General features: G+C 39.5%; 5 protein-coding genes and 2 non-coding genes across 7 annotated transcripts; 6 read left to right on the top strand and 1 right to left on the bottom strand.

Moving 5' to 3' along the window:
• Positions 1–1,793: 1,793 nt before the first annotated feature.
• LOC133418879 (large ribosomal subunit protein eL19) lies at positions 1,794–5,608 on the bottom strand. The gene is made up of 6 exons (XM_061707757.1): positions 5,483–5,608; positions 4,082–4,188; positions 3,847–3,969; positions 2,306–2,426; positions 2,088–2,198; positions 1,794–1,986 (listed from the first exon to the last, which is right to left on the bottom strand). Exons 1-6 carry the CDS (start codon positions 5,485–5,487, stop codon positions 1,860–1,862), a joined length of 594 nt encoding a protein of 197 aa, XP_061563741.1. The 5' UTR covers positions 5,488–5,608; the 3' UTR covers positions 1,794–1,859.
• Positions 5,609–7,891: 2,283 nt separating this feature from the next.
• gpam (glycerol-3-phosphate acyltransferase, mitochondrial) lies at positions 7,892–26,476 on the top strand. Its single transcript, XM_061707734.1, has 21 exons — positions 7,892–8,079; positions 10,187–10,325; positions 10,459–10,578; positions 11,055–11,128; positions 12,073–12,186; positions 12,367–12,516; positions 12,664–12,763; positions 13,294–13,430; positions 14,252–14,351; positions 16,735–16,947; positions 17,180–17,293; positions 17,515–17,600; positions 18,527–18,636; positions 19,490–19,560; positions 20,842–21,109; positions 21,493–21,650; positions 22,290–22,367; positions 22,479–22,616; positions 23,844–24,033; positions 24,149–24,207; positions 24,310–26,476. Exons 2-21 carry the CDS (start codon positions 10,242–10,244, stop codon positions 24,424–24,426), a joined length of 2,481 nt encoding a protein of 826 aa, XP_061563718.1. The 5' UTR covers positions 7,892–8,079; positions 10,187–10,241; the 3' UTR covers positions 24,427–26,476.
• Positions 26,477–28,748: 2,272 nt separating this feature from the next.
• On the top strand, positions 28,749–37,347 carry LOC133419119 (FERM domain-containing protein 6-like). Its single transcript, XM_061708133.1, has 12 exons — positions 28,749–29,314; positions 29,587–29,677; positions 29,827–29,906; positions 29,976–30,034; positions 30,129–30,351; positions 31,089–31,244; positions 33,117–33,182; positions 33,339–33,407; positions 33,490–33,676; positions 34,481–34,648; positions 36,776–37,015; positions 37,104–37,347. The coding sequence occupies exons 1-11, from the start codon at positions 29,096–29,098 to the stop codon at positions 36,910–36,912; spliced, it is 1,455 nt and encodes a 484-aa protein (XP_061564117.1). The 5' UTR covers positions 28,749–29,095; the 3' UTR covers positions 36,913–37,015; positions 37,104–37,347.
• Positions 37,348–37,952: 605 nt separating this feature from the next.
• Positions 37,953–38,024, top strand: trnaq-cug (transfer RNA glutamine (anticodon CUG)). The gene has a single exon. It is a non-coding gene; the product is annotated as a tRNA-Gln (tRNA).
• Positions 38,025–38,699: 675 nt separating this feature from the next.
• On the top strand, positions 38,700–38,782 carry trnal-cag (transfer RNA leucine (anticodon CAG)). Its single transcript has one exon. It is a non-coding gene; the product is annotated as a tRNA-Leu (tRNA).
• Positions 38,783–39,252: 470 nt separating this feature from the next.
• ghdc (GH3 domain containing) lies at positions 39,253–49,303 on the top strand. Its single transcript, XM_061707916.1, has 11 exons — positions 39,253–39,512; positions 40,261–40,551; positions 41,395–41,591; positions 41,669–41,863; positions 42,939–43,058; positions 44,070–44,367; positions 45,657–45,846; positions 46,927–46,998; positions 47,095–47,228; positions 48,211–48,299; positions 48,410–49,303. The coding sequence occupies exons 1-11, from the start codon at positions 39,428–39,430 to the stop codon at positions 48,629–48,631; spliced, it is 1,893 nt and encodes a 630-aa protein (XP_061563900.1). The 5' UTR covers positions 39,253–39,427; the 3' UTR covers positions 48,632–49,303.
• A 9,984-nt stretch (positions 49,304–59,287) lies between these two features.
• kcnh4b (potassium voltage-gated channel, subfamily H (eag-related), member 4b) lies at positions 59,288–121,280 on the top strand. Its single transcript, XM_061709374.1, has 16 exons — positions 59,288–59,729; positions 83,368–83,601; positions 87,051–87,182; positions 87,519–87,652; positions 97,536–97,776; positions 99,413–99,570; positions 100,433–100,634; positions 102,886–103,080; positions 103,938–104,137; positions 105,108–105,357; positions 105,447–105,661; positions 110,850–110,888; positions 115,128–115,516; positions 116,821–116,912; positions 117,697–117,773; positions 119,231–121,280. The coding sequence occupies exons 1-16, from the start codon at positions 59,654–59,656 to the stop codon at positions 120,254–120,256; spliced, it is 3,660 nt and encodes a 1,219-aa protein (XP_061565358.1). The 5' UTR covers positions 59,288–59,653; the 3' UTR covers positions 120,257–121,280.
• The last annotated feature ends 616 nt before the right edge of the window (positions 121,281–121,896 follow it).

Below are 121,896 nucleotides of genomic sequence, written 5' to 3' on the forward strand. Positions count from 1 at the left end.
TGGGACCAGAGTAACAAAGGAACCATCAGTAACACACTACGATCAGGGACTCAGATCCTGCAGGGACAGACGTTCCTGCTGAAGACAGGACATGTCCAGGTCTGAAGTTTGCTAGAGAGCATTTGGATGATGCAGAAGAGGATTGGGAGAATGATATATGGTCAGATGAAACCAAAATAGAACTTTTTGGTGGAAACACAACTTGTGGTGTTTGGAGGAGAAAGAAAGCCGAGTTGCATCCAAAGAACACCAAACCTTCTGTGAAGCACGGGGGTGGAAACATCATGATTTGGGGATGTTTTTCTGCAAAGGGACCAGGACGACTGGGGAAAGAATGAATGGGGCCATGTATCGTGAGATTTTGAGTGAAAACCTCCTTCCATCAGCAGGACATTGAAGATGAAACGTGACTGGGTCTTTCAGCAGGACAATGATCCAAACACACCGCCCGGGCAACGAAGGAGTGGCTTCGTAAGAAACATTTCAAGGTCGTGGAGTGGCCTAGCCAGTCTCCAGATCTCAACCCCATAGAAAATCTTTGGAAGGAGTTAAAAGTCCGTGTTGCAGCGACAGCCCCAAAACATCACTGCTCTAGAGGAGATCATGGAGGAACGGACCAAAATACCAGCAAGTGAGGAAAACCTTGTGAAGACTAACAGAAAACGTTTGACCTCTGTCTTGCCAACAAAGGGTATATAACAAAGTATTGACATGAACTTTTCTTATTGACCAAATACTTATTTTCCACTATAATTTCCAAATACATTCTTTAAAAATCAGACAATGTGATTTTCTGGATTTTTTTTTTTTCCCCATTTTGTCCCTCATAGTTGAGATATACCTGCGATGAAAATCGCAGGTACTCCCTTATCTTTTTAAGTGGGAGAACTTGCACAACTTGTGTCTGACTAAATACTTTTTTGCCCCACTGTACATTGGATAATGACCAACTGAAGCCCATGAAGGTCTAACTTGGCTCAGCGTTGTTTGACGCTCTGCTGCCACCTTTTGGTTAGTTGCAAGAACTCATCTAAATTTTCTTTCCCATGAGTTAATGTAATGTATACGGATTCTTTTTAAGGAAAACCAAAAAGACTACTCCACCTGCCCCCCCTCCCATTTTACCCAAAATTAATTATTAAAAAAATAAATCTGCATTTGATTGTCCTTTTTGCTTAGGATACAGTTTCCGGTTCCTTATTTTCTCTGTTGACATAGAAAACAACATCCTTTAGTTTAAAAGACCAAGGCAATAATTCTGTACCACAATGTCTTGCAGCTATAGGTTTCAAAACAATGTTTACTTATGTCTGTAGTTATATTGCGATTCATATAAATGAGGACAGCAGTCTTGGTAGCATAAGTTGACAGCTTGTGACGTCCTTCACTTAAGATGTTTTTTCTTTAGCTTTTACAATGAACAATTCTGGTGATTATTACTTTATATGCCTCTTATTATATAAAAAGAGACAGCCTTTATGAATGAAGATAATATTTTATGTACCTTATGCTCTAATTGTGAAAGGCTTTTAATATACCATTAATAATATGAAGGTCACAGCTTAGTGCGAGTGTGGTTACTTATTTCAGGGTGCTCATCTTTTCCCAAGTCCTTTTCAGCTCCTCCTGTGATCTTTTTTCAACCATAACATTTTTCAACAAGTAAGGGAAATGTTGCTCTACGTATGTAATAGCTTTAGATAAGATCACTACACCTCAGGAGTAACAGCATAGTTCCCATGCTCCACCTTTCACTCTCTCATTTAGACCAATAAATGATAACAACATGACAATTTATGTTGGCCAGATTTATTAACAAAAAGCTGAACCTGAAAGATTTTCCTTTTTTCATTTGGATTTTATTTCTTTGCACTCTCCTCTTCCTTTGACAAGTTCTTGATGATCTCTTCTTTCTTGGCCAGGAGTCGCTCCTCTCTGCGTTTACGAGCCTCCTTTGTCTTTGTGCGACGAGCCTCAGCCTGGTCACTAAAGTGTTAAAGTTGAGGACAATCAAGGAAATTCATGTCACAAATGATCAAATATGAGAACTCAGAAGGGAAATAATAAACAAATCAAGATCAACTTACGCTAAAAGCTTCTTGCGAGCCTTATCAGCCTTCAGTTTATGAATGTGCTCCATCAGGATGCGCTTGTTTTTAAATACATTACCTTTGGCCCTCAGGTAGAGACTATGGTACCTAAAAAAAAAACGATGGACACACCACTTTGGATTGAAAAAAATCTTCATCCCAAAAATTTCAAAACTACAGCAACACCAGTAATGACTAGCAAGATTCACACTTACATGTGCCTGTCAATTTTCTTGGACTCCCTGTAGCGGCGAAGAAGACGACGCAAGATTCTCATGCGCCGCATCCATGACAACTTTTCTGGCATACGAGCATTGGCTGTACCCTTTCTCTTACCTGGGAAAGACGTATATTAAATCAATGATAAAAGCAGCAAGTTCACATTTACTATTTACTTTAAAATCACTGGTCATTCACAACCTGTTACAAGTGTAAGTAAAAACATGTATAAATATGGACTACAGTAAAGCCTGGATTATGGTTCTGCGTTAAGTCGACGCCGAGCGGCGCCGCAGGTTGCACAGCGATGTGCACGCCACGCCATGCCTGACGTGCACCTCCCAAAAATTGTAACTACGGGTCGAGGCGACGCAGACCCAACGCAGACCGAGAGGGCTGTGATTGGTTTGCTTGGTAGCAACGCATTTCCGGTTCCGGTTCGTGGAGCAGTCGTGAACTTTCAGCGCTCTTTTCTTTGTGTGTGTGTGATTTTTTTTGTTTTTGTTTTTTGCACAATAGTTGTCCTTATCTCTTTGATTCACTGTGACCGGAAAAGTCGGATAAACCATTCAGGAAAAGAACGCACCCCCCTAGCGCTCTCGGGGGGTATTGCACCACGGCGAAATGGAGGGACGGAGAAGTCCGAAGGATTCACGATGGCGTTGTGCGCAGAACCTTAATCCAGGCTTAAGACTACTCACATAACTTTGCAGAGTCTCTTTAGAGCAAATACTATAAACAGGGCTGCACAGTCAGTGCTCAAGGGCTCATCTACTGCATGTTTTAGATGTGTCCCTGTTTTAACACACCTGATTCTAATGGCGCTTTTGCACTAGTCCCGCCTCCGCCCGGCTCGGCGCAGCCCCGTCTTGCACGTTTGCACTAGGGGCTGAGACGGGTAGAGCTGCTCCAAGCCGATACTATTTCTGTAACCATTCTGGCGAGGTTCTTTGCGGGCTGAGCCGGGACTATTTCTGACGTCACCACCCTCCGCGCCACTGATTGGTCGGGGCCGGCAGACGTTTGAATCAGAAAGCGGGAGTCAGCGCGAGAGCGACCCGCGGCTCGCTGCGATTTTATTATAAAGCGCAAAACGTCTGTTTGGTGATCCAACTCTGAGGTGCAGATGTTCATAAACCTGGTGACTGACGAGAGAATTAAAAAATGGATGTAGATGGGCTGTTTTACTCTCAGCCGCTCGCGGCTCCAGCTGATTTCTCATCAGCGCCGACATGAACAAAGCGGTTGCGCAATCGAGTACGTCACAGCAGCTTCACCCCAACCTGCCCACTTCTACCCTGGCTGTGGAAAAACAAACGAGTAGAGGCGTGACGAGCCGAGTCGGGCCGAGTAAGTCCTAGTGCAAAAGTGCTATAATTAATGATCATCAGTTGGTGATCACGGTCTGCACAAGTCTGTTGGTGACATAGCCAGGCCTATCAGGGTGTGTTGAAGCAAGGAAGCATCTAAAACATGCATAACACCAGGCATGTGCACCCCTGGTTATAAAGGACATTACAATTCAACAGTCACTCACCATAACCCATGTGACGTCCCTTGCGGCGTGCCAATGTGTTCTTGCGGCAGCGAGCGTGGGAATGAACCGTCACAGGTTTCTTAATGATCAATCCATCCTTCACCAGTTTTCGGACCTGCTGGCCTACAACGCAGTCACAGTTCAACAACAGCGGAGGATTAATGGGGTTAAAGAACACAAATGAAAAACTGAGGGGGTATTTGGGGTACTTTACACAGCAAAATAAATAACTCACGGGAGTTTGCATTGGCAATCTCATTGGTTTCATTTGGATCCAACCACACCTTCTTCTTGCCACAGCGCAGAACGCTGGATGCCAGGCGTTTCTGGAGCCTGAGCATGCTGGATAAACAAGAAGTTTATTGCCAAGTAGATTAACACACACAAGGAATTTGTTGTGGTGATTGGGTGCAATACAAAAGAACAAATAATATTAAAAGAAAAAATGTACATGTTGGTTTTAAAGTGCTGGACTGATGAGCAAAGACATAAACGAAGACAAGGATACATATTAATTATACATACAACACTACTGAGCTTTTTACGTGGCCTATGAAATCAATCTGGCAGAACTAAGATACAATTTAATTTGCATTATTTGAGTTTGGAAAGATATAGTTTCATCTTCAACTTGATGAGAAGTCCAGTCACAAGCATAGTTTCAAAATGTTTTAAAGTATCAGAATCAGGTTTCTTTGGCCAAGTCAGGTCAAACAAGACAGGGAATTTGACTCCGGTTGTTTCGCTCACTGTACAGTAAATAGACAAATGACAGCTCTTATTAACATATACAGGACTGTCTCAGAAAATTAGAATATTGTGATAAAGTTCTTAATATTGCAAGCCTTTTATTATTTTAATATTGCTGATTATGGTTTACAGTTTAAGATTAAGATTCCCAGAATATTCTATTTTTTGAGATAGGATATTTGAGTTTTCTTAAGCTGTAAGCCATGATCAGCAATATTAAAATAATAAAAGGCTTGCAATATTTCAGTTGATTTGTAATTAATCCAGAATGTTTGAAATTTTTATTTTTGTAATTGCATTACAGAAAATCACAATATTCTAATTATCTGATAAAGTCCTGTATACAATTTTTTTTAAAAGGGAAAGGTGCAGGAGTATGAGTTAGACATGGTTATTGAGGGAATTATGTTTAGGGATGGTTTAACAAAAAAGCAATAATTGTGTAAACTACCACAATGTTGTTGGATTTGTTGGTAGACTGGTTCACTGGTGTACACCTAAATTATCTCATATAATTTACTTTTCATCTCGATGAAGGTGACGGTAATTTAATCTGTATCATTTTAGATTTTTGTGTCTGGTTTTAATTATAACAGGTTTTCCAATTGCCCTCAAATTATTCCACTGATATAGAAAAATAAGCATAAAAACCGAGACATCAGCCGGTTCGCTGGTGTTTTGTAACATGTTGACAAGTCTCGGCTACTTAGCTTTGTTAGCTTACCAACACAAACCCAACGAGTAATCTAGTGAGAAATACGCCTTTTTACTACGACAAAGCCAAAACCCAAGTTTCCACTGAAGTCTTAAAATTAAAAGCCAAACACGCTTAAAGAACCTGAAGCCAAAAATGCACAATTATATGATAAATCCCTCTCTGCCTCACCTCATGGCTGCTAGCTCGATACACACGCAGGAACTGGGTCACGTGGTCGCTACCATTACGGTCATGGGGGAATCACTACATCCTAAATACAGCCGACGACCGGCTATAAACGTGTTACAGCTTCGTAAATGTTTTATTAAATCATTGGCTATCACATATAATGTATTTTAGGCAAATGGTTCTTATAAATCATAAATCGTTACAACCCACGTTCTTGCACAATGGTACGGTCTGATAAATGTGTTGTACATTTATCTGATCACTAAAGCACGCAATTGGACTTTTTTCAGTGAATGTTTTTTTCTTTTTTCATATATCGTTGACTTAACGTTGAAATAACGTCGTTTTTCTCAAGTTTTTAGTTCGCAACACCAACAAAAAAATGACAACTCTTCTAAATAAAAGCTTTTTTTTTTAAATAAATCTTTATTGACAACGATCACAATATACAGTATAAAGATCACAACGTAGAGTGAACCGAGAACAGAAGAGCCAGGGGTCACAGTGGATTATATAAAAACTTTGTAAAGGGTGCAAATATTTACAGTCTTAATAGCCTTTTGATTAGAAGAATCAATAAGTGATTTAAAATAAATATCCATTTCCTTCTGAAACACAACAAAACAAGGTTTTTTGTTAATGAATTTACTTGTATGTAACAATGTTTGCCAAAATTTAAAATAGATTTATTAAAAAGTAACATTTTTCTTTTTCTCTAGGACATATTAGGAAGCCAAACACAACATTTTCCCAAAACAAAGAAAAATCTTGTGAGATGATCAATAATAAATCTACGAGGTCTGCCCAAAATGTTTTTGTGTAAGAACAATACCAAAACATATGTAAAACAGTTTCTGGATAAAGGTCACAAAATTACTTTGTATTAATGTTTTTTTAAATTTCTGCATATGACTGGCCGGGTAATACTTATGGATAATTTTGAAGGATACCTCCTTAACCTTGTTTACAATTAAAAATGTATGAGGGAGCATCCACACTTTCATCCAGTTAATATTTTTAATACATTGATTCCAATAAGCAGTAAGGGATAGAGACGCTTTGGAATAAAGCACGTATTTTCCTATTAGTATTTCGGGCCTTCTAAATAAAAGCTGAAATCGAATGTACACTAAAATACAGAATCTACAATATATACGTCAAGGGTAAAAATAAATGACGGCCGGGTCAATAATAATAGATAAACAAATAAAAAGTGATGACGTGATTAAAAAGATAACATAGAAATACAGAAATAAATTATTAATATGAAATATTAACAATACAGAAATAAATATGACATTATTAATATCATTATTATGACAGATGTAGTGCTTGGTGACGTGGGCGCCGCAACGCCCCCTGGTGTCCGCGGGTGGAGCTGCAGCGCCGGTGTTCTGCCAATTTCTGCTGCTTTGCCAAAAAAAATGCTACCTAATGGTTTTCTACCTTTGTAGAGCTACAATTTTACTGTGTTTTACTCCCTAAACCACTTCCTTTTCCCCCGAGTGGCCCTTGTCTCTTGCCAGGCCGTCATTGTAAATAAGAATGTGTTCTTAATGACCTGCCTGGTTAAATAAAGGCCAATGACTGAATGAATATCAAATAAAGCCATAGAATTGTTGTTTTTTTCCCTCTTTATCGTAAAATGTTCACAAAGTGTAATGCAATTCATGTCATGGGTAGTGTATTTTGAAGGATCAAATACTCAACATCCATATTATCATTTTTTTTGTATGAAACTTTATTTCAATTCCAGAAAATACAATAACATTAAAATAAATGGCATGCATCACTCAATAATAATAATAATAATAATAATAATAATAATAATAATAATAATAATAATAATAATAATAATAATAAAAAAATTATAATAATAATAAACAAGCATACATAGGAATCATTATAGTTTTGTAAAAATATAAAATTGTTCTCTTCACAAAAAAAGCTACAATAAAGTGCAAGTAGTTCGTGACATTAACAATTACATTAAATGATAAAAGGAACATTCAGATTTCCGTAAACATTTCTTTTATGAGGTTGACAGTTGTATTACATTTTTTGTTATTAACCAATTGTATTGTCTCAAAATACATTTTGAAATCAACTTTAAAGGGAACTAAGGATGGACAGGATTTGGAGAATTTTGCCTTATGAATGTGAAACTTAGCAACAAGAATCATTAAGTTGACCAGTTGTTGAATTTTGTAATTTTGGTTACATCCCATATTATCAATTTTACATCGTGCCAAAGAAATGATGCAAACTTTGAAAATCGACTGTGCGCGTGCGCAGAACCACAAAGTAGCAGCATTTCTCGGCGGGTAGCAAGGATGGGCAGAACACCGGCCGGCTGTGCGCATGCGCAGAGCCACAAAGTAGCAGCATTTCTCGGCAGGGAGCGAGGATCGTCAGAACACCGGCCGGCTGCTGTCAGACCAGCACGAGTTCTGCTCCTGACGCAGCTCCAGTCTCACACCTCTGTCCTCTTCTCCCGGCGGAGGGGACCTTGTGCTTAAAACCTTTGCGGCATGGCGGATTTGTTTTGTCCACGAGCATGTTTTTGAGATATGAGTCAGCGTAACACAATATACAAGGTAGGTGACATTTGTCTGCTGCGGGTTCGGCTAATAGGGGGCTAAAGCTGATGCTAGCCGCTCCAGCAGCAGCAAACTCCGCGGAAACAAGAACTTTATTCTAAATCTCGCTCACACTACATCACATCGGCGTGAGGTCTCCGTCACCTACAGCCGGTTCTAATTAGGCTCGTTTACCGCACGGCAATCTGACATTAGGCGAGTAACTTTACATTGACATTGACATGCTGAAAGGAGTGTCTTGCAAGAGTGATCTTCAATCTGGTAATTTTAGGTCTCAGTGCCTTCAATCTAATCTGGTCGTTTCACGTTGGCCCTTTTTAAAGGTTTAGTTGACTCGTGGCAGCACGGGCTTTATTGCGAGCCCATCGTGGTTGAGGCTGATTGTGCAGCATGTCTAACACTATACAGGACTGTCTCAGAAAATTAGAATATTGTGAATTTCTGTAATGCAATTACAAAAACAAAAATGTCATACATTCTGGATTCATTACAAATCAACTGAAATATTGCAAGCCTTTTATTATTTTAATATTGCTGATCATGGTTTACAGCTTAAGAAAACTCAAATCCTATCTCAAAAAATGTGAATATTCTGGGAATCTTAATCTTAAACTGTAAACCATAATCAGCAATATTAAAATAATAAAAGGCTTGCAATATTTCAGTTGATTTGTAATGAATCCAGAATGTATGAGATTTTAGTTTTTTGTAATTGCATTACAGAAAATAAAGAACTTTATCACAATATTCTAATTTTCTGAGACAGTCCTGTATACTGGATGTGAGGGAGGAACTGCTGCCGTGACTCACCCACACCAGCCCGGCGTGAGCTCCCGCAGACAACAGCCTGGATCTCCCTGCCTTTGTCCGCGGTGCTGTTTATCTGCACTGCCCATCTGTCACAAAGACTTCTCCTGTTTGACCTGCTTGCTGCAGACAGCTTGCAGCAGGGTGCGAGACGGATTAACCCAACACTGCACACACTGTAGCCTCTATGTACAGTCAGTTCTCCTGTACAGTGTGAGATTTTTCTCTTTAATTCAATCTGAGAGGAAGGCAAAATTTCACTGGTCCTGGTCTTAATAAATATGGATTTTTTTTTAAAGTGCCACTTTATAATTTATCAACCTTTCTTATTCGTCTCTTAGCTCTGACATGTGCCTCCAAAACTGTATGCAGTTCTAAAAGAAAAGAAAACCAAGTAATAACAATTGTTATGGTAATTATATACATTAAGATGGAGTTAAAATGAGCGGTGATATCAGAAACTGTACTGCTTCATTAAGGCCGAGTTCACCTGTTACCTAATCTCACCGCCTCCTTCATTCTTTAATGTGTCTGGTTTGCTTCCAGAAAGTCACCCCATCAGCTGGAGTACTCTCGGTCACTGACCCCTTTTGACAATCCAGTTTTCTTATACTTTGTGTGTATCATCTACTATGACCGCAACAGGAAAAATTAAATATGTGAGGACAGAAACTGCAACGCTTTTGTCATAGTGGCCTGGTTATCTGCAGTCTCCCTCAGACTTATAGAGCAACAGTAACCCTGCACCGGCACAAATACTGTCAGCTGTTTGACAACATTTCTTCAGAAAGTAAATCCCATTCCAGTTTGGTGTGGTATATTCTTCAGTATGTCATTACGACGGCATAATTGTTGTGTAATACTGTATAAAACCCACTTAATCTTTTTAACTTTCACATTTCAGATATCTTATATCATGAAGTATCTTTTCTTTCTCAAAACCCTCCAGCCAGACATCCATGCATGGCATTGGAGTGTCTTTATATTCTTACTACAAATAATAAAAGTAATTTGTTTATGTGAGTTCAGAGTTTGCACATTTTAGATTTCTGTCAGACCAGAATTAGTACAGGCACCATTAGTGCTTCTGAGTTTGAATGAATTAATAGAAGTAATTAAATAAATCCTTTCTTCAGTGGATGATCAGATATTTGAATGACTTTCACAGATAGGAGAAATAACAGATGACGCATTTGCTTATCAAATTAAAAACTGCATATTTTCCCGCATGAACCTCTGTGTTCAGATAATTGAAAATGTAAGTGTATGATTTATTTATTTTTCTTTATCTCGGCAGGTTGCCGGCAGCCTGTGTGTTTGATCTTGAGGGAGGGGAAAGGGGAGCCAAGAATATGGAGCTTTCAGATGGCCTGTTGCTGCAGGTCAACAATGGGGAGCAGTGGTGTAACCGCTGGAAACATCCCATCGAAGAGTCAGTAAGTAACCAGCGTAAATGAATGGTTACGTTGCGTTCTTATCGGCGCAAAAGTGGCAAATAGTCGCACATTTCTTTAGAATGTGTAATTTCCTTTGATCCTAACTGAGTTTTGTGCGTTGCTGTGTTTCGAGGACCGCAGCACCAGTCCTTCAGTCCTGCGTTGTGTCGCCAGCACGTGGAAGGAGGGCCTGCTCAACAGAAAAAGACCCTTCGTGGGTCGATGCTGTCACTCCTGCACACCGCAGAGCTGGGTAAAGTCGCGCTGCTGCTATTTATCTCTTACCCGAGCTCATTTTCTGAACTCTGGTCAAATTCTGAGATGTTGTTCTTTTTACTGTTAAAGTCTAAAACAGAAGAGAATGGCCATCATGCATTTAGCAGCCTCAGTCAATAACAGCTGATTATGACTGATTGAATCATTGTCTCATTGTTTGGTTGCCTACTGGATTTGTAAAGGTTTAAGTGTTCCTGACAGTTCTTAAAATCTTTCTCTAGATGATGCTTTAAAATATTGGCCTCAATATTTCTCTAGGCTGTTAAGAAAAAAAACAAAAAACATGCATGACATGTTTTTGTAAAAATTTGTGAGACCTCTGTTAAAGCTCCAGCGTCATGAGTTTATCACGGCAACATTAAAACTAAAATGAAGAGTTAATTCGAATGTGAAAGGCTAAAGGACTCAAGTTTTTCCTCCTTTTGTTCATATACATTTTTGGTATTGTTTCAGGAACAACTGTTCAAGCCCAGCATTCCGTCTCTAGGGCTGCGTAATGTCATCTACATCAATGAGACCCACACAAGGTAACGAAACTAATCCAGATCGACTGGTTGCGCGTTGTCTCGCTTCCAAAGTATTTAGCATTGAGCCAAATCCCGTGGAAGTTTTATTCAACGTTCAGGGTATTTCACAAAGCATTAGAGTTAAAATGCTGTGGAAACTGCATTCAATTTCACAACCAATACATTTCATGCAGGTGCTGGTTTGTTAACAACCTGTTGTATAATAAATGGCTTAAAGTCAAAGGGGCGGATCTGTGAAACAGTGGATAGGTAGTACGATGAATTATTTAAAGTGTTTGTCAGTGAACACCACACATAGGCGTTTGGTGAGGGACCTCATCAAACTAAATTTGGAAAGATACCATAAAACTTTAACCCAAAACAAGATAAACACACATCAATATCTCATCAATATCAGGACTTGTCTTTTTTTTCTTTTTAAATTTCAAGGAATTAATGTAGCTTCCAAACTTTACACTAGCGTAGTTTGGAATGGATAGCAGTGCTGTTTGCTGTTATCGTCCAAACTTCAGAAGAGACATTGAAGTACCGTATCCTTTTTAATCCTAATTATTTCAGCATGTAGGCGGAAATCCTGGATCAAGGTGAACTTCAGTCGGTATGAGTGTACTTTGGTTATTTTTTGCTGAAGAGTCATTAAAATCTCAGCAGGACGAAACAAAGCTGACATCAACGCATCCTTTGCAGTTCTTGGGAACGCTGTGTGGTGTGGATGTGTCAGCTCACCTGTGTGAAATGACCGAACACAGTCCTTTTTTTATATTAACACTTAAACCACGCTTTATTTACTAAGTATTAATGTGTGAGGGTGCATGTTGATCACATCTTTTCACACATAGTTATACAGTTACTACTATCATTAATGCAGCACTGCCGGTTTCTGTGTTTAATTGAATTATTAGTGGTCATCGCATCATGTTGTGTCTGTTTTAATTCCCACACAGGCAGCGGGGCTGGTTAGCGCGCAGGCTGAGTTATGTGCTGTTTGTCATGGAGAGGGACGTCCACAAGGACATGTTCACCAGAAACGTGGTGGACAAGGTGCTCAACAGCAGCAGGTAGGAGTCTGTGTGACATTTTGAGAGACATTGTAAGGAACCGTAGTCCCTGAACAATAGAGGCAGTAAAATAAGGTTAAGATAAAGAGATTTAAAAGTCCAATTATTAACAGAACTTCAACCAGATATTTTCAGTGATTGTTCTGTTTCATGTTTGTGTTCTGTGCTTGCTGTTGGCAGGGTTGAGGCGGCAATCGTGACAGTGGCCACAGATTTGGAAGCCGCAGCCAGTCACCCTGGCCAGGAGCCCAAAGCGGTCAGTAAAGTAAAGCAGAAAGCCAGATCCTTCCTACAAGAGATGGTGGCCAACGTTTCCCCAGCATTTATTAGGTATTGGGATTTTTCTTTTTCTCTTTCTATTCAGTCAGTTTAGCCCAAGCTTCATGTTTCTGCTGCTTTTATTTAAATTTTTTCACTGTAAAACAAAAATACCCTCTTAATTTCTGTTCTACATTTTGACTTCTCTTTTTTGTTCAGGCTAACAGGGTGGGTACTCCTGAGGCTGTTTAATGGTTTCTTCTGGAGCATCCAGATCCATAAAGGACAACTGGAAATGGTCAAGAAGGCGGCCACAGAGGTCAGCGCGAAATACCTGATGCACAACAAAAAAAAGCCCCATACCTATTCAGTCTTTTGAAATTGTACAGTCAAACATTTTAACATTTAATTTACTAACATAGAACAGTAAACTCTGAGTGGAAGCTCTTGGGGTTTTTTTAAAAAACAGTTTCAGATGTCGTGTGAGCCCTGAAGGGATTGGTAACTGTCTTTAATGTTTAGCTCTTGTGAATTATTTGCCTCGCTGGACAGATTAAAAGGAAACAGTCTTATAAACTTTTTAACATTTACTGGCATCAGTAATAATGTCTAAAGTCCTTGTTGAAGTCTTTCATCCTTGAAATGACCAACAAAGTGGCATAACTTTTTTTTTTATAGAAGTGGTCACATTACCTTATGGCCAGTAATTAATTACATTTGATCTGTAGTAAGCATTTTTATCTTCTAATCTGCCAAATCCATTTGTCATTGAAGGTGACAACAAGACAGTGTTTATTATGTTTTTGTTTTTTTTTTATGTTTAAAATCATGTGTTAATTGTTTTCACAGCAAAATGTGCCCATGGTCTTCCTCCCCGTTCACAAATCCCACATCGACTACCTGCTCATCACGTTGATCCTGTTCTGTCATAACATTAAAGCCCCACATATCGCCGCTGGAAACAATCTGAGCATACCCATCCTAAGGTAAACAGCCACTAACTGTGGTGTAAAGTTTCAGCTAAAAGTTTCATTTTTAATCTCAGTAATTTTGTTTTAATCCCAGAACATAAAAGAGGAAGTTAAAAGCCAACTTGTAGTAGATTGTAACCCCAAATGTATTATTACCCTGACAGATAGTTATTTTGAACATAGATGGAGTTAAACCATCTATAGGATGACTTTTAAGGAATAAAGATGTTTTCAAAAAACTAAATATGTTGCTATCATTATAATTTTTATTAATTTCCTTCAGGGATAAATAGAAAAAATTTATTGAATTGAACTGAATTGAATTGAATCAACATAACAGCCTATTTAGGAAAAGTATCACAATATTTCAAGAGAAATCATTACAGTACAGAGACACTGCTACGTCACTGTCACACCTGGTCTCTGTGAACAGATGTCTGTATATGAATAAGCAGAATGTGTTGGAAAGAGGCAGAACTTGGCTGGTTGAAGCTTTCTGGGGGCTTTTGTGGTCTGAGAAGTATTAACCAGTTGTGGTTGAGCTGGCTTTGGCTGATGTGGAGAAATTCTCCACGAAGAGCAAAAGAGGTCTATTACAATCTCTTAACAATTGGTCCATTTAGCATGGAACCTGATCCCAAAGTTTTGACCTGATTTGTATTATACTATGTCGAAATATTTGGATTTTCAGCCCCACTTAGTTGCAAACATCACGATTTTAAAAATGCTTAAGTCAGCACTAGATTATATTAATGAAAATGATCTTGATGATATTTCGTATAAAAGATTAAAACCATCTTCTTCTTCTTTTCTTTTTTCTTTTATCTCTGTCCCAGCACCCTGATCCGTAAACTTGGAGGATTCTTTATAAGGCGGAGGATGGAGGAAACGGGGGACGGGAAAAAAGACGTTTTGTACCGCTCTCTTCTACAGACAGTAAGAGCTGGTTGTGATCAATCTTTTCTGCTCCATGTGCTCTTTAAGTGTAGAACATTGACAGAGTTAAAAGCTTTTCTTACATAGTGTTGTCTCATTTGGTTTCTTTAATATCTGGCTAGAATTATTGCATGCATATAATCCAGCACTTCCAGAGATTTTATCTGCCAAAGCAGTCACTCAAACTTTACTACATTGCTGTAACTTTGAGATATGCACAGTTATCAGAGAGCTGCACATGTGTTGCTTCCACTAGTCAGATTATCACTTTAACTCGGCTTTTCTTTCAAATTATACATTTAAACACAACTATACTCTTCTTTTACAACATGGTTGGATATACTTAATGTTATTGTCATTTCAGTCTTATCTGTGCCCCGATTAGTCGACTCCTGCTGTTCTCTTGGGTCCGCCGCACTTGATCACAGCATTTGTTTCTACTATCTCAAAGAAATGGTCACAACGTGCCACTTCGTAGTGACGGAATAAAGCCCTGCGCGCTTTGCTGTCTGTGAATTATCAGAGACTGATGCATCTTTTCTATATCTGGTTAGATGCAGCCACGTATCACACAGCAAATACAACGTTTTCATTTTGGTCAGTTGTGCAAGCCTTTGCATCTAATAGAAGTGCGTTTTTACGGATCAAGAGGTTGCCCAAAAAAATAGAGAATCCAATTAAACCAAAGCTTAAATCTTAACACTATTTTCAGACGGATTATGCAGATTCTGTTATGCAGAAAAGCTGTAGTATAACTACTATGAAGCATTACTACTGTAAATGTTATTGCTTTGTCATCAAAAACTACTTAAAAAATCCCCAAGAAAAATACAAATGTTCTAAACGTGCTTCAAAAAAGTGAGAGATTTACCAAATTGTTTGAGTCTATCAGCGTTGCAGTGTTACTGATAGTTTATATCTTAAGACGGAGTTATGCATAATCAACACCAGACTGTGTACTTTGTGTTGTATCAATGAGTTGCCTTTTTATCTGTCTTAACAAGTTGAACCCAGTTGCACAGTAAGTGGTCTATTTGAGGACAAAACATTCTCTTCTCTTAAATGTTTTCTTAGCAAGAGACAGCTGTGTGTATCTGACTCTGGGGAATATCTTTACACAGCATGTCTATCTGCGGATGGCAGTTCCCTGCTATGCATGTAAGCAGTCAAACAAGTGGATTACCATCGCTCAGTTTTAACCTGTATTTAAATTGTATAACATAACAGCTGCAAGGCTTCATTACTGTCATGTGCAAAGTTTTGTAGATTTTAATCCTGTGTTTTGTGTGTGTCTGTGTGTGAAAACATAATGAAAATAATTTTGTCCTAGTGGGTCTCAGTACTAGGCAAATACGACCTCAGATGAACAACATATAGCTTTTTTTCCACTGAGTCTGGGTTTTTTTGCTTATAAAAATAAATAAAAACGAGAAAAAAAAAATATATATATTGGTCCAACGAAGTACCCACATGATTCGAGAACTCATAAATAATATAGATTGTATACAGTAGTTTGTATCAATAGCTGGAAGTAAAGTCATGTCTCCTGCATGACTTTATTAGTCTCTCACATGCTTGTGAAGCTTTGTGTATATTTGTTTTATATGCACAACTCTCACATCATTTCAATCAGGCTGAGGTCTAGACTTTGAACCACTCCAAAACCTTGATTCTTTTACATTTGGATGCCAGTTTGTTTCAGATCATTGACCTGTTGCATTGCATGAGCTGATTTAGACCAAGCTTTAGTTGTTGGACAGCTGACTTCGCATTCGTCTCAACAATATTTGGGTATACAGAGGAGTACACGCTCAACTCTGTGACTGAAAGGTACCCAGGTCCTGTGGCTATTAAAACGACACCCAATCATCACCCCTCCACTGAAAATAACAATTCTTGATAAACAATATGATATCCATCTTCTACAGGATGTTGTTCTAGAAGTCTTGTGGTGTATTCAAATGCAGCTCTGCGAACCTCAGTCATGCTTTTATTTAGTTTTTCAACAGAAGAGACTTTCTCCTGAAAATCCCATCAAAGAAACCAAACTTGTTCAGCCTTTTGTTTTCATGCACTCAGACATTTAACATCTTCAGGGTCCAACATGCAGTTCTTGGAATTTTCCGAGGTCTGATCTTTGAGCAAATTTGCTCACTGCAGAACATAGATAGCTGTATTTCTTTTATACTAACACCCACAAAAATCAAATCATTTTTATTAGGTCTTTACACAAAGATAACATAAAGGAAGTGTAAACTTTTGCATGTGACTGCATGCTCAATTATTGGGTCAGTGTTTTCAAATCTTTTCAAATCAACCGTTAAGTTCACCTGAGTCCCATCCCTTTCATGCGTGCGTTTCTCTCTCTGTCTCCGTGTTCCAGTATATAGAGGAATTGTTGCGTCAGCAGCAGTTTCTGGAAGTCTTCTTGGAGGGTACTCGGTCCCGCAGTGGTAAGCCATTCCCTCCGCGGGCAGGCATGCTGTCCATCGTGGTCGACACTGTGTGCACGGGGGCCATCAGAGATGTGCTGGTGGTACCAGTCGGCATCTCCTACGACCGCATTATTGAAGGCAACTACAATAGTGAGCAGCTGGTACGTTGTTTTATGTCTCTTCTTTTTTGAGTAGGTGTTGCTTTGCTGAGACGGAGATGCTTTCTGTAATCATGTAAAGGTCAAAGCTACTGACATTTTTTGGAGCAGATATACACATATTTTTGGCACCAGACTTTTGTTTTAAAGGTGGATAGCTTTGTGCTTTCATTTATGTTTTTTATGATGATTTCCAAGCCTGAAGTCTTGTTGTCTGAACCTGTTTATTCCTCAGGGCAAACCCAAGAAGAACGAGAGCTGGTGGGGAATAGCATGTGGAGTGTTCAGGATGCTGAGGAAGAACTACGGCTGTGTCCGTGTTGATTTCAACCAGCCTTTCTCCCTAAAGGTTATTGATCATGTCGGTTTTAGATGTGATACAATTAGAAAAACAGAAATCATGACGGATTCTTTTTTTCTTGTGTGTAGATTTTCAAGTAATTGTTTTGATCTCAAACTGTTGGAAAGTTTTAAACTACTTTGCAAATGCTAAAATGCCTCCTTAATGGTTTCTGGTTCATAAATCAGTACGTCTTAAAAAGTTTGACACTTGTTTTGCATCACATGTAGGAGTATTTGGATTCCCAAAGGAGCCGCCATATTCCACCACCAGTGTCCCTGGAGAAAGCCTTGATGCCCACTATTATTTCTGCACAGTAAGTGTCTCAACGTTAGTGATCTCTTAACCTGCGCAGCGCTTTCGCACAGTCCAGATGTCCTTAAGTCTGAGATGTGACGACTTTCATGTCCTAACTCGATTTGACCCCCCTGCTGCTTCACAGCAGCGTCTTGTCATCTGGCGTCCAAAAACAGCAATCGACTTTGCAACGGCTGAGATTACTTTAGCTCAGAACTGTTCCTTTTAATAAAACTGAGACAGTTGTATAGAGTTTTCTCAAGGACAGCTGCAGTATCTCCCACCATGCCTGGGGTTCCATAAAGTGTTAAGAGAGATTGTTAAAACGCATCTTATCTCTTTATAGACAAATGGCATTGAGTCCTTGTTGAACAAGCCCAATAATACCTCATGTCTTTGAGTGTCATACAGTTTGTTCAGATAAACTGAGACAGCGCCATAAGTCTAGAAATAAAAGGGAAAACAAAAGACAGTTTCAGGGTCAAGACAGCCATATTGACATTTGGTATTTATTAACATAGACAAAATAGATTACAGCATTAAGAGATGACTTAGAAAAGTTAGACGAGGTAAGAAGGTTCAAGCCTGTTGTTTACATCTATTCACAGCTAAAAATATGAAATAAAGATGTTATTAATCACCTTGATATAGGTTCTGTACAAAAATGAAGGAGAATCTTTCTATAATGTGATAATCAACACTTTTGCTAATATGTTATAATTGACTGCTTTCTCTATTATTAGTAGTTCTATTCTATTATTGGCAATTATTAGTAGCAAGGAATTTCTAAAAATGTATATATATGTATATTTTAGGGAAATTATATTCACAGTATCCTGTATTTTTTTTAGTCTCCCTTGCAAATGTGATTTTAGCCATTTTAAATGATGTAAATCCTACATAATGGGTCACAGTGAAACACATATTCTGTTATCATCCTTCCAGGCCTGATGCACAGCTGTATGATGGTCAAGAAGAGCAACTGGACAGAGAGCTGGCTGATGAGATCTTTAGACGGCAGCTTATTAACAACCTGGCCAAGCATGTGCTCTTCAGTAAGAAACCCACAATCACACACACTCTGCATTTTCCGTTGCACCCTTTAGAGCGAATACTCACAGCCTTACTACGAATCTCATCTCAGTTACTGAAAATATTCAAACACATTTGCTGCTTCAAATGAGTTTTTTTTCCTTTTATCTCCTTTTATCCCTCGGTTCAATGTGCACCTGTTTACACATGAAGCACGCAGGAAACGCTATCCTTCGTCCTCGCTCCTTTAATTGAAATCCAACACAGCAAAGCTTTAACCCATCCACTTCTCATCACTCGGGGTGCTTTGCCCTGGAGTAACACTACAAAATCCGGTTCTCCCCAGCGCATTCAGTTGCATTCTCCTACTCTAGCCTTTTCTCCAGCTCAGCCAATCGCAGAGCCCCAAGCTGGATGGCATGTTGTTTTTAGCCAATCGGAAGAATGGGGAGGATAGAAACAGACGAGGTGAAGAATGCAGTACCAATTTTCATCACTAATGTTTTGCACCTCTAGGCTCACACCACGCTTCAGATGACCTCTAGTAACCCTTATCCTCAGACACTCGCATATTCTTTTGTCACTCTAAGGTATTATTGATCTAAGTTGAACCCTGTTTTTTTTTTATTATAGTTTGAAGTCTTGTTTTTATGGTAAATTGTTCTTTTCTGGCTCCGGATGGATTAAACTGAATTAAATAGATTTAAAGCTGGTCTTTCAATACTCAGCCTGAGCTTGAGTGAGCTGTGAAAAAAGGAAAAAAAAACACTTCTAGGTACTGCCAGTTTTACTCTTAGAACATCCTGATCAATTAAGAATGTGGTTATTATTTGATCTGTTGTGTAGCTCATTTGATCATTTCTCCTCCCCACATAGCTGCGAATAAGTCATCAGCAATCATGTCGACCCACATTGTGGCGTGTTTGCTGCTGTACAGACACAGACAGGTAAATCTGCTTCTTGGCACCATTTCCTCTCGTTTCCTGTTGTTCTGCCACCACATGGTGTGCCCCCCTCGCCTCTTTCTTTCTCTCTTTTTCTCCTCCTCAAATTGTTCCATTTTCTCTCTCCATTACATGTCACATAATTCTAAACTATAGTGCTAAATAGATGGGTTTGTATGCACATTCTGCCACCTGCAACTCACGTCACAGACGATTACAGCTGCCAACAGAGTTAGACGAGGAGCATAAAAGGATGTAACGTGACCAAGTCGGCAACAGTGCCTGATCTCAGGGGAATACTGGCTAAGACACACTTTCTTTAATTCTGTCTTGTAAAAATATGATCAAATTGCATCACAAGGAAGTTATTCAAAAACATAAAAAAAAAAAACTCTCAAAGGCCTGATTTCAAGATCAATAAACAAAAGTGAAAATCCCAGTGTTGACATAGAAAACTTCAAGCAGATGATGCAAGATCCCAGTAGGTGCAGCCGGTGGATAGCAACTGCAGCACATGCCCTACCCTGACTGCAACCGCCTCACTCCCCGAAGGTTTTACTGTCATGTGATGAGGTGACGTTCTCTGGTGCTGCTCGTCAAAATCTCTGACCACGATGCATTACTTCAAGGTCATAATGCATCGTGTCCAGTCAGCACTGTGCAGCACTGCATCATTTCTAATACACCTGATGTCTCTCAGCTATTAGTCTATTGACCACTGTTGTATATTAGTGGTGGGACTCTGCCCTCTGCAGGCACACAGACATTATTGCATGAAAGTGAAAAGGATCGAATGGTTTGTCTAATCCTGATTCAAATATACAGGACTGTCTCAGAAAATTAGAATATTGTGATAAAGTTCTTTATTTTCTGTAATGCAATTTAAAAAAAAATAATGTCATACATTCTGGATTCATTACAAATCAACTGAAATATTGCCTTTTATTATTTTAATATTGCTGATTATGGCTTACAGTTTAAGATTAAGATTTCCAGAATATTACATTTTTTTTAGATAGGATATTTGAGTTTTCTTAAACTGTAAACCATGATCAGCAATATTAAAATAATAAAAGGCTTGCAATATTTCAGTTGATTTGTAATGAATCCAGAATGTATGACATTTTAGTTTTTGTAATTGCATTACAGAAAATCACAATATTCTAATTTTCTGAGACAGTCCTGTATGAAAAGCCTTATCTTTGGGTGGGATTTGTTTTTACAGAATCTTTGTTTTTGATTCAGAATTTGCAAGACTGTGGTTTCCCTCCTCTTTTGCTCCAGGGGGTTGTGTTGTCCAAACTCGTGGAGGACTTTTTCAACATGAAGGAGGAGATTTTGTCCCGGGACTTCGACCTGGGCTTTTCAGGCAACTCTGAGGACGTGGTAATGCGTGCCCTCCACCTCCTGGGGAACTGCGTCAACGTGACCAGCAGCGCCAATCGCAACGGAGAGTTTACTATCGCTCCCAATCAGACGGTGCCAGCGCTTTTCGAGCTTAACTTCTACTGCAATGGCCTTTTCCATATCTTCATTTCTGATGCAATTATTGGTACGTTGTGAGATAAGTTTATCCTTTTATTGATGCCAATACATAAAACATAGCGAAAATGAATTGGAATAAAGTACAAGAGTAAACACTAGTTCAGAGTTCATTATGGTAAAGCGGTGACATTAGTTCACTTTCCTTTTAGTTTTCTGTGCAGACAAAGCCACTTTAAAGTGACAAGCAACAAAATCAGTTCAATTAACAATTAAATTATTATTTTCAGGTTGCTGTTGTCTGATAGCATCTAAAACATTGTCTTTGCACTGGGGAGCGTTTTTGTCTGTATTACCGATTATTGACAATCTGAGGTAGAATGTGGTTCAATGAAAATATATATATATATTTTTTTTTTCTTCTACCATTGTTCTTTGAACATTTCTCTCCAGCGAGTAGCATCCTGTCACTGCAGAGAGAGCTAATGATGGAGTCAGAGTCGGATCAGCAGCCTGAGGATCCCAGGAGTCTCCTCCTCAGTCAAGAGAGGCTGATCCGTAAAGCCGCTGGTCTCTCCTACTTCCTCACCAACGAGGTGGCTATAGCACCAGTAAGTTCTGCACAATGTCAGCATCTTTCCTGACTCTGCACTTTACAAAGAATGAATGGAGGGGCTTCTTTTTAGCACTTTGTATAATGATTTAATTTCCTTTACTCTTTATCAAATTTAGATTAGATTAGATTTATTGTACCCTTGGGTAAATTTGGTTTACAGTGAGTGCTTCCTCATACAATCCAAAACCATACACTCAACAACCCAGGACAAGATAAAGTGACGACAGTGCTTTGGCTAAAAGAACAAAGAACAAAAAGGACGGCCCCAAGATAAGAAGCAAGATAAGTTAAAAAGTAGATAAAAGCACAAAAATATTCAAATCAAGCCAAAGGATAAAAAAATTTGCCTTTTCATAAAAACAAGATAAAGGAAACGATACAAAGTTATGTTGCAGTTTCTCTCACTTGTTAATAGCACTCTTAATCAGGCATAATGTTCTTACACTTTATTTTATTTGACATTGCCAAAACATTTTATCCACTACCCTTTTATGTTGTTGGCCCTCCATGTGCCACCAAGAGAACTTCAGCTTGTTTCCAATGCTCTCCCAAAGGTGTCTTGTGGTAACAATTTGACCAGTGTTATTACAAACTGTATTCATTTGTCTTTTTATTTTATTCGTTTGTCCCGTAGCCATGCCAGACAATTTACCAGATTTTCCATGATGCAGTATCTCGGCTGATCCAATACGGAATCCTCTATGTGGCAGAGGTGAGTTTAAAGACACTAAACCTACCACTTGTTCACAAAATAACACTCACTGTGGTAATGAATCATTTATTTTAAAAGTCCAGATTATGTAAATAGTTTTTTGTGCATCAGGAGGACCAGGAAGAACTGAGCCCCAGCCCCACAGAGGAACCTTGGTCCAAAAAGTTCTCAGAACCTCTTTCCTGGAGGAGCGATGAAGAAGACGAGGACAGTGACTTCGGAGAGGAGCAGCGAGACCGCTACCTAAAGGTCTGATTCTATATTCAAGATTCAAGACCTTTATTTGTCATTGAGAACTTTCCTGACAACATTATTTGCACATCAACTGTTATGTTGCAGTTTAAATATATAAATAAAATAAATAAGAAAGAGGTAGGGATGTTATAATAGTATACATCAAGAGTGAGTGATATTTCACAGCAATATTACTACTATAAATGAATGAATGATGCTATAATATTGCACCTGGGGAATAATACTGAAATGTTGTACATGTAAGCAGTGTTGTACTCGTGCATTGAAGGTTCTGACTATCCGTAGGAAGAAGCTATTTCTGAGCCAGTTTTGCTCCTAATAGCCCCGTACCTCCTTTCCAGAGGGCAATATGCTGAACAGGTGGTGATTAAGATGGAAGTGATCGTTGGTGATCGCTTATGATGCTTTAAAGAAAACGTAACGTAATGTGATATGGTGCAACACCTTCACAAGCCATCTTAAAAAACTAGTATCTTTACAAAAGAAAGTCATACGGGCCCTGTCTTGGTCAGAGATAAATTCCTCCACCCACCCTCTATTTCACCGCTTTGAGTTGCTAAGACTGGCTGAGTTAAACGATTATCATAATGCTTGTCTTATGTTTCAAATTGTCAACAGGCTCAACCCTAGATTTAGTAGTCTTGTGCCAATCTCCAGTCCTCAGCACACGTACCAAACAAGAATCAAACCACTCATATTAGGGAAATGTGGCCGACATGTGCGCGCCAGTATGAGTGTTGTTTGCAGGGGCTGCAGATTTGGAATAGGATTGATGATGGTGTTGCCTTCTATCTCCAAGTTTAAAAGACAACTAAAAAATAATCTTTTACTAACCTATATATAATATAAAATGCTTCTTCATGGACTGCTCGGATGTATGTGTGTGATTGTATGTGTATGTAATGTTAAGTATGTATGTTAAGTGTTTTTTTGTGTACTTTGTATGCATTTATCCATCACCATTTCTTTACAGATGGTAACTGCTTACACCATTGACTGTACCACTACCCTTATATGAACTATGGGCCCCCACCTATAAGCTTTCCTAGCTTCCTTGGGGGACCCATTCACTCTACCCACTTAATTTGATTGTATTATTATAACTATTATTATGGTATTGTGAATAAATTCAAACTTCAAACTAACAACTTTCCACCTCTTTAGCAGTTTGGCTTCACGTGGCTTTAACGGACCGACTGTCTCACGTTTGCTCTCAATAAGGTGAGCGTCTTACCGGAGCACCAGGAGTTCTTCATCTTCCTCCAGCGCCTGCTCAGCCCGGTGCTGGAGGCCTACAGCGGGGCGGCCATCTTTGTGCACAGTCTGAGTCAGCCCATGTCTGAGTCTGAATACACGCAGAGGCTCTTCAGATACCTGCTCACACGCACAGAGAGAGGAGTGGCTGCATACGGTAGTGCTGCATCATTTCTAAACATACTGAACACTGAAGATGTTGTTTTAAAATGTATCTTTCATATGTACTTCCCATTTTTTTAGTACGTTGGTCTGCATATTCTCTTTTTCAGGAGAAAGTGCAACTCATTACCTTGTCAAGAACACAGTGAGGACATTCAAAGAGCTTGGGGTAAAAACAGATTTCATTTATATTGTGATGGCTGTTTATAAGAACTTTTCACCCTTATAGCTGGAATTAACTTGTTTCTTTTATGCTGTGATGACTCATCAGGTCCTAAAAGAGAGAAAAGAGAACAAGGTGACAACTTTGGAGCTCAGCAGCACCTTTCTACCTCAAGCCAATCGAAATAAACTCCTGCAGTACATCTTGGGTTTCATCCTGCTGTGACGGACATTACCTTTGCAGACCCAGGCACCTTCCAACAAAGGGCTTCTACTGGTTACTTCTAAACAATCCCAGGTGCTACTCTGTGGAAAGCTTTACCAGGAAGTGCCTTCGTGTAAAATCCACTAACTGTTGGCTGTTAGCTGGAAGCGACTTGAAGCCAGTCTTCCCTATTTTGTTCCGACTATCTGCAGTTGATTTAATGCATGTGTAGTTCTTTGAAAAACTACTTCCAGGAAACCAACTTGTCTTCGGGAGTATCGCCAGCAAAGTTAGTTTTAATCTGATTAAAATTTTAAACTGTTAAAAAAAAGATGAAGAAACAACTACTCGAGCTGGCTAGAAAATGAAATTACTTTTACAACAATACAAACAAAAGAAGCTGCCTTATAGCCAAGTCAACTGGTAAATAAAATATGCATATAGTTACTAACTGTAAACACAACTAACACTAAAGGCATTTTTATGTTGACTCTCTGTGCTCATTCTAAAACTGCTATAATCTCTTTAGCGTCCTCTGATTTCAAACCGTAGAAAATGTTAAAATGTAGTTTCACAAACGGCTAAGAGACTCTTGTAGATACAGTATATCACAGAAACAATGCCACATGTGTATAGTGCATGTACGTACATGCACTCTGGTGTCATAAGGATGAAATGTATAAACATTTGACCCGAAAAATGGCGTGACATTTGAGAGGTGCGGTGTCCCGGTAAAATATGTACATATTCAAATCCTCATTGGAAAAAATAACATTTAAATCTCTCAGTTCAGTCGACGTCAGCTAGTCTTCACGACTACTTGTTAACGTCATCAAAGCAGTTAGCCGCAAGGTACAGTAGTCCAAACATTTAGAAATATCTATTCAGCAACTACAAAACGTACCCATTGAAATGTTGGTACACTTGAGGCCTGAAATCACTTACACCGGAAGTTAAGTGCATTCAAACCACTGCTCTCTAAGTGCATTCAGTTATAGCTTTCATCAAGAGTGTTGATGAAAAATGATTTTTCTGCAGCAACTTTCACTTTTCAATGAATGTTACATCACGCAGCACTTAAAAAGCTATCGTTACCAGCCATCACACATACACGCATACAAATGCCGCTTGCTCAGACAGATCTCATAAAGCAAGTATTTGCGCTTATCACCATCTCTGGGATTTGGAGTTATCACAATCCTTTTTTTTTTTTTTCTGTATTATTCTGTACAACCCGTTGTGGCACCGTTACTTTGCTCCACTAATTGGATATTGGTAAGTGTTGCATTATGTTGTAAAAAGAAACGTTACATGTCCGTGGTCTAAGTTGGGTCAAGTCGCTGAAAGTTGCCTATTTGTGATAAACAATGTAGTGTCTCTTTTAATGTAAAAAAAAAAAAGAAATATGAAGGACAAGAGACGTGCAGACTGTTGCTGGGAGCAGCGAAGGTTACAATAACTAATGCAGTAGTCGTTTTTAACTGAGAGGAAGTTGGGGTTTGTTTTTTGTCTGTTTTTGGGATTGTTGGCTTGACTTTAAAATATTCAACATTGTTTACTTACTTTTGCAAAAAGAAAAACGTGCTGGAAATGCATTTTAAACTACCACTAAATTAATTTAGGTCATTTCTGTGCTTGCTTTGTATCAGATACAAAAAAAAAGAACAAAGTCAATCCTGAGTTGAATTGCAGCTGCACTGCACTACGCTTGTGATGGCAGAACATTTAAGTTGCTATTCATTGTAAAAGAACTTCATACTGTCACAAAAACATTTCACATTTACATGTTTTTTTTTCATAAGCAGTTATAATTAAAAGTGTGATAGAATTTGAATGTGAACATAATTGTAAAAAAAACTTTATACATTGTGAAACGGAGGAAAGGCAGCATGTTAGAAAGAATCAAAGAAAGTCTGAGGAATCCTTTTTGGGATTGGAAGGATTAGTAATCTCACACTGATGGTGCAAAGACGTAGAGAACAAAACATTCAGATGAGTAACAATGGACCACAATGCTGCTGGTTACAATCAGTTCAAAGTGAATTTTCTGAAAATACACCTTTATTTCAAACCTGTATATTTAAGTGCAGTTTGTCAATTCTGCTGTATTTACCGGTACAAAGTAACCTTTGTTTGCAAAGCTAGTTGTGAATTGATAAATCGACGACTACAACTGGTTGAAGGTCAGGCGAGTGTGCAATTTAAATGGAAATGTGATGAGAGTGCAAATGAGCACTCGTGGTGAAACTTGTTTAAGCCCATTTTGAGATTTACAGCATTTCTGAGCCCCCAGTCTGTAAGAGCCCCTCGGGGAAATAAAAAAAAAAGAAAAAAGGGCCCCTCAGCCAAGATTAAAACCACTACAAGTACTGTACTGCATGTGTCCTTTACTTGCCTTTTAGTCATCAACTTTTCAATGTTAACTGCTTATTCTGACAGTGGTGTCTCACAGTAGTGCGTGCGTGTGTGTGTGTGAGAATTACGGTACGTTTAAGAGAAGGACAGTTGTATGTGTCGGAGATAAATTTCTTGATTGTATCTCGTCTACTCCTGAAAAGCTCAGTGTGATATTGTAGATTACTTGATGGTGTCAGCACAAACATGATTTTTTTTTTTTTTTTAATGAACCGCTTGTGGGAATTGTTGACATTCATTGCCTCTGGAGCTGCATTAACAACATCTCACTTTAAAAAAGAAATGTAAAGATCAAAAAAAGAAAAAACATGCCTGTATCTGGGGAGCAGGTGCCTTTTTAATGCACTGCAGTGCTCTTTGTTTTTTTTTTTGTTTTTTTTATTTCTATCGTGCATGTTAATTATTTCTTGTGGGAATCCGAAAGAACACTGTAGATTGTAAAATATAAATATATACATGTGAGTGGAAAGAATGTGTTGTTAATTTAAGGTAATTCACCAGCTACTCACAAAATGTCACTTTTTTTTGTTCTAGCTTTATCAGAACAAAGCACAATTGGCATTATTAGATGTTGTTTTTAAATAAATTAATGATAGATTAACAAAGATACTGTGTTTTTCTTTTTTCATTTGTTTGTGTGTGCGTGTGTCTGGAAGGGGGATGAGCATAGCATACTATCAATATAATTGATATTATCCCTACAATTGATCGTCATTTTTACTGATGCAGAACATTTCTGATTTGCAACGTAGCATCATGAGCTGGTGGTGGATTTCAGCAGGGACTTATTCTCTGCAACTACACTGGTGAACATTCAGGGAAAGGACATTGAGGTGGTGGACTTACGAATACCCGGGTGAAAAAGGACGGAGCAGACTCTTCCTGCTAAGGTCTTTTGGAGGGCAGGGACCTCTGCTAAAGACCTTTTATCACTGCGCTGGCCTCGGCCATCTTTTATGGAGTGGTAACCTCTTTTGCAGACGGGAAAAGACTGGATAAGCTGATCAGGAAGGCCAGCGCAGTTGATGGGACGCCCCCTGGACTCAGGACACCATCCTCCTATCATCCTTGCTGGAGAACGACTCCCACCGTCTGCATGACGCAGAGCAGATCCTTCAGCTACAGACACTCACATCAAGTGTCTTTTGTCGTTCCTGGGGTCAGACTTTACAATCAGAGTTGCTCCAAGTGAACCAATGGAACCATTGATCACTACTAGACCCTTTAGTTCTGATTATTTAATGGTGCAATGCAAAACTACCCATAGTTCAATAGCTAGCTTGTATCAAGTATTTGTATTTTTGGTAGATATCTTTGCTGCTGTAACATGGATATTTCCCCCATTGTGGGACGGATAAAGGTTTATCTTATCTTTATCTTATGTTATTATACATCCTCCACATCAGTTGTATATATGTATAGAAAATAAAACCCAATTAAAAAGGAAGAAACTGATATTGTAAACAGATAAATAAATTATCAGGATCGTTCTACTGCAGGTGGAAGGATATCATGAATTGCTGTAATTCTTAGATTTGGTTATGTTTTCGCAGCTTGATTATATAACTTGTTCCAAACATACTATACAGGACTGTCTCAGAAAATTAGAATATTGTGATAAAGTTCTTTATTTTCTGTAATGCAATTTAAAAAAAACAAAAATGTCATACATTCTGGATTCATTACAAATCAACTGAAATATTGCAAGCCTTTTATTATTTTAATATTCCTGATTATGGTTTACAGTTTAAGATTAAGATTCCCAGAATATTCTAATTTTTTGAGATAGGATATTTGAGTTTTCTTAAGCCGTAAGCCATGATCAGCAACATTAAAATAATAAAAGGCTTGCAATATTTCAGTTGATTTGTAATGAATCCAAAATGTATGACATTTTTGTTTTTGTAATTCCATTGCAGAAAATCACAATATTCAAATTTTCTGAGACAGTCCTGTATATATTTTTTATTTTTAAAAACAAAAAACTCTTTATGCCTTGGTTAAAGTTAAAAAACAGATGCAAGTGTTACCTGTTCTGAGACTGCTGTTGAGGACAACTTTTCTGGTGAGGCCTATTGTTTACAGGATTTGGATTTAAATAGATAAAATAATGCCTTTCCTTTTTGATGATTGGGACAAGGACTGTCGTTCAGTTTGGCCTTCAGAGTAGTGGAGCTGTTTTGATTTCTTTTTTTTTTTTTTAAATCAAATCTGTGTGTCTCTTCTGGTTTATTTGTAATATCCTTTGACACAAGAATCTACATTCTAGGTAAACATGCCAAACATTCCCCCTTCACACACGCTGTCTGCACATCATGTAGCGTCAGGCCGAGGCCAGGAGGCAGGCTTGCTTTTGGTGGGAGGACAGAAGGAGGATATAAAAGCATTTGTGGGGCTGAGACTAACGGAAGCTTGTGTGACGATGAGGACGAAGTGGACACGTCAAGTGTGCGTCCTTCTACCCAACAAGCAGCGCCTGGACTGTCGTGTCAGGGTGAGTTTATTGATATAATGTTGTAAAGATCACAAAAAAGTGATACATACAGTGCTTAATATAGTAAGAAATGATACGGTATTTGAACAACAAAGCATAAATGATGCTTAGTGTAGAGAAGAGAGAACCATACCTGTGCAGGGAGGAGCTTTGGAGCAAACAACTATCTGATACTTGTTATGCAAAGAAGTGATGATCAGCAAATAGTTTTAGTTCAAAGTCAACGCTGCAGTCACAGAGGGAGGTTGAGTTTTCTGATGTGTGGTTTTCAGGTGAAAGCCAGAGGTCAGGAGGTGTTAGGCATCGTGCTGAGGCGGCTCAGTGTCAGCGATCTCCAAGTGTTTGGTCTGGCTGTTCTCAGAGGTCAGTCGCTGTCTGTGTGGGAGCGCAGGAGGAAATGTTTTTACTTAATTCACTGTGGAATGCTGTGATTAAAGCAGGTCATGAGGTCACGTCTGAAAACAGTGACAGAAAGTCTTTTTCTGAGCACCTCTTTTTTTTTTTTTTTTAAGAAAATGAATATCTTTTTCTGGATTTGGACCGAAAGCTGAACAAGTACTTTGGCAAAAAATGGAGCAGGGACTCTTTAACGGTTAGTTGTTACTTTTGGACAATTCTGTTTCTTTATTATGTTGATTTCTAATTTATACTTTACTTCCAGGTCCCGTTCACCTTATTTTTGAGGGTGCGATTTTTTGTGGAAAGTGGGCTGCTAATATTGTAGGTTTATTTTTTCTTCCCCCCATTATTCTGAAAATGGTGGAGACATTTGGGGGGCGAGGTCATTTGAAGCTCTTGGTTGTGTTTTTTTCAGGAGCAGTAAAATGCAGCAGCTCTACTACGCTGAGCTGAGGCAGAAGGTGCTGCGCTCACAGAGCCAACACCAGGAAGCTCTGTTCTTCCAGCTGGCCGCTTCTGCGCTCCAGGCCGAGGTGGGAGATCTGCTGCAGAGAGAGGAGGATGGAGGTGGAGGAGAGACGAAAGAGGAGAGGATGCTTACACATTACTTTCTTCCTGAAGATTACTTCCCTTCTTGGGTAAAAAAAAAAAAAATACATACAGGACTGTCTCAGAAAATTAGAATATTGTAATCAAGTTCTTTATTTTCTGTAATGCAATTAAAAAAACAAAAATGTCCTACATTCTGGATTCATTACAAATCAACTGAATTTTGCAAGAATTTTATTATTTTAATATTGCTGATTATGGCTTACAGTTTAAGATTAAGATTCCCAGAATATTCTAATTTTTTGAGATAGGATATTTGAGTTTTTTTAAGCTGTAAACCATGATCAGCAATATTAAAATAATAAAAGGCTTGCAATATTTCAGTTAATTTGTAATGAATCCAGAATGTATGACATTTCTGCATTACAGAAAATTATGGACTTTATCACAATATTCTAATTTTCTGAGACAGTCCTGTATATGCCCCTCCAAACACAATCATTATGATGAATAATACAAATAAATCACATAAAACACCACAATACTTTAGAAATTGGGATGTTGTGGAAACAAGAGTTGAACAAAAACCATGGCGATGTTGGAGAAATCACAACTTTTTAGATCACAATATCGGGAGAGAAAAGCAAACCCAGTGTCACAAGCAGATTTGAGAAAACACAATGAAAACAGTTCCTTATTTCTGACAGGACGGTGATTAAAACAGTGATTTTGTGGGGTTTCCTATGTGCTTGTTTTTGATTTTGCCTGTTTTGCATGTAATCTTTACAACAAGACTAATATTAGACTTATGGTTGTTTTGAGTCAGCTCATAAAGCGCAGAGGGAGAGACTACCTTCTCAAACACTGTCCAGTTCTCCATGGCGAGCTGAGAGGGGCGTCACGCAGCCGAGCCATCCTGCAGTTTATCAGACAGGCCAGCGGCCTGGAGGACGGAGCAACGACCTTCTACAGGATGAGACAGGTCTGACCTGTCTGACTTGTTCTTCATGCACTTATGGATTTTATTTTAACATCTTCTGTTGCTGTCGTTTCACGTTTACGTAACTACTTCTAGGAAGAGTTATCTGCCTTTTGGGCCATAAACATCGATTAAAACCGCTTAGCAATCCTGTCCTGTCCTAGAATCTAGAGCATTTTTGTTTCTTGAATTATGTATTTACTTTCTAGAGTCTAGAAAAAAGTTTAAAATGTTGAGAATGTTCAGCAATGTTGAACATGTGAACATTAAATCAACTTTCCAGCCGTCTAATTGGTCAGTGGTCAACATTAGATCAACTTTCCAGCCGTCTAATTGGTCAGTGGTCAACAGTAAATCAACTTTCCAGCCGTCTCATTGGTCAATGGTCAACATTAAATCAACTTTCCAGCCGGCCGATCCGAAGGCGCCTGCCAGGTGAAATGGGGGAAGAACAAAAGGAGGGAGAAAGACAAAGGGGGGGGGGGAGAGAGAAAGAAGAAAAAAGCGCGGCTTTTCCAAGCACATCCTTCTGATATCACTGTTCACTGTCTTTCCATAATTTTGAAAATACAGGTCGGGATTCGAACCCGTGCATCTACTATGAAAGGCTGTGGATTTTAAAAAACACGAGACCCCACAGGCTGAAAATGACGTCTCCTTATAGACAACTTGTCCATCCAGGGCGCTGAGAATACTTTTTATGCAACTGTTAAATGGAATTGAATCAACAGATTAAATGGATCTAAATGAAACCAAATAGCCTATTTTATCAATTGCTGATAACATATAATTAAAGAGCTTTGTGTTTAGTTACCTTTTCATGTGCCAAGTTGATTGAATGAAATAAACACAATGAAGCAATGTCACATAAGAAGGTGGTGGTATAGGGCCAACATAGTAAGTATGGTAATGTAGGGATATATAGTGTTATTAGATTCATCCATTAGCCTACAATAATGTCTACATTTAATTTATTGACAATATCATTAAAGGTGTTACATTTGCACATAAGCAAAAGACCAACAAGCACATTTGTAGAAGGTTTTTTAATTTTTCAGAAGTTGCACACAATCATGCAGAGTAATGTAAATAAACCGCAAAACAAAAGCAACATTGATAGCATGAAATATTAAAAACAAACCATGTAAGACACAATGGCATCTAAAGAGCATAATAGGGACAATACAAAAACAATACAAAAAAGAAAAATAACAAAAAGAACCCATACTCTATCTAGTATATAACACTAACCCACAATGACAACTTGTAACCCCTTTATTTTAGCCAATTCCAAACGAAAATCCCACCATGTAGCCTACCTGTGCTCTTTAACCAGCATGAGATAATATAATTTTTCTGAAGAATTTAACACGCTTTCTCTCTGGGTTTATTTCGGGGTACAACGCGCGTCAACTTTTCAGCCATCTCATTGGTCAATGGTCAACATTAAATCAACTTTCCAGCCGTCTCATTGGTCAATGGTCAACATTAATTAACTTTCCAGCGTTCAGGTCGCAGTCTCCCCTGGAGGCGTGGGTTCGAATCCCACTTCCGACAAACAACATTTTTATTTAGAGATAGATGCATATGAAAAACAAGAATGAGCTTTCAGTCGAGAAATATCTCTAAAATGGCTTTTACTTTTAACTCAATGAAGCGGTCACAGGTAATCTACTCGTGTTATTTATTTCCTTTTCCTATTTTCTTTTTTAAACCTTTTTAAGCGGTTGCCAGCCTGTGACTGTATTTTAGTACCAGGCCGCAGCCTGGAGGATGGAGCAATGACCTTCTACAGGATGAGACAGGTCTGACTTGTTCTTCATGCACTTATGGATTTTATTTTAACTTCTTCTGTTGCTGTCGTTCAATGCGCAGGAGAAGAAGGAGCTGAAAAGTTTCATTCTTCTCGGTGTGGCAGTTACAGGAGTCCAGATTTATCAGGTGTTACAATTTAACCACAAGTTTTACATGAAAATACCTTTGCATGTACAAATCAGTCAGTGAAAGGATGGATTTGAAGATGCATATAAATGTTTTGTACTTCTGAATTTCTCTGGTTTGCTTGAATTAACTGGTGTGAGTTTTTTTTTTCCAAAGGAGGTAGAAGGGAAGCGAAGTGCCCTTTTTGATTGCTCGTGGACAGATATTGACCGCTTTACGTTCCAGGTTGGTTCCCTAAGGCCACACACTTGTCTGCTTACACATACAAATCTCACTTTTTATTCACTTATTCCCTCTCGCTCTCCAGGGCCGGAGGTTTGAAATCGCTGCCGTGGGCTCTCTGTGCCTCTCCAGACTGGTGTACTACACTCATTCTGCCTTCCACTCTAAACACGTCCTGAAACACTTGTGTGACAACCATCGCTTTCACATACACACCAGAGACGCAGTCAGCTATTTACAGCAGCTGGAAGACACGCAGGGTCAGCAAGCTTGACTTCATGCCTGTCAGCAGTGGCGTCAATTCAGTGGAAGCAAAGTTATGGCAAGGTTACGAGTCACAGAACTTAACTAGAGTATCAATCAACACGTCCAGCAAATACTCATCACAGAAGTCTGCTATGTAGCTTATCTGTGTGGTCAAGAAAATTGGAACTTTTTCAAATGCAGTCTCGCTCACTGCAAAAACTCAAAATCTTACCAGGAATATTTGTCTTATTTCTAGTTAAAATGTCTCATTTTTAGTCAAAAAATCTCATAACACTTAAAACAAGAGTCATTACCAGAAAAATAACTTGTTATTTGACCATTTTCACCTGTTTCAAGTAAATTTTCACTTGAAATAAGTAGAAAATCTGCCAGTGGGACAAGATTTATCTTCTCATTACAAGCAAAACAATCTTGTTCCATTGGCAGATTTTTCTACTTATTTTAAGTGAAAATCTACTTGAAACAGGTGAAAATGGTTGTTTTTGAGTCTTGTCTTAAATGTAATGAGATTTTTTTTAAAAAGAGACTAAAAATTAGACATTTTAACTAGAAATAAGACAAATATTCTTGTTAAGATTTTGAATTTTTGCAGTGTATAATAACTAGTGAAATCGATCATGTTGTTCTTATTTGCATTTGTAGTTATTCCATAAATGTATTTAAAAAACAAACATTTACATTTAACCCTTGAAGCAAAGGTGTGGTGGCTGCCATACCTTGCCATACCCAATTGACGCCCCTGCCTGTCAGTTAATAAAATCACCCTCCAAACATCCGGTTTTAAAACTCTTTGAACTATGTTTCCTCAGCCTCTCACTCCTACAAAGAGGCGTACATCTGTGATCCCAAACGCTTAAAACAGAAACTACGCTGCCACGACCTCACGTCCTCCATGTCTGACTGCAGCGGTGCAGCAGAAGCAGTGATGCCTTGGACCATAGAGGAGGAGGAGGAGGAGGATGAAGGTTCTCCATCAGGTCAAAACTGGTCCTCTAATTAAGGTTTAATTGAGTCATAATGACTTCACCGTAACATGTTTTATACGGTAATCAAGGAAATTAACATTTAACTGGTTATTAATTTCCACAATTCAGTTTTAAGTATTTTATCCTTAGTAGAAAACTTTTTGCACACCAGATATGCAGAAAGGTGCGCCGGAGGAGAAAAGCTGCAGCCAATTTAAAAAGAAAACTCCCGCACACGTTCTTCTCACCAGACTAGTGTTTTATTGGGCCAACGTTTCGGTCATCGACCTTTCTCAAGGCATCAAACAGATCAGAACCAAAGCTTGTCTATTATAGGCTGGTAGGCCGATGTGGTCCAATCAGGCGCCGCCACACCTACACCTGAGCACTTTCAAACAAGGTCACATACTGAATACGTTTTTGTGGACCTGAAAAAGTCAGTCTTCCACGGAGGGGTGGGAACCTGGACTTGCCGCTAAAACGTCGAGAGCTCTTCTGGATTTTTACTTTACAAACACTGGCACCTAAAGGATTGAACGATGAACTGCCTTTGAGTGTTATGTTATGATTTGGTTTTATCATGTGTAGTTTCCTCCCTCACACTTCCCAACAATAATGAGAGCCAGTTTCTATATGTATAATTTGTGTAATGTGTGTGTATGTATATATATATATATATATATATATATATATATATATATATATATATATATATATATATATATATATATATATTATTCACCTTTTTTAATCTTTAAACAATTTGTGAGTTGAATTTGACCAGTTCTCCTTTCCCTTCCTTTCTCTAGGAATTTGGTCGATTAGGAGACTTGGCCTGACTCCTATTTATTCTGAGATGTTCTTTTCATAATAATTTTTGATGTACTCTGTTTTTACAGGACATTCATCCTCCCTACTTGTTATACTGTATTGATCAGAACACTTTGATGGGATTTTTGCTGTGTGACTCTCTTCCCTCATTGCAAATATTTTAAATTGATTGACACTTTACAGGTATAATCATCCTCCCTTTTTAATGATTATACCTTTGGATTCGATTGATGTATTTCATGCATGCACATTGTGGGTGTTGTGTTCTTTTTTTCTTTTTTTCCCTGTGTTTTGGTGATACATACTGACTGTACTTCGGTATGTGACCTTGTTTGAAGGTGCTCAGGTGTAGGTGTGGCGGCGCCTGATTGGACCACATAGGCCTACCAGCCTATGTTATGTTATGAATCTTTATTTCGGCTTGTACAGAACAAGATGAAAAGGAAAGAAAAAAAAAAACATTTCTTTTGCCGAAAAGGTGTAGGCTGAAGCCGTAGCTTATAGTGCCTACCCTTTTTTCTTATGATCAGCAAAAATATGAGACATTAGCTTTTACTCAGTGGAAACAAACAATACATAAAGAAGAAAAAAATAAGTAAGATAAAATATAAAATTGACTTTTCACATCCTAGAATGTTTTTGATAGTATACTGTATAATTATAGTGTTTTATATTTATTTACAGTATTTTCTTTAAACATTTCCTTAAACTTGAAGATAGAACTACACATTTTTAGGTTGTTATTACAACTATTCCAAATTTCTCTAGCCTTAACTGATGTACATCTCTTTTTAATATTAGTTCTTGCTGTCGTCGTCTTAAACATGAGTTTCCCCCTCAGGTCATAGTGGGTTTCTTTTATTTGGAACAAATCCTGAATGCAGTTTGGTAGCAGTTTCTGCTGGGCTTTAAAGGCAAATAAAACAGTTTTCTGCTCTACTATATCATGGAATTTTAAAGTATTATATTTAATAAAGAGATTATTTGTTGGTTTATAATAGTCAGATCTATTAATTATCCTTAAAACTATTTTCTGTAATAGAAAAATAGGGTTTGTATTTGTTTTATAGGTGTTACCCCATATCTCCACACAATAAGTCATGTATGGAACTATGAGTGAGTTATACAGCAAAAACTGTGCTCTTTGACAGAAAAAATAATTGGTTCTGATCTGTTTGATGCCTTGAGAAAGGTCGATGACCGAAACGTTGGCCCAATAAAACACTAGTCTGGTGAGAAGAACGTGGGAGTTTTCTTTTCAAGTATTTTATCCTTAAAAATAAAGCTGTTCCTCTACACTGTCGGCAGAAGCCAAGCTGTGGTTGGACGAATCAGAGGAAGCTTTTGTTGACGACCCAGCCGAGGTGTCCTGGTTGTCAGAGCTGCTTTATGGCGCGTCTGTGGATGGACCTTTGTTGTTATCCACATCTCCCTGGGCAGGTTAGTCCCAGGATCACCATCTGAGAAAAACTTTGAATGATTGAATAAATGCATCATATGACCGAACATCTTGTTTCTCAATCAGCGTTGACCATGGAAATGAGACAGGTTAGTAAAACACAGGTCTACTTTTCTGAGAATGTCCAGACTTCAAAGTCCTTCATCAGAGGCAATTATATTTCTCTCTGGTCTTCAGGTTCTGTGGGAGAGAACTGGTGAAGAGGCGTCTGTGGACTAATTTACAGCCAGTGATACGAGGACCTCATGAAGACTAGTTCTGCGGCTGAAGACTAGGAGACAATTATAAGTGTTTGTCTTACTGACATTTAAAGAGAACTACTAATAAACATCAAAATAATGAAAATGTTAAATGTACAATCCATGTGGTGCACTCTGTATGATGTGTATACAACTACACAAAATGTTTCAGTCTTCAATTTTTAAGGGGGGCTGTTTTGAAAACATTTAAACTCATCTGTGGTAACCTAAAGTTAATTTGAGCACAGTGCACGCTGCCAGGCATTAATAAATGAACGAAAACAGCAACATGATGGGTCTTAATGACTTTGGGGTTTTTAAATCCAGACTGAAAACCTGGTTATTTAGACTGGCTTTTAATACATAGTATTGATGTGATGTATTCTTTATTTAATTTTAATGGTTTTATTATGTTGTTTTTAAATTGTTTTGTTTTAATGTGGATTTTAATGGAAAGCACTTTGGTCACCCTGTGTGTTGTAAAGGGCTTTAGAAATAAAGATTGATTGATTGATTGATTGATTAATATTTTTCATTTCATTTCATTTATTCCATTCATGGTATATATTCTAATAATGTTGTACAAAATTCCATGAAGTACACATTATCACCATTAGGCAATATTGGGTCACCACATACACACACAGCTGTCATCATGATGCTTCAGAAAATACTACATTTGGTATTTTGATGATGGTGTGAATGTGAAAGCCATAACATGTGAATCATATCATTTCATATTCAACGAGGTGTGGAAGGTTAACGTGGTGTTTCCAAACACGTGCACGGTTCTATGGTGTAATGGTTAGCACTCTGGACTCTGAATCCAGCGATCCGAGTTCAAATCTCGGTAGGACCTAATATGTTGCTTTTTTTTATTTTAAAATATTAGTTTCACGTTTAAGTAACTACTTTTAGGAAGAGTCATCTGCCTTTTTGGAGCGCTACGTATCCATAAACAGAAATCCTGTCCGCTACATTTATGTATTGAATTATGTATTTACTTTCTAGAGTCAAGAAAGTAAATACAGACGAAAACCCCAGAGTGTAACCGAGTAACCTACAAAATGGAAAACTCCTGCGTAAACTCGGTATGTTGTGGTTTATGACTCGTGCTTGTGAGGAGACCTGTAACATATAATTTTTCCGAAGAATTTAACACGCTTTCAGGGTCTCTCTGGGTTTATTTGGGGGTACAACGCGCGTCACCGTCGCCATTTCCACTTTGTATTTCAACCCTGATTAGTCAAATGTTCACGGGGGCATTCTTAATGGTAGACAATGTTGATGCATTTTGATGAATCGCATTTCGATTGGTGAGAATGTTCAGGAATGTTGATGGGGAAGAATGTCTAATTGGTCAATGGTCAACATTAAATCAACTTTCCAGCCATCTAATTGGTCAATGCACAACATTAATCAACTTTCCAGCTGGCCGATCCGAAATACAGACACATAACCTACAAAATGGAAAACTTGCATAAACGTGGTATGTTTACGTATATCACACGTGCTTGTGAGGACACGTCTCACCGTCAGGATGGCCGAGCGGTCTAAGGCGCTGCGTTCAGGTCGCAGTCTCCCCTGGAGGCGTGGGTTCGAATCCCACTTCTGACAAACATTTTTTTTTTAGATAGATTCATATGAAAAACAAGAATGAGCTTTCAGTCAAGAAATATCTCTAAAATGGCTTTTACCCTCCAAAACCTCTAATTTTACCTCATGGCATTGGCTCTGATGTTAACTCAATGAAGCGGTCACAGGTAATCTACTCGTGTTATTATTTCCTTTTCCTATTTTCTTTTTTTAAACCTTTTTAAGCGTTTGCCAGCCTGTGACTGTATTTTAGTATTACTGTGATTTTTCTTTCACTAATTAGTAACAGTCATTAGAGTATTCTCATTAAAAATAATTTACATTCATGTAATACAACATAATATAAGTTTTGGCTCGTATAATCAGCAACGTACCTTTATAAGACCACCTATTCACATCGACTGTTAACTTCTGCTCTTTGAAAAAAAAATATCGTTACCAGTTGCATATTTAGGTGCATTTGTGCTTTAATTATAAAGAAAACCCTGAATGCGTCATCTTAGTGAACCATTCAGAGAGGATTGCGATCACAACACGGAAGCAGCGCATGGACACCAAACTGACAGCCTTTAATCCGTTACATACACGCTACACATAATAATGCCGTTTACTCCACGGTGATAAAACTGATACAACAGGAACTGTAGATAACTTTGTTTATTTTAGATGGCTTTTTCAAGTTTTCTCGTTTTTGTGCCAATTGCTTTTGCAGTTTTATCTGTTGCTTTCGCCATAAACGGAGAATTTCCGGGTAAGCGTCTGGCCCGTGATGAAGACTGATATGTGAAATGATGTGACTCTTATAATTGTGTCATGTGAAAACAGCAGAGCCTCTTCCTAAAAGAGGCTTCCGAGGTAAATGGAACGCAGCAAAACTGCTGCGTTCCATTTACCTCGGAAGTCGGAACTGGGAACTGGGAATGACGTCACAGCCGAGTTATCAGCGTTCCAGTTACAAAGTAGGAAAACAAGTGTGTAGTTCGCATATACCACATGAAAAATGTAAATTACACTATAGCAGCATATATATGCCGGACAATACTTGTATACGACTGATTTAGTGTGACCAAAACTAGAATGAAGTGCTACGAATTTTTACAGAGCTCTCTTCTACTGTTTACAACCGGGGCAGCCATCTTGGAATGTGAACTCGGGGGTGGTGAAGACTCTCCTACTTTCCCAGTGGGAAATCCCACTTCGAAGGGCGTTCCAGTTGAAAAATCCAACTGGGAACTGGGAAATCCCCACTTCCGAGGACAAATGGAACGCGGCAGTCATTGTCTGTGGATAAACCCGTTAATGTGCACCAACAGCGCCCCTAGCGGCAGCGCCGCCGCATGCAGGTGTTGTGTAAAGCCTGAATTACGGTTCTGCGTTAAATCGACGCAGAGGCTACGCCGTAGGGTGCGCGTCGCCGCGTACCCTACGGCGTAGGTTCTGCGTTGGTGTGACGCGGAACTATAAATCCGCCTTAACCCGGTCTCTCCCTCTACTCCCAGCCATGCCGGCTCCTCTCCCCGCAGCCGCGGGGATCTGCTCTCTGGCCGGGATGGCGCTCCTGTGGAGAGACATCAGCAGCAAGATGAAGGGGGAAAACCGGACCGTAGGCAGCCTGTTGAGCCAGTATCTGGCGGTGAAGTTTGTGGGCTGGCTGGGTGGACGGCAGAGGAGGAAACTGGAGGCTGATACGCTCAAGGTGAAGCAGGTCCAGGAGGAGACGCTGCTGAAGCGGCTGCGGAAAAACGCAGACACGTGTTATGGAAGACAGTACGAATTCAGCTCTATTGAAGGTATGGCACGAAAGAAAAGAGATGTTATTGCTTACTTCTGGCCAATTACTCTTTTATGTGTGACAAAAGCAGCAGTGACACCTGTTGGCCGAGTGTGATGTAACGTTATGAAATGTAGTCAAAAGTCATTGGTTGCAAAACATTCAGCCACAGCAGGATATCAGGATTTACAGGACTGTCTCAGAAAATTAGAATATTGTGATTTTCTGTAATGCAATTACAAAAACAAAAATGTCATACATTCTGGATTCATTACAAATCAACTGAAATATTGCAAGCCTTTTATTACTTTAATATTGCTGATCATGGCTTACAGTTTAAGAAAACTCAAATATCCTCAAAAAATTAGAATATTCTGGGAATCTTAATCTTAAACTGTAAACCATAATCAGCAATATTAAGATAATAAAAGGCTTGCAATATTTCAGTTGATTTGTAATGAATCCAGAATGTATGACATTTTTGTTTTTTTAATTGCATTACAGAAAATAAAGAACTTTATCACAATATTCAAATTTTCTGAGACAGTCCTGTACATAGTATTCAGTATAAATATACCGATTCCTCTGAAGTATTTGCTGCATGTATTTAATTTGCATTACACCTGTATATTTGTTTGGTTGTTTTTTTGGGCTCTTATAAATTGTTAATGTAAGTTGAGCCTCAAATAATTATTACCATTTTATTATTATGTATAGCTGTCACTCAATCAATTATTTGGTCTTTTAAAGGTTTAAAATATTTCATCTCAACCTCCTGATGAAGCTTGGGGGATAAAAAGTCTGAAACAGAAATGTTTCTCGGGAACGTTAAACATTTCTGTTTGCGTCATTGGTTTCTCAGACGCAGAAGGCTTCCGGGCGCGTCACCCCATCACCACGTATGAGCACTATCGAGAATTCATCAAGCGCATCGCAGCCGGAGAAGAGAAGGTTATCATTGCTGAGAAGCCGGTGATTCTGGCCATGACCTCTGGGACGTCGGGACCCAGTGCCATGTTGCTCAGCACCAAGGACACCAACACGGAGTTCTTCTTGCAGGTGAGGATACGACTGGATGATGTCGGGATTTCCAGGTAGCGCCCCATATTCTAATGTCAAATGTGTCTTTCCGTCAGGGGGTGACTGTGTGTTTAGATGCCATGAGACGGGCATTCTCAGATACCGACAGCCTTCAGCGCACCACCAAGTTCTTCTACACGCCTACGTTTCGCCAGTCTGAGGCGGGGATTCCCATTGGGCCTAACTCTTCCACCCCGGCCTCATCCCGCCACATGCTCAACCTCTATACTACTCCAGCTCCTGCCTTTGAGGTGCAATCACTAATCCTGACAAGTGACCAATCTCTTTGAAGTTTGAAGTTTGAAGTTTGAATTTATTCACAATACCATAATAGTTATAATAATAAAATCGAATTAAGTGGGTAGAGTGAATGGGTCCCCCAAGGAAGCTAGGAAAGCTTATAGGTGGGGGCCCATAGTTCATATAAGGGTAGTGGTACAGTCAATGGTATAAGCAGTTACCATCTGTAAAGAGATGGTGATGGATAAATGCATACAAGGTACACAAAAAAACACTTAACATACAAACTTAACATTACATACACATACAATCACACACATACATCCCAGCAGTCCATGAAGAAGCATTTTATATTATATATAGGTTAGTAAAAGATTATTTTTTAGTTGTCTTTTAAACTTGGAGATAGAAGGCAACACCATCATCAATCCTATTCCAAATCTGCGGCCCCCTGCAAACAACACTCATACTGGCGCGCACATGTCGGCCACATTTCCCTAATATGACTGGTTTGATTCTTGTTCTGTATGTGTGCTGAGGACTGGAGATTGGCACAAGACTACTAAGTCTAGGGTTGAGCCTGTTGACGATTTGAAACACAAGACAAGCATTATGATAATTGTTTAGCTCAGCCAGTCTTAGAGACCCAAAGTGGTGAAATAGAGGGTGGGAGGGGGAATTTATCTCTGACCAAGACAGGGCCCGTATGACTTTCTTTTGCAAAGATACTAGTTTTTTAAGATGGCTCGTGAAGGTGTTGCACCATATCACATTACAGTAGTTGAGATGAGGTTCAAAGAGAGTTTAGTACAATGTAAGAAGGGCAGACAGACGAAGGAAGTGTCTGATCTTGTAGAACAAGCCAACATACTTGGACAGTTTGTTTACAAGATGGTCAATATGACATTTCAAATTGAGAGAGTCATCAATATGGACCCCCAGGAATTTAGTGGCATATACTCTTTTTATTTCCTGCCCATTTATTTTAAATAGGCAGTAACCAGTGTGGACAAACTTTTAGTTTGATTTGAATAAAATTAAATTTTCTTCATATAACTGTAATCCCAATGTATTCTGTCTCGTCAGGTTCCTAGTGAGAAGGACACCTTGTACCTGCACCTGCTGTTTGCCCTGAAGGATCCCAGTGTCGGAACACTGGAGTCCAACTTTGCTTCCACAGTTTTCTATGCGTTCACTGCCCTACAGGTACGTGGTTGCATGAGGAAAAAGTACGCTTTTGTGACATGATATGGTATGATTTATGTGAGAATAAGCATCCAATAGAAATCATTATGGAAAAGTTACTAAAATTGCAAATGCTAAATGCAACATCTAAAAGAAACTCAGAGCAGTAGTAGTCTGCTCTGGGTTCAGGGCTTTATTGTATAGAACCAATTCTGTACCATAATTCAAATTAAAATGGATTAACGAAAATTATTTTTCATTTTCGGAATAAAGTCGCATTTTTTGACTCATAAATGAAATGAATATGAACTTATCCAAACTGCATTTTCATTTTCTTCTTCACTATTGCTCATTCTGTGACTTAATGAAAACGATAAAGAAAAAAGGACATTGCTTCTTCGTTTCCATGCCCGTCCAGCAGAAAGCGTAACATAATTGAAATTGAGTTGAGTGACGCAGGAGAGTGACGTCAGTGATCGCCCCCCTTAGTCCCCAGTCTGACTGCTCTCATACGTGAGTCGTGACTCGTGCAGGTCTGAAGTAAAGTAGGACAGATATTTGCAGATTCTCCCCTCTGCGGCCACTAACTCCTAAATAAAGAGATGCAAACGCATGAACAAGCTACAAGGCCATTGTCTTCAAAAAGTGCACAAAAGGCTGTGTGACGCTAATTTAGGGACCGTCTACAAATTGCAGTCCCCATATAAATGGTGAAGAAGAAAATGAAAATGCAGTTTGGATAAGTTCATATTAATTTTATTTATGAGTCAAAAAATGCAGCTTTATTCCAAAAATGAAAAATCCTTTTTGCTAATCCATTTTAATTTGAATTATGGTACAGAATTGCTTCCATATTATTGCAGCATCCTTTATGCAGTCCATGCTGCTGTCTCAGCAGGACGTTTTGCATGCTGAAATCTTGAGTCAGTCTCGACCTTTCCCTGCCTGAAATAGAAAATGGTTATTTCATCTTGTTTCATAAATTATCAATTAGGAGACTAATTTCTTCCTGATATGCTCTCCATCCCATAGGAGCGCTGGCAGGAGCTGGTGGAAGACATTGAAAGAGGGGAAATCAGTGGTGCTCTGTCCTTGGATCCCAAAGTGAGAGCCGGGCTGGAAGCGCTAATGAAGCCAGACCCACGTAGGGCTGCTCAGCTCCGGCCTCTCTTCCAGGACGGCTTCAGCGGGATCGCCAAGCTCCTCTGGCCTGATCTCCACCTGGTGCTGGCCGTGGACTCGGGCTCCAATCAGATCTACGGTGAAATGTTAAGAGACAACTACTGCAAAGGCGTGCCCTTTTATTCACCTTTCTATGCTGCCACTGAAGGTGAGGACAAGTATGGAGCACATACCAGAGGTGTCAAAAGTATTCACATTCATTACTCAGGTAGAAATATAGATACTAGAGTTTAAAAATACTCCTGTAGAAGTTGAAGTATCAACTCAAGTTTTTTACTCAAGTAAAAGTATAAAAGTACTGGTTTCAAAACTACTTAAAGTATAAAAGTAAAAGTAATGTAAGGGAGAAAAAAGCCATTTAGGACAAAAGCCATTGAAAATGAATGCATCTTAGTATAATGCAAATATATTAAAGAACCATATATGTGTACTATTGAGCATTAACATGTGTTTCAGAGAGCAGCAGATATGATGACTAGTTGCCTATAAGTATTGTAATGGTGCAAAAAGTCAAACTTCAGAGGCATGTTATCATTTATCCTAACCTTTATTGGAATGTACATCCAAGTTTAGTTGCAGGAATCTGAGGGAACGGATGTAAGAACAAAACTGGACAAGAACATCTGAAACAACCACAACCAAATTCACTCTATCCAGATGGAGCAATTTAACTGGATAGTTTTTTTTAAAAGGCCGAAATGAAATAGAGTAACGAGACTGTTTTTAAAATGTAAGGAGTAAAAAGTACAGATAATTGTGTGAAAATGTAAGTAAAAAGTAAAAAGTAAAAGTAAAAAGTCGTCTGAAAAATAATTACTCCAGTGAAGTATAGATAACCAAAATTTCTACTTAAGTAAGGTAATGAAGTATTTGTACTTCGTTACTTTTGGAAATTTCCCCTCTGGGGGACTATTAAAGGATTTCTTATTCTTACTTGACACCTCTGCCACATACCCACCTCAGATAGACGAGCTGTTTCGTCTCTTTTATGTCCCACAATTGTCAGGCCAGAACCAATAACTGAATGGAACCACAGGGTTGGCCCAGTTACATCGGCCCGGGTCCTGGTCCTGAATGCCTCAATTATGTTCCCTTTATTGGTCCAAATTAAGATTAAATGTGCCAGGTCTAAACCCAAACTAGTAGCACACAAAATCAGGCTAAATCTGAGCCAGAGTTGGCTCACCAGAAGTAAGGCATAGCCAGAAGTTTGCCGACTCAATCATCCTGATTCAGCCGTCTACCAGGGACACGGTTTGGCTTCACAAATGGTTTGGCTTCCCTGTTGGGCCTCAGCGGATGACTGACGCCGTAACAATTCAATTATCCTCCGCTGAAGCCCAAAAGGGAAGCAAATGCCAGAGAAAGTGTTGTTATGATGTACGAGCCCCACGTCAGGTTAGTATCTGCTCTCATGTTGCATGTGTGCCCCTGCAGGTCTGATAGGGGTGAACCTGTGGCCTCAGGAAGCAAGCAGACGTTACCTACTATGTCCGCGCTCGATGTTTTGCGAGTTCCTGCCAGAGAACAGCCTCGAGGAGGAGTCGCCACAAACGCTGCTGATGGGGGAGGTGAAGGAGGGAGACAGCTACGAACTGGTTGTCACAAACGCCTCAGGACTTTTCAGGTAGGATTTCATTTACAGGCAACACGGAGAGCTTTCGGGAGTGTCGACTGTTTTTGAGTCGGTTTAAATGCTTCTTTTATTGTATATGATTACAGTGGTCAGAGAGCTGTTCAGACTGATGTAGTTGGTGATTTGAAATAAAGTAAAACAGTCAATGATAGGGCTGGGGATCGATTCAAATGTCAAGAATCGATTCGATTCCGAATCTTAAGATTTAGAATCGATTATCAAGATTTGATTCGATTCCGATATTGATTTGGGTTAGTGTTATTAAAACAGTTTTTTGAGCTGTTGCATGAATTATATGACTGTAGTTACCGTATGCAAAATATTACTACTAGTATTATATTGAGATTAAACAGCAAGTATTGGCAGCTAATGATGCTGTAAGGACCAATCAGCTCCCAGAATGCTGATAGAACTGCAAACAGAAACATAATGTGGGTCAGAATTATCAAACAGATCCAGGGAGGAAACAGAGACTGATGAAATCGGTTTTATTTTTTCCCACATTCCGTTTTTATTTGTTCCATTTTCGGTCTATTTTGGTTTTTAATTTTTGAGCACTTGGTTTTTAGCATTTTTTGCAAATGTAACCCCAAGACAGTATATAAAGTAATGAAATATAGACAATTTATGCAATTATAACCTAACACTTTAATGTTTTCATACCTTTAAACATATTTAAAGGCAAAAACATGGCACCAGTTATTCTCGTGTCCAACAAAACATTCCTTTTTTGGGGATAAACAAAAAAATAACAGAAAGTTGTAATGTAATGATGAAAAAAAAATACATACATAAATAAATAAAAAAAAAATACAAATAAATAAAAAAAAAAATCGATCTTTAGACATATGAATCGATTTTTAGGAATTAATATGAGAATCGATTTAGAATTGGGAAATCGATTTTTTTCAACACAGGCCTAGTCAATGAAAACTTATGTAGATAAATTGTGCTTCATAATTGCTTCTTGCCGTAATTAGTGTTTATGGTGTGGTTTCACTTGACTGTACTTGTTTTATATGTAACTAATGAACATGTGACATGTTTGACACTGATATTTTACTGTTACAGATTTCGAATTGGAGACATTGTGAAGGTTGTTGGGTTCCATAACCAGTGTCCTATCGTGGAGTTCCAGTACAGGTACTTTCAGAAATCAGTACGTGAGCTTGCTTCTGCGCTACGCCTTGTACTTGACACTGTATGTAAATTATTATCCTTGCCTGTGTGTGTGTTCAGGCGGGGTCAGATGCTGAATGTTCGAGGGGAGAAATTGTCTGAGGCATTGTTCCTTGGTGCGTTGAGGAAAGCTGTCGCTCAATGGCCTGGAGCTCAGCTGATCGACTACTCCTGTGCCGAGAGCGGCATCTTGGGTAAAATGTCTCACTTTTTTTTTATAAATAACTTTTATTTATAAGATTTTTCAATATTTTTTAAGACAAACAACCCTACATATATTCCACCCTCCCCAGTTCCCACATACAAAGAAGATAATAGCAGTAAAACATAATATGTAAACAAGAAAAAAAAATTAAAATAATAAAAAAAAAAAATAAAGTACACAAATAAAATAAAATTAGTAATAATAACAGCAATAATGATGATTAAATAAATAAATAAATAGATGAATAACACATGGACGGTTAAGGGTTACACATTAGTCCAAACATTTGTTAGTAGTACAATTGAGGGCTTCCACAAATCCGAGTAACACTGTAAACATGACAAAAATAATACTAAGCTACATCATAAAAAGACAGCGTAAGGACGAATTCTAAGAAAGGGGACCAGGCCTTTATAAACTTTTGGCGAGATTTGAATCTGTTGTATCTGAACTTCTCTAAAGATATAAAAGATATCACATCTTTGACCCATTCCGTGAATGTTGGGGGTTTATCAGATTTTCCAATTGCGGAGGATAAGTCTCCGGGCTATGAGAGAAGAAAATGCAATAAAATTGGCTTGAGGAGAGAGAGGTAACTGGTGCATCATCCTTAGGAACTCCAAATATAGCAGTCATAGGGTTGGGTTCAATAATTATATGACAAATGGTCGAGAAAGCATCGAAAATATTCTTCCAGAATGAAGTCAGAAACGTGCAACCCCAGAACATAATGTCCAACAGAGGCTCCAGGTGACATCTTATACAAGTAGGGTCAACATCAGGATACATTTTAGATAGTCTTTCTCTCGAGAAATGCAAACGATGAATTACTTTAAATGCAAACGATGAATTACTTTAAATGCAAACGAGAAATTACTTTAAATGAATGTCTCACTTTTTATCCCTCAGAATTTTCAGTCTGATACCTCAAACGGTCAGTATGAACTCTTGATTTTACTGTTGTGTCGTAGGAGATTCAATCGGTGGCTCAGACCCTCATTACCAGGTGTACATAGAGCTGAAAGGTGTAAGGAATCTTACAGAGGAGCAGCGATATAAGGTGAGACAAATCCTAATGTCATAAAATCCCAGCGTCTTCTTTATCTTTATCATGAAACCCTTCCATATTGTCTTTCCTTGTATGTTGCTCTTTCTTCGTCTCCCCTCCAGCTGGACGTTTGTCTCCAGCAGGACTCTGCTGTGTACAAGTCCTTCCGCATTAAAGGCAGCATTGGGCCTGTCCGGGTTCAGCTCGTGGCACAGGGAGCCTTCAAGGAGCTCCGTAAACAGATGATGGAGTACACGAACACATCGCCCAACACTTTCAAAATGCATCGAGTACTTCGCAGGAAAGAATATGCAGACTTCCTGTTGGGAAAAACAGTCTCCTGAAATGAGACGGGACTCGTGGATGGTGTGATGAGCGCTGACTGAGCGGTGACATATCCCCGGCTTTATTTACCGTTCATGACTGAACTCATGAACTGTGTCTTTGGGAGGTGTGAAACACCAAAAACACCAGTCATGCAGTCATCTCTGACGTTAGAAATATGCTCAGTGTTGCAATTATACAATTCTCATCCGGTGTCTTAACTTTATTGACAAAGCACATCCTTTCAAGGGTTGAATAAGAATTCAAATAATGCATTTGACTGTTTGTATTTTTCCAGCTATATTTACATGACTGTAGAAGACAGTTTTACCACAGTTTTTGTCACCGGCACCTTGCAGAACCTATGCAAGGTACAATGATGTCAAAATGAAGCCCTATGCAGTAAAAACTGTATCAGAGAACTGGTTTGAGTATGTATTTTTCAAACCACCATTTTATTATTTATTGCTATAAAGAATTTCTATATAATGTAAAGCATTTAAATTAGTTTAAATTTTCTGACATTCTGCATGAGATGATGCCATCTGGTGTTAATGAATGTTCCTGCAACAACACATTAATTTTCTTATAAATGGAACAAAATTTGGCAAGATTTATATCTAATAATAAACTGTGGCTTCAGTTCATAGAAAAGTGTCTTATTTAGAAATAAAGATTTGTTACTTTTGCAAGAGGAATAGTCTGTTTTCATTCAAAAGCTTAAGTCGAAATAAGCTACAAGCGACGTTAAAGATTTTTACAATATCAGTAGCTTGTGGTCCATTTAGGATGATGTGTTGTCTTTGTTTTCCCTTTAGTATCCTTTGCTAGATGATGGGCTATAAAGGCAATTTTAACTCAAGATATAATCTCTTAGTGCCTAAATTCAAATTTTTCCAGCTTGCTCATGATAATTCAAGAACTATTTGATTTCATATCCTCATCAATCATGCTCAATCACAGCATGATTGAGTGGCCTCCCAGTTTCCTCTCACTTCAAGACCATTCCAGAGCTGAGAGATGGTAAGACTGGTAAGACAAGGCTTTCTGTTGATTCACAGTGTAAACTTTGAATACCTTTTTACTTCTGCAGCCTGGGCAAGCGTTTTCCTTCAGTCACGTTCCCGTTGCTGCTGCTTTGAACCACTAGGAGGTGCTGGCCCAGCATTTAACACATGTACTTGTTAGTCCAGCTGTTAGGTCCAGGTCACAAGTTAACTCTGTGGCTTGTAGGGTCCGTGTATCTTTTGGTCATTGGATTTTTCCGTCATGAGTGGGAATCAAAAAACAAAAAACGATTGGTTTATTTGATTTTCCTTTTAAAACAAAAAACAAATATTGAATACACTGCATTTTTTCTTTTTCTGTGTTAATATGATTTAACAAAGATTCAAAATACGCTTTTATTTTCGTTTTCTATTTCATATAAGAAAAATGAAATCCCTAGTCAACAGGAAGGAAAAAACGAACCAAAAACAACCGTTTATTCATATTCGTGCACCGGAAGCTGGCATTTACAACCGAATGAACTTAGTTCTGGATATTTAACAGGCATTCCTGTGACAATTCTCTCCAGGGGAAGTTTGATTTTAATATTTTATTGGTCGGGTTTACGTGACTCGGAAATGGCTCTGTATGCTGCAGTTCGGGTAACCATGGCAACCATAGCGGCGCTGAAACAACAGATTAAGGATTATTTTTTAAAGATTGATTAAGGACTTGTTCCACAGCGGTTTGACGCACAATGACATTTCCTGCACGTTGCAGCAGATGTGTCTCCTGCAATGCTCAGAAATGAGCGTCAGAAGATTCTGTGCTCGGCATCATCTGAGGAGAAAAAGACGCAGAGCTGGAGAGCGCTTTGATTCATCATGGCCGAATGACCGGCTATCTGTCTTCACTGGGGGTGCATGCTGGAGAAGGTCGGGTTGGAAGAATTAATTTAGTCCCACGCGTGAGGAATCCACGTGATTATCATTATATGTATAAATTGCACTGCAGCACAAACTTTACCTGACGCCTGAATTCATGGTATGGCTGATGGAGCTCTCTCAGGTTCTTCCAACCCGACCTTCTCCAGCAAGCACCCCCATGTGAAGACAGATAGCCGGTATTGCGGCTTTCCTGTACTTTTAAGAGCCGCTTGAGAGTTTATTGTTAGGTCCTGTATATTTGCATGACGCGCTGCTGACAGAGAAGTAGGCTACGCTGAGTCCGACAGAAGTTTTATGGCGTTTAATGACAAAACTCTGCCACAAACGGCCTTCCGACATGCTTAATGGGTTTTAAACGTGTACACTGCAAACGTGATCGGGGTGATCAGTGTTCAGTACAAAGCTGTCAACAAAAATTAGGCTACGGCTCCCAACTGTCCTAACTGCATGCGAGCGTCCGACTGTCGCGCCGCAATGCGTGGCATCGGACCCGCTCTGAACGCGTTATCGGCCCCACGTTCTACCACGTTCTTTTGATTGACAGCTGAGACTCGCCTTTTAGAAGGCTGATTTATGGTTCCGCGTTACACCAACGCAGACCTTACAGCGTAGGGTACGCGGCGCGGTCACCGAACGGTGCGCGTCGCCGCGTACCCTACGCTGTAGGCTACGCCGTCTATTTTACGCGGAACCATAAATCAGCCTTTATTCACCCGCCCGTGCGCTCCTGAAAGAAACTCCTAACATTAGCAGACTCCTAAAAGAGTAAAGGGACAAGTAAAAGATGGGTGATTACTTGTAATCTCCCTACGTTTGTACTTTCTAAACAGAAAACAAGCTTATTATTCGGTGGAATAAGTGGGGAAAAAACCGAACAATTAATAACGGCGTGTGATTACGCAATCAAACAGCGAACAGCTGGAGTGACCGGCGTGCGGTGCAAACATGTCAGCATGTCAGATCATTACTGGGATGTGGGGAAAAAGCAGAGGACACGATCAATCCGGCAGGATCCGGGACAAATTAAGCCCTAATAAGATTAAGATAAGATTCTTATTATATCTTATTATCTTATCAGAACCTTCCAGCCTGGCGATCTCCCTCCAGCAGCTGCCACTTTATTGAAGTTCTTGTATTGAAATGACTGTTTCCTACAGCGCTTTACACTTTTTTTTCAACTTTCAACCGGCTTTCAACGCGAGCGACGGGAAGAAAATAGAAGCAGGGCGTGCGACAAAAGTCCAGCTCAAAACGACGCCGCGTCGCTCGCAACCAGTATAGACAGTGCAATAAAAAATAAAGCAATGGAACTGTTTTTGACGCTGACTCTCGCTCGCGTCGCATGCAGTGTGTATATTTGCAATATACTGTGGACATCTGAATAAAAACCTCATAAATAGATTGAATCAAAGCGCTCTCCAGCTCTGCGTAGCCTTTTTCTCCTCAGATGATGCCGAGCACAGAATCTTCTGACGCTCATTTCTGAGCATTGCAGGAGACACATCTGCTGCAACGTGCAGGAAATGTCATTGTGCGTCAAACCGCTGTGGAACAAGTCCTTAATCAATCTTTAAAAAATAATCCTTAATCTGTTGTTTCAGCGCCGCTATGGTTGCCATGGTTACCCGAACTGCAGCATACAGAGCCATTTCCGAGTCACGTAAACCCGACCAATTAAATATTAAAATCAAACTTCCCCTGGAGAGAATTGTCACAGGAATGCCTGTTAAATATCCAGAACTAAGTTCATTCGGTTGTAAATGCCAGCTTCCGGTGCACGAATATGAATAAACGGTTGTTTTTGGTTCGTTTTTTCCTTCCTGTTGACTAGGGATTTCATTTTTCTTATATGAAATAGAAAACGAAAATAAAAGCGTATTTTGAATCTTTGTTAAATCATATTAACACAGAAAAAGAAAAAATGCAGTGTATTCAATATTTGTTTTTTGTTTTAAAAGGAAAATCAAATAAACCAATCGTTTTTTGTTTTTTGATTCCCACTCATGACGGAAAAATCCAATGACCAAAAGATACACGGACCTTGTAGGCCTGTGTTGAATCGATTTTTTTTTTTTTTTTTTTTTATTTATTATTTTTTAATTTTTATTTTTTTTTTATTATTTATGTTTTTTTTTTTCATCATTACATTACAACTTTTGGTTATTTTTTTGTTTATCCCCAAAAAAGGAATGTTTTGTTGGACACAAGAATAACTGGTGCCATGTTTTTGCCTTTAAATATGTTTAAAGGTATGAAAACATTAAAGTGTTAGGTTATAATTGCATAAATTGTCTATATTTCATTACTTTATATACTGTCTTGGGGTTACATTTGCAAAAAATGCTAAAAACCAAATGCTCTAAAATTAAAAACCAAAATAGACCGAAAATGGAACAAATAAAAACGGAATGTGGGAAAAAATAAAACCGATTTCATCCGTCTCTGTTTCCTCCCTGGATCTGTTTGGTAATTCTGACCCACATGATGTTTCTGAAAGCAGTTCTATCAGCATTCTGGGACCTGATTGGTCCTTACAGCATCATTAGCTGACAATACTTGCTGTTGAATCTCAATATAATACTAGTAGTAATAGTTTGCATAACTACAGTCATATCATTCATGCAACAGCTCAAAAACTGTTTTAATAACACTAACCCAAATCAATATCGGAATCGGATCGAATCAAATCTTGATAATCGATTCTGAATCTTAAGAATCGGAATCGAATCGATTCTTGACATTTGAATCGATCCCCAGCCCTAGTGGCTTGTTCTAACTTTTAAAAGTCGGTTCTTGATTTCAATGCCTTCAGCTACAATAATGGCGTCTCACTGTGAGCCATCAACTGTAACTGCAAAACTAAACAAGAAAATACAAGTTGTTCAATGAGTGAATGCGTTTTGGCTGTAAATTTATAACAGTCTTACTCTACCATCTTTCATTCATTTCATGAGTTATTTTATCATAATAAAAGTCATGAAAAGCCTCTCGTGCCAGAGCTGTTCCTCTGTTCCACTACTGTGCTCTGGTATGGCAAGGCTCTTCCTTTACAAAGTGGGCTAATATTTTTAGTAATGTCCTACATTGGCAGAGATTTGACATTGTACTCACTTTATTGTAGCTTCATGATGTGGCTGTCAGTCAATGTCTGTCCTCTCTCTCTCTCTCTCTCTCTCTCTCTCTCTCTCTCTCTCTCTCTCTATATATATATATATATATATATATATATATATATATAGGACTGTCTCAGAAAATTAGAATATTGTGATAAAGTCCTTTAAAATCAACTGAAATATTGCAAGCCTTTTATTATTTTAATATTGCTGATCATGGCTTACAGCTTAAGAAAACTCAAATATCATATCTCAAAAAAATAGAATATTCTGGGAATCTTAATCTTAAACTGTAAACCATAATCAGCAATATTAAAATAATAAAAGGCTTGCAATATTTCAGTTGATTTGTAATGAATCCAGAATGTATGACATTTTAGATTTTTTTAATTGCATTACAGAAAATAAAGAACTTTATCACAATATTCAAATTTTCTGAGACAGTCCTGTGTATATATATATATATATATGTATATATATGTATATATATATATATATATATATATATATGTGTGTGTGTGTGTGTGTGTGTGTGTGTGTGTGTGTGTGTGTGTGTGTGTGTATATATATAAATATCTTCTTTTTTTTTTTGCAGTAAGTTAAAGAATAGATTTTGCAAAGATTCTGTGTCTTTTTCTGTTAGTTTGTGTCATTGTAAAGTATCTGTAGGATTTACAGATTTAGAAACACACCAAGCATGTGAGCACATCTGCTGCTTCGCTCGTTAATTCACTGAATATCCAAGATGTGAGAAAGGCCGGGCTGATGTCTCAATGGGATTTTCTGAGGGAAGAAGATCTTTTTAATGAGAGATGGGCTGGTGCGTGTTGAGTGAATTAAAGCGACCCAGAGATTATCTATCTCACAGTTTTAACTCAGGATTAAGGCAGTGGATTTTCATTGAAAAGCAAGATGGTAAATGAGATTCCCCTTTAATGTGTTCTTCACAGAGCTGAGAATTCTGGGGAATGTAGTTGTGATTATATTTCACCTTACCCTTTGTCGGATTAGACATTGGAGTTGATGGCGTGTATGTTTAATTGATAAGCCTACTGTATTCATTAATGACAAGCAGAGACGGATGAAGTGCAAGAAAAAAGGAAAATGAGAGTCCATTAAAAATAGAAATTCATTGGCTGCCAGGGTTCTGAATAGGATCCACAAGGGGAGGAAGAAGCATACTCTAATTGTCTGCAAGCTCTTATACTTTCACTCCCAGTTTTTCCCCTCATCTTTTCTTTTCACCATCTGGATGGTTTCATTGTGAATTTGAATCACTTTTACTGTCCAGCATTTTCAAACACCACGCAAATGAGACAAAATCGATTAAAAGCAGCACCTCTGTAACTTTAACTGTATTATTTCTTTTCTTTTCAGCATTTCTTCATGCATCTGTGTCTGTATTTTTGTTGAATTAAAATGTCAGCTTATTTCTGGAGCTTCTTCGGGCTCATTCTTCTCATCTCAGCGGTTGCAGCCAGTCCTGTCAGTCGACACCTTAAACACAAGCTGTTAGTCACGACACCACAATGGCCTCAGTCCCAACCCAGCTGGTGTGGAAAGTACGGAGTTAACCGTGCTGAAAGAAATTGAATCTTTCAAAATAATGTGAGATGGGTTTCAGGTTTTCATTTCACTTGTTGGTTTCATCCTCGAGCACCATTTAAATTCAGTAACAAAAAAGGGAAATGTTTTCACTTAACAAGCGCTTCAACAAGCCTCCGACCCTGATTTATACCATTATTAGACCCACACAATTTGCCCCTTTCTTAGCCCATCCACTTGTATTCCTCATAATCCATGTATTTGGCCCACATATAGTTCCTGTTTGGGGCTCATTATACTGAAACCATATGGGATCCATGTTATTTTCCCATTTCAAGCTCAAGCCAACTCAACTCCTGAGTAGAAGTAGGAAGTAATGTTGGTGAATAACAGATCCACTTTTTCTAAATTCTCATGTTATTACATTTTATGATTTGTTTTATTATAAAATCATGCAAATTATGTTCAGAGCAAAATCAAAAATGCTCCCTGCCCCAATACAGAGGTTCTTTTCAATTCAGGAGACTCCCTATAATCTTAGAGGTGTCTGCAATTTCACAGTACAAAAAGCTAAAAAAGGTATGAAAAGGAGATGTGTCTCCATTACTGGAGTTAAATTCTGGAATGATGCCAACATACATTTAAAAACATGTCATTCTCTTTTTGTTTTTAAGAAAATGGTTTTTAAAGCTATTTTTGAAGCTTATAAGTGCAATTGACTATCTGTAAATGTTTCTTTGCTTTTCTATTGTTTCTTTGCCTTTTGTTGTTTCTTTGCTTTTCTATTCTCTTTTTGGTTTTCTGGAGGTCGGTAGCCAAAAAAAGAAAGTTGGTACAATAGGATAGGCTTTTATAAGCATTTTGCTTCAGCCTATGCCTTTTCATTCATTGTTCAACACATTTTTGGTTTTGTATGAAATGTTAATGCTGTGCACAATGTTTTTTTGGTGTTGTTTTGTGTTGTCATGACTGAATAAACTTCATTCATTCATTCAATAACTGTTATGAGTTTTACATTAAAAACATATTGATCCAAGGTGTTATTAGTGATTAGTGCAGAGATCTTGGCTGTTTTGAACAGTGGCTCATGGATATTCCTAGATGAGTAATTGCTTAAAACCTATTCCCACCCAATCGAGATTTGTTCGGTACATTCAGTACCGGTGGAAATGGCTGTGAACGGGAGAGGCACCAGAACCGCTGCTCATAAGACAGAATTTTTGTAAAGTAAATAGCAACGTAGCTCTGATCAATCAGGGCAAAGATGAAAGAACATCTGACATGTCCTAAAGTGTCTGGTACTAGCATGTTAGCTACAGTAGATCAATGGAGCCATCAGGTCCCATCAGATTGATATATGTGGTGTTTGAAGACCAAATGAACCTGAGACTCTTTGCTGTGGTCTTTGAGAGCATCCTAAAATAATGTTGAGGGGTCCACTACTAGGGTCGCCACCTTTCAGAAATAGAAATACGGGGGACACCCCGATTTCAGCAGCACAGGCGCCAAAAAAAGGGACATCCCCAAAACTTCTAAGATGCATAGGAATGTATTTATTTTATAGAAAAAACGAAACGCTTTGATTTAAAGTTTAAAGTGCTTTAATAGCATTGAACTTGCATGACTGTACAGACAGCCAACCATACTAGCAACTGAAATAGCCTCCTATTCTACGTACGTCCACATCAGCCCAGATGTATAATATACATACAGGTGAAGAATATGGTGCAAAAGTTAATTTATTTCAATAATTCAACTTAAAAGGTGAAACTAATACATGTATATTACATAGTCTCATTACAGGCAAAGCAAGATATGTTAAACCTTTATTTGTTATAATTTTGATGATTGAATTGTTTATTGATTTCATAATATATTCTAATTTTTTGAGATTTTTTATTTGGGGTTTTCATAAACTGTGAGCCATAATCACCAAAATTATAACAAATAAAGGTTTGAAATATCTCACTTTGAATGTAGTGGGAAATAATATATTTTTTTCACCTTTAGTTGAATTTACTACGAATGAAGTTGTGCAATATATTCAAATTTTCCGACCTTCACCTGTATATTATTACATAAATAAATAAGAGCATAATATGTGTCTGTATTGGTTCAATACGAACGCAACTTTTAATTCACAATTGCGGAACAATTCCGTATTTCAAGGGACGGGTGGCGACCCTATCCACTACAGACGTCCTAGCGAGACGGCCACTGCAGAACATGGCATTGTCATAATATGACAGAGGTGTCAAAAGTATTCACATTCATTCCTCAGGTAGAAGTATAGATACTAGAGTTTAAAAATACTCCTGTAGAAGTTGAAGTATCAACTCAAGTTTTTTAGTAAAGTAAAAGTATAAAAGTACTGGTTTCAAAACTACTTAAAGTATAAAAGTAAAAGTAATGTAAGGGGGACAAAAGCCATTGAAAATGAATGCATCTTAGTATAATGCAAATATATTAAAGAAGCATATATGTGTACTATTGAGCATTAACATGTGTTTCAGAGAGCAGAAGATATGATGACTAGTTGCCTATAAGTATTGTAATGGTGGAAAAAGTCAAACTTCAGAGGCATGTTATCATTTATCCTAACCTTTATTGGAATGTACATCCAAGTTTAGTTGCAGGAATCTGAGGGAACGGATGTAAGAACAAAACTGGACAAGAACATCTGAAACAACCACAACCAAATTCACTCTATCCGGATGGAGCAATTTAACTGGATAGTTTTTTTTTAAAGGCCCAAATGAAATAGAGTAACGAGGCTGTTTTTAAAATGTAAGGAGTAAAAAGTACAGATAATGTCGTGAAAATGTAAGGAGTAAAAGTAAAAAGTCGTCTGAAAAATAATTACTCCAGTGAAGCATAGATAACCAAAATTTCTACTTAAGTAAGGTAACAAAGTATTTGTACTTCGTTACTTGACACCTCTGCAAGATGAGCAGCTTTTACTCAATTTGATCAGCCAGTGGTCACAATGTTGCAGCTGATCAGCGTATAGTTTGTCTCTCTTTTTAGCAGGATCACTAAGGAAGTTACGGCTGAGTTTGTCTTAATGTTTTAACTAGAAGCGGGGTATTGTACAGTGCATTTGTGTGGATGTGGTTTGTCCAGTGGTACTGTGATGGGACATCTTAAATAACCTTTAATCATCAGGTTTCTTAATGTCACTGTCAATAATTAATATTTAATGCCAATCGCATTAAATGAATTAATGGCTGGGGGTCATCTTTCCTAGATGACTATAACTCTAATGAGATCTATTGATTAAATCCTTTGAAAGAACAACGATAGGCCTACATGTTGCTAATAAAAGCCTCTTCACTTGAGTTTCTTCCCTCACTGTTTCCTTGGGTGAAAATGTTTTATGTTTGGTGTTATAGGTCCTCACGGCTTATCCTTTAAATCCACTCTTAGCAGCTTTTATCCCAGAGCCTTAATTCTCTCGTGGGGATACTGTGAAGGCTGATAGGGAAATAATGACTATCTCCGTTTAGAATTAAAGTGATTGCATTTAAGACCTCACGCAGTTTCATCATTTAGTTGAAAGAAAATGAAAATAAGTGAATATTTCACTTTGACAATGTTGGCTGAGCCAGACTCCTGTGGTGAAACGGGACAATGGCACACAGTCCATCTGGATACAATAGCCTTCAGTGACCAACTCTCAAGTAATCCATCTTTCCTTGATTTGCAGACCTGCACACAAAAGCCATGTGCTGATAGTAGCACTCTGGGGTGTAATGGTGCTGTCAGATGCTCGGAAAGAATCCTCCCTCTCTCTTCTCGTCTACCTCTCCCTCCCTTGCTTCACTCTCTCTCCCTGTACCACCAGAGTTGAGAACAGGTCCCCACAGAGAGTGCCCGCGTCTCATTGGCTGGCGGATCACAGGAGGGATGGGATGCGAGACAGACAGAGAAAGCTCAATAAGATGTAACTATTCCTCCACGGCAGAGTAGTTGCATCACGCCTCACAGATCACCGAGCTGAGGGATGCCTATGAATTGGATGAGCAGCTGGCTTACAGGTAACTTCATTTCCATTGCTGCAGGGATCGGCCCCCTGCCCTGACTGAGAGGTGCAGGCTAGCAACAGCTGGATCTCAGCATCACCTGGACTTGATCCCTCTGTGACTGAGCAGCTTCTGCTGATTGCTTGCTATAGTCCTAATTTTCACCTTTTTCGATTCTACACCCAAACCTCTGCATTGCTGGACTGAGCTATTTTTATCTTTCCCAGACTGTCTCACAGTCTCACAGAGAGGCATCGCACAGGAGAAATGTGGTCTCACTAACTGTAAATGTGTGTCCACGTGTCCAGGACTGGACTGTCACCCTCAAAGTTTCCAGCGCCTGCTAAGACCCCCTGGAAACAACTTGCTGTGCTTCTGGGATGTTGTGACCGCCAGACAGTTGCTGGCCATCCCACATCCAGGTCAAAATGCCTGTGATGAAGGGGCTCCTGGCCCCACAAAACACCTTTCTGGACACCATCGCCACACGCTTCGATGGCACCCGTAAGTACAATGGAAACACTGAAAACTTACAACCACAATTAACATAGAATTACAGCCTGACTGTAATTTTACTGTAAGTTTAAGTTCAATATTAGAACATTAGTCCCCTTATTCCCAGACAGGACTTTACTGTATTTGAAATCTAATGTTAAAACTGGATAAGTGAAGCTCTTGTCAGGGGCGAAAATCCCGTTTCATAGTTGGGGGGGACAATAAACAGTAAAATTTTAGAGAATAAATCCAGGGGGGGACAAGGAATAAAAGTTTTAGCCTTCCTTTAATACAGCATTTTCATCTCTATCTCGCAAACAGGCAGAAGACCTTTCTTAGAGTAATACAAAACAATGGTATTAGGTGGAAGGTGGCAATAATACAGCACATCTGACATAATACACTGCAAAAACCCACAATCTTAACAAGAATATTTGTCTTATTTTTAGTTAAAATGTCTCATTTTTAGTTAAAAAAAATCTCATTACACTTAAAACAAGACTCATTATTTTGCTTGTAATGAGAAGATAAATCTTGTCGCACTGGCAGATTTTTCTACTTATTTCAAGTGAAAATTTACTTGAAACAGGTGAAAATTGTCAAATAAGTTATTTTTCTGGTGATGACTCTTGTTTTAAGTGTAATGAGATTTTCGGTTTCGGCCACAAATTTTCATTTTGGTGCATCACTACTAAATACTACTGCATTGTTCCAAAATTATTAATTCTGTCTCAAATTATTCTAGGGGGGGGACAGCTTTACTAATGGGGGGGACTTGTCCCCCCTGTCCCCCCCGGGATTTTCGCCCCTGGCTCTTGTGGCTGATATCACAGAAAATCAAGACTTACTTAATACACCCTGCTCCATGTTTTTTTACAGCAATTTGAATATGTGTACGATGCACTCTCAAACATCACAACACCACCTGTCTTAAGCAACATCTGCTGCTACTTTTTTGGGTGAGGAAAAGTTTCCCAGTGCGTTTACAGTGAGGCACGATGACAGCCATTGTGCAGCGGCGTCATTTCTGCTCGGCTTGTGTCTCTTGTTTTGTACCTTGGAGCTCCTCAGGGGAGGTTGTGGCTCATTGTGAACAGATGCCGTGGGGACGTGTGCTTTTGTTTGTGTGACGATTCAAACCGTCCTTCCTCAGCAGCCCGAATGAAGAGCTGACTCAAAATTTGTTGAAACAGCTGGATTTCAGTCTGATTTCCACTTTGAGATAGATGTAAACAGAAGGACATGGGTGGCATTATTGCATAAGCAGTACTGGAGTTGAGGGGGGATGAGGGGGGACGGCATCCCCCCTGAAATAAAAACATCATCCCCCCTGTAAAACTGCCATCCCTCATTTCCATCCCTTATGTCATTTCATCAATGAATGTGGTTTTTCTAGCCCCTTTCACACAGCCAGTTCGAGGCGGGAACGTTGCGCCTTTAAGCCGCCTCGCTGTTCTGTGTGAAAGTCACGGAGGCGGAATGGGGGGGCCAAGTGGCCCCACCAATAAGCCGGCAGCGGAGGTAGTCACAGAGCCGTCACAGAGACGAAACGGGGTCTGTGTGAATGACACAGCCGGCATGCCGCTGACATGACGGTCGGACTGACGCTGTCGTCACGCCTCTGATTGCGGAACGCCGGCATGCTGTGTGAATTTACAGACGGGAGCGGCGTTATGCCGGCGTTGTATGGTTCTGTGTGAACCAACAAAGGCGGCGTATTGGCAGGACTTCTTTACACCAATATTGCGGAATCTCTGTGTGAAAGGGGCTACTGCTATTTCAACATTTAGAGTCATCACCAGAAAAATAACACCAGAAAAATAACTTATTTGACAATTTTCACCTGTTTCAAGTACATTTTTACTTGAAATAAGTAGAAAAATCTGCCAGTGGGACAAGATTTATCTTCTCATTACAAGCAAATTAGACAGATTTTTCTACTTATTTTAAGTGAAAATCTACTTGAAACAGGTGAAAATTGTTGTTTTTTCCAGTGATGAGTCTTGTTTTAAGTGTAGTGAGATTTTTTTTTACTAAAATGAGACATTTTAACTAGAAATAAGACAAATATTCTTGTTAAGATTTTGAGTTTTTGCAGTGATCCATTGTACTTATCCTGTGAACAGAGTCATATTGATAAGTTCAGAAAACAGTTTTTTATTGTTGTGTTTTGATGTATTTGATGTAAGCCCAGTGGATATTTAAAGCTTACAGAAGGCTGCATTTAACTGCTGCTATGTAATTCCTGCAGTATTTCTGCAGGTATTTTGGTCAGTGCTATTATTTGTTATATTATATGATATTATTTGTAATCAGCACAAATCATCTGTCCCCATATGATAAAATCCACCATCCCCCTGATTTTTTTTTACAACTCGAGTACTGTGCATAACTGACACGTGACGGGCAACCGTAGCTTTGCCGCAGGAGCCACACATTCTAATGATGTGCATCTCTTAAAATTATAAGACACATTGTTCTTATCAAACTTTTCTGGTGTAGGAACAAAACAGTGTGGACACAATCTGAAGTTGAGAATATCTATCCACTAATTTGTGCCCATAACAGTGCAGAGGATAGCTGAAACACGAAGGGTCATGGCCTCATGCTGGATGTGCGTTGGTAAATTTCTTTGAGCTGAATGTGCAATCTCGCTCCACTCTGGAGGGCTGTTTTCTCATTAAAACTCCTCTTTGACTGAACAATGCAGGAGAGCAAGAGGTGAAAAAACTCGTCTAACAGGGTTTTTATTTTCTACATTGTAAAACTTTCTTATTTATTAGTGTCCTTAACCCTAAAATACTGGTGGTGTCCTATTTGATGCATGAGTTTCTGAGACCTCTGCACCACTCGTGTAATAAAAATAAACAAAACAATTTGTACAATTTCAAAAAAGAAAAAGAATTACCCAATGTATTCATAAAGATACAAAACATTGTTTTCAAATTGAATACATGGTAAACTATGGAAGCGTATTGCATTCACTTGAAAAAATAAATCTGCTCTGTTTTTTCTGAATTAACGAGATAAAATTTTAATAAGAAAAAAAAAAATCTGCTCTGTTTTTCTGAATTAACGAGATAATTATCAGAATTCCGAGAAAAGTTTTAATGAAAAAAAAAATCTGCTCTGTTTTTCTGAATTAACGAGTTAATTATCTCAGAATTATTGCTCTCTTTACAACCTGCGAGAAGCTCTCACAACCACAAAGTCCTGAGGTGCCTGCGCAAAGTCGATAAACTAATAACAATACCATCTATATAACATAAAGACAAGAATATCTCCCAATGTTTCAAACCAAAAGCAAAATAAAACTGTATTAAACTGGACAGGCGGAACATGTTTGCTTCCATGAAATCCAGCTCTCAAGGGAATGACAGCTTCTTGCAAGTTGTGAGGAATCTGGTTAATTCAGAAAAACAGAGAAGAATAATTTTTTTTTATTAAAACTTTTCTCCGAATTCTGAGATAATTATCTCATTAATTCAGAAAAACAGAGCAGATTTTTTTTTTCAAGTGAATGCAATACGCTTCCGTAGTAAACACTTCTAATTGGAAAAAATAGTGTTCTCTGGGTATTGTTTCATATGACAGACTTTAAAGGGTTAACAGCTAAAAAAAAACAAAAAAAAACCTCTGCAAAATGTTGCTTGTTGCTGTTAAATCATTGCTATCGTTGATTTCTAGAAATACTTTATGCTCTCGAGGGTACTGAAGTGTCGCAGGACTTATATGTTGTGGCAGTTGTGGCCAGCAGCACTTGTTACAGTTCTGGAGCCGAGCCCACTCTGCTTCAAGCTGCTAGATATTAACCACACTGCTGTGTACACACGATGGTGGCTATGTTTATTATTCCCCCTGCATGTTTGCAGCTAAATAATCCACTCCTTTCATTATAGCAGTGGACTATATGCAGTGAAAAAAAACCAAACTGCTGAGAGCGACATGACACACGTCTTTGTAGTTACATGCCAGTTGGTGCCATTCTCCAAGCCATAGGGCTGTGGCTCCTCAAGCAGTGGCAGAGTGCCCACTGCTCAAAATAGCTTCCTTCCTGTTGCCCGGGTGACAGGGTCCTGCCACTTGACATGGATGACGCTTGAGTACTTTGGTCTTTTACAAAAAAGATGCTCCGCTACAGAGAACACACTTGAACTTGCTTTCTAATGAAGGACCATTAGAAGCAGCTGGTCTCTTGTTTCACCAAACGCACATCTTAAAAACTGCTCGATTGTCCTTCGAGCAGCTGCAGTCCCGTTGCACCCCACTGCCCTCAGTCCGGCCCTGCACAAAGTGACACAGTTTGTGGAGGTTTTTTCAGTTGGCAGTCACTTAAGATACCCGAGCATCCATTTGTACACCCGTTTTTACACCCAAACATATGCTTCAAAATATTCCTAATGTGTCCCCATTTGAAGGAGAAACATGGCCTGTGCTTCTAACCATTTCTAGTGCTTCTACAAAGATTTCTATGTTATTTTAAAGTGTCAGGTAAATGTTATAAACACTCTGACTGGACTGCTTCTCATGACAGATCCATTCAATAAGAGTAATCTCCCAAAGTAATGTTATCGGTCCGTGTATTTCGCGGCCATCCGTTTTTTGTTTTCAAATGACAAAATAAAAATAGAGAAATAAACCAAAATAATCTGTTCCCCATCTTTTGTTTTGATAATAAAAAACGGAAAACGGAAAACGGATCGTTATCCATTATCCATTATCCGTTATCCGTTATCCGATTTCATTGATGTGTTTGAAAATCGAAATCGGGAATTAAAACAGCAATTGGAAAACTCTTTTCTCTATTTCCTATTAGTTTCCAAGGATACTGAAAACAAGGATTGGACAAATGGGGGGATTGCACATGCGCAGTAATAAATGAAGAAAGTTGTTTCTGGTTCTTTTGTTGATCAGATTGAAAATTAACAGTTTTAGATTTTTTTAATGTTGAAACAGAAAATAAATGAAATATGAAACATGGGAGTGAAACATGAGTTTAATCTGTAATCTGTCTTCACTCCATCATGAAACTGCAGTACTGAAGCACAAATGAAGGCAGAAAGACCCAAAAAGAAGCAGAAATCAATGCTGCAAAAATCTGATGAGTGATGAGTGAAATGATATCTTCATTTATTTCTAAAGTTATAAAATCTGTTCCACAGTTATTATCCTTCGCTTTACAGTCTGTGTTTTCTTCAGGCAGTCATCAGGGAGTTTCAGAGTAATACAGTATACGGCCTGTGATCATGTGTGACATTTATTCATGTTCACAAATATTGATTCGATTGTGGCTGACCTCAACGTTTATAAAGCAGAAAGTACTTCAAATTGATTTTAATTTTCCTGGGCTGTAAAAAATTGCACACCTCAATCACACCAAAGACACACACTCTTCTCCCACAGGCACACAGCCTAACTCCCTCCCCACTGTAATCAAGATGTCACAACATGTTATCAACAACCTTTGACTCACAGTTTTTGGCTCATAGCAATGTCAGTGCTCCTGTTCCCTCAAGCGTGTCTCTGTAAGTCTGTGTGCATTTGAGTGCCCGCCCTCTGGGGGTTTTTTTTCCTGTTCTGACATATCTGTTGATGTCATTTTATCTGGGTGTTATTTTTATGTCAACTGTCTTTTGATTTCAGAAGGGGATTTCTAATAAGTCAGAGGGCCTGCTCAGATTGCACGGTGTCGATTCTGTTGTTATATTTTACGCTATTAGCACACCAGCAGACGCTTGTTGTCTCCGAGGCTGCCACAGAGTCAGAGAGTGTCATAGCGCCGCAAACTCGTCTTTGCATTTGTGTCGTGTGTTACAGTATGCACAGCAGTCCTGTACACCCATCTCCAACTCCTGCAGCTCCTTGGCATGACCTCCCTGCCAGCGTTTTCATGCTGACAGCAGCGCTCACCCTGTGGGGCGGCATAACCACAGGGCAGCTGCTGGCAAAGATAAGAAGCTGGTTTATTTTCTCCCTAAACTATAGAAGGCAAGTAAAGAATGCAATGTGGAGGCAGGGAAGACTGTCAGACTGAACCTTATCGAGCACATTGTTACCCAGCTGTTGAATGGATCTTAATGGCCCGCTGCACAGACCAAAGCCCTGCAGGCAGATGGCTGAGGATAGCTGAACCTCTATTCTAGCTGCATCCTTTGCAGGGTTTTTTTTTTCTTTTCTGTCTTACAGGTTTCTAAGTTTGAAACATTTAAAAGACATTTGATGATACTTCAATAATCACAAGGTCAGGGGTTGAATCCTCAGGTAGATATTGGTGTTTTTGAGGAAGACACTGAAATAAATCTGCTTCTAAAGTGGAGGTCTCCACCTTGCATGGCAACTCCACCTCCATCGGTGTGCGAATTTAGGTGTGAGTGGGTGTCAGGCTTTGGAAAACACTTTGCACTGTTCTCGGTGCAAAGTGCACGCTCAAAAATATAGTTGATTTCAGCTAGAAAATGATCTTGTGTTACTTGAAATTCTGGAGTTTTTAGGGATCTTTGGCATCAAATGACACAATAAATTATTTCCGATTTTTTTTATCGCACTTCCTTGCTAGACCAGTGACCTTTTCCCCCTGAAAGCCCAGGCCTGTTTGTGCTCTCCAGCATCTGTGCCAATGAGTAGTTACACAATACTGGGTGGTAATTAACTGCTGGCCAAGCCTCATTAGCTTTATCTGAATTTACACACACAGGAACTTCTATCACATAAACACAATGCATGCTGCATGGCGTTAGTAGGAGTAGTAACATGTAGCATCATCATGGCAAATTACAGTTGTAGTGAGTCACCACATTTGTGTTATTCAGGAAACGTTTTGACCTGAGCAGTAGCTTGAAGCAAAACCTCTGAAAAGATTGCAGCCTGAGAACTGAGGTATTGCTATAATGACAAAGATATACATTCAAACTGTTTAAAAACTGCTGCATGCTCCCATGTTGCCACTGGAATGCTTGCTTATCCTGGGATTAAAGGGGAAAAATAATGTTATTGTATCAGATAAAGGAAACAATAGAACATCTTGAGACATTTGTGTTTCAAGAATAAAGGTTATTAAAAAAGATTATTTAGCTTCACATCAAAAAGAGTTATTCTCTTTTAAACAGTTATTTGCCCCTGAATAACCTTAAACACCTCGTTTTATTCATATCAAGTCAGATAGACAGATAAATACAAAATAGAGCATTGTTATAAATCAGTTTTGTTAACAAAGGCTAGCCATAGCAATGCAATGGAAGGCAAGTTTATTTGTATAGCACATTCCATGTACAAGACAATAAAATAAAAATAAAAGGCAAAAATATTTAAAAATTCTTTTTTTTTTAAATGCAAAAAGTAAAATAGTTTAAAAGCAGAAATTAACACCTTGGAAAATTATGGCACAATGTCAGGATACAAACTGAACATCAAAAAAACACAGGTACTTTGCTTAAATTACATACCAAATAATAAAATTAGGGGTAAATATAAACTAAAGTGGGACAAAAAATGGATAAAGTATCTAGGTGTAATAATTACACAGAATTTAAATGACCTGTTTGAATTTAATTACCGTACTTTGACCAACAAAAGTTCAGACAGATATAACACGCTGGTCCACATTCATTTTAGATTTCAGTTCGAGGATAGAGGTGATAAAAATGAATGTATGCCCAGGCTATTATATGCCTTCTTCTCACTCCCCATTAGGATCCCAGAATGCCAGTTTTCTGCATGGAACAAGTTAATATCTAGATTCATTTGGGCAGGCGCAAAACCTAGGATAAAACTCAGAACGCTCCAGCTAGATAAAGAGCGAGGAGGTCTTGCCCTGCCTGACTTTAAACTTTACTGCTATGCAGCTCAGCTGAGATACATTATCTATTGGTGTTCCCCAGAATATCAAGCCAAAGGGAAAAATATTGAACTTTAAACTAGATACAGTGCCACCCGCTGCTAGATTAGGGGGGAAAGAATGTATAGATCAAAAGGAAGATAATACAATCTTGAGAAACACTTTGAAAACATGGTTTGAGATTGTTAAGAAAAACAAAATAGAGGGGGACAGTAAATTATTGATATGTCCCCTCTCATTCACCCGACTTTGGCCCCAAGTTATTAGATGACACGTTTATTAGGTAGTCAGAGAGGGGCATAACAGCAATATGTTGAAGGAAAAACTTTTAAGAACTTTGATAAACTCAAACGGGAGTTTAAACTTGAAAACGGAGATCTGTACCGTTATTTACAGCTACGTTACTTTTATGACAAGGGAGTGAATAGGTACTTATCAGCAGAGACTAATGTGATGATTGTATTTTTGATATGCGCATATAAAAGAATGTATCAAAACTGTATAGCTGTCTCCAAAAAAGTAATGGAAGAAACTCATTATAAATCAGATCAAAATGGGAACAAGAATTCAATGTTGTATTGTCGGAGAGTGATTGGCTTTCCATGTGCAACACACAGCAATCTTCAACTAGTTCAGGAAGATGGCGAGAATTTGGATGGAAAATCTCATACGCTTTTTTATCACTCCAGATATTAAGACTAAACAAACACAACAACAACAGAATTGTTGGCGAGGGTGTGATCATGTAGTAGCCAATCATTCTCATATCTTTTGGACATGTCCAAAAATACAATTATTCTGGCATAATGTTATCCAAACAATGGAGGAAATTCTAAATCTAAGAATACCTAAAGATCCAAGGACTGTATATCTGGGACTTATGCCTGGTGAAGTAATTGAAAAAAGAGACATCTACCTCTTCAAAATATTGACTGTTGCTGCTAAAAAGGCCCTGACAAGACTCTGGATGAGAAGCGATCCCCCAGGACTGACACAATGGCTCGACATTGTTGAAGAAATATACGCCATGGAAAAATGGACTTTTTGTTTGAGAATTAGAGGAAGGGATTTTGCTCAAAAGTGGCAAAAATGGTCTACAATCTACATTTAAGGTCAAATCCCAGCCATGCCCTTAAAGAAGGGAAAGAAAAGAATGGCAAAATACTACATCTCCCCCAGGAAGTTATGATGTTATAATTGTTACTATCATTCTTTATTTTTATTTATTTTTATTATTTTTTCTCTTTCCTTTCTGTGAAACTTGAAAAAGACAAAATAAAAAGTGTTAAAAAAAGCAGAAATTAAAGACAGACAGACATACGTTGAAAAGAATTAGACAAATAAAATGCAAGAAATAAAGGTTGTAGTGCATTAACTTTGCTTTTCAACTCTGCATTAAGTCAAAACCAACAGCAGGATTTTAGCAACAGCTAATACAGTGTTTTTTTTATTTTGATAGAAGACAGTCTGGTATTGAGTATCTGGTACTGAGATTTTTTTGTTTTTCTTTACTTACCTATGTTTCTTTAATATTTGCTCCGAGGTCGTGCTCTGGGTCTATGGAAAGCACCTAGACAATTTGCATTGGAATGGATGCTATATGAATAAAACTGATTTGAATTGAATTGAATCTACAGGTATGCAGGCATCTACAGGTAAATTTACATTTCAGTAGAGGACTAATGTAGGCAAACCAGCTCTGTAATTATCGTAATTATTCTCATACTCACCTATATGCCCAGTGTTTTAGGATTGCACTATGGGGCATACCAGATAGCTCAGGTCATATAGAATTGATTAATTCTTGGGTTTGTATTATAATAATAACAATTACAAAAAAAAAAAAAACAACCTCTGAATCAAGAACGTCAGACATGAAGTCTCATTAGCCCATGTCAAATGCATATTACATCATGCAAATCTGGGATTGTGCACAATGATGCTCCAAATCAGTCCAAGAAATGGGAGAGTCAGCATAGGACTGCAAATGCACCATTTAAATATAGTACATAATGAACCTAGTAGTACCAATCTTGCATACTGTATTTCTGAACATGCTCCTTCAGTTGGATCTCAGTCAAACTATGAACTAAATGGCGCCTGCTTTCATTCATCTGGTTCATGATTCATAAATCCTGGCTTGAATGAAATTCCTCTGAATCATCCTCATAACTCCAGAGTTATCTAGGCTGCAGTACAAAGCATCAAACTTTGCATATTTCCAAACGCAGCAAAAAAGTTTTCCCCTCCTGTCTCGTTCGGTTTTAATATATCCTTAGAAGGTGATTTATGACTGCATCTGCCACTGACCTGTATAAAAGACTGATTTAAGGATGCTGAGTGGAGACGTACCTATTCTTAGGTAAACATTACATAAACCTGAGATGAATGCGGTTGCTCTCCAGAACATGTTGGCTCACTGTGTTGAGATGTCAGGAATTTATAGAATATGAAAAAGAGGGCATCTTCTTACCAGCAGGAGATCAGATCTTGTTCAGCCTCTATTTTGGGGTGATTTTTTTTTTTCTTATGGCACCTGTTGTCGTGTCTTTATCTGAAAATGGAGTTTGTGTTTGAATATCCCCTCTTTAGGACTGTTAACACCTCTTTCTGTTCTTTCTAGTTTAAGGTTTGAATTACTTGTTAATGCTTTGGCAAGTTGTTTTTGTGTATCTTTCCAGCTGGGTCCTTAGACCTATGAAGGTGAAAAATGCAAAGAAAAACTATACCGTAGTCATTTGGAGTCATGTGCAAAAATAAATCATCTAATTATAGAAGATTTAAGTGTTAGGCTATTACAACCTGAGACAGGAAATATCATAAATCCTTTTTCTGACTACTGTATACCATTATTTATTCATCATGAAGGAAAAAGCCAAAGAGAAAAAGAAAAAAACAAGTGGGTACCACTAAGTAGCTCCATGAGGCAATAGGGCTTGGTCACCAAGGTGCATTCTGGGACGCGGCGGCCATGTTGGCAGCCTCGTGAGTGTAAACAAACAGCAGTGTAGTAGCACCAAGTGAACAGACGGAATGCAAAAAAAAGATGTTAAAATGCTGGAAAGGAACTGGAATTTACCGGGATACCTTAAACAAGGAAGCCAAGGACCGGTATATGGAGAAAATAATGACTATTAACGGTTTGGATCCATATGAAATCCCTACTAAAGAGTGGAGCTCCTCGTCGGAGCTCCACTCTCAACAAACTAGTTTTATCTGAAGATTGGGGTTAATCGCACCGCAGAGAGCTGGCCAGCAACTGCGTTTATCTGGAGAAGTGGGGAATAAAACCCGTATGAATGATCGGACCCCGGTCTGTGTGAGTGTTTGTTTGTGGTTTACTGTGGAAGGTTTTGTTTGGTCGTCTTACAGCTGCGATCCAAGCGAGCCAACGACTCTTTTACTCTGTTATCTCAGATACTCAGCCTCCGTAGTTCTGCCTCCGAGCAGGAAAGCAGTCAAAAGTTAAACCATTAGCGATCTTTTCCCCACGTCTGTTATGTGAGGAGCTGCTGCAGCTACAACACAACAACGGGTTACCATGGTTACAGAATAACGGAAAGTAACGATTACAAGTACCGGTAGGCTAAGATAAAAAGAAGAGGGAGCACGTCTGTACACAGTGCTCAGTGGTCCGAAGAGCAGCTAAGGTAGCTTCCAATATGGCGGCTCCGCCAGGTGATGACGTCAAGACGACCAAGCCCTATAGCTTGCCACCTTTAGCAGCATTAACTTGAAGTAGTCATTTCCATGTTTTTGTTTGGTTTTCCGGTTTCTCACATCCTTATGGAGGAATGTTGGCCCTTCATCAAGTGATTTGGGCACCCTCCTATACTCAGCTCCCTTAACTAGTCAGGTCTAGACTGCAGCTGTTCTGAAAGCTTGATCGCTGTTATTTTTCAGGTATTCTAATGCAGCCGGTGTGTTTCCATGTTCCTTTTAGAGAGAGGAGACTTTCTCTTGCAATCTTTCCAAACAAACTTGTTCAGTCATCTTCTGATTGCACTGTCCTGGACTTGAACATGTACATATTGTAACCTTGTGACATTTAACTTTAATAATAGCACACTTGCTGATGATCAGTTCATCAAGCACTGATAATTAGCAGCACATCGCTGCAATTTACACTCTTAAAACATTTGGAAGGAGTATTTCCACCCATATTTTGGTTAAATACATAATGGCAATGTGAAAAAGGCTGCTGTTCATCTGAGGTTCATCTGATTTTTATTTATTTATTTTCCATGTTTTGCAAACACAAGCAAAGAATTACATAAATCACAGGATTAAAGGATGCTCATGACTGTAAATCCTGTATGCAGTTCAAATTTACATGTACAGTTTATATAATCTTGCCTATTAATGTTGCATAATTTAAGCGTGTAGAAAGTAAAAAGAAACACGATTTTAGTTTTACACATGCTGGTTCTGGAAAGATACTTGCATTGATCTAAGTGTGCAGATCCTCTTTTTTACATAGTCTACACATGGTTTTCTGCCACCTTGGCATATTTTGGTCGTGAGTGCGGTGACTGGCTCCTGGTTTTTGACACATGCTGGTTCTCAAATGTTTTGGTTGTTACATCTTGTGTATTCTGGGACGCGGCGGCCATGTTGGCAGCCTCGTGAGTGTAAACAAACAGCATGCATGAACATGTATTCAGGGTTACGTTTCAGATATTTGAGTTGTAAAGACCTCCAAAAGATTGTGGGTTTCCAAGTAATGCAATATCTCACCAAGGAGGAAAAGTTGTCTCCCAGAAGGCTCTTCTGATCTATGTGGTGTCCATGTGAATCAATTGTAGTATTTCCTCTTTTCTCCACCTACAGCAGCTACAACGGAAGCTATATTATATTATGCTATATACAGTTCCGGCTATTATTTTTTACTTTTTCACTTTGACTTAATGGAAAACTTTTATTTGCATTTTTAAAAAAATGGTTATATTAGTTTATTTTTTTCTCTTTTGCAGGGTTCAAACAGAAATGTACAGTTTCCTCATGTTGAAGAATGTTAAAAATAAAATCCATAAGATAAACCCTCCTCTGGCTGTGGATGGATCTGGCTAATGCTGTCTCTCTCTGTGATTCCATAGGGACCTTTTAGCTGCCGTTCACTCCACACTCAAGAAAGGTTTTCACTGCTCAGAAAATACAGATAGATCGCTTTCTGCTTAGCCTGGCCAATTAAAGTGCGGGAATGTGGAAAATGCAGTAATGTTGAATATTCGTTCTTCTTAGGCTTGCTCCCTGTGGAATCAGGAGAACTCAGAGCCGTCTCTCTGCCTGACATTCAGAAAATCCATTTGCTGCTTTTTTGGGGGGGGGGGGTTAGGCAGTTGAGAAGTCACTTATTTCATTGTTACGTGTGATTTTCACTAGGGACTTATGAAAATAATGACCAACCATATATGGATGAATATTCCATAAATATGTAATTATGCCTGAAATTTCAATGTTTAGATGACTGTTGAAAGCCGTAATCCATTTTATTCTTCTATTATTTTTAAATCAAGAGTTAATGTAGCTTTACAAGTTGCCACCGTATAAAATGAAATTCACCTCAACTTTTTTTTTTTTTTTGCAGAAAGGCAATTTGGTTTATGAAATAATGGATGAAAGGTCAGCTTTCTGTCGTTCAATATTAAAGTATGAATGCAAAGTTGAAGAAACTTAATGAACCAAGAAAGCAATTTAAAAGAGACTAAATAATCTGACTTTCAGGATCACTGAACTGCACAAAATCAACTGTGCAGCCCCAAAGGCAAAACGCCCAAAAGAAAACTCTAAAGGGAACTATTTTTTCATTACTATAAAATCAAAAGGGCATTGCACAAGTGAATCAGCCCTTTTGATAAGGTTGATAAGGTTGATAATATCTCTCTCGGGAAATTTATGCTGCATCAATAAATACTGGACAACACAGTCCAGCGAGCTGAGTAACAAGATGACATGCTTTGGTGCAACTATCTAACTAGTAAAACTTCAGGCTGCTTAATGTCATGTTCTCAGATAATACTAGTTTCTAAAAGCCCATATTGCACTCATAAAAAGCTGAAAGAAGCGCAATGAGGGCACAAATCCACCAAAGGTTAGTTAGTCAAAAGTTCTCATCAACCAAAGCCAATTACGCCCAAAACTAGACCATAACTCACCTCTGAGTTTTTCATGGAAATCAATCACCATATCTATCATTAATCCTTATAATCTAAACCAACCCCATAATCTCTTTGGAGGCGTGTGGCCATTAATAGATGAGCCCAGCAAAGACACAGCAGTGGGGCTCCTGTGAACAAAGTAATGTGCTGTAATCAAAAGTTTTGGCAGCCAAACTGGCTGGATATTCACCTTAATGCACTTGAACCGCTGTCATGCAGTAGAGACAGTTCTGCTGTAGATAACAGGTGAGAGTTTATACCACTGTGTCGGCAACAGTCTGAGAGGAAGAACCTTTCAAACCACCGCAAGTCTCCAAATTTGGTTTCTGTTTTTGTTTCAACTGGAGACCGTGGTGTCGTAGTGTGACATCAGCTGGTTCAAACACCTGCACCCACAAAGTGAAATCCAGTGAAAGACAATGGCTTAGATGTTTTATAAAAGCAGTACTGAGTGTCCTCTTATATTATTACTGTACATCAAGCCATATATACTGAAAAATCAGTCCCTCTAGATGAAAGCATAATGACAAGTTATCTAGTTTTTTCAGTATTCAGCTACTGCCCAAACTTGACAAAGGCCTGGTAAACCATGAAGGAAGCAACGGGACAACTCTTTCCTTCCTTTCTCCAATTTTTATTTTTTTTTCATTGGAGGAATCATCAGGTTTCAGGTTGAAAACCTTCGAACAGAAAACAGAAATGTATTAACATCACTTTTAAACAAAACATGTAGTATCTACTTTTTCAATATTTTAATTAACTTAATATTCAAAGTCCTTGTAACTTTAACATAAATGATTTTAAAGTGCAAACAATCATACCAGTAGCTTCTCCAAGGTTTGACCCAAGCTGAACACATGCTTCTCCTCTCTTGTCTGGAGTGATTCTGCTGGAGCACCGAAGGCAGGTGTTCCCAGTCACCTAATCAGCAGGGGATTTTCCTCTCCTCAGCAGGGAGGTGAGGCATTTCCCCACTCTGCCTACAGGTGGCGCTGTTACCCGACAGGCCCTGACCTTAAACCCAACACCTCCCACTTGAGCTCCTGGTTCCTGAACCCAAGGAGGTCACAGCCATCTACTTAGTGGTGGCCTGTCCAACCTTTGGTCCATCCTCTTCATCACCTGTATCTCCTGCGTTACCCTGCTCTTCCATTGGAAGCAAGACGACTATCCGCCTGACATCTCTGTGAAGAACTGTAGCAGGGAGTTGGGTTGAATGTTCCGTCTTTGCTTTGCCAACCCCTTTGATAGGTTTCCCAGAGGAGACTGGGTAGCTTGGGAAGGTTCGAACGTACACATCCCTCACGACTCCTTTCCTGTCGGTGTTGACACCGACAACTCTGGCCATCCTATACTGGCCCCTCAAGGCGTTCTGGTCTGCTACCCAGACGATGTCTCCAATGGCAACGTTGCGCTCTCTTGTATGCCATTTACTCCTGACAAACAGGTTGGGGCCAGCCAACTGACTCCACTTTTTCCAGAATTTGTTAACTTCTGCTTGGATCACTCTTAGCCTCTTGTAAGAGTAGCTTTCAAAGTCAAAGCTTCCTGGGTCCCCCTTAGGTCCAGCTCTACCTAGCAGTAGAGAGTTTGGGCTGATGTAGTCTATGCAGTCCTCTCGACTCTGAGTCCGGGCATCTATCGGCCTCTCATTAGCCAGGTTGGCTGCCATGTGAAGGAATGTCTGAAACTCCCCCCACGTAAAGATTCCATCTCCTCCCAGGTTATGCAGGGCTCTTTTCACGAGCTTAACGGCTGCTTCAGCAGCTCCATTCCTGTGAGGCGAGTCTGCTGGGTGGATCTTCCAGCTCCAGTCTGTTCCATGTTTGGAAGCCTCATTCTCTAGTTCTGCCTTTTCCAACTGCTGCAGAAAGAGGTAAAGTTCTTTCAGGGCAGGCTTGGCTCCCACAAAGTTCGTCCCAGGGTCTGACCACAGCTTTCTTGGATGCCCTCTCAATGCTGTGAATCTTAAGTAAACAAGTAAAAACCCTTCGGTTGATTGGTCACTAACGACATCTGTGTGTATAGCCCTCGACGCCATACAGCAGAAGACAACACCCCAGACCTTGAGCTTCACTCTCTTTTTCACCGCGTCCTTCACTTCATACGGTCCGAATAGATCTACTGTTGTGAACTCAAATGGTCTGGCTGGCTGCGTCCGCTCCATTGGAAGGTCGCCCATGATCTGCTGGCACTTCCTTGCCCTGGCTTTTCTGCATATCACACAGCTGTCACCAACTTTCTTAGCCAATCTTCGGCCTCTTACAACCCAGGCTTTCTTCCTCATCCGTAGGAGTGTTCCTGCTACCTCCTCATGGTTCACTTTGTGGGCTTCCTGAGCCAGAAGTGTTGATATCCAAGCCTCATATGGTAGGATTGGTACTGCGGTTTCCTCTTCATTGAAGATCTGTATTCTTCCTCCACATAGCAGCAATCCTGATTCTTTGTGTCTGTATACAGCCAGTCTGTTGAGGGTAGTGTCATGAAAGGTGACCCCATCCTGGGCCGCAAGGCAAAGGTCTCGAAATGCGTCTTCACACTCCCCAGCAGACAGTACAGCTTGTTTGGCCTTGGTCTTAGCATCCTCCTTTGGGGTTATTACCTCCCACTTTGGCTGACTGACAGCTGAGCCTTTCATCTTCCACCTTGTTGCAGCTCTCCACACCCAGGCAATGACTCTGATCAGTTTGGTTAAACTGCTGAACCTCCTTTCATCCACAAGCAGTTTGATTGCAGAGCCTGCTGGAGGTCTGCGGATTGGATCTTCTCTCCGATTATCAGGAGTCATTGGAGGAGTCACAGGTTTATTGCAGTCAGTAGTTTGTGGTGCAACATTCTGGTTTCTCCTTGCTTGAGCCCTGGTCATTACTGCTGAGAAAGCCTTCCTTTGGAGTCGGTCTATGCCCTCCTTGGCGTTTGCTGCAACTTCTCTAGCCGACTTGTTTGGCCACACCTCCACTGGCTGCCTCAGGAACCATGGTCCATTTTGCCATTCTGAATCCTCATGGAGAACCTCAGGAGTTGCTCCTCTGGTAATAATGTCAGCAATATTCACGTCTCCTGGGATCCACCACCAGTCCTCAAGCGATCCGGCTTTCTGGATTTCACCAACCCTGTTTCCAAAGAAGGTCTGGTATCCATAACTGTCTCGGTGAATGGCTCCCAGCACAGTTTGGCTGTCTAGCAGGTGGAACCACCGTTCTACTTCCATTCGGCTGTGCTTTTCAAAGTATCTCCTGAGCCGGGTTGCAAAGACTGCACCACAAATCTCTGCCTTGACTGGTTCCCCTTTTTGGTCCAGTGGTGTGAGCTTTGCTTTGGATCCAACCAATCTGACCTGGATGCCTTGCTCTGTCTCCCATCTGAGGTACACCACAGCTCCGAAGCTCTTGTCACTTCCATCCGAGAATGTTACACCCCAAGGTTTTCCAACCCAGCCAGCTGGTGTGAGACTTCTGTGGAAAGTGATCTGGCCAAGACGCACATACTCCTCAAACAGTTTGATGGCTTCTTTTCTGAGGTCTCCAGAAAGTGGCTTGTCCCAAGTGTCTCGGGTCAGACTTCCACCTCCAGCCTCTTGGAATGCTTTCCTGACAAGTATGGCTCCTTTCTGCTTGGTAGGTGAGACTAGCCCGATTGGGTCATAGAGTCCAGCTACTTGGCTCAATAGCTCTCTTCTGGTTAGTGGGTCAGGAGTCTTTACTTTCACTTCCCCTTCAAGAAGGTCTTGTCCAGTTCTTATTTTCTTTCTTCTTCTTGAGAAGTTGATTGAGGTTATGATGTAAAGCTTGTCCTCCTGGACCAGGTATCCAATCCCTAGGGCTCTGTTTTCACCTTCCCTCCTTTGATTTGGAAGTATCATGACTCCATCCTTTTCTGCTGATGTTCCCGATCCAGGTTTTCCTGCCTCCGGGTTTGTCTGCCTCCCACTTTGCCCTGATCGGACCCACGGCTTCAGGAAGAATCCACCAGCTTTCAGAATTTCCTCCACACCCTTAATGGTCTTCTCCAGCCTGTTTGAGTCACTGTGGGATGTCAGGATATCATCAACATAGCTGTCCTCCTCTAGGACTCTACGCTCCTCCTCTTGGTGAGTAAACATTGGCAGCCTTGCCGTCTCCCGCATAGCCAGCTGTGCTATGCATCCTGCTGGTCGATCACCCATGTTGACTCTGGTGATTGCATACTCTCCGATCTCCTCATCCTGAGTATCTCTCCAGAGGAACCTGTGGAGGTGCATCTCCCGGTCTTCCAGCCACACAGAGTTATACATCTTCATGTCCCCCAGAACTGCAAAAACTCCTCTTCTGAACCTGAGTAAGACTGCCTGGATTGGATTAAGAACGTCGGGTCCTTTTAGAAGGAGATCATTCATACTCAGCCCCTTGAATTTTTGGCTGCTGTTCCATACAATACGGATTGGTGTCGTCAAAGAGTGGGGATTTGGTGCTGCTAAGTGGCTCACATACCACAACGGTCCCCTCCAACAGTCAATACTCTCTTTGGTGAGTTTCTTTGCTGCTCCTCTTGCCACCATTTCGTGTATTTGGGCTGTGTAGGCAGCCTGCCACTCGGGGTCCTTCCTGAGCTGTTTTTCTGTCTTCAGAAAGGTAGCCACCACTCCACTCCTGTTGTTGGGAAGAGAAGTTGGGTCTTCAGTCCAGGGATACTTTGTGTCCCAGTGTGGGGCATTACTGTGGTCATCCGCTCTTACATAGGTGAGGCCTTGTCTTATAATTTCAAGTTCCTTCTCTTCGTTCAGTGTCATCTCCTTTCCCCCTGGTTGACAGCTACCACAGCGACATCCACCACACTTCGGTTCACAGGCTGCTCCGATGCTGTCCCATTTCCACCAATCAAGGAACTCTCTGCCAGCAACCATGGTGTCAGCCTGCCTCCCTCCTGCTTCAATGAGCTCTTCATATTTCACGGCAGCTGTTCTCATTGAGCGAGCGAAGTGTGTTTCAGATTGATGTGCTGCCATGTAAACCTCCTCAAAGAGATCTGGATGAGCTCCTCCTACAGTTTTCCCCAGTGGGCCATCCCACAAGACGAGGTCCCCAACGATCCTCACTCTCTGTGGGGCAAGTCTGCCTTCGCGGTGGCTGATGAGTAATTCAATACTCTCTGGTCGCTTCAAATCCTCCAGCTCAGTCTCTGGGAAGAACTTCCTCAACTGTTCAGGTTTGATGACTCTGTGGATTTTTGCTATTTCATTTAGACCATAGCAGACGAGTTCATGAGCTCGTTCCGTCCCTCGGGGTGTCTTGACTCTCACTCGGAGTAGATATCGCCTGGTGTTGACTCTCATCGCCATTTCTCCAACTCCCTGGACAACTAAGGTAATCGCTTCACTCCTCAGCTTAAGTCTTTCAGCAGCTCTGTGAGTGATGTAGTTGGTGTCCGATGCTAAGTCGATCAAGGTTCCGATCTTCTGACCTGCATTGGCAGTGACTTCTAGCAGCATCATAATAACAGGTAGCTCTTCTAATCCATTTGCCTTCACTAGTCCCAACTGGTCCTTCTCTGCACAGTTGGTTATTGCAGTCATGTTGGTAAAAGCCTGTCTGCACTTTTCTGCCATTTCAGGGGAGAGTTCAGCCATGAATTTTTCCTGTTCCTCTGTAAGCTCAGTCTTTTTCCTGCTGCCTTTCCCACCTCTGTCTTCCTCGCCCCTCCTGGATCCTCCTCTTGGACAGAGAAAGAAATGGTGGTCTGATGAGCTCCCCTTTCTGCAGTCTTTGTTTCTGCACAGGTAGGTGCTTGTACATTCCTCCTCTTCTTTATGACATTCTAAGCACCTTTTACATGCTCCCAGCTTCTTTACAGCATTCAGTTTCCCAGACAGCTTCAATTCCTTGAACCGCTTACAGAAGAAAACTTTCTCTCCGTGCCTTACATCTCCACAGACAACACATCCTACTTCTTGTCTTGCAGAACGTGTGGAAGCAAATTTCCTTTCGAACTTCCTCTCTTGCCTCTCTGGCTTTTCAGTTACTCCGAGCTGCTCCAATTTCTCCAGAATTTCCTCTTGAGTTTTCAGGAACTTGAGGAGACTATCGAAGTGGTTGTCAGGAGTGACATTGTTTGCGGGATTCACCATGAACACAAGCCAGTCTTTCTTCACAACGTCTGGTAGCTTGCTTTCGATGGACTTAATTACCAGAGGGTTCTTGATGGCACCCGTGTTTCCAAGCTCTGTAAGGTCAGCCAGAGCTTTTTCAACAGTTTGGATTAAGTCAATAACCTTTCTTGGCTGATGTGCTTTTAAGGCGGGAATCTTCTCAAGTTCTTCGATTATCTCCACAGTGATTGTGGACTTATTTCCAAATCTGTTCTCCAATACTCTGAACATGTCTTGAGCACTGTTATATGATGACAGATGGAGGTCTCTGGAGATTTTTTCATCCACACTGTCCAACAGTTGCATTTTCTTCACTTCCACGGAGCCGGTGGGTTCCCCCTGCTTTTGTAGGCTCTCCCAATCCTTTTTCCATCGGTGAAACTCTCTTTTGCAACCATAAAACCTGGGCAGACTAGTTGGCTTTATTCTCACAATGGGTGCGACGTGTGCAGCTGGTGTGGTTGCTATGCTAGCTGCTGCTGACACTGGGACCGCTGCATCTTTCTCCTCCTTTGCAACGCTTTGTGCTATGGCAAAGTTTGCTCTTTTCGTTTCAAGCTTATTACTCATTAGTTTAAGGGCCTTCACTCTGCCTTCCAGATCAGCTTTTTCCTCCACTCGAATCCACATCTCCCAAGCTTCTAGGCTCCTTGTAGCTTCTTGGACCAGCTGTTTCATGAAGGTCATCTGTACTTCATAGCCATCTTGATTTACAGCACTAACCGGCATTGCAGCAGCATCCTCACAAGCTTTCTCTGCTTCCTGGATTGCAGTCTCCAATTCATCCTGTCCATAGCTTGACCATAGTCTGACTCGAACCAGTTCCCTGACTTCATCCAATTTTGACTGACAGTCATTAATTGTTTTCTCCAGGTCAGCCTCCTGTTGCTTGCTAAGATCTGCTTCTTCATCTTCAGCTTCAAGGTCTGCTAGTAGACCAGCTTTGTAGTCATCACTTGCTTCACAGAGTTTTCTTGCTTCACAGGTGAGCTTTCTAAACTCCTGTTGTAGTTCACTTTTAGCCATGTCTTGTGCTCCTCTGGTGAGGAAATTAGCTGCTCTGGTGAAAGCACTTTTAGCCAAAGTCCTTTCTTTCTTCAGTTGGCTCACTGTCTTTCCAAAAGCTTCCTCCGCCATTTTGTGAGGATTTACAATTTATAATCAAGTCCAGTTTTCCCTTCTGCTTCGACAGCTTCCTTTTTGACTTTTATCAGGCCTTTAATCCTTCTTCGTCTTCACTGTCATGCATTGGTTTTCAACTGACAAGTTATCTAGTTTTTTCAGTATTCAGCTACTGCCCAAACTTGACAAAGGCCTGGTAAACCATGAAGGAAGCAACGGGACAACTCTTTCCTTCCTTTCTCCAATTTTTATTTTTTTTTCATTGGAGGAATCATCAGGTTTCAGGTTGAAAACCTTCGAACAGAAAACAGAAATGTATTAACATCACTTTTAAACAAAACATGTAGTATCTACTTTTTCAATATTTTAATTAACTTAATATTCAAAGTCCTTGTAACTTTAACATAAATGATTTTAAAGTGCAAACAATCATACCAGTAGCTTCTCCAAGGTTTGACCCAAGCTGAACACATGCTTCTCCTCTCTTGTCTGGAGTGATTCTGCTGGAGCACCGAAGGCAGGTGTTCCCAGTCACCTAATCAGCAGGGGATTTTCCTCTCCTCAGCAGGGAGGTGAGGCATTTCCCCACTCTGCCTACAGGTGGCGCTGTTACCCGACAGGCCCTGACCTTAAACCCAACACATAATATTCCATAAATCTAGTCCAAATAATCTTATTTTGAGCTAAATAGGAAGATTAGATTACAATTCTTTAAAGGAGCATGAGGCAGGATGGAGGCACGATTTATGAAAAAAATTCGTATACGTTTTAAGTTTTCTAGTAATAATGTCAGATGAAGCGTTCCAAACCAAAACGAATGAGCCTTCTAGTGTATCTCTCCTTTGCCTTGAACAGGCTGTGTGCTGCAAAATGTGCTGCAATTCCGGGCCGGAATTTCCCGCGCTGTCCTGCGGATGTGACGTCAAATGACGCTGCATGCGCGTTCTCCCCGTTCTCCCGTGCCGGCTTCGCTGTTGGCTGCAGTACCCCCGACGGCCGTCGTGGCGAAGGGTGGCGCTAGAGAGTCTCATTTCTTAAAAGGAGCCTCATGCTCCTTTAAAATAGCAGAATAGTTTCAAATAGTCTTCTATTTTTTTTGCAAAAATAAAATATTGTAGTTTCCCAGTTTATAGCTGTACTTAAAAATGCTGCATCAAAGTAACTACAAGATGTTTTACAGAAATAAGAATCAAATGATGCAAAAGTCTAAAAGGAAAGTTGACTATTTAAGCTTCAACAAACTCTTATTAAATTATCCCATGAGAGGATACAGTCAACATTTCACTATAAACTGGCTCCTTTTTTTAGTTGCACAATTAAATCCTCTAAACAATCAAAGACTTGTTAATGGCTCTCAAGTTTTACCGCTGGCTTTCACAACTACCAACATTAATTTACACATTTTGAAAAGCATCATATTTCATTTTTGCATTTCGCAGTGTATCAAAACTCTAATATCATGTATCACTTTTGAAATTTTAGAGTCAGAGATACATACCGGTAGCTTATAATACAGTTGTTTTATAAAGTCCTCCACTAGCAGTTCTGGTAGGCAGATGGCCTAAATGTCAAGAAAGAAAAAAAAAAGCGTGGCTCAGCAACATCCTGCTTTCACTCATCAAGGTCATATGTTTCTAGAAAACAGAGGGAACATGTGACTGTCAGCTTGATGAATATATGTGAATATGCAGAGCTAAGGTAAAATCTCAGTGCTGCAGCAGAGATATCCTTGAATAAAGAACTGGTGCTTTGCAGCAGAAACGGCACAGCGAAAGATAATTGTCCGTTGTGCCAAAAGCAGCACTAAAAAAGAAGAAAAATAATGTGGCGAATGAGCAGCCCTTTTTAGAGTGAAAGCCTGCACACTACATAGACGTTCCTATCGCACAGCTTCATCAGTACCATCACATTAACATGCAATAAACATCCTAAAATAAAATTCTTCTGTCATTCTCCTTTTATTCCTTTATTTATTTCCTTCATTGTTATTCATTTAATTTGTCCTTTCTGGGGCAACATCATCAGCATGAAAATAACTTATTGAAACTCCAGTCAGCTTTCACCTTACCATTTGCATCCAGGAATGGCCCTTCTTTTATCAGCTCTCTCCGGCCCTCACCACCACCAGCAGCCCTCGGTTAATGAATCTGACAACAGCTTGGGGAAATTAATTTAGCCCAAAACTGAGTCTACTAAATTTCAATTCATGGTGACTTTGAAAGTTTATACTTTGTAATGAGTTCAAAGAGGTAATGAGATTTTGCTTCGAGTAAAAGGAAGAGATTATGCACTAAATATCTTTGGTGTTCTGACACTATGGTCATATTGAGCTTTTCGTTCCACTGAAGCAAGTTTGATATTTTCCTGTGATTCTAACACCTCTTTTGCTTTTTCATGTCCTTTTCACAGACAGCAATTTTCTGTTAGGTAATGCCCAGGGCCATCGCGGATACCCCATCGTTTACTGCTCAGATGGCTTCTGTGAACTGACCGGCTTCACCAGAACCGAGGTGATGCAGAAGAACTGCACTTGCCGCTTCCTTTATGGGGCCGACACCAGCGAGCACGTGGCCCAGCAGATGGAGAAGGCTATGGAGGGTCGGGAGGAGTACCAGGCCGAGGTCCACTTTTACAAGAAGAATGGTGGGTGGGCGAAGAAGGGCATTAAGGCCCCGTTTACACGGAGCAAAAACGGTGGCGTTTTCATGCGTTTTGGCCGTTCGTTTAAACGAAAACGAAGCTCAAAGTCACCAAAAATGATCATTTCTGAAAACTCTGGCCAAAGTGGAGATTTTCAAAAACTCAGTTTTCACGTTTGCTTGTAAACGGAGGGAAACGGAGATTTACGCTTCAAAACATCACATTATGAGACAGAAACGTGATCAGCGTCATTTGTGCGACATGTGTTTACAATTTGTTTGGCCACCGTCAATTATTTTCTTGGATTTTACCTGTTTTATATTTTAAAGTCACACTTAAAAGTAACTCCACTTCTCTGTCACTCCAAACGAAAGACTCTCGTTCCATCTTGGAAGTAACTGGCAGTCCAGGCTGATTCATGGTCCACGCGTTTTATATAATACATCCATGGGTCCACATTACACCAACGCAGAGCCTACGGCGTAGGGTACGCGGCGACGCGCACCGTACGTAGGCTATGCCGTCGATTTAACGCGGAACCATATTATTCAGGCTTCGCACGTGTCATTTGTTGACGTTGTTACATGTTTTTTTCCAGGATTCTGATTGGCTAGCATGACTTTACGCTTCTCGTTACACTGCCCCCTGCAGGTTTGGATGCTCATAGCACCCTTAACAGCGTATTTATGTGTTATTGATGTGCTGGGGGCCTAAACGAGGATATTTTTCAAAACGTAGAGGCGGAAATATCCGCTTTTGTAAATACCCGGCTATGTGTAAACGTGGCCTTAAGAGAACACAGTCTAAATAGTCCTACATAACCTGTAAATCCCAGCACATCATTTGGTTCTTTTAAAATTTTCGAAAGTGAATCATAGCTGATGCAATTCTTTTATGAACTACTGTGCCGTGTTATGATCAGTCAGTGGTCAAACAGCAGCCTGATCACATTCATTTGGCTCTCTACATCATGAAGAGTGCATTTATTTTTAGATGAGAGCTGACTGTTTTGGTTGAATTATGAATGCTGAATTTTAAGCAGCAGCTCAGCGTTGCAACACATGCTTTGCATAACAGTTACTGCTCCTCTGACTTCATGATTATTAAAACAAACCAATCCGATGTAGTGACAACCTGCAGATTATTCCAATTAGCAAAAGAAGTGATGCAAGAAGTGATGGTGTAGGTTAAAGTAACGTGTCAACCAAAGATTTACCAAAAAGTCAACCTGTTTTCTAACAAATGTTCTGTATATTTAAAAAAAACCCAAAACAGGACAACGTTTTGTACATGATGCTTTAAGTGTTGCTCGTCAGTTTTAAGTTTTTGTACAAGCTTCTGGAAGTCTTGAGCTAAAAATATGTTGTCAAGCGTGAGAGGAGAACATATAGCAGCTTTTAATCCTCTCTGGCTCCAGGATTATGTTCATTCACAGAGAGACAAACCTACAGCCTCAGTGTGATAACCATTAATGATGCTGATGGATTAGGGAATCTGGAGCCAAATGCTCTTCATCCTACACTCTGACATGTGCAGCTACAAGTAACAGTGAAGTTATATCACCAGAAATAAGACCAGGCAGGCAAAATATCAATCAAAAGTCATTTAAAGCAGCCTTGAAAATAAAAAAATTCCACAGAGTAAAAATTGTAACATTAAAAAGCAGATATTCATGAGCCGTGTACGATGAAAAACCAGTCGCACGAAAAAAGGAAATTAATTTTAAAAAAATGTAGTTAAAAAATCATGAAATATGTAGAATTCTTCACATGTGCAGACGGTAATAGTAGCAGTAATGTTGTTTCTTTGGCTTGTATGAAGCAGTGTTCAGGTAAGGGAATGCTGATATTAAAGGCTCACAATGTGTGTGTTTTTGTTGTTTGTTTTGGGGGGGGGGGGGGTTCAACCCCTGAATCTAACGATATATTTTATATGTGCCTAAACTCAAACTCCTATGACGGAGTATTAGGGCCAAACTAAGACAAAAGAAAAAATGGAAATTCGTACATAAAGTCGTAGAATTACCAGAATAAAGTCATAATGTTGTAAGAATAAAGTCGTAATATATAATATAATATATAAATATAACTTCACAAGATATTCCTCATTTTAACACAGGGAGAAGATGCTCTTCCTGTTAGAGTTCTCATAAATTACCACTTTATTCTTGTAATATTACGACTTTATTCTCGTAATGTTACGACTTTATTCTTGTAATATTATGACTTTATTCTCGTAATGTTATGACTTTATTCTCGTAATGTTACGACTTTATTCTTGTAATATTACGACTTTATTCTCGTATGGTTACGACTTTATTCTATTACGACTTTATTCTCATAATATTACGACTTTATTCTATTACGACTTTATTTTCGCAACATTATGACTTTATTCACGTAATTTTACGACTTTATTCTCATTATATTATGACTTTATTCTCGTAATTTCAATTTTTTTTTGTCTTAGTTTGGCCCTAATACGCGTAAACTCCAACAAAATAAAAATTGTAAAAAATAAATAAATGTGCTTTTGCTCCATTTTTAAGCCTTCAATGTAAAACTGCTTTATTTTGCACTCTGGACCAACTTGGGTCACACATTCTACTGTGAGACTGTGTTGATCATGGGTTCTGAGGCTAAACGGATGCAGTGCAAACGCTGTCCTCTTTACTGCGTTCTGCTTACAAACACACAGACAAAGCTTGTGCAAAACCAGCAGCACAGGCACCGTATTACAAGCATATACAATATCTTTCTTCTCCCCTTATCTATACCAAACACACACAAGCACACTAGGGACACTGATGGAGATGTGAAACATTATGACGGAGCACCATTTCAGCAGACTGATGTGATGTAAAGTCTTCCATCTATGCTGTTCCTTCCTCCTTGGGCTTGTTATACCCAATAACCTGGCTTGCTCTTTCACTGTGCAAAATCCTAAAGAACATGATCCAAATGTAACTTTAATTTGATTTCTTCATTGATATGGTACAACATTCCCAACAAACATCCATGGTTTAGATATGGTTAGTGCTTGTGTGAAACTACAGGATTTGACGTACTCAAAAAAGTCAAGACCAGAGAAGCTATATATAGTCTCTTCTTGGGAGGTCAATGAAAGCCTCAAAAATGCAAAAAAAAAAGACCAAATAGAAAAAAGGGACACACAACCAAGAGGTCTAAACCTAGCAAAGAATACATAATGATCTTAAAATGATAAAGAGCATAAACAACACATGGCCCGAGGTCATTGATCGTGTGATGGTTCAGTCAAAGATGCAGATTCCTCTGTGTTACTAACAGATGGTGTTTATTACAGTTTCATTACTGAATTTACAGCTTTTAAAGAACTGTATCTGCATGAAAACACTTGTTTATTTCCCTTCAATGTCCAGAGGAGGACAGAAGAACATTTTTAATGAATGCGTGTTTCTGGTTTTGATCCAGGTGGGGCCTTCTGGTGTCTGCTGGACATTGTACCCATAAAGAATGAGAAGGGCGAAATGGTTCTCTTCCTCTTCTCATTCAAGGATATCACCGACATCTATGGAAAAGGACATTACAGCAGCAAGAGGGATGGTAAGCTACAAGCCACAGTTAAAAAAAACACCCCCAAACCTCTCATTATTTGCTTACTTTGAGCATGATTTACGAGCAGACCCCCAGTTTTCATTTTTCCTGTGCTCTCCAGTTCATCACTGTCACATAGTTGGATTTTTGGCTGGCGTGCTTTCACTGAACGCAGACACTGTTTTCCAGTAGAGAGACATTTTGTTATAATGCACTCAAATGAAAGTCAAGTACATGCCAGTTATCTACTTGTTGTGACAGAAAAATGACAGAAAAAAAACCATTTCAAATGTATTTTGACTAACCTTATCATGTAATTGATGTATCCTGATGTGGATGTGACAGTTTTAGAGGACAAGAGGCGCAGGAGGAAGAGCAGCTCTCACCTCAGCGAGGCCAGGAAGCGTGGACGCACTGTGTTGTACCAGCTAACCAATCATTTCTCAAGACGAGGCAAAAGAGACGTCGACATGGGTGGAGTGAGTACAGCTTTGTCACTCACACTGAGTTTTAATGCATTCTCGACTCATCCTCTAAAAAATTGTTCATTCAAGAGCCACTCAGACAAGCTGTGCCCTCATTCCTGAACCGTGGTGATGTTTCAGACTAAAAGATTAGTTTTTCAGGAGGAGAGAGGACTGTGAGGATTTCTTGACCCACATGTCTAAAATGTGGCTTGTCTCGTTAAAAAAATATGAAGAAAGAAAATATACCTTTTCTTTTCCATGGCAACAGGACCACACAGTATCCAAAAAAACAGAATTTGTCATCAAGCAATCATGCACACACAGAAAATAGAGTAATATAAATAACATATAAAACACTCAAGTGAATCACGGATAATTGCATTCCTGTTTTTTTTTTTAAACAAGGTCCCAGTTATTTTTCAAAGCTGCTGATTTGCTACCGTTCGAAAAAATGAATCCCATAGATTTGAAATGTTTGTCAGCCTTTTTAAGATGAGTTTATGATTTATTCCGTGCATTTGCCTCAATGTGTCTTTCAAGTGCATTTGTGTCTTTAAGCGATGTACCAGTCGCTCAATAAATCTGATCACGTGACCTTTGTCCAGCGTCAACCACTATAATTCAGGGTTTTGATGATTCCTTGTCAGTTATGTCAGCAATCATCTTCATGTCTTCCGTCATGCTTGTTATGGACCGAGAAGCTACTCGCGGCATCAGTCGGAGTTAAATGTGTCCACCTGAAACATATTAATCACCGCAGCACTTCTCCAGTAGGAGGCTCTTACCTGTTTGCTTTGTTTTCTAAATGGTTGTTTTGGGTGGAGGGGTTTTTGGAAGTGCAAATGGTAATAATTTTCTGTCTTTCACAATGTGGAGCTACATACCAAGGGGCTAAAAACAGTTCACAACATTTAAGCAGTTAAGTTAGCAGTTAGTTTGCAAGAACATTTTAAACAAAAACAAAACAAAGACTATAAGACACTTGTGTGACTAGGTATGGTAGCTGGCATTTCAAAATGAAAAACAAAAACAAGAGGCTTATGTGTGTTTTTAGAGAGGCTCTTCTATCTGACAAGTACCTGAAAGTAAAGCTCTTACTCATTTTAGCACCAAAACCCCCACAAATCACCTCAATATTTTTGCTTCCCTGGGGCTGATCTGCCCCAAAGAAGCAAAAAGATTATTTGAATTTGCAAAATCTTCTAACTGTATGAGAATCTGGAATGAAGGTTTCAACAAACATCTTCCAGTGACTGCTCAGATGTTATTTTCATATCCAGAGTTATGTTTTTTTGCCAGACAGGGCTAGCTATTCAACCCCCAAGAACACACCATATAATTGTCCCTATTATTGTGAATAACATCAAAACTGCTGCTGTAGTGTTCATGGGAATTACAGTATATACCTGAACATCACCCCCACCCACCTCACGGTGCTGCTGAAATCCACCAGGCCCCCTGCTAAGATGATTCACAATCTCTCCTGCTCACTCATGGCAGTGTTGCATAGAGCTTACGCAAACCTGGTTTATTAGCGCACACACATCCACACTCACACACCTTTACACAGGCAAGTGATGTCATGCAGTCTGTGGAGAACAAAGAGATGCACACAACACAGCATCATCACGCTCACAACCACATGCACCGTACTTTTCTATCAGATTTTATGCCAGAACTCTCAGCATGAGACACACTTTCTTTTTTCTCTCTCGCACACAACATGACATGAAATTCATGAGACAATATCTTCACAGGCAGCTCCCTGCAGTATCTCATTTCTTGTCCTTCTCACCCATGCACAGACTTTAACGCTTGTTAAAGTAGCTAGCAATGTACAAAAGAAGTACTAAACCTGAAGAACGAATAATATATACATGTGCAAAGAGACAAAAATACCAGTGATGCATTTAGAGAGAGAAGGTTATTGCACTTTTAAACTGTACTTGTGAGTGACGTGAGCCATTACTTGAAGAAAAGCAATTTACAAAAATGCTGACCATAAAATATATATATATACACACACAATTAAACAGAGCAAATATACAGGTGGTGCTTTCAGAAACCAGGTTATTGCACTTGAATGACTAGAGTTGGCTGTTGAGTGTGATGGCTGTGGGGATGAGGGACCTGCGGTAGCGTTCCTTCTCTAGCGGGGGGAGCAGTCTTTGACTGAAGGAGCTGCTGCTGCTCCCACGGTGTCAGGTAGGGGGTGAGAGGGTTGTTCATGATGGAGTTCAGCTTGACCAGCATCCTCCTCTCACCCACCTCCTCAGCAGAGTCCAGAGCACAACCAAGAACCGAGCCAGCCCTCCTGACCTGTCACGTCTGGTGTATGGTGTGGACCCAAACGCAGGAGAGCAGGAGGCAGGAGTTGCAAAAACCAAGGATTTATTCCAGAAAAGGCAAAAACACAAAGCGCTGCTTGGCAGGATCAAAACAAACTAAACAGGGATCAAAAAACTTTAGCAGGAAAAACGTGGCAGGAAACACGGAGGACAAAACAGTACGGACCGACAGGGAACAAGGGAATGACAAGACCAGATATACTCAGGGGATAACGAGACACGACGAGACACAGGTGCAGACAATCAGGGCAGATGGAACACAGGCGGGGCAAAACAGAAACTGAAAGGCTAGGGGGAATGTCAAACCCTGACATGACCAGTCGGTTCAGTCTCTTCCTCTCTCTCTCCGAGCTCCCGCAGCTCCAGCAGACCACTGCATAGAACAGGGGTCTCCAACCCTGGTCCTGGAGAGCACCTATCCAGCATGTTTTAGATCTTTCCCTGCTTCAGCACACCATGATACAAGGAGCTGTGTCCACAACAGAACTGTCCGGACCTTGATGACGACCATTGATTAGAATCAGGTGTGTTCATGCAGGGAGACACCTAAAACATGCTGGATAGGTGCTCTCCAGGACCGGAGTTGGAGACCCCTGGCCTAGAATATGGCAGACGCTACCACAGAGTCATAAAAAGTCCTTGAGAGCTCCCTGCACACGCCGAAGGACCTCAGTCTCCTCAGCAGGTGGAGTCGACTCTGGCCCTTCTTGTACAGGCCGTCGGTGTTGTGAGACCAGTCCAGTTTGTTATTGAGGTGAACACCCAGGTACTGGTACTCCTCCAGGTAACACCCAGGTACTTGTACTCCTTCGTCTTGCTGGTGTTGTTGCGCAGATGGTTCCGTTCGCACCATGTGACGAAGTCGGCAATGACCTCTCTGTACTCCAGATCGTCCCCCCTGGACACACATCCCACGATGGCGGAGTCATCGGAGAACTTCTAGAGATGGTAGGAGTCCCTGTTGTGGTGGAAATCAGAGGTGTAGAGTGTGAAGAGGAACGGAGCGAGCACTGTACCCTGAGGGGCCCCCCGGGGCCCTGCGGGGCCCCCGTGCTGCAGACCACCACATCAGACACACAGTTGCGGAGCCTTACGTACTCTGGCCTGTTGGTGAGGTAGTCGATGGTCCATGCAGCCAGGTGACAGTCAACTCCTGCTTTCTCCAGCTTCCCCCTGAGCAGCGATGGCTGGATGGTGTTAAAAGCACTGGAGAAGTCAAAGAACATGACTCTCACAGTGCTGCCACAGTGCTGCCTGTGACCTGTGCATCAGGTACTGTAGATGACAGCATCATCCACACCGATGCCAGGCCGGTACGCCAACTGCATGATTGTGTTATTGTCTGTAATTAAGGCAAATATGTTGCTTGTAATTATTATTTTTTTATATATATTTTTATCACCCAGTGCTCCTACCTAAGTATTAAGCCTGGCATATACTTGCAGCTCAGACCGCGTACGCATCATGGCCGCCATGCGTATCCCGCATTCATTTGACACGTCGACGTGCACGTTCTCAAAAATACACTGAACGCGTACGCGACCTGCAGTTCTCGCTCTGGCCGTGAGTGGCGCTGGTCCCGGTCTGATACCAGCTGGTCCCGGTCAGATACCAGCTGGACACAAGTGACGACGCTGGCGCCGTTTCCTTTGCTGAGATCGCAACTAAAGCAATGTTATAATCTCCTACACATCATCCAATGGTGTCATGTAAACTTGTTTGTTGTTCTAATCTGCTACTGCTACTACCACTACTACTAAATATTTAATCACTTTTCCAACTGTTGCTCTGCTTACTGCCCCCTATCGGTCACCGCCGGTACGATGTGCTCTCCTCGCTTACTACACGAGCGACGTTGCGGTTGGTGGTGCACGAGAACGGACGCGAACACAAGCACCAACAGCAAGTATATCCCAGGCTTTAGTCCTGGGCGTTGCTCTCCCTCTGCCAACCCCGGGAGGGCTCTGCACTGAGCTCAAGCCTCCTTCTTGCTTGAGGAGTGACTTTTTTAACGTCTTATGTTCTATATTTTGTTCAGGCTATTTGCTAGCCTGTTCTTCTCGGCCAGCTGCAGACACTTACAGGTTTGACACAGAGGACAAGTTTCCGGGGGGTTAGACAATTATGCTGTGATTGGATACATGGCTGGTTGTCGCATGGACGTCAGCATTTAGCCTCGGGACCTTTAGTGATACAAAAAAGTTTGCAGTCAGCTTGAAATGATGAGATAAACTGATGCCTGGATTCAAATGAGCGTAAGTCAGACAACTGCAGAGGAGATGAGTCAGGTTTGGTGGCGAATCAAGTGCCTGTCAGAGCGGTTGAGGGATGACTTTGGTCCCGCAAGGATTTAACTCCTCTTAGGTACCTGAATAGGGTTGCCACCCGTCCCTTGAAATACGGAATTGTTACGTAATTTGGGAATTAAAAGTTGCGTTCCGTATTGGTTCAATACGGTTTGCGCTCCGTTGCCTAGTTAAGCCTAAATTATGGTTCTGCGTTAAATCAACGCAGAGCCTACGCCGTAGGGTACACGGCAACGCGCACCGTACGGTGTTGATTGAATTGTTTATTGATTTCATAATATACAGGACTGTCTCAGAAAATTTGAATATTGTGAATATTGTTCAATCAAAATTATAACAAATAAAGGCTTAAAATATCTTGCTTTGCATGTAAGGAGACTAGGTAATATATGAGTTTCACCTTTTAAGTTGAATATAAATTAACTTTTACACCATATTCTAATTTCCCGACATTCACCTGTATGTATGTTCTACATCTTGGCTGATGTGGATATACATACCATAGGAGCAGAGGCTATTTCAGTTGCTAGTATGGTTGGCTGTCTGTACAGTCATACAAGTTCAATGCTATTAAAGCACTTTAAACTTTAAATCAAAGCATTTTGTTTTTTGGTATAAAATAAATACATTTCTATGTATTTTAGAAGTTTTGGGGATGTCCCTTTTTTTGGTGCCTGCGCTGCTGAAATGGGTGTCCCTTATTTCTATTTCTGAAAGGTGGCAACCCTATACCTGAAGCCCCAGTGGTCGCACCTGAAGAGCGCAGCTTCCTCATAACCTCCACTGCCCAGACTACTGTATATCAGGTTTTTTTGTTTGGACAGCTCTTCTGATCATGTCACCATGATAATGGCAGATAACTGATTAGCATACTGAGAACTGATTGGTATATCAGCTCTCCTTTGTTGAAGGACATGGTTTAACAGTGACTATAAGCCTGCTGAGAACTATGGAAAAAATGGCTGATCTTTTAAACATTATTTGCAGAGAAGTATAAGCTAAAATAAAATGTTACTGTATATGCTTGGGTATCCTACAATTAATAAGATTTAGGGAAAATAATCAATCACAGTTATTTTAGTGCAAATAACAGCAACATTTTGGCTCTGCCATGATGTCCACTGCAGCTATGAGTTAGTTTTATCGTTGTTGATTAGACGTAATGCTGCAAAGCGATACAAAGTTGTTGCAAAGACACCCAGAGCAGAAGTTCAAAGTTATTCCGAGTGGCTTTTACTGATACTATGAACGTGAGACCATGAGAGAACTGCTGGTTTGATGTCATTTTAACCAGATAGTGAATAAAGCTTTGTCTCTGGCTACCATTTCCAGAAAAAAAAAATTGCTGTGTTTACTACAGTACATTGCATACTCTCTGTTTTCCATCCGTCACTCAAAGCTTCTTTTGAGCTTCATCTCTCAGGAGCCTGTGGTAGACTGTCTTAGTTCTGTCTATCAGTCTTACCCCCTTCTCTTCTACTCAAGTATTTTTCTTTCTGCAGCTTCTCCCTCTCTCTCGACAGCTGAAATGTGAAACCATTTTCAGGACTTTCATTTAAACTTTTTTTCTGTACTGTTCCTAAGTACAAATGTGGAACTGAGGATTCCCATCTCCTTAAGCTACAATTTGGAGGGACATGTTGTATTTTCTATACCATTAATGCAGCAGAAATAAAAAGCTAATATAATTTATGATAACACAATGATAAAGGGGACTATTTTTGCCTGATGAATATAGTGGCATCGTCTGGCTCTTACAATGAATATATTTACTCCCTTTGTAGGCAAACTTTGCTGATATCACGTTTGAAATTTTGAAAACAGCCCTTTCATTTGAGCTGCGATGTATTATAGAGTATTAAACTGTTGTTTCTATCATTGTTGTACTATTAATAAAATGTTCCCCATTCCTTCCTGGTTGTCTACGTCTCAGGAACAGTTAGCTAACAGTGTTCTCCTCTGCCCCCATATTGTGCAAGGCACATCTATTTTAACTAGATCTCTATTTGTAGCCCATTGCCTTGTCAAGCTAGGAAAACTTAAAGGGGAGCTATACCATTCCTACTACATATATAGGTACTCATATATATCTGAGCGCTGTAAAAATGTAAAAGACAGGTAGCTTCTTAAAGATTCAGTTATCTCTAATACAGAATTTGAATAAAAATCTGTTAACTGATGTCAGTAGTTGCAGGTTTTCAAATCACTGTGTGTAGCTCAGTTTCAGATCTGCTACACACTGCAAAACAAAATTGTTTACATATGTCTGTTCTGCCAAGTTTGATGCTGTCAGCCCAAGAAAGCGCCAGCTGCTGCAACCAAGATAAAGCACGCTGACGAGTAACTCAGACTTGATTTCACGCAGATCTGTTTCCCACGGGACACCCATTATAATTGTGTTTCACAGAAAGGAAATACATCTGCTGCATGGAGGCATTTATGTAGTGATGCAACAATAAAAAAAAGAAAAGAAAAAACATCTTTCCCTTAGTTATTTTAGTTTTCCTCCAAATATTTTTCACTCCTCACAAACTCACTAAGAAATGCACTTTCATAAAATGTTGTTGTATTGCTATTTAGATACATACAGTTTATATTCCAGAGACTAAGAAATACAGTTTAGTTATAGAAATACCAATTACCTATTTATTAGGATAGCTAATTAAGATTCCTCACGTTTAGTTCTATTTATCTAGTGCTATTTCTCATGCACTGTTCCCCATAAGCAGTCGCTCAGAATAATACAATGAATAATTAAAATGGCCTCATTTTGATTCAATTCAATTCAATTCAATTCGAATATACTTAATTAATCTGCAAAGGGAAATTAATTAAAATTGATGACAGTGGTCAAGGCCTTTCTGCTGGAGCATCCATTATAATATTAAATGTCTGGAAGCCATGAAACCCCACAGAATGAGACATTTTTTTCTTTTGGTAAAACTGTCCAGTGTTAAAGCAGCACTATGTAACTTTTCCACCTTAATATCATATTTCCAGAGTCATTGTGATGGTACATCAACTTCCAACAGGTTTAATGAACCTCTGTCATGGTCTATGTAACTTTGAGGAGCATGGTAGGAACCCTGCCACACTAAAAAACTACACATTTTTACAGCTTTGACTGCTTTACGGCATATGTCACTTCCCCCTCCTTCCTGATTCGCAGTCGAGACGAAAGCTGGGCGGGGCGTGGAGCGCAGAGCTCAGCAGAAGCTGGTGTCATGGCCCAAGCAGCGGAAAAACCAAGAGAATAAAAGTTTTATCGGAGGAGGCGAAAAAAACAGTAACAGGTTAAATGCCCGGACAAAAAAAAAATAAAAAAAATTTAAAAAAAATAAAAATAAATGCCCGGACAAGAATAAACATTGGCCCGGCGTTCACTCGCTGGCGTGAGCTGAAAGACGAGGAGGGATGTCCGACAAGAGAGACAGAATTGTTATGATACAAATGTAAATGTAGAGTTCTATGTTCAATAAGAATCAAAATTAGAATGTTTTCACATATTCGTCTTGGGTTCTAGTATTTTTAAAATTGTGCAGGGCTGATCTGCAAAATATAAGGAATGGGCATTCAGTTATTCACAGGTTATAAAGTATTTTTTTATTTTAAGTAAGTAAGTATGTTGGACTAGCATATGAGTTTGTAGGGCGCATTATCTCACTGAAACAGGACAGGGGGGCGGGGGTGACTCCACTAATAAAACCAAGTTGAGCTAAGTGATTTTCAACTTCGTCATATTATATTGTTTAGCCAAAAATAGATACATTACCTGTTCACTATCCATCCTGCAAACGACTGCTGAAAACAGAAAAGTAGTTTTGAAAGTCTGTCCCGTCTTATTTCATTCACTATCAAAACAAATACATGCGACGGGACAGGAGTTTTCCAGCAGTACAGCGCTGGTGCTCATGGGAAACGTATTGTTCTTTCTGGTAAAGCACTACCGCTTTTGACCAAAGGAGGCGCCAAACTCAACAAAATCTGAAAGTTACATTGTGCTGCTTTAAGCACTGGACAGCTCCCAGTGAGGCAGTGTTCAAAATTTCTTATTGGGAGCAATTTGAATATTACAAATAAATATAATTAATATTATTTGGTGTTGGTGTTGTTGTTGATGTTTTTAATGTACCGTCTGTGTCTGTGTGTACTGCAGCATTGTGGCCTTTTACTGCGGGAGACTAATAAAGTGAACCTTGAACCTTGAACCTTGTACCCGTATAGACAAATGTGTCATTTGTCCAATATTTTTCTTCCTTTTGTGATACTGGAAACTGAAATAGAATCAGTACATTTTCCCCAAGTCATCCAGACAGTTTCAGGTCAACAGCAGGTTAAGATTGAATTTGTTTTCTTCGTATATCTCTGCTTACCTGTTTTTGAGGTGGCCACATCGTTCATTGCTCATTCATTTCTTATTTTCATTTCCTTCTCACAGCTGTCAGAGGTAATGGCTATTTCTGCCACATAACAGCCTCAACATGGTTAAGGCTGTTATGTGACAAGTGTATGGTCTCACTTGGAGGGCTCTTTATGTGTAAACTGACTCCCCAACTCATCATCAATGCTTTTTTTGTTGCTTTTTTTTTCAACTTAAATGTAATAATGACTTAAATATACATACATTTAAAATGAACACCAGAGGATGGTCAGCATTACACAGAAGTTGCTCTTGTTTTTCTTTGATAGAAGAGTTCACCTGACTCTTTAAACACTGATGATATTTGGAAAGATGACATCCAGTCATGTATTTAATTATCAAGCACCATTGATGGTAATAAGTTTCCTCTCCACTGAACACAGTTCTGCGTCTGTCACATCGTTCTGTTCCTGTACAGACATTTAAAAGGCCCATCACTGGTTATGGGAGGCTGTCGAGAGCAGATTACCAGCAGCATTACAATATCTGTTTCACTTGAATTCCTGCCATGGTGAATCATCAGCGGTCAGCGCACGAGAGATGTTGTTGACATTTATGTTGTCTGTTTCTGGAAAATCTGCAGTGTCCATCTGATTATCATTTATTTTCACAGCATTCAACCTTGTGACCATCTGCTTATCAAATTATTCATTTATGCAGCTTGTCTAGAGGACGTGTACAATCGCAAACTTAAGCTTTAAATTCAAGAGACCATTATTACCGGACTTTGACGTCAAGCAGGCAAACCCCGTTTCTTACCCACTTCATTAGAAAAATGATACATTTTGTTGTGTTTTTACACTTTACTTGTTCTCTCACAGAGCATGGCTGACAAGCCTTCGATACCAGAGTACAAGGTGGCAGCAGTGCAGAAGTCACGCTCCATTCTGCTCCACTACAGCGTGTCAAAGGCCCTGTGGGACTGGCTCATTCTGCTGGCTACTTTCTACGTAGCTGTCACAGTGCCCTACAATGTCAGCTTCACGCCGCACGACGACTCCGTCACAGCTGCACGCTCCACTATTGGCAGTGACATCGCAGTGGAAATGCTATTTATTATAGGTGAGTGTTGGAACGCCTGATAGAAAAAATTACATGTGATGAGCAGAGGTGTCAAAAGTATTCACATTCATTACTCAGGTAGAAGTATAGATACTAGAGTTTAAAAATACTCCTGTAGAAGTTGAAGTATCAACTCAAGTTTTTTACTCAAGTAAAAGTATAAAAGTACTGGTTTCAAAACTACTTAAAGTATAAACGTAAAAGTAATGTAAGGGGGAAAAAAGCCATTAAGGACAAAAGCCATTGAAAATGAATGCATCTTAGTATAATGCAAATATATTAAAGAACCATATATGTGAACTATTGAGCATTAACATGTGTTTCAGAGAGCAGGAGATATGATGACTAGTTGCCTATAAGTATTGTAATGGTGCAAACAGTCAAACTTCAGAGGCATGTTATCATTTATCCTAACCTTTATTGGAATGTACATCCAAGTTTAGTTGCAGGAATCTGAGGGAACGGATGTAAGAACAAAACTGGACAAGAACATCTGAAACAACCACAACCACATTCACTCAATCCGGATGGAGCAATTTAACTGGATAGTTTTTTTTTAAAGGCCGAAATGAAATAGAGTAACGAGGCTGTTTTTAAAATGTAAGGAGTAAAAAGTACAGATAATTGCGTGAAAATGTAAGGAGTAAAAGTAAAAAGTCGTCTGAAAAATAATTACTCCAGTGAAGTATAGATAACCAAAATTTCTACTTAAGTAAGGTAACGAAGTATTTGTACTTCGTTACTTGACACCTCTGGTGATGAGATTTTACTTTTATATCTGTTTCTTTGTCTTTGCCACCGGTGGCAACATAAAAACAAGCACAAGCCAGGCTTCCTTTATCCCAGAAGGTAACCAGGTAACCTGGGGTTTTCTGTCCCTTCAGAATGTGTGACTCCTCTCAGTTTATGATACTCATTAAACCTCTAAAGGAAAGCCCCCACGGGGAAAGCACCCAAGGGATGAACTGAGATAAGTGAACTTGAATGTGCTCTAAAAGCAGATGAACAAGGATTTGGAGTTAATATCAAACTGCTAAGACCTTCAACTTGGTTTCAATAAGAAAAAAGCTTGAGTTTACTTGTCCCTGAAATGCTATTTCCTTAGTTACCACTCAAACTTTCCTTTTTCCTTTTTTTGATCCAAATGAAAAACAGATTGATTTCATATAAAGCACCAGAAAAAACTGTGTCAAATGCAAAAAAAGGCACCACCTCTTCAAATATTGACAGCTGGTATAACAGATGAGGTTTTGCTACATATAGTAAGACCACACATGCATGAAACTGCTTTTTATGTCCTCACCACAGTCTGACAGTTAGGTCAGATAATCTTTTATACAGCTTTCCTAAGCCAGAAGGATTTTTTGAAACTATGACATGCTCCAGCTGTTAAATCTTTTTTCTTCCCTTGGTTTTCTTCATTTTAACTGACGCTGTTGCTATTTTTACATTTTACACCTACATGTATTGGCGCCTGTTTTGGTACTTTTAAAAGTGTGGATTACGCCTGGTGTGATGTATATATCACACACTGGAGAAATCACTTCAAGAGTTACATCATAATACACAGTTTTGTCCTGAAATGGCTTTTATTCACCTCGGGGAAAAGTTATTATCTCTTTATTTGTATTTGCAGACATTATCCTGAACTTTCGCACCACCTATGTGAGCCAGTCAGGCCAGGTGGTGTATGAGGCACGCTCCATCTGCATTCACTACGCCACCACTTGGTTCTTTGTGGACTTGGTGGCAGCTCTGCCCTTTGACCTGCTATATGCCTTCAATATCACAGTGGTGAGTGCTACAGTACAAATTAATGCTTCTCCTTTTAATTCCCTTCTGCAGTTGTAGATATCAGTGAGCCAGACAATGACTTATTATTATATTTCACCGATACACCAAATTGGCCTGAAATCTGCTGCCTTGGAAAATACATTTCCAAAAGGAACTGTTGTTTGAATAGTGATTTATATATAGAAGACTACAAGCCGCAGGGACCCTTTTGAGTTATGCCTTGTGACTGAAAACAAACTAGTATGCGGTGTGTCTGACTAGTGTCTGACTTGGGGTTGTTGTTTTTTTTCTTCATTTTTTAAGCTAAACATTTGAAATTGCTCACCCCCTCCCACACACAACCCCTACACACATAGGTCTAGTTACAAAGTAGACTAATTGAATAACGGAAACAATGAGATAAATATAACATAACAGAGAGAAAAAAATAAAATAAATAAATAAATAGAAAAAAGGACAAAAAATATACATAAATAAATTAAAAACATAGGCAATTTGTTTTAAGATGAGAGTATAATGACAACTTAAAAAAAATGAAAAGAGGTAATAGAACACAAAAGGAGAGAAAGATTATTCCAATCTGATGGAGCTTTAAAATAAAATATTCTTTTACCAACCTCTTTTGAAATTCTAGGAACAAAGAAAAAAGGAAAATTCATATGTCTGAGTGAGTATGGAGAGTTATATGGAATCATGAGTTCTTTTAAATATGGAGGACAGTGAAAATAAACACATTTAAAAAGGAACTGAAGCCAGTGAAGGTCAAGTCAAGCTGGGCTATTCAGCTTTGTGCATGAAGAGTCAACATATTTTGCCTCCTTCTTCCATTTTCAACTCCTCAATGTCTCTTTGTCCTCCTCAGACCTCCTTGGTTCACCTGCTTAAGACGGTACGCCTCCTGCGCCTCCTTCGCCTTCTCCAGAAGCTTGACCGCTACTCTCAGTACAGCGCCATGGTGCTGACCTTACTGATGTCCGTGTTTGCCCTGCTGGCACACTGGATGGCCTGCGTCTGGTACATGATTGGACGTAAGGAGATAGATACCAATGAGACCTGGGAAATTGGTGAGTTTGGTTGTATTCTGAATTCAGAAGTCATTAGGGGTGTAACGATACACTAATCTCACGATACGGTACGATATTATAGCAGTATTTTTTTAACAACCTTGAATGAGGAACATATGACTGGAAAAAATTGTCTTTCATTTGAAAGACACAAAATACAAAACAATACTGTACATTTGCCCTATTGTTACAGTTTGTAATGCTTTATAACTGTTTAAGTTTTAAAGAGAAAGCCAGGCCAACCATTTTCCACAAACTGAACTAAAAGTAAATGTCAGGTTTGCATTATGCATCTTCAGTTTCATACAATAAAAATATTTTGCCACAAACTGAATAGTTTCTCCCATGTATGATTTGTCTTTTTTCTTTTCCAGAAATTTAACAACTAAAATTAAATAAATAAATAAAAGCAGATAAATACATACAATTTTACATCATAAAAAATATTGATTCATGCTCACCTTATAAGTGTAAGAGGATTATTTTTTATTATTTTTGTTAAGAAGGTTATTTTGGTAATTCATGGTTCATTATTTTATAAATATATTCTTTATATTCTGATGTAAATCAGGGACTATAATGACACTAGTCAGTTTATCTGTAGTGATTAGTCTGTTTTAGATTGGGCGGAGTGATACAGCACTAGGTGCTGTGTGGATGTTCTAAAATCCTACACTGTTGAGGGACATTAAAGTAGCAGCAGAAGTTGTCCCCGTGTTTATCCTACTCACGACCCCAAAAAGGTTTAATTTAATAAGGTATGGCTTAACTCTACACCAGCCTTAAAAGTTCAGAGCTCAAAACCCCCCAAGTAAGGTCAGTTAATATTAATAACCCAATATCGCAATACAGTTTGTCACCTCCACGACACGTATCGTGACGTTTTTGTATCGCGAAATTTCATGGCACGATATATTGTTACACCCCTGGAAGTCATGGAAGTTGCATGTTGAAACTTATTTTACGCTTCACATATTTTTTTTCTACTCTATTCTTCCTTTAGAAACAATTTTGCTTCATGTTGCTGTGAAAAAGTGAATTTCTTTCTTACCAGTATAGCAAACAGACATTCATGTTGTCCTCAGTGGGTTATAAATACTTATGCCTCACCTACTGGGTGTCTAGCTTGGCTCTGTGGTCAACAACATTCCCTATTCCTCTAATGAGAACTGTCTGAAACCAGATCAAAAGCAGAAGAAAATAGGTGTAGCAAGCAGCACCGAAAAAGGAAAAGAAAAATCATGAAAAATCTGAAAAATGTGATGGCCTTTAAATTGCTTCAGTAAAATTTGAGATTGTGCCGGATCAATACAGTTGCTTGTGTCAGATCAAAGAATACCAGCACGTTTACATCTACAAAATCCTTTTCTTTTTTTAAATGATTTTTACAGAGCTTTAGACAAGCAACAAGCATACTGTGACTAACTGTGCTGTCGAAGAAGAACATTTTAAACATCAAGTACCACCAGCTTTTATCATGTGTATGTGTTTGCAAATGTAAGTATTCACATTTATGCTAACATTTATGCTAATGCTTTTGCATATTTTTTCATCTCTAAAGGGAGGTGAGATTATACATTTATTATAGGATTAGGGTATACAGGACTGTCTCAGAAAATTTGAATATTGTGATAAAATTCTTTATTTTCTGTAATGCAATTAAAAAAAACAAAAATGTCATACATTCTGGATTCATTACAAATCAACTGAAATATTGCAAGCCTTTTATTATTTTAATATTGCTGATTATGGTTTACAGTTTAAGATTAAGATTCCCAGAATATTCTAATTTTTTGAGATAGGATATTTGAGTTTTCTTAAGCTATAAACCATGATCAGTAATATTAAAATAATAAAAGGCTTGCAATATTTCAGTTGATTTGTAATGAATCCAGATATGTATGACATTTTTGCATTACAGAAAATAAAGGACTTTATCACAATATTCTAATTTTCTGAGACAGTCCTGTAGATTATAAATTATAGATTATAGGACTTTATAGGTCTTTATTTACCCCTGGCGGGACTCATTGTTGTCTGTCTTGAGTGTGCCAGCCTCCTAACAATGCTGGCAACACACACATACAAACACACATACAGAACCAGGCATGGACTTTTGTTTCTGTAAGACAAGGTATTGCGGTATCATCCTGTCACTGATATCTGGCTCTGAGCTGATGAGAGATAAAGATGATAACAGCCAGAATGTTGGGATAGTCTGCTACCATGTTCTCCTGTCTGTGCTTTCAAGGATGGCTCCATGAGCTGGGCAAACGTCTGGAGACTCCTTACGTTAACAGCACAGTGGGCGGCCCGACGCTGCGCAGCTCCTACATCGCTGCCCTCTACTTTACCCTCAGCAGCCTGACCAGTGTTGGCTTCGGAAATGTCTGTGCCAACACTGATGCTGAGAAGATCTTCTCCATCTGCACCATGCTCATCGGGGGTACGTCTGACACCAGGTCGTCACTCTCCTCCTGCCTTCCTGGCATCACGGCGTCTCTGCTTGGCACGCCAGTGCTAGAAGTGCAGCAGGAACTTGGTTGATGTGTTTGGCTGGCCTTTGAGTCACAGCTTGCTGACGTCCCCGTCTCTCAAAAACAGATTATTTTAGCCGAGGCGGCAATTATGGGTGCAACAGCCCAGCAGATAATTATTATGTGTAGATTTTTACTGCTTGTTGGAACAGTGATGCAAACAAAGCTGTAATTTATTGTTCCTCATTTGTCAATCAATAACCTAACAAACTGTTGGACATATAAATGGCTGCTAAATATATAATACAAAATTATTCTATAGGCTTTTACTGTAGATCTGGATATTTCCTCTATTACAGTTTAATAAATTTACAACTACTGTAAACTGTCAGGGACGGTAGTTTGAGGACCCAGATGCAGGAGAGCGGGAGCCAGGAGTTCCAAAAACAGGGTTTTATTTAACAAAAGGACAAGAACCAAAAACGCTGCAGAGCAGGATTATCAAAAACACTAGAGCAAAAACCGAAATCCTGACAGGACACATGGAGGAAGGAAACAGTACGGACCGACAGGGAGCAGGGAAAGACAAGACCAGATATACACAGGGGATAACGAGACACAGGTGCGAACAATCAGGGCAGATGGAAAACAGGCGGGGCAGAACAGAAAACACAAACTGGGGGAAATGTCAAACTCTGACATAAACAACCAAATAAATAGCCATCAAATACATTTTCAGATTGCACTACTTCTCCTTTCCTTCCATTTCATGACTTGATATTATTATTAATGAATGTGATGCTGTTTGTCCCTCTCTGTATTACAGCCCTGATGCACGCGGTGGTCTTTGGCAACGTGACAGCCATCATCCAGCGCATGTACTCCCGCCGCTCTCTCTACCACACACGTATGAAGGACCTGAAGGACTTCATCCGTGTCCACCATTTGCCCCAGCAGCTTAAGCAGCGCATGCTGGAGTATTTCCAGACCACATGGTCTGTCAACAACGGTATAGACGCCAACGAGGTAGGAGTGCCTCTCGCTGTTATTATCATGTTATACCCAGTACTGGAGATGAGGGGGGGTGGCATCCCCCCCTGTAAAACTGCCATCCCCCCTTTCCATCCCTTATGTAATTTCATCAATGAATGTGGTTTTACTGCTATTTCAACATTTAGAGTCATCACCAGAAAAATAACTTATTTGACAATTTTCACCTGTTTCAAGTAAATTTTCACTTGAAATAAGTAGGAAAATCTGCCAGTGGGACAAGATTTATCTTCTCATTACAAGCAAAGAATCTTGTTCCACTGGCAGATTTTTCTATTTATTTCAAGTGAAAATCTACTTGAAACAAGTGAAAATTGTTGTTTTTTCCAGTGATGACTCTTGTTTTAAGTGTAATGAGATTTTTTTTTACTAAAATGAGACATTTTAACTAGAAATAAGACAAATATTCTTGTTAGGATTTTGAGTTTTTGCAGTGATCCATTCTCCTTATCCTGTGAAGGACAGAGTCATATTGATAAGTCCAGAAAACTGTTTTTTATTGTTGTGTTTTGATGTATTTGATGTAAGCCCAGTGGATATTTAAAGCTTACAGAAGGCTGCATTTAACTGCTGCTATGTCATTCCTGCAGTATTTCTGCAGGTGTTTTGGTCAGTGCTATTATTTGTAATATATTATATTATTTGTAATCAGCACAAATTATCTGTCCCAATATGATAAAATCCACCATCCCCCCTGATTTTCTTTTACAACTTGAGTACTGGTTATACCTCTGTGCGCAGTGTCATTTTAACAATGAAATCTGTTGTCAAAGCATTTGCAACCCCGCGTGAAGCTGTAATTATTAATCATTTTGTAAGACACATGGCTGTCTATACACCATACACTGATATCTAATTGAAAATGAAACAAGTGTAACTGCTGGCAACACCGTCCACTCCTTAATTATCAGTGACACACTTCATTACATCTGTCACACTTTTGCAGCTCCTGCATGACTTCCCAGATGAGCTGCGGGCCGACATTGCTATGCATCTGAATAAGGACATCCTGCAGCTGCCGGTCTTTAAGGGGGCCAGTCGCGGCTGCCTCCGCTCACTCTCGCTTCATATCAAAACCTCTTTCTGTGTACCTGGGGAGTACCTGATCCGTCACGGTGACGCACTGCATGCCAACTACTTCGTCTGCTCCGGCTCTCTGGAGGTGCTGAAGGATGACATGGTGCTGGCTATATTAGGTCTGTATCATGGCAAACATTTCTGCATGGTGTTAAAGGTTTTTATACGATCAATTTAGAGCAAGAACATTGATATATTGGATTTTCAGGAAAGGGGGACTTAATTGGATCTGACCTCCCCGGAACCGACCAGGTGATTAAGACCAACGCCGACGTTAAAGCGCTCACCTACTGTGATCTGCAGTACATCAGTGTGCGCGGCCTGAGAGAGGTGCTGGAGCTGTACCCTGAGTACGCCAGCGTGTTCGCCTCGGACATCCACAACAACCTCACCTATAACCTGCGTGAAGGCAGCCAGGGCGAGGTACTGTTTACACACAACACACAGAAATACAATCAGAGACGTTTTATAAACGAGACCCCCCACTACGGTTGGGTTTCCTGTATCTGTGTCACGTGGGTTTCCCCACTGCCCCTTTAGGAGACTAACAGCAGGTCCTGAGTCTATTGAGTCCTATCGGAAAAGTGAACGTGAGCACAGATTATTACCAATTCCTTCGCCCCATAGTAACCTAAGTAAATATGGGACCCATTTTTCAAAAGCCACAAACCTTCTGAACATTCTGACACCAAAATGGCAATTTTCAGACCGACAGATTTGGAGAAAATGAACTTTGTTTGAGACCTGTCTTTGTCTGAGCAACACACTCTGTGTGGTGTTGATTCAGAGATTCAGAGTCGTCGGTCACTGCAGAACTGCCAAAGTCATTTTCCCATTGGATAAACTTTAAAACTAAAATAAAACTTGCTTCTTTGCTTAATAATACTGTTATTGTTATTATTGAAGTCTTTTTGGAAGGGAAAAAAAGAATATTAGACTGATCCGATGATCTTGTACTGGGTTGATAGACATTAAGGTAGCAGATAAAAAAAAAGAGCAGCAAAATAAGGCGCAAATATTAAAGTTGTACTGTATCTAGTGTTCCATCCACACACACACACACACACACACACACACACACACACACACACACACACACACACACACACATTAACAACACTTCCAAAACGATGTGGGGAGAGGGGCGACCACGCCCACTTAGGAGACAGGAAGTGGATACCATTTCATACTATTGGCAGAAACGGTAATGCGTGATCTTCTGTATAGAGTATCTTTGATACAATGATATGTCCTGCATCTGTCTTTTCATTGTGTTTAATTCATTCTCTGACTTACGGGTAATTATTATAACCTTAATTCAGCATTGTTATACCTAACAGCCATCACCTAAGATCTTACCCACTAATGTATCATAATGAACATATAGCTCAGGGAAGCATTAGTGATAAATGGCCTTCTTCCATGTGCCATATGGTGCTCTTGGATGTACTGGTAGTTCAGAGTATCATCATTTATGTATGAAATCATTTCTTCCAATAACTCTTTACAACTAGGCTGTGTAGCTGCATTTTGATTGGCCAACGCTGCCAAGGCTGCCAATTTTGTTGGTTCAAGATTTGTTTAACTGACATATTTGATGCATATGGTTACATGTTTAAACTCTATTGCATGGGAGACTGAAGAATGTAAAAGCAATGCTAAATTTGTCTCTAGATTACTGCATCACAGCACATTTCCATTCACTGATTCTTCTGCATTTGTCTGACTGTGGAAAAGTACAGACTACATGTCGAAGAACGCCTTTGTGTCCTCTCACGTACCTTTCTCCCTCACATTGACATCCGTGCCTCCTAAGGAGCCTTCATCGCTGTACTTGACACTTGTTCTGCCACAGCAGCCAAAAGCCAATTACCATGAGTGGGTACCCCTGTCAGACAGCCATATCACTTCCCCAAAGCATCGCAGAATAATATTACACCCAAGCAGCAATCATTGAGGCACTGGCTGTTATCTCTGACACATTTTTAACAATGTATTGTATATGTATGCTGAAGATACTCTATAGCCTGGGTAAAGGAAAAAGTGTCTTACGTAATCAGCAATGCTAAAACTATCAATAAACAATATGCAAGCAGTTAGCAACTACAAACGCCAAACAAACAAAGCGGCATTGCTTGACATCTTGTTGAACTGTACAATCAAGATAAAATGATTGCAGAATGTGACATGTGACTGACAAACGTGATCATCATAGTTCAGCTGTCCTGCTGCCTCAAGTATGTCCACCGCTCTTTGGTTTGGAGGGTTTTGGCCTTTGTTTCTAATTAGTTGAATCATTTCTTCTTCTTTATTTTTTTATTTGGAACACAACGCGCAAAACATCTGTGGTGGTCCATTTAATTAGATGAGATCTTTTTGTCTGTCGGTCCTAGGGGAAGCCGCTTCAGCTGTTTTAATGAGGGCTTCCAAAGCCAAATGATCATGATTTATGGTTGAGTTTGGTAATGACACAAAAGGGACAAACCTGGCTCTTCACAAAATGTGTGCATACTGTACATAGCCATTAGAGTTGTAGCCTTTGAGACACGTGCTGCCCTCCGCCATCAGTCTCTGCCATTTGTAGGTGGAGCATAAAGCAAAATAGGCAGTTTTCAAAACTTCAAGCTTGTTTTGTTGTTGTTGGCAGGCAGAGGGCTCCCAGTTTGTTTGTCAGCTATGTTTTACTAGCAAGAAATATGCAACTGTCTTGTCTGAAAAAATAATAATTATTATAATAAAATCAAATCTACTGCCATTAGTGGTAGGGTTTCTGAGTTCAGTGGGAGATGACTTTCATTGCTGTTTTAGTCTTTGATTTAGATTTAGGCAGATTTGGCTGATCCCAAGCACTAATGTTTCACTTACTCACAGCATTTGCCCAGAGTTCATCCTCAAGCTCAGAGCCTCAGAAGTTCAAGGAATGATCAACAAGCTATCTGGCTACCAGGTTCTACAACCTCACCTTATACAACTACAGAGCATTCACATCCTCACAGTGGGGCGTTGGAGCAACTACACCTAAAACAATCAACTGTTCCAACTTGAAACTGTTCAATGGCTATTTTTGATTATTTTATTAAAGTCAATTTGAATTGGGTAATTCATAGATTTGTAAGTGAGAGTAATGAGAACTGTCACCAAGATCCACTTTTCTCATTGGTTTCATCAATTGTTATAGTGATTATAGACACGGTTATTAACACATTTTGAATGAACACAGTTTGGTACATTTTTGATTTGATTTGATTTGATTTTTATTTGTCTCAAACCAACCCAGTCTCACATAAAAACATACCCTGCCTACGTTGGTCCAAAGTGCAAAAACGTAGAGGGGTTACAATAATAGCCCTTGAATTGTATAACTGTTACATTTCTCTGACTGGGTTGCTCAAACATGGACAAGGATAACAACAAACGGTATATATAATAATATTTTTTTTTTAAATAGCGCATTGCGATGAAGTGCAAGTTCAAGAATATATATATATTTATATATATATATATATATATATATACATACATATACATACATACATACATACATACATACATACATACATACATACATACATACATACATACATACATAATACATAATCATAATCCATAAATCAATGCAATCTAACATTTAACTTTAATATGAATGAATATAAATAAAACCCACATTACAAACATGCTAACTAAATAAAATCCTTTCTAAAAAATGATAAGATTAGCTGTCCAGTTCTTTGTAGCTGGACAAGAGTGTTTGTATATACTTATTTTTAAATTGTTTTGAGTTAATGCACATTTTCATGTCCTCATCTAGTTTGTTCCACAATTTTACAGCACAAACAGATATGCACATACTTTTCAGAGTTGAATGGATGGTAAGCTGTTTAAAATTACGATTCCCTCTTAAATTGCATGTTCCCTCTTTAACCAAGAACATTATTTGGATGTTGCTTGACATTAAACATTAAATGATACATTCTCATTGTCAGGTTTAGAGTATTTTTATATTATTTTACATTGTTTGGTTTATGCTGCAGTACTGTTGCTTATTTCTTATGAGGGTATGTTTAGATATAATTGGGAATGTGCTGTCCTGGGCATAGAGGGAAGGTCATCCCGCCACCGGCGCTACAGCCGTGAATCAAACGTTGTTTAACTTTAATGACCATGTCACCACAGGTAGCGTTCAGTAGTCAGTGGTCATGGAGTGCAAAGATCTAGGTGATCAGACGAGAATTATGGGGATCAGCAAGTTTATAATGGCCGCCAGTCGGGGATGCCAAAAATAAAATAAGAAATACTGAGACACGAGCTGGAGTTCTTGGCATGTCTGACAGCATGGTCAGACTACATCACTGTGAGGGATGATATTTGCTGTATTTTTGTTCGGTCATGGTACCAATATATAAAATTATTTGAGTCATGTTTTATTCTTTCAAATTATTGTCAGTTGAATTATGAAGTATGAACTATATATTGCTCCTCTTGTGTTTGATTCAGACTGAGTAATGGGATTGACTGGAAGAAGCTGTGTGTTGCTGCTCAGTGGACGTACAGCTGAGCTGTGAAAACATGGGGCTGCAGCTGTCCCCGTTTTGATATTAATTGATAGTTAATGCTGGCAATATACAAAGTGTGACCCTGCTATTGTGATGGATGATAGACACCTCCTCGAGTCCTGAGTCAGGATAAACTGACTTTATGTAATTATATGTGCCTATCTCTTTTGGTTTTTAAAACCAAACATCTTAAAATATATTTGTAAATGTTACAAAACACCCTAATACGCCTTCTCAGTTCTCTAACAAATGTTATGAGGCATTTAGTGACTGAGAAAACTCCAGTCACACTTTGACAAGGGTACTATTTTTAGTAAACTCTTTGCTTATACAGTATGTGCAAATACTCACAATTAAGTCGCCCGTAAGCCTACTTTGCTATGTGGGGAGTTTGTGGCATCAATGTAGCGTCATTTGGCACCGACATTCCATGTTGTCTGGATAATCATTCAATTTTCCTTCAGGGTTAGTTTGTAGTTTTCCTTATGAGGAGAGTTCGTCCTCCACGCATCCTCATTCTCTTTGCCTCCTACATCCTCTGAAGCAACATAACATTCAATTTCCTTTTAATATAAGATTTTAAACTCAGCATTGTAACTTCAGTAAAGGAATGGAATCCAGAAGGCTGGATTGCCGGAGCAACGTATTCTGGTTTGTGCTGTCACATTAGGCCATGTTGTCAGGCACATTTTTCACGCATGAAGGGAGGCTTCACGCCTCCACAGTTTCATTTGGCACCCAGCTGGTTATAATGTTATGCTATCCTAATTTCTCCACACTTCAGCAGGAAAGAAAAACAACAAAACTTTGGCAGGAATCACAACACAATCACGTGTTGGGAAAACATTCGGTGAGCGGTTCAGCTTGCGTGACAAAGACCAACCAAGGGCACTAAAATCGTGGCACAAATGAATAAAACAGCAAATACAAGGCTGATTTTTGTTAATGCAGAGACATTTAGATTTTAATAAATAAGGGAGAAAGTTAAATGAGTAACTGCATCTCGGTTCTAAGCATATCATTTGAAATCCCTGTTGTTTTTCTTCTCATCACTGTAGGGTCTCAGCAGATTCTGCAGGTCACCCAGACTTCCTCATGTGAGTATCCTCCCAGTCTCTAATGTGTTTCCTTTTCAAGACCACTTTTCCTCAACATGCTTTTGAGCTTCTTTTTTTTCCTTTTTTAATGAGTAAATGAGCATATAAATCCTGTCTTGACTGCTATCAAATTGGGAGTAGGCAAGGCCATTCAGGCAAAGACTGCAGTTAACGATACATTAACGGCATGCATATCAGTACCTGTTTCTTTTAGTAGCATGTGCATGTGTCTTGTTTTTTCTGGGTTTTTGTTTCTCAAAAAATGTCAATGTTTTTCTGGGACATGCTGCACTGCTGGTGTGTGTACTGCAGGGGCTTGTCCAAGGTCTTCCCCTACAGGTTGAAACTCATTTAGACTAGTCAGAGCAGTTCGGTCCCTGGAGTTTGCTCACTAACTGGGTCAATAGCTCTCCTAATAGGGAAACCTTGTGAACTACTTTTCTCACTGTGGACTGTATGCGTATTAACCCGTTTTTTGATATTTAAAGAAAGTTCACAATGCTCACTTTATCTGCTGCTAAAGTTTGAATAAAGCGGGAACAAATATGTACGCTGACTATTCCACGTCACAGATCAGAGGTCATTACGAATAATAATAATGTTATTAATTATTTTATTTATGTATGTGACATTTAATAGTTGAAAACCGATCAACATAATATTCTTTTTTCATACATAATATGTTTGTATGACACACAAAAACAGAATAAAATACAAATCAATCATCACCCCCACCCTCCCTCCCCCCTCCCCTCGGACCAACCAAATTACGTAATGCATAATTATTTTGTATCACATTTGCCTTGTGTCAATATATACGCAGACATAGTACTAGTACTTATATATTTACGCAAATATACCACATATAAATACACATCGATACACCAAGCCGAAGAAGAGCACCTTATAAGGTCAAGTCCAATTTTAAAACATGTTTTGGAGCACCTCTGCGAATTGAGACCATGTTATTAACCCATTTTTTGATATTTAAAGAAAGTTCACAATGCTCGCTTTATCTGCTGCTAAAGTTTGAATAAAGCAGGAAAAAATATGTACACTGACTATTTCACGTCACAGGTAACAGGTCATTACGTATAATGAAACTAAATTTAGCTTGAATAACTAAAGAACCGTGTATAAAACAATGGATCCGTATTATGAACATGCGACGTAGGCAGTAATCACCTGCCTGAGACGGTGGGGGTTTGTCTGCTGAAATCACCCCCAGTCACAGGAAAATGACTGACTCTCACAACTTTCCAATGCCACAACCTGGAGAAATTGATGAGCCATCTATCACATTTTCTATCATCTACTCCATCAGTGGGTTTTATTCCTGCTTTTGTCTGTAATCTGTGCAGACCTCTTTAGAATTCTAAACACTGAGCATTGTTAACATAAGTGATGCTCTATAAAATGACAGATGATAAATATTGATACTTCATACTCAGAAATACATTTACACCCTGCTCAGTGCTGTTTTAGGTAGTCAAGTGGTAACAAGTTTTCCTTTCAGTTGAGTCAGTCTGAAATCTATCTTCTCAAGTGATTTAAGTAAAGTAAAGCATAAAACTGTGTCCCTTGCAGAGGTGGGTAGAGGAGCCAAAAATTGTACTCAAGTAAAAGTACTGTTACTTCAGAATAATATGACTCAAGTAGAAGTAAAAAGTAGTCATCCAAATAATTACTTGAGTAAAAGTAAAAGAGTACTTGGTGAAAAAACTACTCAAGTACTGAGTAACTGTTGAGTAACGGCTGATTAATTTTTTTTAACAAAACCATTCAAACAGACAAAAGTACAAAATAATCATCTTCAGGCAAATTAAATCAATAAAATAAATTAAAATTAATAAAAAATAAAAAAATAGCTTAAATTAAAATAATCTTAAAGTAAATTCAAGTACTTTAATAAATAATAAAATAAATAAAATAATAACAGAATAAAAAAATAAATTAAGCACAAGTAGCACAAAATTTCAAGCCTTTGTACTTTTCTTTTTTAACCAGGCAGAACTAGAACAAGCCCATGAACTGATATAAACTCCTGTGTGTGTTTGAGTCTGTGTAAATGTGACAAAACATGCAAAAACAAACATTTTTCCCAAAGAATCACCAGTGATGTCATGAGATTGACGCGTACGCGGATAAAAGGGATAAAAGAAAAGTAACAGCTCAACGTAGCCTAATGTAGCGGAGTAAGAGGAACAGTTTCTTCTTCACAAATCTACTCAAGTGAAAGTAAAAAGTATAGTGATTCAAAACTACTCCTAAAAGTACAAAATTTCCCAAAACTTACTCAAGTAAATGTAACAGAGTAAATGTAACTCGTTACTACCCACCTCTGGTCCCTTGTGACTGGAGGGAGCTGCTACATGACAGCAGAAACAGTCAATTATCCTCACCAACTGAGCAAATAGTGCAAAGATGTCAAGTAGCTGATCTTCTAACGTCATGCTGAAACCACATATCAGCAATTTTAATTCAAGCAGGTGTCAAGCTCCAGCCTTATAAGCAACTTCTACTGGGTTATTTGCTCCATATCTGGACTAGGGATGGGCGGTATGGACTAAAAAATGTATCACGGTAATTTCTGGCATTTATCCCAATAACGATAAAAATGACGATTAAAAAAAATACCAATTCAACTCCACCTTTGTAACTATAAATCTATCACCACATTCAGTCTTTGGAGCCCCCAAATCACTGCTCTAAAAGATACTAAATACTACTAAACTACTACTACTACCAATTAAATTGAATTGATAAAAACCAAATAAATGAGTTACACCTGTACTGCAAAACTGTAATGACTCAGATCCTCCATGTGTGTTACACAAACATGTATCAACGAGAATTTATCCTTTTTTCTTTCTTCCTTCCAGGCTAATTTCCTTCCTTCCTTCCTTCCTTCCTTCCTTCCTTCCTTCCTTCCTTCCTTCCTTCCTTCCTTCCTTCCTTCCTTCCTTCCTTCCTTCCTTCCTTCCTTCCTTCCTTCCTTCCTTCCTTCCTTCCTTCCTTCCTTCCTTCCTTCCTTCCAGGCTCCTTTCTTTCCTTCCTTCCTTCCTTCCAGGCTCATTTCCTTCCTTCCTTCCTTCCTTCCTTCCTTCCTTCCTTCCTTCCTTCCTTCCTTCCTTCCTTCCTTCCTTCCTTCCTTCCTTCCATGCTCATTTCCTTCCTTCCTTCCAGGCTCATTTCCTTCCTCCCTTCCTTCCTTCCATCCTTCCTTCCTTCCAGGCTCATTTCCTTCCTTCCTTCCTTCCTTCCTTCCTTCCTTCCTTCCTTCCTTCCTTCCTTCCTTCCTTCCTTCCTTCCTTCCTTCCTTCCAGGCTCATTTCCTTCCTTCCTTCCTTCCTTCCTTCCTTCCTTCCTTCCTTCCTTCCTTCCTTCCTTCCTTCCTTCCTTCCTTCCTTCCTTCCTTCCTTCCAGGCTCCTTTCTTTCCTTCCTTCCTTCCTTCCAGGCTCATTTCCTTCCTTCCTTCCTTCCTTCCTTCCTTCCTTCCTTCCTTCCTTCCTTCCAGGCTCCTTTCTTTCCTTCCTTCCTTCCTTCCAGGCTCATTTCCTTCCTTCCTTCCTTCCTTCCTTCCTTCCTTCCTTCCTTCCTTCCTTCCTTCCTTCCTTCCTTCCTTCCTTCCTTCCTTCCTTCCTTCCATGCTCATTTCCTTCCTTCCTTCCAGGCTCATTTCCTTCCTCCCTTCCTTCCTTCCATCCTTCCTTCCTTCCAGGCTCATTTCCTTCCTTCCTTCCTTCCTTCCTTCCTTCCTTCCTTCCTTCCTTCCTTCCTTCCTTCCTTCCTTCCTTCCTTCCTTCCTTCCTTCCTTCCAGGCTCATTTCCTTCCTTCCTTCCTTCCTTCCTTCCTTCCTTCCTTCCTTCCTTCCTTCCTTCCTTCCTTCCTTCCTTCCTTCCTTCCTTCACGTACGTTGTGCGTCGATTTAACACAGAACCATAAATCAGTTTTACACAAAAACGTCATCAACGGGAATGTATCGTTTTTACCACGACATGACAAATTCTTACCGTGGGGAATTTTTTTGGCGGTTTATCGTGAACGGTAAAATATCACCCATTCCTAATCTGGACCCTGATGTTGATGTTCATTTCATGATGTAAAGTAAATTGGTTTTATTTCAAATGAATACATAATCTGTAAAAACCTCCGCAAATGATATGTAACTTATTTTTAGAAATGCTGCTTTTTTGTAGAATACACAGTAAGTCTGTGTGTTGCCTTCCTTCTCCAGCAGGAGCCCAGGCTCCCCTCTATTGTGGAGACCAAAGGTGACATCCCTGACGACTCCTTCCACCTTTCTCCAGCCACTCGCTCGCGCCACAACCTGATGCTTCCCAACTTCTCCAGCCCCGTTCGCCGCACCTCCCTGGGGAACCTGCTAGGCGACGAACTGCGCCAGTTCAACGCCCTGAGACGTTGCCGTTCACCAAACCTCAGCCGCGGCTTTCTCGGGCAGGGCCTCTCCCCGCAGCCACCGTCAAAAAGGGAGCACAGCGCTCCTGCGTTGTCCTCTAGCCCAACCTCCAGTTCAGCCCGAAGAGAGTCGGGAGCTGGACAAAAACCTTCAAAACTGCTCATCCCAACTGTCACCTGTTTTGCACCGCCAGATCTTAGTCCAAGGTATTGTTCAAAATCTGTCACCAAATTCAGTTGTTGCAGCACAAACAGAGTGCAAACCTCAGGGCCATGCAGAAGAAAAAAATATTTGAGAGGGGAAGATTTTTTTTTATTGTGTACTTCGAGAAAAAGGTCGAAATGTCGAGATAAAAGTCGAAATGTCGAGAAAAAAGTTGAAATGTTGAGAAAAAAGTCGAAATGTCGAGTTTAATGTTGAAATACAATTTCAAGAATAAAGTCGAAATTTCGTGAATAAAGTCGACATTTCAAGAATAAAGTCAAAATACATTTCGACTTTATTCTCGAAATTGTACTTCAACATTAATCTCGACATTTCGACTTTTTTATCGACATTTCGACTTTATTCTCGACATTTTGACTTTTTTCTCGAAATTATACTTTAACATTAATCCTGACATTTCGACTTTTTTATCGACATTTCGACTTTATTCTCGAAATTGTACTTTAACATTAATCTCGACATTTCGACTTTTTTCTCAACATTTTGACTTTTTTCTCAACATTTCTACTTTTTCTCGACATTTCAACTTTTTTCTCGAAGTGCATAATAAAAAAAAAATCTTCCTCTAAGTTATTATTTTTATTTTTCTTCTGCCGGCCCTAATACTCTTCCGTAAAAAAAACAGATTTTACTTAACCACTTTTTTTCCACCTTAACTAAAATGTATGGTACACAAATAAAGTGGTGTTGTTTTTCTTTTCTCTGTGTCCACTTTACCATCTCAGAGTGGCATACTTCATTAAGTACACATCAGTACAAATTTGCCCTTGTGTCTCTGTTATATACTATTTTGTCTCTCGAAGACACCCCGTTTCAAAATAATAGTCAGTCTATAAAGCAAATATACACTCACCAGGTATACCAGATGTACCGTATAAAGCAGCCAGGATTTATTTATATACTGGTCATGAATAGATCAGTCTATTTTTAAAAAAATGAATAGTTTCAGCAAAGTGATCATGTAAATTGGGTGTATTTGCATTGCATATTTCAACAGATGTCTCTGCATTTCATTACTGGAACATCCTATCCACCTGCCCCGACCATCTTTATATATAATGTATCCCTAAGTCATCTAGTCAGCTCAAGATATGGGTACGGGCGGGTTCATTGGGCTCAAGTGTCACCCCACCCCTCCAGACGGGGCTCCTCTCTTGAAGTTTGAACCGACATGGGTGTCTGCCAGCAGCAGCTCTCATGCCACATTCCTGGCTCATCTTGTGGCTCTGATGATAATTGAAAAAGCTCTACTGTTACACTAACCGGTGTTTCCTCCTCCTGCCAGGTTCGTGGATGGCATCGAAGACAACGGGCACACGTTCCAGTTCACCGTAGAGCACAGCGGGCCTAGGACCAGCACGGGCAGCGGCACCCACGGTAAGTCAAACTGCCTCCAGCTGTGAGGGTGACACGGGTGACACGGGTGCCAGATTGCTGGAGGTCGATTCAAAAGTTCAAAAACAGTGCGTGCCACAAGACAGGCCTGCCTCCTTGTGGGGAAACGTGAGAGCACAGCAGAATGAAACAACAGCCGTGTGTCGAAAGAGTCAGAGAAGATGTTAAAGGACAGCTGAGGTCACAGCGCTGTCCTCAGCATCACAGTTTTTACTGATGATCACAATCCTTCAGGGACTGCTATCAGGTTCAGATCATCTTAGATTAAACTAATTTACTTTACTTGGCCTAGCAGACATGTCCAACAACCCACACTGTAATATAATGTTGTAAATACTGAAAACTCTTTTTGGTGTAAGTGTTTTGTTTTGGGTTTTGTGGGTTTTTTTTTCAAATTGATTCAGATTTCAGATAATCACATTGTTTTCTCAGAGTTTTAATGAGCAACCATCTGGCAGATCCCAAATTACTACACCAACATCGTAAATAAAGCCAAGACACTCTCCTGACATGGTTGTTCAAGGAATGAAAAGCTTTTCATCATCAGACAGTGATACTTTTCCAATGGTAAAATTTTCTTGGTTAAATTTAGATGGTTGTTTTTTTTTTTTTTTTTGCCAGACAGTGTAAAACATGCACTCCTTACACATTTGTGTGACCAAAACCACATATAATAATTTTGTTTCATAATAATGGCAACGTTGACGGTGCCCGAGTTGTGTTCTACTGAGTCGGGTGTTCATTTTTCTCCCTGTCTTTGCTCCAGACTCCACACAAGCTAATGCTGCTCTGCTGCTGGAGACAGGGGAAGTCAAGCAAAGCATCAGTCAACTCAACCTTAAGGTACTGGACAGCCACCAAACGGATAATAAGATTAAAGGGACTAAAGATAATGCAGTCACACATTTAAATCCAAGCATATCATCTTTGCTAGAAATGGAAATATATTGATATTTTAAGTGAGACAACCTAAAACGTTTTGTTCAGGGGATATTACTGTGAAGTTTACAGTATATGATAGAAATATTTCTTTCTAATTTGTATTTAATTTTGTACTAATTTTACAATTTAAAAAGTGCTTTTAATCGATATAACAATGTACATGAATATATAATTGATGCTGATTGGTTGTTCACTTTAATTAGAGGATTGACGTGTTTTTTTAGAGCCGATTGGCACGAAAGCAAACAGTTTTCCTACTAAATGACAAAATGTTGCCAAAAGTCTGTTTTTTAATTCACCTTTCTTTTTTTGAACCTGAACACTCTTGTCATTTGTTTTAGAAAGTACTCCTCTTTTACCATTATTTAGTGGCTTTTTTTCTGAGAATTTAGGGAACACCATTACAAATAAATTTATGACCTGTAATCATCGCGGACATTTAATTGGAAAACATGTAATTCAATCAAACTTAGTAAATTCCTCCCCGTCTTCCAGTCAGTCTATGCACTCTTAATCTGGCTGTAAAGTAGAGTGAAAGCGGGTGCAGTAAAAGGATCCAGATGGGTCCAGGTAGGTGTCTTCTCAAGTTCTTATTAATTAATCAGCAGGGCACTTCTGCAGTGCAGAGGATGTTCAGAAGTGCTGACTCGACACGGGGAAAAAAAAATGAAGACAATCCAGCTCTGTGTGTGACCCGTCTCGCCCTTTTTCCCTCTAGCATCACTCCCTTATTCCCAGTTTTCTGTCTCGTTTCATCCTTGTTTACATCAGTTGCATCCAGCAGTGTCCCTCAGGATTTCACTACATTATAAAAGTCATTTTAAAGGATTTGAAATATCTCTTCTCTTGGGAAGACCAAAGAAAATACATTTACACTTACAGGGAGAAGATGAGTTACAGGACTGTTTTCCTAAAAAAATTTGAATATTGTGATAAAGTCCTTTATTTTCTGTAATGCAAAAATGTCATACATTCTGGATTCACACTTAAGAAAACTCAAATATCCTATCTCAAAAAATTAGAATATTCTGGGAATCTTAATCTTAAACTGTAAGCCATAATCAGCAATATTAAAATAATAAAAGGCTTGAAATATTTCAGTTGATTTGTAATGAATCCAGAATGTATGACATTTTTGTTTTTTTAATTGCATTACAGAAAATAAAGAACTTTATCACAATATTCTAATTCCTGTATATGTTGCTCTTATGAATCCTTAATTGGATAGATCTGTTATGTAGTTTAGTGCTCCCCCCTGTGTGTTTTCACTTTGCTTTCTCAGTGTAATAATACAAGCCAGGATATGATATATTCAAGTCTTTTGATATCATGAACAAACGTATGCACTTTCTTCACAGATGGGCACATTAAACCAAGAGGTGTCTGAGCTGACCAAGAGCCTCCACCACATGATGCATCTCCTCCAAGCTCATTTATCTACACATCAGCACACGACCTCATTGCCCTCCTATCCTTACTCCATCCCAGTGGTGTCTGGCCCTCCACCGTCCTCTGACACTGGCATGCCACTCAACCCTGCTTCAGCTTATTGCCTCCATGATGATCCTGACAACCTCACACTCCACAGCCACCTGGCCTCTGGACACTGGAGCTGTGGTGGAATGGCTCAGTCCCAAAAAGAGAGTCACCAGCCCTCTAGTCCACCCACTAACTCCACTTTACCACATTCTGTAAACTCTGCAACTAAGTTAGGACCATGTCATAGCTCTGAGAACAAGACCTCCCATCTGTGGACCAGCCCGTCTCTTCTCAGCATCAGTCCAGACCACCAGGGAGGCAGTCCTGGCCTCACACCTCATGCAGGGCATGAGGACTCCAGATGTCTCAATACAAATCCAGCCTCCATCAGCCGCTCCCAGCCCATTTTGTGCCTCCAGCCTCCCGGTGATAATGATGAACTCTCTTGCCTTTTGTCTAGTCCCCCTACATGTATGTCCTCACAAAGCCTGCTGGATCCATCACCCATTTCTCATTCCCACCTCAACCCTTCACAAGCCTCAAACGAGACTCTCGGTGCCCTGATGCCCTCTGCACAATCACATCATCTGGTCCAGGATGCCACTGTCTTTCAAATCAAAGACTCACACCCCTCCGTCCACCCTCTTTCTTCCACTTCATCAACATTACCCTCCAAGCCCTCCGTCTCTTCTCTGGATTCTGGTCCAGCTCAGCTGGATGCTCTGGAGTCCTGCCTCCCACTGGGCGACCCATCTGCCTTGGAGCACACCAGTTTGGAGTGTCTACTGGGAAATGAGGACTCCACGGAAAGCAGGGACAGTGAAAGTGCGTCATCTCGAAGGTCCAGCATCGGCGTCCAGACTCAGAGCACTGAGCAGTCATGGTGCCTGGACCTCACAGACTGACGTATCCGTGTTTCAGGGTCACAACCGGAACTGAAATTAAGCAGCATGCAGAGGGAGACTATTTATTTACATGCAACTTCTTACAGTGTTTAAAGAGACTACTGGAGATGGTCAGTTTGTGTTCTACAGTGTATTTCCCTCTCTCAATTCTTGGGCTCTCACAGTTGTCACTTTCTATGCAAAAGCATGTATTCGTGCATTATCTTGGCTTTACTGACGTGCGTCTTCTACAAAAGCTCCACAACAGTGGCTGCAGTATATAATGTACATTTTTTCCAACATTCTCAGAGAATTTTGCTGTTAATAATATTTGTTACCTCCTTGCATGGTAAAGTTGTTTATTCTTTTTCCTAAGGAAAAGGTTTGCAAAATTAATGTGTAAGCATTCTGAATGACAACCTGCTGATTGTGTACACAGATACTGTATTTATATGGTAAATAAGTCAGAGTTGTTGGATATTTTAGTATAAAAAGGAACAAAAAATTACACACTTCACTTTGCATGAACAAGATGGAGTATGTCCACTTCATTAAATAGATCGCCTATTTTCTTTTCTTTTTTATTTACTAAAACTTTTCCTCAGTTCTGTATTTTTAATTGTGAATTCATAAAGTTTTTGGGATATGTTCAAAACAAATAAGTGATAAAAAGTAACTAAATGATTATTTCTGCTATGAGTCTGTAAAACATACCCTGTTTATGCTTTCCAAATGCTTCTTTCAGTCGTTTTGATAGATTTCCCCTTTTTTTTCTTCACAGAGGATACAATATACTTGAATAACGTTTATTGCCTGCTTCTGAACAAATAAAAAAAAAACAAATTACAAAGCAACAACAGTAAATGCTGCTAAATTAAACTTAGATAGATACGTGTGTTTAGCTAAAAAGTCGGGCCCATGAAATATTTGAATTGTATTAATTTACAAAAAAGAAAAGAGGGAAACAACTGAATGATGAACATTATTCAGAGTATTCAGGAATTTTATTATTTTTGAATGAGTTCTTTTTGGCTGACATAATAAAGATGCAAAAATGTTGCACTGTGTCCTTTACTGTGTTGTCACATTTGTTTACACAGTATTTTTGTAAAACGAACCCAATAAGCAACATATTGTACAGCATCTGCAACCCTGCCTAGCTGCAATAACACATCTGTTATCAGTCAGCCATCTACTATCTACTCTATCTAGCTTTCTGAGGCTAAGAAACATGTTTTTTTCTGGCATTTGAGATAAGCCAGACAAGTTTGGATAATCTTTAAGGTATTTATTATACATTTAACTTGTCTGTTTGACTGGTTGTTGACCATAATTAATGAGACCTGAGCTAGCATACTTGGGACTGCTGTTTTTTATTTGAGCAAGAGTAATGAATAAAAAATGTTGCCCCTTCAGCCACTTGAAGTGTGAGCTTTTATTAACTGCTAGCCAAAAGACTCAAAAGATTAGTTACCAGGGGCCTCATTTATAAAAGAGTGCGTAGGATCCATACTAAAAGTGCACGTAAAGCCAAAAGCCGAAAATGGCAGGCGCAAAAAAAAAATCCGGATTTATAAAACCCTGTGCACGCACACTTGCACGCAATGTTCGCTTTATAAATCACAGTCCAGCTGGAAGGTTGCGCAGCTGAATTCGGCTCA

The sequence above is a fragment of the Cololabis saira genome, chromosome 19, assembly GCF_033807715.1.
Source record: "Cololabis saira isolate AMF1-May2022 chromosome 19, fColSai1.1, whole genome shotgun sequence".
NCBI lineage: Eukaryota > Metazoa > Chordata > Actinopteri > Beloniformes > Belonidae > Cololabis > Cololabis saira.

Coding starts and splice junctions, on each gene's coding strand:
- ghdc (XM_061707916.1), top strand. CDS start 39,428: ATGGCTTTTTCAAGTTTTCTCGTTTTTGTGCCAATTGCTTTTGCAGTT. Junction 40,552..41,394: donor CGAATTCAGCTCTATTGAAG/GTATGGCACGAA, acceptor TTGGTTTCTCAG/ACGCAGAAGGCTTCCGGGCG. Junction 43,059..44,069: donor ATGCGTTCACTGCCCTACAG/GTACGTGGTTGC, acceptor TCCATCCCATAG/GAGCGCTGGCAGGAGCTGGT.
- LOC133419119 (XM_061708133.1), top strand. CDS start 29,096: ATGCCAAACATTCCCCCTTCACACACGCTGTCTGCACATCATGTAGCG. Junction 29,907..29,975: donor GGAGCAGGGACTCTTTAACG/GTTAGTTGTTAC, acceptor CTTTACTTCCAG/GTCCCGTTCACCTTATTTTT. Junction 31,245..33,116: donor CCTTCTACAGGATGAGACAG/GTCTGACCTGTC, acceptor TTCAATGCGCAG/GAGAAGAAGGAGCTGAAAAG.
- LOC133418879 (XM_061707757.1), bottom strand. Junction 2,427..3,846: donor GGGACGTCACATGGGTTATG/GTGAGTGACTGT, acceptor CGTCTTTCCCAG/GTAAGAGAAAGGGTACAGCC. Junction 1,987..2,087: donor GCTCGCAAGAAGCTTTTAGC/GTAAGTTGATCT, acceptor TTAACACTTTAG/TGACCAGGCTGAGGCTCGTC.
- kcnh4b (XM_061709374.1), top strand. CDS start 59,654: ATGCCTGTGATGAAGGGGCTCCTGGCCCCACAAAACACCTTTCTGGAC. Junction 103,081..103,937: donor CTGCACCATGCTCATCGGGG/GTACGTCTGACA, acceptor TCTGTATTACAG/CCCTGATGCACGCGGTGGTC. Junction 117,774..119,230: donor TCAGTCAACTCAACCTTAAG/GTACTGGACAGC, acceptor CTTTCTTCACAG/ATGGGCACATTAAACCAAGA.
- gpam (XM_061707734.1), top strand. CDS start 10,242: ATGGAGCTTTCAGATGGCCTGTTGCTGCAGGTCAACAATGGGGAGCAG. Junction 18,637..19,489: donor GGCCAAGCATGTGCTCTTCA/GTAAGAAACCCA, acceptor CTCCCCACATAG/CTGCGAATAAGTCATCAGCA. Junction 22,368..22,478: donor GAATCCTCTATGTGGCAGAG/GTGAGTTTAAAG, acceptor TTTGTGCATCAG/GAGGACCAGGAAGAACTGAG.